Below are 144179 nucleotides of genomic sequence, written 5' to 3'. Positions count from 1 at the left end.
TCCAATGTTGAATACTGATGTGTTGCTGTGAGGTACTTCATGTGGTCCATGAGATATGTATACTATTGTGGTGTGTATCCATGTCATCCTTTGCAGCTACCTGGGTGTGTCATGATCAACTATTTGTGGACATCTCTGTGAACATTTCGTTTGCATGATCACATCTCTGGCTTGCACCCATGAACTTATGATGTGCTTCCCATTGTCCAATTTGTCAATTTCACAGACTTTGTGCGCATCACCACTGGACCTACAGGTGTGGGCATCATTGGCATAGGAGCAACTGGGTCCTCTGTGCAACTTGCTAGACATATGTTTGGAGTATGTGCAGATGACTTCGGGGAGACTCACGCACCCAGGCTGTTGTTACCAGAGCCTTCATTGTGTGGTAACTGATGGCTGACTGACCAAGCGTTCTGCTGACATGAGTGAGATGTGCTGTGAATATGTTTGGCACAGCTGGGATTCCACAGGAGTTGGGTCCCCTCAAGTAAGTGTGTTGTCCCGTGACATAGCCTAGGCCCGTGGTGTGTGTTGTATGAGCATGTGTGTGTGTCCACATCCCTGTTCATACACAGGCAGTGTTCCCTTTATATGTTCCTGTTGTTGATACTTGCTGAGTGGTACTGTGTTCATCCCACTACTTTGCCATGGACTACCAGATGTGTGGGTGCATGACACACTACTGTTAATTGGTGTATCATCATTGGGATTTGTCAGTTATGAATGGTGAGGATGTTGTCAGACGCAGATGGGACCAGTCAGAGTTCCCCAAGGCACTTGTTTAATTGCAAAATCATGTAGTTGTCCCTGGGTGGTACCTTTCAGTGATTGAGACATGTGTATGTGTGTGTGACTTCTCCCACTTGTCGGGTTCATGGCTGCAAGGTTGGCAGGTGTCAGCATGTGTGCCTTGCGGTTCTCCTTGGCTTCTGCATTGTCCAGAGACTGTGGAAGGTATTCTGAAGGTTACGTGAGCTTTGACGTCATGGCCATGTACCGCATACTGTGCAGTATGTCTGTTATTCCCCAGGGTTGTAAACTGTCCTTGTGTGATGATTCTGTGCACCTTAGTTCCTCCCAACATTCCTGTGTTTGTCATGGCTGCATGTGCAATGTCACCTGTCCATGTGGACTTCACAGATGCACATTGTTGCAGTTCAGGGTGTGTGGTGTTGAGGATGGACTGATGTAAATGTTTGCATGGATGGTCCCCTAGCTCCCGTTTGTCCATGGATGAGGGGCCATCCTGAGTGATTTGTGTTTGTGTATGTGTGATGTACGTGGGTGGAACAGAACACATGTCTGGGTTTCCCAGTTTGTACGACATCTGTCTTTGTCATCACAGTGGAGGTGTCATGCATGCTTGTGTCACCCCAATGTCCGGTCCCTGGGGGTAGTGCTGTTGTGTGTCAGTCTCTTGCTGTGTTAGTTTGTGTTCATTCCAGCTTGTGTCACATGTGTCTGTTGTGCTCCCTCTCATCTCACAATGCCTGATTGCCCACTAAGGGTGTCCCAGTGATGGTTTACTTTTGTATGGCACTGTGTCCACATCTGTGTTACTGAGGTTCAACCCCCCTCATGTGTTGTGTAGTTGCCTGGGGATACTGAGACACACACACACATGTTGTGTCAGATGTGCAGTGTGCGGTTGCCTGTTTGTGATTGTGCATCTGCATCAGTGCATTGGTATTGCTGTCGTGGGCCATTGTCTGGATGCTGTTTCTGTGATTTTCCCTGCTGTCCCTGTGAGTCATATCACATCATTGTGCACATTCATCCTGGTTGTTAGGTGCCATTGCTGGCATGGAATGGGAGTTTGTGAGATGACACCTACAGTCTACAGAGGTTGTTTTGATTAGTGTGTCTATTTTCGAGATGTGTGTATGCTTTGTGATGGTCACTTCTGCTCTTGTGTCATTGTACACTGTATGCATTGTCAGCCCCCATGTGTTGTGCCTGTCTGCACATGACCGAGAGTGTGTTATGTTTTCACAGCACTGTTAGCCTCACCACATCTCTGTGGGAATGGGACACAGCCACTACTTCGCCCCAGAAGTGTTTAATGTGTTGGGAGCAGGGATCGTACATGCTGTTTGTTATTTGCAGCTTTGACCATGATGACACTTACCTTTTGGTCACTGTGATGAATGAGGGGGGGTTTAGACCCCATCACCACAATGCTCAACATCTGCTGCAGTTTGGAACCCCACACATAACTTTTGTTCTACACAGTGAGGGGGTGTTCTTTTTACATTGACACAGTGCTATGGTGATGCTTGCCTTGTGTAGGGCACACTCATTTGTTGGTCACACATGTGCTGTTAGTTACATCCTATGTTCGAAGTCATAATCACTGTTGTGGGCATTTGTCACAGACTACACACTGTTGTCATGATGTTAGGGGGGATGTATTTTGCTGACATACCTAATATTGGAGTATGATGGATGTGTGGCACATCACCCATCCTAGGAGTGGGGGTGGCAGGGGTGATGGGCCCCAGGTCCCCTATGGCTGGGGGTGGCAGTAGTGATGGGCAACAGGTCCCCTATGAGTGGGGGTGGCAGTAGTGATGGGCACCAGGTCCCCTATGGGTGGGGGTGGTAGTGGTGATGGGCAACATATGCCCTATGGCTGGGGGTGGCAGGGGTGATGGGCAACAAAAGCCCCATGAGTGGGGGTGGCAGTAGTGATGAGCAACAGGTCCCCTATGAGTGGGGGTGGCAGTAGTGATGGGCACCAGGTCCCCTATGGGTGGGGGTGGCAGTAGTGATGGGCACATATGCCCTATGGCTGGGGGTGGCAGGGGTGATGGGCAACATAAGCCCTATGAGTGGGGGTGGCAGTAGTGATGGGCACCAGGTTCCCTATGGCTGGGGGTAGCAGTAGTGATGGGCACCAGGTCCCCTATGATTGGGGGTGACAGTAGTGATGGGCAACAGGTCCCCTATGACTGGGGGTGGCAGTAGTGATGGGCACCAGGTCCCCTATGGGTGGGGGTGGCAGTAGTGATGGGCAACATATGCCCTATGGCTGGGGGTGGCAGGGGTGATGGGCAACATAAGCCCTATGAGTGGGAGTGGCAGTAGTGATGGGCACCAGGTCCCCTATGGCTGGGGGTGGCAGTAGTGATGGGCAACAAGTCCCCTACGGTTGGGGGTGGCAGCAGTGATGGGCAACATATGCCCTAGGGCTGGGGGTGGCAGGGGTGATGGGCAACATAAGCCCTATGAGTGGGGGTGGCAGTAGTGATGGGCAACAGGTCCCCCATGGCTGGGGGTGGCAGTAGTGATGGGCACCAGGTCCCCTATGAGTGGGGGTGGCAGTAGTGATGGGCAACAGGTCCCCTATGGGTGGGGGTGGCAGTAGTGATGGGCAACATATGCCCTATGGCTGGGGGGGGCAGGGGTGATGGGCAAGATAAGCCCTATGAGTGGGGGTGGTAGTATTGATGGGCAACAGGTCCCCTATGGCTGCGGGTGGCAGTAGTGATTGGCACCAGGTACCTTATGAGTGGGGGTGGCAGTAGTGATGGGCAACAGGTCCCCTATGGGTGGGGGTGACAGGGGTGATGGGCAACATACGCCCTATGAGTGGGGGTGGCAGTAGTGATGGGCAACAGATTCCCTATGGGTGGGGGTGGCAGTAGTGCTGGGGAACATAAGCCCCATGGGTGGGGATGGTAGTGGTGCTGGCCATACAACCCCTATGGTGGGCTGTTGTTAGTGGCCAGAATATGGATCACCTGTGTGTGTGTGCGTTTTACGGGTACGTGTCGATTGTTTGTGTGGTAGGCGTCTAACTTACCGCCTGCGCCGTCGGCGGCGGTTCCTGATCCGGTCATAGATGTAGAGTACTGGTATGACCTGCGCGATGGGATTCATGATGTGTTCGTGTCGTACACGCTGCTTGTTGCTCCGTCTCATACCCGCTGCAAGCTGGTCCGTCTTGTAGCCGTGTATTGAGTTGTGGCGCGAATCGTAGCTGATATTTTTGTTTTCCGAATGCTGTGACGTCCCGTACATGGCAACCCTTCTGGCGCGTAGTAGGTACGCATTGTACTTGTCAAGCCGGAAACTGATGTGGATACTGCTTCCGGGTGACTTGGTTCAGCGTTAGGAGTTACAGCTCAGATGGAGAATGGAGCTTGACTCACAGCTTACCTGTCGGTCGGGTTTTTAGCAGGTATGCGCATCATACTTCCTCTGCAGGATGGACCGGCTACGGGTACGTGTCGGTCACACGGTAAGGCCGCGGACAGCTCTCGGAGAGGTGTCCGACCCGGGATCGAAATCGACCCCTTAGTGTTGAAATGTAAGCACAGTGACAGTCTATTTAAAACTGAGGCATTTCAATGCAGTCAAATCTATCGTTCTATAATGTATGTTTAGTTCAGCAACAACCAAAGTCACTCACATTATGTGAATGCCTTTTAAGATCAAAGTCAATGCATCTTAAGGAAAATGATGGAACATTTTGTATTTTAGTTTATTTTTTGCAAAACACACAATTTTGTTTTTGAGGCCTATTTTATTCCTATTCAATGTGAATTCTAATTTTATCTTTAGCATCGTGGCAATTTGCACACATGTATAGTGTCTTACTCTGTAAATTTTAATGATAGCGTGCAGCTATTTAGCATATATTATATAATTCATTGCTGGATTATTTTAAAATATATTTTATTTTAATGATATTTTGCATAACAGAATGATGACAAAAAAACCACATTGAGCTCATTCCAGACATTTTCAGAAGGGGGTCATACACTCAGAACACACAATAGAGCGCGCTTAAGGCTAGCCTTTCTTACACAAAGAGCGCTATCGCTATTTACTCTCACAAGTACCATCAATGTCAAATCACAAACCACATATACATTTAAACACACATTTAACCCACAGATCAACACTTAGGACAGAAACAAAGGACAGCTCACAGACTGTACTTAAAACAAACCATTTGTAAATATTAATTGTAAGCCATATTTACAAGAAGATCTCAAAAGTAGTTCAAAAACTGCCAAAAAGACTGCTCCATTTTCAAGAAGACAAAATACACCAAATTCACCAATTTGGCTGGCAGAACACCAAAAATCGCTCTTCATATCACCACTTATGAATGTTACTAAGTGCAGAGACCAGGATCCTTTTTATGTACATATTTAGTTCCTTGGGGTACTAGTCACCGAGGAAGAAATATGTTTTTATACCTAATCCTAGTTAGGTATCCCCTCTAGGGGTACCGACTAATTCTATTCACATCACATTATGGTACCTTCAAAAAGCAACACATTCTTCGATGTGTGCTTGAAACAGGCATGCCAAAAATATTGCAGCATATACAATATTATACGCAAAGTAGCACTTAAGTAATGTGCCGTTCAAATTTTATACAAAGTAAAGAAAAGTCTCCTCATTACCTGCCTACACAAATTGCAATTCATATATTTCTCACATTCCCATCACATATTGACCAATTTCCATTTCCATATCACTGTATATCACTTTATCACTTTGTATCACTTTATCACTTTATACCACTGTATCACGTTAGATTGCTCTATATCACTTTTTATGTCTCACTTTATATCTCACGTTATATCACTTTATATCTCACTGTTATATCACGTTATATCTCACGTTTATATCACTTCACTTTTTTATATATTTCACATTATCTCACTTTATCTGTGCAGCCGGCGCACTTCTCTCACTATCTCACAAATGACCTTACCTAGCATAGGTCTCCAGATTCTAACTGCCAAGTTCTGAATGACCTAACGATCGTTTTTAGAATACTCACGCCAAAAATGTTCTCAGTCAGGAGTGGTAAACAGTTGGAGGAGTCAAATAAAGAAGACCAGAAATATACTGGGCTGCAGGGACAGAGAATCTCAGTGTAGGGTACCTTCTTACTAGAGTCCTGTTCTGTCCTCCTCAGTAGATTCCTGTCTCCTATCAAGACCACTCCCTTGAATAGCCACTTCTCTGATGAGGTCCACGTTGAGCGCCATTTGAAGAAATCAAAACCTTCTCAGGGGTTTCACAGATACACCTGGTCCTTTTAAACCAACAAAGAAGAGATTGTCACAGAAGCTGTAATATAAAAACAATGCATTCATTAAACCTCAGATGAGGGAGATTGCGTCACACAGTACCCTCAAGTCACTTTAGGAAGCATTCTAAGGAGTACAGAGAACAGGGGCCTTATATACCCACTCAGGGGCTCAAAAGAAGGCGGTACAAGTACACATGAGAAGCGTTACACACATAGATGGTCATACAGAAAATGCAGTCAACAAGTAGGAGGACTAATGAGTTGCTGACATCAGTTAGAACAGCCTGACAGTTCTATACTAGGAGCAGGTGCATTCTACTAGCTAGGCCCTTCTGAGCATGTGCGAGGTTCTGGAAGATGGAGAAAGCAAATGGCTAGCACATAGCTAACTAAAATCGCTGCCAAGTACAAAATGGCTTTCAGCTCATGCTAACAGATCCCTGCAATCTTTAACAACAGGGCAACATAATTCAGTGGTGTAAAAGTCGAAACTTGCCACTCTAAAAAAGAGAAGGCAGAAATATACATAATTATTCTCTAGACAACTGTCACTTTTTCCATGTCTGTTATGGTACACCAGTTCCCAGCATCTTTCTTTTTACTCTTTGGAGGGAAATTGGCAGCTCGTTGGGTTTTCCCACAAATTTGACATGCCAATACTCAGTAGGGAAGCTCTAACCTCTCTTAACCAACTGATCTTGTGGGAGCGATCTGCCATGATTATGTCCCTAAGACCTGCAGCGTATGTTGACAATTCCGGTGTGCACCAGTTTCTACGCCAGTACAAAATAGAGTGTAGTCCGGCAAGATTGGTCAATGCTTTCCTACCTAGATCTTGTAGCATTGGTAGGACCGGGATGCTTTGGGGGAGGGTAGTGATATTTCGCAGGAACCTTTTTTCAGCGATGGTTAACTGGGACAGATTCTCAAACTCCCAGAGTTCCGCCCGTATAACACTGAGCTCACTACTTACATGTTATAGATTTGTAGGACCGGGCAGACTGGCTTGGTCAGGGAGGCATTAAACTCAGAGTATAAAACTCGTGATAACTGCTGATGTTTCAGAGTTGTAGTATCAATTTTACACCCACATCTCATGTCTTTTTGCAGGATAACCCAAAGGTAAGTAAAAGCGCTGACTTGTTCCATTGGCCGCCTGTCCAAGAGCTTGCCTCCTTTGAATGTTCTGTGTTGGTTGAAGGTCATAAACTTGGTTTTCGCTACGTTCATTTCGAAGCCCCGAAAGGTGCAAAACATTTTTAAAAGAATTAAAGCTCGCTGTAGTCCGCTAGGGGTTTTAGAAATAATTAGCGTATCATGAGCGAACATTAAAATAGGGATTGCAGAGCCTGCAAGAACAGGGGCATCTGTAAGGATGGATGTTAAAAATTGGCGATCCCATTAATAAAGAGGGAGAATAACGTAGGGGCCCAGACTCAGCCTTGGTGCACACCCTTCTCTGAAGGAAAGGGGCTTCTGATATTTCCCTGCATACTTCAGCGTATTTGGGCAAAATTGGCCACATGGAGGCGAGCTATGAGGAAAAGCAAACAGGGGTCCACCCCAGCTCCTGCAACACGACCCATGTTTGCTACGCGAGACCAGGTCAAATGCTGACTTAAGGTCGACAAAGGCAGCTGACATGCTGCCCTTGCCTAGTGTATTAACCTAAACCAAAACACCTGGTCGATCGTGCTAATGTGATCCAGAAAGCCCGTCTGTAACGGGGTGAGAATTTCCTGTTCCACTATCCAGTCTTGGACCTTGTCTAGCACCAATCGAGCTACCGCCTTTTGGATGGAGTCGATAAGGCTATTGGGCCTATAGCAGGGGTCTCCAACCGGTCGATCGCGAGCTACCGGTAGCTCGCCGACCCTCCAGGAGTAGCTCGCGCCGGCATTTCATTATTATGGCCTCACTCTGAGCTCTGGCATCTATTTATTATCCTTTCCTTCTCTTTTGGCGTTTTGTGAGTGCTTGCCCGCCCTCAACCAAACCAGCCGCTCAGATTGGCTGAAACGGAGCTTAGCTGGAGCGGGGCGGGCAGAAGAACATGATGTTCTTCCTGAACTCCGGAACTAGCAGGAACTGCGCCACCTGCCATTTCCAGGCTGGCTCTGCACTTTATAGCCTGCAAGACATGTGCGCAGATAATCAGGACGGAACGCCCGATAGCTATGATGCAGGTGGCGCAAGCATTATTCATGTACTTCCCCTTTCGAGAACCCAGCAGCTGCCTTTTGATCCTGCGTGGAGCGAAGCATAGTAAGAGATTGGTAAGCGAGCCCCAGTATGTTGACAGTAAATACTGAGCATTATCAATTAGGTCTCAACATTAATGCTGAACCTTAAGCATAGAATTTACACTCCAGTGTTGTGCTTCGCTTGTATGAATCTGTGTGCTCTATATATTACGTCCTGCGATATGTTGACAATAGTTTCTGGGTAATTACTTCATTTGTTGGAGTGGTCGGATGTTCAGTGACGTAACTACTATAACTATACCTATAGTTCATTATTGCTTACTGGCAGTGTTTCTGTTTTTGGATTTAGGGTTCAATCTCTGAGATTGATGTGACCTTGTGCTCTTTTTAGCTTAATATGGTATTTTAGCACAGTTTGGCCTCTGGGGAAAGTTGTATTTCCCATTTCTATGGTTTTCTTCAGTGTTGGTCACCCAGGAAGAAAGTAAAGCCTTGCTTCTTTAAGTGTTGGGTGAAGTGTAAGTCATTTTGTTTACTTCATTTCTGTTTTCCCTTAAATCCGTAGAAATGTGGACAAAGTCAGCTTTTCATTTCAATGAGCATTTTCCTTGAGACCACACATAATTTCATGTATATGCTGAAATCTTGATACATACATTATACTGGTCTGTGTGGCTGGACTTCCGGCTGTGGCCTCTCTTGTGGCTGAGAGGGGAGGGGGTAGGCTAATTCTGCTTTTACATTTATTTGTTAAGAACCAGCGTGAAGTTATTTTGCTTCCTTATGCAATCGTGAAGATAAGTTACTTCTTTACCTTTTTTCCTTTCTGTTGATCAGTTTGTTTTCAATCTTTTGACTTTTGTTCTTGGCAGCAGGTGTGTGTGTTTTCTTTGTTTCTATTTAAATTCTGTATTCGCCATCTACCTTTCAGTGTCTCGCAAGTGTTGAGTTTCACAAATAGCTGCACATCTGTTTATTCCAAGAGTCCCCTGGGTGTACACAGCTTTTGGTCTTATGTGACCCAGAGGTTGAAAAGGGGTAATTTCGGGACCTTCGTAATACACACGGACACCACTCAGTTACGCCATTTGACCTGATGTCGGGGGGAAAAAGATCAGTTATAGTACCTAAAAGCCTATTACAAATTCTGTATGTGACTTATGGAACTTGCATTGGTGTCTGTCTCCCAATGTACTGAACGCTAAAATGGTGTGAGTATTATAGCTTAATTAACATTATTTTGCGATACATAAACAAGATTGAAATTTCACAGGAGGACTCATTCACCCTTTTTCCAAATAAATACTTTATACATTTACCTATTCAGTCATCTCACACACTCATAAGGTCTTTGTCTTATTAGTTCTGGACTCCTTACCTAGTCTAATAGTTTGGTGCCCTGTTGTGTGGCCATCAAACATGTGGTGGACCTTTGACTGCAATCTCTCACCGGGCTCCTGAAAGAGAACCCAGGACATGCCATTGTTGGTGCGAGTCTAACTTTTGATACGGTCTGGTTGGACATAGATGGAGTCATGGGGCTGTGTTCACAACACCCAGTGCAGGTGGTGAATGATGCCTTTATGCAAGAGCAGCCCCCAACAGCTTTCTCAGCTGATGGTATCCACAATTCCTAATCAAGATACCGATAATATCCAAACATGTGCCGCGGAAAGCACTGTCCTCCTCTTCATTTTAAAATTGCGTGCAGCTGAAAAACATGCACCAATATCTTTAATCACATTATATTTCAGCAAATGTTCTGTATTATGTTTACTAACTCTGCTGCCTATTTCAGCAAAGGCCTACTTCCAAGTGCTGTGGATTATCAGATTCAAAGATGTATTCTTTGAATTCAAGAAACAAGCCCGTGGGAAAAAGTACTATAACGCAAGTCACAACGCTCTTAGAGATAGCTATAACCCTCGCTGTCCTCCAGCTGAACTACCATTGCTTAGCAGTGGTCTTGAGACGCTTTATGGGAATTTATTAGGCATAACCCAGATAATAAATAAAATAATTGGATTTAATTTTCTCTTTTCTGGTTACCGAGTGCTGTGTGAGACAACAGACAGCCCCAGCCGCCAACAGGCCAGCCCCAGCAACGTGCAGTCTGAGTGCATGCAGGCAGAAGTAGAGAGATGCATTCTCAGTTTTGTCAGTTAACCTGCTTTGTCTGTCAGCAAATAGAAGATTCATGAAAAGATGATTAGCCCGTACACGTACACAAAGCGATAGGCATAGAGGAGGCAGGAAGTGGGTGCAGTCACTAAAACAGACAGAAAATTAATTAGCAGTGCTTTCAGAAACGGACATTCAAAGCATGGATCTGGGCTACAGACACTGTTTGTAACTTTGAAATGCGTCATCCGATCAGGCAGATTAGAACAACTGGAAAAACCTAAGGCACTGTTCCTGACTGCTACAGCAGGTGCTCTGCCCCATGAGTAACCTTAGTGTGACCCGCAGGGTACCCCACAGAGATTCCAGGTCCTTTAATCACCTGAATGCTCTTCTCAGGACTGAACCCCACGTTCAGCAGGATGCCTCACAGAGCTCTACTGTGAGTTAATTAATCCCATATCTCATGCAGACTGTGGCCTGCAGCACTTCGTAACAGGTGCCTGATCTATCTTACTTTCATTGGAACTAATGAACCACAGGTTAATACAGATTAGTGAAGGAGGTGCATTGATCTCTGATGTATATTCAGGAAACTGTGATCTGCAGGTAGGGAGATGCCCTGCGTTAACCTATTCAACTATCATACTGCGGCAATAACTGGTAACCTGTGGGTTACATCTGGAGCTCTGCAGCAAGTGCACTAAATCCCTGAGCTTTCATACTGGGTTTGAACCTGCGACCTTATGGTTGCATGGCTATCTCTGCAGCAGGCGCATTAACACATATACACATTTCTGCAGCAGGTACATTAATCCACTTAGTTCGCTGCTATGGAACCATAACATGATCAGCATGCATGCATTGCCATTTGAAAAGAAATAAAGCACATAATGAAAATAGGGTTGCCACCTTTCCAAATACCGGATATTTATTGTTTTAATAGTCTGCAAAGGCCCGGACATGAAGGAAAATCATATGTATTAATTTGTAGCATAACTTTTCTCCCTTTTTTTATTTGATAACGAAAAAAAGAGAGGAATTTTGTTGCAGCATTTTCATAGTGCTTACTAACCCAATGTATGTCACTGACGTACTTACCTACGTGGAGAACAAGCTATGGCATGTGTGGGGTGGAAGTGTTTTCTTAGGTTTTTGTTCCTGTGTGGGAAGTGGTACCATGTCTTGACTGAATGAGCACCAAGGTGCGGTTATCATGTAATGGGATGTAGCACGGTGGATGATGAGGTGTGAGACAGCCTTAAAGTCAATGACGCTGGGCTTGGGGGGGGTCTCTCGAAAAACTTGCAAGTTGCTTAGCCTTTAGTAGCTCCCTATGATTTTCACTGATCAGAAGTAGCTCCCACTACAGAAAAGGTTGGAGACCCCTGCCCTAAAGTTATCTGGGAGGGACTTGTCACCCTTTTTTACACTGGAATAATCTCGGTCCCTCTCCAGGAGTAGGGGACAGGGGCCCCAAGAGCGATCGCATTTGCCAGTATCAGGATGTAGCTATTCACCTTAGACTTGTCATGGAGAAAGATATTGGCCTGGATGCCATCGATCCCCGGCGATCTACCCCCGCGATTGCACTTAAAGCTGCGTTAACATCAGCTGTGACAAAGACTTTATCAGAATAGTATAAGCGAGGGAGCGCTACAACTTTAACCTCTTCAGCACCATTTGCATATTGAGATTAAAAATGGTTAACCCATTGATCCTGGGCTAACTGATTCTGTGGCTGTGGTCTGTGGCCGCCCCTACCCCATTTAACAAGGTTCCAGAACCGTGGAAATTATTATTGGCATAGGCCAATCTGAGGTCCTGCCATCTATTTTCATCCCATTCCTTTTTTGGCTTCACCTGGGCCCTGCTGTACTTTGTCCTTGCGGTCTGTACACTATTTGGCTATTCGATCTGATCACTTCTCCAAGATGTCTGCGGGACGTTTTACATGTATCATTGAACCATTGGCATGGGTTCTTTTGTGGGATACTCTTGGTCCTACATTCTTTGATAAAATAGGAGCGCAATTTAACAAAACAAAATTTAAAAGAGCAGTAATAACTGTAGGACTATTTCCCGTTTGAGACACCTCATGTCGGTGGTAGGTTCGCGGGTGATTAGCTGATTATCGGGATGTATGGGTCCATATTTTGCCAGTATTTTAAAAAGTGGAACATAGTGGGTTGGGATCACTCTCCAAGCGATCCCTCACCTCCATGTCCACGAGGGTGTGCCATAACTTTAGATTAATTAACAAATAGTCAATGCAACTGGCATTACCGCCATTGTTCAAGGTGTTCGCCCTGTGTCTATCAGAGGGAGTTCTTCCATTAGCCGCCCGCAAGCCCTTTTCTAGGCAGATGGCTTTAATTTGAATTGCAACATCTTTTCCACCGTTTAGCGGGTGCTAATCCGAGGCTCGGAATTCCCCACTGAGCGTCTTCCTTCCTAGCAAGATCCTGGTCCTCACTACCAAGGGGCTCGATGGTCGAATTAAAGTCCCCTGGAAGTATCACCAGAGAGTCCCGAGACAAATAATCTGAAAGGTCATCAAGGACCATTAAAACTTCTGATATCTTCCCCCAACTAAGCCCCCTAGCATAGACTTTGTAGATGTCAATGTTCCAAAAGGGGCCTGCCTGAAGTCGGACGGCGAGAATGTCATTACAATGGGTCGGGAGCTTCTGAATCTTATAGATGATAGTGGGCCTAACCCAGATTGTAATCCCCCCTGATGGGCGACCTTTGAACCCATTTATGGCCGGAATATGATAGTTTAAATACCCTAGATGATGGAGAGGGTCTACTAACCATGTTTCTTGAAAAAGGCAGATATCGTGCTGTTCTATAAAAATGTACCACTCTGGGGATATGCCCCTGGACCTTAAGCAATCTATGTTCCAGGACATTAAATCTAGTCTGGGTGATGTGTAGTGGGACTCAGTTTGCTTGTTACAACTTGGGGCTGAGTTTTCTGTAATATCCAACATTCCCTCATCCAGAGGGACAGTTGTAGTTATTTTAATCGGGACTGGGGTTGGTGGGACTAGTTCAGCAGAAGTAACAAACTCACTGGTGGATGGTAACCTGGCATGTCCGCCAGGGATGCCAGCAAGTGGAGGAGACCTTCAATCTATCTCCTTGAGTGTGGAAGTGTCAGGGCAATATAATCCAGGGGGGCTTCGGAGGATGTATGTCGCTTGGCCCTAAGAATGTCATCCCTAATTAGGGACCGACAGCCCCTTACATGACTAATCCATTGGGGCACTTATTTTGAAGGGAGCTCTCATCTTCAGTGTATAAGTCACCCAAGCGTTTTGGGACATTTATCTTGTACACTACTCCTCGCATACCTGTTGTACTAGGGGCCCCAAGTGACACCCGCGGTTCAGTAGGTCTAATGTGACCAGGGTTAGTAGAAGGTGGAGGTACCAAAGAGGGATGTGTTGATTTCCAATTTGTGGACACATTTTTAGGCTCCCTATCAGATTGGATATAACCCATGCTAGTGCTACTTATTGGTGGATTTGAAACTGAGATGCTTGTACCATATGGAACCTGAGCATTGCTTTTAAGAAGAGACTGTCTAACTTGACCCATGTCCTGTGATGTATTGGAGCTGCTTATGGGATGATCTCTCAGCGAGGATTTAACCTGCTGAACAACTGAGTGTACCTTGCTTAGGGAATCAGTTAGATTACGAACAGAAGCTTTAAGGGCGTGAATTTCACTCGTCGGGTCGATTAGTTGCATGGACATAGATCCTTGCAAGGAATCTGCAGGGGACCTGGTGGCCTGCTCAATTCTAGTGCATTTATTTTTGTCAATATGATTCGACTCTCCTGTTCCAACTTGTTCCTGTGCGGTGCAGTCCGAGTTGCTCACTGCACTCTCCCTATGTTCCTGGGTCTGTACTTGGAGGGCTGACCACTGGGTGCTCTGACAGGGTAGCAAATCGATTGCTGCAAGAAAAGACAGCTAGGGCATTTTGGGAGGTAGGTGATGGGACTCCATCAGCGACAGGGTCACAGGAAAGGCACCTAAGGATTCGGGGAATGGAGCCCTACTGGTTGACTTTTTTAACATTTCTGGAATGCGCCTTTTAGAGGTCTTACTTCCCACAGCTTGCATAGGGCTGCTACTTAATGCAGTGGCAGTGAGGGTAGGGTCGAGAAGTCCCTCGCATTCAATTTAGAGATTATCTATTCTATCCAGTACACCACCCCTACTTCTTGAGTCGTACATGGGCCTTTCCTTCTACTCTTCTTTGCCTTCTTTTTATGCCCATCACCCATGCCTCTCTCACAAGCTTTCCTCTTGCCCATTTGGTCCCAGGCGAAAAATAAGAAAAGAAGTAAGTTAACAAATATTCTTCAGGGCTTAGGCAAGTGACAGATAGCCCCAAGTTGCTTAAACTATGAATTCAAGCCCTCAGGTTCAAAACTTCGCTGTACACATAGGAATGTAAAACAGTACCAGATAAAGTTCACCTGATAAAGCGTGTGGATGTCCAGATGATCAAAATATCAGAGGAGTTGCTCAACCCAGCCTCCTCCGGGCTCTGTCGGGTGCAGATGGGCCCGCCTTTGGCCCGGGCTTTGCCTGGGCGCGTCCTGTGCTGCCAGAGCCCCTTGCTGTAGATAAGCGCCTCTGGCGCGGCCTGCTGCATCGACATCAATGGCCGCAAGGTATGACGGGGGATGGGGTCCCCTGGAGGTAGTGGCGGTTCTGGCAGTTCTGGGGGGTTCCCGCACTGCGTTGCCCCTGGCTGAAGATAAGTGCCTCAGGCGCGGTCTGCTGCTTCGGCGGCAATGGGTCCAAGATATGACGGGGGATGTCCCCTGGAGGTAGTGGCGGTTCTGGAGGTTCTGGCGTGTTCAATATGTTTTTTGCTTGAGGTACTTACTAAGCAAATTAATAAATCAGGACTTTGAGGTATACATAATTTGTCTTCCCAATGTTATTTTGTGTTTTAGTGGCACTTTATTTTCCCCTTCCAAAAAACACTTAATTGTTTGTGCAATAAAAAGTAGAAATGTGTAATGTTCTCATCATGCCAGTACCCTATTTAAAATGTAAGTGGTACATAAAAAGTAAATTTTTCTATGGTAGTAACTTGTTTTATTTTTATAAATCTGCACATGAGAGTCTTAATCTTAGCAGTATCAGGTACTCTGATATCTTCAAGATTACGGTCATGGGACATCATTTCCTTGGAGGATTCAGTGTCAGATCATATGATGACACTTCCTGTGAGGTCATTGGAAAGTCTTGTGATGTCATTTCTGCTACCTCTGGCATTTTGGTAAATTGACACACATGCTTTTTCTCCTTTCTGCTGTCTCGTCATCTCTCTCAAGTTTTTTTCTCTCTGGTGTCTTGTTATTTAATCCTCAATTCAAAGTTTTTAACCACCTCCTTTCTTTATTTTTCCATTGTTAGACCTTGCTTCATCTTCCTTTAGTGTTTTTCTTCCCCATTTAGCTTCAGTCTCTCGATCATTCACCTTGTCAGTGTGCAAACCAGTAGCCGCTGCCACTAGAGGGTGCCACCCACGTGGTTTTTCAAGTTATGTGGATGGTAATTGTAAAGAGTACTTACCATCCACATATTTTGTTTTAATTTCCGGGTCCATCTGTCAAACACTTTCACAGGCTGCAAACAACACCCTTTCCCAGCTCGTCACCTGTGACGTTTTGGGAAAGGGTGTTGCTTGCGGCCTGTAAAGGATTGCAGGAATGTGACTTGAGGTCACACAGTCATGAGCTTCTGTGACCTTGAGCCACATGCATACTGTAAACAGATACACTGTGTATGCTGTAGCATGTGCAGAGTATCTGTTTATAGCAAGTATTTACATTGGAGGCCGAGAGGGCACGCTCGGTACTCTCAGGCCTCCTACACTGGACTGGGACGGCAGCAGTGCACCCTCTTGCGGTCCGCCGCGTGTGTTGCAGAGCAGGATTTGAAGGTAAGAGGCAGCCCTGCCGCGTACCACGCATCAGGCGTTAGGATAACACATTTGAGTGTGATGGTCCGCATTACCGCACTGAAATGTAATATCACACATTATAGTGTCCCAACTGTGAAGCCGGAGCACTGCTATAATGCACCATACGGAGAAAGCTGTGATGGCAACGTGTAGAGCGCACTGCTCCCGGCAGCTTGGGGCATGGGCGTAGGAACTGTGGGGGACGCGGGGGACATATCCCCCCCCAGATTTTGGAGTGGGGGGACGCAGGGGACAAGGGTGGGGGGGACGAGGGGACAAACAAATTTCCCTTATCCCTCCTGAGAGGGAGATTAGCAGGCCATTATTAGCGCACGAAAAAAAGTGCGGGCGGACCTGCGTGACCTAATGGCCCTGCACTTGACCTGGCGCCTCTCGTTACCTGTCTGTGAGCCGCCAATGATCCGATAGTCACAGCATAATGTTACGTCAGAGGCCACTCGCCCCCCTGCCTATGCCCTTTTGAACTCTTTGTGTGGCGCAGCACCCCTGAGGCTCCGGGAATTATTTATTTCTCAACTCTGCTGCCTGTAGCCAGTGCACGGATTGATTTGCTGACTGACCTGACCTGTCCTCGGACTCCTCGCCCCCGTGTCTGTTGACGGCTTGAAGACGGAAGGGCTGCAGCAGCACGCTCCCACGAAGTGTGAGGTCCCTCCTGCGTGAGTACCTATCCCATCAAAGTGACTGACTTTCAGTTCGGTTAACTTGTAAGTATAGCCAAGGGCTGTTACACTGCATTCATCTGTCGGGCTGTTGTACTCGTTTTTCCCCCTCCCTCATTCTTGCTTTCTCGTTGCGCCTCTCCCTCTCTTCTGTTCTGTGACTCCACGTTAAGTTTGCTGTTTGCTGAACTTTTATTTTACGTGACATTGACATGTGATCAGCTAGGTGTGATATGACAGTGAAAATGTTGTGCGGCCCCTCTGGTGTAACGGGGTCCTGCCTTTCCGCATAATTCTGGTAACAACAAATTGTAAGACATTTCATTGGTTCTAGGGTAACATCCCCTCACGATACAGCTGGCAGCGCTGACTCAGCCTTTCAACTTTGAGAGGATGAAAAAATGAGTATCTTTGAGTTATATATTAATAACAACAAGTATTCCATAACCTAGAGACACTTTTGGTGCAAGTTTGTGTTATGTGATAGCCGCCTTCCCCACATTCATTTCACAGAGCACACAGCGCCCTGACTCTGCACGAGGCACTATTAGGGGAGCAGGGTCGGTAAGTCGCTTGGTCAGGCCCCGACAGATGGATTTGGGTAAAGGTCGGTGAGGGCCCCAGAGTCCGATGCTTTTCTGAAATCCATGCTGCCAGGGTCCAGTCGCAGGTGAGATGAGGCGCTGGGCATTCTGGGAACATTACAAGGATATGGGGGGCTTCAACCCGCTTTCTCCCATCTAAATGGAGTCTGCGACCACTCTCTTGCAGAGCTTCATCAGAGACATGTCAGCCTGTCTGTCTCTGCAGAAAGGATTCGTTAAAGATCTCTCAGGCCCCATGGGCGAGGCTGTCTATAAATAGCGACCACTACTACAGGCAGAGAGAGCCTCAGTGCACCTGACAGCTGTCGCAAAACGTCATGATTGTCTGGAAGGGCCCACTGGGGTTGAGGAGCTGAAAAGCAAGTTATGAATGAGTGACGTACACTGGCACGTGTACGTGCATACGATGCAACGCTGCCAATAACTGACAGAGACAGGAACTATGAGGATGTGCCCAGGATCACAGTAGTGAGTCACGAAGGGAAGCTGGGATGTGATGTCAGGCCTCAGGGTTCTATGATCGCCAAACCAGACACCAGACCAAGCCATCTTCCTTATCATTAATTCTGTTATATGCTGCAAAACACCTTACATGTTTGTTTAGCACATATATATTGTTAACCAATTACAGTTTGTAAATAGGAGAAACAACCGTGCCTGGGACAAAGATCTGTGATTCTCAAGGTGTCACATAGGTACTCTAAGTCTGAAGCTTTAGACATCTGCTCTATCCCAGGAGCTACAAAAAGTGGCCTCAAACTCTCAGGTACATGTATTTATGAGCTATTTATCTATATATATAGCGCTCAAATCCTAGGCTGTGCAGTAAGGCGCAGGGGTCTTCCCATGACGCCCCAGTTGTTTTCAGACAATGGTGGACACACTTTGTAGGTCTGGCTTGAGAGCGCAGCCGCCACCGGACTTGATGGGATGAAAAAGCAAGCTTTTGGAACCATACAGAGAGGGGCTGTGGCTCTGCTCAGTGTTTTGATTTGGCCAACGGTGTGTGCTTCCACTGAAAGAGTCCCTACCCTCTGGTCATCTGCATGCACCAGGGCTCTTTATCAAGTCAAGCCAGTGTTTACAAAGAAGCTTGCCCTTTGGGGCCGACCAAACCGTCAGCGCACTCATCGTGGTCAAGCCACTCCTCGCCTTTACTCCTGCAGGACCGCCCGCCCCCAACCAGGCATACCCTTCTGCTTACTCGCAGTGCGAGAAAGAGAAACATAAAATGGTATTTAAACTACCATTTTGTGTTTCTGCTTCTCGCACTGCGCAAAAGCAGTGGGGCGACGCTCCGACGCCCATGTGGAGCAGCCGCCCCTGGTTATTTCTATCACCATCTCTCCCCCTACATTTATAAATGCTCCGGTGTTGGTAACTCTAGGTAGCAGCGACCAGGTACCATAAGGTATACCCTAATAAGGACCTTAGTGGCATAGAGCAACATGGAAGACATTACCTCTTTAAACAGTTAGAGGAACATTTTAGAGTATTCGCTCAAGAACTCTCAAGACTACACTCTCCTGTTCGTGCACAGTGGAGCTGGGCTGTATCGCTGTTTGGAAGAAACAAGCTCTGCCCCCATAGTGCAGTCATTTACAGAATCTTGGATGTTTGGCTGTTACAATACAATTTGGCAATAGTTACCACAACCAGCTATCATGCTATAGTATCTTTTGCTATTCATATTTGAACTGCGGAAAAGAGAAAAGTACTGATGACTTAACTGCTTGGCTCAGACACAAAGGGCATGTGATTCCACTTTTAAGCGTATTTGGGACATTCTGTGATTGGAAACATATCCCACTTTGTGAATGTATTTTAATGTCAATAACTCTTATTAAACCTTAAATAATCATGTGCGGCTATTGGTTGAATTCGATAGCGTTGTAGTTTGTAACTGGTGAGTGAAATGCCAAACAAATACTTAAAATAGGGAAGCTTTGCTCTTTCTGGCCACACCTCTGACTCCACCCATAAATCTAATCCTCAGGTTATTCTGGGCCTCTGATTCTCTGCCCACAGTTCTCCTACTTTTTCCCCCACGCTGGCCATGACTTTCAGCTTATTATGTTTTCAATGTTGAGGCTCCAGAAACTGGAGTATTATCAGAGTTGGGGTTAAGCGCGACAGTCGCAGATCACAGTTGGCTCAGGTGGGAACTGGGGCTTGAATCACGGGCTGCATAGGGGCAAGGGCACTTTCCCTGTGCCTTGCCATTTTGCTAATGTAACCCAATAAGGGTACCAGATGACACTATCAGGAAAAACGCTATTTTGTAGTCCCTGACTTTCCTTAAGCACACTAATGCATCCTGGGATGTGTAGTCTTCCATTACATCAGCTTAACCAAGTGGACTAATGTACCTGAGAGCAATATCAGGAAAAGGGAAGACCCATGGCTTGACCACTGTGTATCTAATGATATTATAGAGTACGCTGATAACATTAATAGTAAGCTACATTTATTCAGGCAGAACCACTCTGAACCCAGAGAGAAATATGAGGGCCGTTTTGCAGGCGTGGCAAGTGTAAACTGAGTTGCCACATTATCAAGTATTTTACCATTAATGGCCTGACAATGTTCCCAAATTAAAAATTGATTTTCCCACTTAAGCCTCTTGTGCTTGTGTTTATGATTCACAAAAAGTGTAAGACATTTACTCACAGTCTTGAACCAGCATTTGCAATGTGAGTAGCCTTTATGACCCTACTGCACCAGTCAACGCCTGTCCACCTTTAGAAGTGTCAGGCCTGCTAGGGCATCTTCTTGATAAAAAGTGTGCCAAGTGCCACATGCCCTCCGAGCTTTCTGTTTGTGTTTGTATGTGACAGCTGTGGGTCATCTTGAATTAGGGACACTCAAGTGGGATTTCAGGAAAAATTATGCTTTTGAAGACTGTGCAAATTAGATTTTCAGCATAGTGACTTTACATTTTAAAGCTCCAAGTGGACAAAAATTATAGATGAGGTCACCAGCCACTTGTGGCTCTTTAGCCAGCAGCCCTTTGCATTCTGGTACTTGTAGTTTTATGTTTTCTACTATAGGCATGGACTTTGAAACCTAGCCTTACATAGTGCAGCTGAAAGGCAACCAGTGGTGTTAGAGTTAGCTGGTTTATGGGCTATTAATGCTTTGTGAAGTAGTGTTCTTTAAAGCGGTGTTTCTTCAATGTGTTAAATTTCCACCTGCAGGGGGTCACACCTATCGTACAAACAATGAACATAGTATTTGCACTATTTTTTATTTGATTTTTAAGTCTGGGAACTGGCAATTTGGTACTCACTCGTTTACATATTTTTATAGCAAGGGCAGGCAATGGCAGAGTACTGGTGGAATAGAGGCTAGAGGTTACCTGCATCATGTTTGAGCCTTCGTGCATCTCACACACACTCACACTCTCTCCTAGTTCTGTGTTTCACAATTCTCTATTGCTCTTAAGACTATGTGGAGTTTTACAACTGCTGGTATCTTGGCTCAGGATACTGCTAGTGAAGATTTTGTCTCAAGTCCCTCGGTTTGATTTCTTTGTACTTGAAACTATTTAGCAACTGAGTGGGGTCATCTTAGTACCGCATTTGAGTAGCCAGAACCTCCTCCAAGTCCACAGACTGAGCTCTGGCTCACCTGAACCATTGCCTGTTGGTAAGTCTCCAGAGTCCCAGGGCAGAAGGAAACGCAGCATTATCAGCCGACGGAATCCAGTAGTCAGTCCGACCAGCAACTCACAGCCAGTGAGTGGATCAAGAAAATCGCAACAGAGGGCTACGGCTGCCACTACTACTGCTAATAAGTAAGTGCACTATAGTATTGTCTAGCGTAAAAAAATAATGGTTTCATGGCCAATCTGTTTGGATACTTTTTGTCAGATTGTGGTAATGTACTCCCTTTCTCAGCATCACATTATTTGTGCATTTTCTCTTTCTATGCTATGTTCTGAACAATTCTGTAGTACAGTACTTGTATTACTCAGACCAAAAGCCTTACAATGTATTATAATTTTCCCCAACAGATTCTTTTTGCTACAAGTACAACAATACTTCGCTTTTGAAAACCTGCTTGCCCACATTGCCTGTCATCTTCAGCTAAAATAAAATTTTCAGGTAGGTTCCTTTGCCACCATAAAACATATACTGCAGTGTCTTATGTATTGCTGTATCACTTTAGTCAGGTAAGATGCTGTCTAGAATGCTCTTCTTGCTGTGGAAACCTAAAGGTGTTATAAAACAACTGGGAAGCCTGTGCACATGCATAATTTCCCCTCACTGTCGCACTACATTGAAAGAGGATCTTATACTGGAGGTAGGTTTTGCACCCAACACTCCCTGTGTTGATTACATGGGGGGAGTGCACACAAAAGACTGTTTGCAACGTTTGAACTGCAGTTAAATATTCTGTATGTCCCCACATTGCAACTGCTACAAACTTATTTGTTCCTTTTTTCTTAGAATGGACATCCGGAAATTCTTTGCCAAGAAACAGCCAAGTGAAGTGAACCTATATTCAGACAACTCAGAAATTAACACGATTCATAGTGATGATATGTCAGAACTGCAGTCTGCCATTCAATATGGAGTTGGGGCCACAGCTTTAGAAATATCAAGTGATTGCACACCGTTCCCAGGAACATTTTGTGCAGTTGTCACTGCCTCAGACGAATCAAGCAGCAGTTCTTATGCATCAACAACTAGTCTTCAGGATACAGAGGAAACATTTGTAAGCACAGTGGCACCAAACCAACCGCACGAGAGCACATTGCCAGTTCAAATCATTGTAACACAGTCCCATATGAAGAAAAAGCGCATTCTACATTTTCAAGGAAGATGGTTCCAGGATTTCCCCTGGCTTCATTACAGCAGTAGAGTGGCAGGAGTACTATGCTTTCACTGTGCAAAGGCTAAGTCACTGAAATTAACTGAGCTTTCCAAGAACACAGAGGAGGCATTTTGCAGCACAGGTTACACCAACTGGAAGAAGGCAATTGAAAGGTTCAAAAAGCACCAGAACAGTTCTGCTCATTCATATGCTGTGAGTCAACTTGTACAGTATAGAGGAGGCCAGTCAATCAATCAACAGTTATCACAGCAAGTCCAACAACAACATAAAGAAGCCTGGCTTTTTCTTAACAAAATCATTCATACCATAGCTCTTCTGGCAAAACAAGGCCTTGCACTCCGAGGTCATGATGACAGCAGTGGGAATTTCCGTCAATTTCTTAGTGCACGAGCAGAAGATGTACCATCTTTAAAACTGTGGATTACAGCAAATCGAGCAGAATATCTCAGCCCAGACATCCAAAATGAAGTTCTTCAATTATTGTCCTGTGCAATTTTGCATCAAATCCGTAAAAATATTGGTGACAATCCATATGCAGTAATTGTTGATGGCACACAGGATATATCTGGTCAGGAACAAGAAAGCTTTTGTATTCGTTACATTGACCAAGATCTGTATCCTCATGAGGATTTCATTGGACTGTATCAGGCTGATAATACCACCGGTACTGCAATTGCTACAATTGTCAAAGATGTTTTATGCCGTCATGGTCTTTCTCTGTCAAAGTTGAGAGCACAAACATATGATGGTGCAGCAAATATGGCAGGGAAATACCATGGTGCGCAAGCATTAATACGCCAAGAACAGCCACTTGCTCTTTATGTCCATTGTGGAGCACATTGTACAAATCTGGTGATGCAGGCTGCAGCACATAAATGTTCCATAATGGAAGATGCACTACTTTATGTCCACGAACTTGGTAATGTGTTTGGGAAATCTATGACATGCCGTACAATATTCTCAGACCTCATCCAACACAGTGTAGAAGGCCCTGCAAATGTGTTAAAAATAAAGCCTCTGTGTCCAACACGTTGGACGGTACGTGTAAAAGCTGTAAAAAAAGTAATGGATAGTTATGAACCTATTCTGGAAACCCTAGAACACTTATCAACATCCAAGTCCAGTGGTGATGTGTCTGCTCGTGCTCGTGGTATGCTGGCACAGTTTCAGAGAGGAACAACTGTCCTAGGTCTTCAGATTGCTCTCCAAGTACTGCAGCTTCTGGAATGTTTGAATATTGCCTTACAAGGACGCCAGCAAACTATATCAGGGCTACTAGCTGCTGTTAATGTAGCAAAAAGTGCAATACTAAAGCTCCGTAGTGAAGAGTCGTTTGACAGTCTGCTTGATGCCAACAACCACATGATTGCTAAGTACCATCTTAATGCCATTGAAGTACCACGACTGCGCCGAATCCCTAAACGGATAGATGATGGAGCAGCAGAAACTTTTCATCCTGCAACCCTTAGGGACTACTATCGCCCTCAGTATTTCGAACTTTTAGATACTGTTTCTCTTCATCTCACTCTGCGTTTTGACCAGGAAGGCATCCAAACATATGAAAAACTTGAACAAGTGCTTTTAACAGGCAATGGCATTGACTCTCTTGATCAGTACAAAGAAACGGACCCTTTGCTGCTCTCTGCTCAATTGACTATGTTATCAAGCATGTTCAAGTACTCTGCAGTCCCAGAACTGGCAGACATTCTCCGAAAAATGCTTCCAAGAGAGAGAGCTTTCTTTTCACAGGTTGAGAAGCTATTACAGATTCTTTTAGTTATACCAGTATCGTCTTGTGAGGCTGAGAGAAGTTTCAGTGGCCTCCGCCGAGTGAAAACTTGGTTAAGATCAACTATGTCACAAAAAAGACTGAATCATGTTGCCATATGCAACATACATAAAGAGATGATGGACTCAGTTGACCTACATACAATAGCGAAAGAATTTGTCCTCTGCACTGAACGGCGCAAGAAATTGTTTGGCTTTTCAAAATTAAGTTCATAATTTTATTACAGATTCCTGCAGCAAGAAAAACAATTTCTAATTAGTCCAATTGCATTTTGAGATGTAGGAATGTCGCTAAGTGCATTTCGTTTATTATTCCTTTTTTCGTCCCACCTTTGTTTTCTTGGTGCATGAAGATGCAAGATTCATATACATATTTATTTCCCATTTGGTCTTTATTGTGAATGTAAATAAAAATAAAGCATACTTGCAGACTGTGACTACTTGCCTGCCTCTCTTAATATTTCACTTCATAACTATGCCATTGTATACATTTAACGCGCGTACGGTCTCACACAATGGGCGATTTGTATAGGGTCACTGGAAAGTCCACAAGGTTGTCCCTGTCCCCCCCAGAAATTTAGTGTCTCCTACGCCCCTGGCTTGGGGACTGGCTCATCCCGCTGCAGCCCTACTAGCTGCTAGTACTCTGCTACAATGTTACCAGTACACCTGATACCACGTGGCGCATTACATTTACTGAGACTGACATCAATAGGCAGTGCTGGGCTGCCCATTGCCAAGGCAGTGTACGTTTGTCAGAATGAGTCGCCCGCGGCGCATGTGGGCACCATTTTATGAAGTTTGTAGTGGGCAATGGCACCGCGGTAGTATGTGATCCCGCAACTGGACTGGACGGACCCGATCACACCAGTGGCTGACTCATGAGTCGGCGTTGGTTGTTGCCGAGGTCCATGAGTGCGGGTTGGCCACGGGGCCCGCCTGTTGCTGCGGTGCCGGCCAGGGCCGGACTGGGAAACGAAACCGGCCCTGGCAAACAGCTCGGCCGGCCCCCCTGGGAGTGAGAAGAGGAGTGCGGTCGAGCTGTTTGATACGGCCGATTTCGTCCGTTTTTGTTACAGGGGGCTGATATTGCCGGCCGTCGGTAACAAAAACGGCCCCCCAGGGCCTAAAACCGGCCCCCTCCCTGGCAGCCTACCGGGGAAACGCCCGGTGCCCGCAACGGCCAGTACGGCCCTGGTGCCGGCTTGCAAAGAAGTAAATTACTGCGCCTGAGTGACAGAGCCGCTATACTCCTAGTTGCACTGTCTTGCTATGCTAATAAAAACATGCTGCGGTCATCATGAGCTGCCTGCGGCCCTGTTACAGAGAACTGTGCAGTGACGCAGTCTGTCAGTAACTTTCTGTGTTAGTGCGCAAACTCGTTTTGGGTTGGGGTTACTTAGAGCTATGGATTGCTGTGCCACTCAATTTGCAGGTAGCAGGCGGCGCGACGGATTCCTGCTGGGAAGTCGGCTGTAGAGCTATTAATGATTTTGATTAGTGTGAGCTAAAAGTCTTTGAAATAATACAGACTCTGATATCTATATGTTTCCCATTGTTTTATTTTGCTCGCGAGAAAATGTCACTTACAGTCGTTGAAATGTCACTCATAATTCCACTGAAATTATAAAAGTGTCACATTTAGCAATCTGAAACCTTGGCAGCTATGGAGAGGAGCGGGGGGAGGGGGGGGGGAGGGGGAGGGGAGGGGATGAGGGCCTCCCATCATGCCTAGCTGCTTGTGGTTCTTTGTACTGTTTTTGAAACAAAACAAACAAACCGCAGGCTGCACAGCAGAGCACACAACCGGAGCTCAAAAATTTTAAAGTGCTCCCTTTGTGTGCTTTTATCATGGGGGGGGGGGCTTTTTATTTTAGTACATCAGTTTATATCATTATATATTGAGAGGCATTTATTAAAACTCTTAATAAATGCCACTCAATATAGTGATATAAACTGATGTAGTAAAGTGAAATTCTTCCGCATGTTAAAAGCACACAACGGAGCACTTTTAAATATGTGAGTCAGCAGGTGTGCATCCTGAACTCACATATTTAAAGTCCTCTAGTCTCTTGAATGCTTTTAAAACGCAGGAACATTTCACTTTGGTACATCAGTTTATATCATTATATTGAGAGGTATTCACTAACAGTTTTAATAAATGCCTCTCAATATAGTGATATAAACTGATTTGTTAAAGTGAAATGCTCCCACATGTTAAAAGCACACAAGAGGTGCCCACCCCTTTCAAATTCCAGCAGCCGCCACTGGCGCATGCCCATACATTAGTTGCACTCCTGAGTGCGCTGGCACTGAATTGGAAGCTGGGTAGTCCCTGACGGTCTTTGGTGCTCCCCGCTGGACCCATTTTTCGTAGCAATTTAGGGTCAGATGTATCAAAGGGTTTTACCTTTTCTCTGTCTATGAACAAAAAGGGGTTCATACATCTGGCCCCTAGATCTGGAAGGCGCAGAAACCAAGAATAAGCATTTCTGTTAAAAGACAGCAGACATTTATCTTTGTTTTAAAAATTAACTCAGTTAATTTAGGTACATAAATTGAAAGCTGGGCCATCAATGCTAAATCAATAAATATTATAATCAATAACAGTACAATCAAGAACTCAGTAAAGTTCTGGTTAAAATCTGGGATAGATTCACCTTCATCAGATGGGGAAAAAGTCTCCTCCTCACATGGAGAAATTGCACTCCCATGTGGTATTTTAGACAAAAGCTTCATACATCTACTACATTTGTTCATGGTTGACCTACTCACAACCAATAAAAATCAAACAGAGAGCAACAGCTGCAAAAAGAATACATTTGAAGATTTTCTCACTATTCAAACACATGGAGTTTGGAAGTTTGCTGCATCTGATCTCAGAGCATGACAAGTTACATAATATATTGTACAGTCTGGGACAGTTTTCTTTGTCCTTGGGAAAGTACATTCTGCTTACGCCACTACTGGAATCTTACTTTCTCACTAACAAAGCCGACGAGTCTTTATTATGACACAGCATAGACAGTAGCTCAGATCACGTGTTAGACTGAAACATCATGGCAAAGACGGATAACTAGGCCCAAGCTGTCCTAAGTTTGTGAAAATACGATTTTTATACTCCTAAACATGAAATTTAAATAAATTAAGAAATCCGCGCTCACAGGCCACCAACCTTACTCCACTCCACTCTCTCCTTGCGTTAGCGATAGTTCACTATTGGTAACGTCTAGGGTATGTCTTACTAGCAGCTTGAGTCTCAGGAGACCAATTGACACTCAGTTAACGTCAACAGTGTTCTAGTGCTGCAGCTCTACTAGCAGTACGTTCCCCTGGGGCCGACAGACCAAAAAACATTCTTACCACCACTGGCAGATGTGAAGCAGTCAGAGTTCCTCAGTGCGCCCTGTCTGCGGGGGCTCGTAGCTGCTCCAGCCAAGTTCAGGAAAGCCAGCTGCACACAACTCTTGTGGTTTAGCAGGTGCGCAGTCTCTCACTCAATGTCACGTTCCTGAAGTGACCAGAGGCTTTGTGCACCTCCCCATACATTAAGTGTATGTTCAACTCCCAATGAGGAGTAGTTACAATGATCCTGCCCTCGATCCCTTGCTGGGTAATGGTTCTCCCACGGCTGGGTGCGGCAGGTCACAGTCCTTGGTGTTCGCAGTGACCAATTCTGACATATGGGGTCATCAGAACTCACCGTCACAGGCTTCGGCACGATCAGCATCATGGTACTCTCCAAGGCGGCCCCTCCTGACATAAAGGTTTGTGCTTCACTACAGCACAGGACTACAGCTCCTTTCCTCATGGCTCCTTTCCTTTCTGCGGTGGCCCCTCCTGGCATACAGGGTCACCGCATCACTTCCACGCACGGGCTCCAGCCTGATTGGTGCAGCACACACCACAGGTAACTTCATGGCAGCCCTCTCCTGGCATACGGGGCACACACAGCCCATTTGGCTGCTTGGCAGAATACCATTTTTGGGGTCTCAAACTTCTCTTATTATAAGCCATTTCCAGACACCAAATGTGATTTAGGGTTTGAATCTTTGAAGTTTTATGTCAGGGTTGCGCTTCTTTTGAAGTGTCCACCCCTCTTTTCCTTCTTCATCTTAAAAAGCAGTCTGTCACAACAGGAGTGTCCTCAAAGCTGATATCCCACAACACAGTCCATAAGAGTGATAAGAGTTCACACCTGGATGTCAGCCACAGTGATAGTGATATTTGTATCTTAAGGTTAGACCAGGCCCCACAGCCCTACTATTTATGATTCTCTTATCAGCCCCATCTCCTACCTGAAATGTATCCAGGCCCCTTCCGTGTGACATCTCACTGAAACAAACATCACCCTTTGAAGTGTAGAGGGGGGCTTGATCCTCCCCTCCCCAGTGTGTGTACCATCCAGCTTACAGGAATGCCTTATTACACAAATCTGTCTTGGGGGAATCTCTCTACTTCCTCTCCATGTTTCGCCGTGCAGCCCTGGGTCTCCCAAAATGGAATCCAGGGCTCTCCATGTATTATATCATTCACAGGCACACATACATTTAGTGCATATATACAGCATACACACATTGCACAGTACTGAATCCTCCATGTACTGTACCATTCAGAGGCACACATACATCCAGCACTTGCATTTAACATGCATGCAGTGCCCAGCACTGTTTTCTTTATGTATTGTACCATTTATATGTACACATTCTTCCAGAATATGAATTTAACGTGCACCCACTGCATCCTTCATGTAGTATATCACTCACTGGCACGCATACACCCAGCACATGCATTTAGCTTGCATGCACTGCACAATACAACATTCTTCAGGTACTGTACCACTAATAGGCCCATGAACATCCAGCACATGCATACACCATGCATGCACTGCTCTGTACTCCGCTATCCCTGTCTTGCACCCTTCCAAGGCACATATACATCTAGCACATATAGACCACATCTGCGCAGAACTTCACACCAATCCAATGTAGGCCAAGGACAAGTTAAGCACACAGCATCAGACCTTTTAAAAGTGTAGGCCTCACTCCAGTGACACAGGTGAAAAAGGACCTGTTTACTCCCATGGGTTAGTACACAGTTAAGTCTGGGCAGTGAACTCCGCTCCGCTTGCAGAGTTTGCGGAGATTTCTGCACTCCGCGTTACGCAGAGCTCGCAGAGTTTTTTCCGTCCCTCGCGTTCCTCAACATCAATTTGACAAGCGCGAGCGAAGAAAATCAACCTCCCGGTGCGATTTTTCCTCGTTCGCGATCAACATCAAGTTGGTGAGCGTGGAAAATCAACCTCCCGGCAAAATTTTTCAATGAGAGTGGTCAGATTTCACATTGCGAGTGGTGGTGTATGATCGCGGCTGCTCGCATTGAGAAACCATCTGTTCGCATTGAGAAAGCTGCTGCTCAAGTGAAAATCTACTCGAGCGGCAGAAAGGAAGCAGTGCCCTCTTCCCCGTGCATGATGCCGTTCGTGCATAGTGCTGAAAAGGGCCTGGCACTGAAAATCACTGCGAACAGCATTTATCAAAAGGAACTCTGCTGCCGCCCAGGCTTATACACAGTATGCTGCCACTGCTGCCCTCATGCTACTTAACTCCTGGTGAAGGCAGTAGATTTCCACCCATATAAGGTTAGTGTTTTGGGCACCCCTCCTAGTCAAACAAGACCGCAATTCGTGAGACAGGCCTATTTCATGGCAAGGATGCATGATCCGTGTTTGCCTATGACAACAAAAATCAGCATTGGGGATCCAGACATCATAACATTTGGGCACTCAGGTCAGGGATGCACATCTATTACTCTGTAGAAGACTTTTCAGCCTCAACACATTACTATTAAACACACTAATTTACCTAGAACACTTTCAGACCCTGTCATGGCCCATCCACCAATCAGGCAGCCGTTAGTTCCACTATCAAGAGAAACAGCATGAGCCCTCCTTTTTCTTTCTTCTTCCTCACAAAATATGTGTCCAGAAGTCCATTGTGACCTCTTTCAATGAAGAATAAATGTTTCAACTTCAACTGCCATTCAAGTTCACTGTGTCCGAAATTCAAACAATTAACTCTGTCAACTGTGGCAACTGCATCTCTGACCATGGTCTGCATCGATGCGATCGATACTCATTCTCTCTTCTGTTCATTCCCTAAAATAAAGAAAACACTTGCGTGTAACTCTGGCTACTAGAAAAAACATGCTATTTCAGTGTCAACTGGGAGGGTCAATCATAAGACGTACATCATATGTAGGCTTTCCTGTTTTCAGTTTCTATTTTTGGAAAATGATAGTGGTTTTTTACCAGTGTTTTCAATACTTTAAAAAAATAGTGGTTATCAGTGGGTGCACAATTTCGCGCCATTAAATACAACAGAATATTTGTTTTACCTGTGTTTATGGAATGTTTTGCTTTTATTATTGCTTGTCTTCTGCCCTGATAGTGCATGACATATAGTCAGTGTATGTACAGTATATATGAGGTCCAAATACATTTTTACGAATCATACTTATTGAAGTACACCATACAATACTTCTTCAGTGAGTCTTTGGTCATGCGCACTTGCTCTTTCCTTCACATATAAACTTTTATCAGTGAAAAGGCCTTCTCAACATTGGCAATTGAGATGGGCAACGCCGAAACAGCAAGTACACAATGTGCTAACTCTGGCCACTGAACTAGCTTTCCATGCCAATACTGGTGCACCTGAAAACTGTGATTCTCTGGGACAGGTTCTGCAACATATGCTCTTAGAATTACTGAAGCTGTCAAAAATGAAGCAGTACTTTCAAAGTCCAGAGAAAATTCCCCTTTATGGAAGGGATCTAGACCTTGTGCAGAGTACCTCAGTGAGGCATTATTAACTTCAAATGCCATGGATGGTGAAGGGACATTTCTATGCATCATTGAAAGCAATTTCTCATGCACTGTAAATTAACATTTCCTGAATTGCTCCTCAACATTTTTTTGCTTATCAAGTGGCAAGAATTCTAACATGGAACATGTTGCAGTGCCAAAGTCACTAAAATTGTCACCCAGCCTACTCTCAAGGAGATGTTTCACACTTACACAAATTACGCTAAACACTTGGTAGACAAGGGTATTTTCAGACTCAAGTTTCTTTATTATGTCCACCACAGCAGTCATGTTTTCCTGTAAATATCTAAGAATGCAGTAGAGTGTACTTTTTTCACGTCACTATAAATTTGCGACCAAAGATCCTCACATTTCTTGCCTTTGGCATCATCACTAAGCAAAAATTCTGTAAGCAGTCTCCACATTGATAATATAGCATTCATAGCTTCCAGGACTGAGAACCACCGGCTAAATGACACAGTTGAGATTACTCTTTTTTTGATGCCACACAAAGCAGAAAATGAGAAATATTTGTGTTTTAGTTCCTGTGCATAACGAAACAGTGCACCAGAATCGACTACAAAGTCAATAGCAGTCTTCATTAACTCTGAAGATTGAAAAGTAAATCCAATGCTCACCACTGAAACGCGAAACTGTGAGTTCTTGGGAGATATTTTATCAATCAAGCCTGCACCTGCTCGAGAACCCTTTATGGATGTAATAAAACCACAGCAATGCTCTCTGCTTATGAAATTTAGGATTGGTACACTGCTGATCAGCAAATTTACTTGTAATTGGAAATCCTATTGTTCAAACTCCTCACAGTGTCTAATATGTAACTTTGAGGTTGAGGATTTTGAACATATATTATTCTTTGACCCACATATGACAGACCTAGGCGGATATGGATTAAGTCACTCTGTACCTCCTTTGGTGTGAGGCACTACAAGGTGGCCTACAGAATACTGCAGCCCGATACCAGTCCCCTCATAGTTTTTGCTCCCACCCTGCCCCCAAGCCCTCTCCTACCCCCCCCAAAAAAAAGTCTGGTGAGGCAGGTGCTGATGTCCTGGGGTATTTACACACTGCTTAATGAACGTTGGTAGTTCAAACCCTCGGAAAATGACCCGGAAATCAACTATTTACAGCAGTTTTCAGCTTGTTTTCCCTGCCACCATGTGATATTGGTTCCTCACCAGGTGACAGTGTAATGGGAGCATTGATATTGTGTGTCATATGTTGGCAGGTCTGTATATTGCTTCTTGGTCCCCAAATTTCTACTGCAGGAGGCCGCTGCATAGCATGAAGCGTTAAAAAAAAAGAAAAAAGCAGGCAGGAGCACGCATGCCTGCTATGGCTGGGTAACAAAACAAGAGGGCTGCAGTTGCAGAGTCAACTGACCAGATGCATCGATCACTCCCCGACTCCCGCTTCACTAGCCAAAGCAGTGTCTGGCAGTGACCCGCTATCACAGAACCCTGGGCACGTTGAATAAAAAACATCACAAAGAAGAAGCCTCTGCCCAGAAGGTATGCAGGAGCTCAAGCGAAACACTCACTAAACTCACACCATTAACTGAAAATCAATCACTGTAAAAATAAAGCACAGTAAATATTTTTTGAAACATGAACATACAATTGTACTTATCTCTACTGCAGAGCAGCAAAGAAAGAGAATGGATGCCTCCTACTTATGGGAATAAAGGCAGCATGATTGGTGGATGGCCTTTGACAGGGCTGAAAGTGTTCCTGTGAAATGTCGTTTTTTTAATTGTGATGTTTTCATTGGCTGCTGTGTTTATGTTTTAGGCGGGGTCACTGGAATTATGCGGCAGAGGAATACCAAATCATGCGACAGGATTCGCTAAATTATGCAGCAATAAAAGGCAAATTATGTGGCATAATGCGGCACAATTTGTGATAGTATCCCTTCATCATTTTATCATTTTACACCTGGTAACATTTCCTGAGAAAAATATTCAATGTATTTAGTATCAATATAACACCCTAATACAGCAATAAGCAAATGAAAATGACCGGTCAACCTTTGCAAAAAGCCTTCCTGTTCTCAGAACCATGAGTCGCAATATATTTTATAACTTTTGATACGTTTCAGCTAGGAACAAATTTTACAATCGGCAGATTATGCGGCAGATGATGGACTATGTGGCAAATGTGGCCAATCCATATTTATCGCTGTGGCCCTAGAATCGTATAATTCCTGTGGCCCTGATTTTAGGCAGTACAGACTGAGAAGTATCATTGAAGCCACTGGTCCCTACATTGAATTTTGAACGACTGACTTGATTCTTTAGCAATAAAAACAGTAACAAGAAATATGATTTGAAAGTGTTAGTATGCTCTGCTTTGCCATCTTCTCTCAAAACGTAGGTCGTTTTTTAAACTCCATTAAGATAGCCGGTGAGGTTAGCTGTGCTGCACATATCAGTTTCCCTTCTATATGGCCCACCGTTTTCATGCCAGTCTAGAGGTAGTTTGCATTTTTTTACAGGGGCACGTAGTGATGAAGTCATTGCCTCACACAGGGAAGCTTAGGTGCAGCCTTTACTTCTATTCCATAAAAAAAAAAAACTCCTAAAAAATATGAAAAAAAAACTATATATCACCCCTGGTGTCATGCATGTGCCCAAATTCTTTGCAGCAGCTCCATAGCTCCCAGGGCTGTACAGTGACAAGCGTGGCCAGCAACGTATCGCCTCTTATCTAGGCTGCTCCAGTGTGGTACAGTACTGCCCCTCCCTCTGCTACCTACACGTGTATTGTGTTGCAGCATCTTTATAAGGCTCACAACCCCTATGTTGGATATTGATGCCCTTGTTCACATGGGCAGCAAGCACTGTCATCTGGGGTTGTCGTGTTTGCTTTATGATCCTATGTAGGAAGTAGTTCCATATTGTGTGTGATGATCATGAGATGCAGTTATCGTGTTGTAATTGTAATTGCATTTATATAGCTCTTACTACCCCTGACGAGGCATCAAATCGCTTTTCGGCGACTAGCACACTACTCCGGAACCCAAAAAGGAGTAGTGGTGAATTAGTATAGTAAAATATGAAATTATTTTGAATGGTGGATATGTGAGTCTGTTATTTGGAATGAAAAAGGAAACCGGATGAATAGAAGAGGGAAGGGTCTCGAAAGTGTTTATTTGGAGATCATAGCAGTAGGAGGAGGTTTGGGATGAGTAAAAGGGAGAGGGGGCAAAGTCAGAGGGAAGGTTTTAGAAAGACTTGTTTGGGAGAACTGAATAGTAAAAGAGGTTTCAGATGATACCTGGAGGGGTAGAGGAGGGAAGAGTCTAGAAAGGGTTATTTTGGGGGTCAAAGTAATAGAATGGGATTTGGGATGAGTAAGAGAGTGGAGGTAGAGGATATATTGAGCAAGGTATAGGGTGAGAAATAGGTGAGAGTCTAGAAAGGGTTCTTTTGGGGATCACAGTAGAAAAATGTTGTTTGGGATGAGTGAGAGAGTGAAGGTAGAGGATATATTGAGAGAGGTATAGGGTGAAATATAGGGTGGTGCATTGGAGATGGTGAGTTAGGAGTGAAGTAATTAATATAAAGATACATAAGCACATGGAAGGTATATATGTATAAGGAAGGTAATATATGTAGATTTAAGTTGTATTTAATAAACTCAGACTTTCAAGTGTTGCTGTACTTTCTGCTAATTCATTTGCTTTTATAATTATTAATATATATATATATATACATGTATATATATATACATGTATATATATATATATATATATATATATATATATATATATATATATATATATATATATATATATATATATATATATATATGATAAAAATGTACTTAATTAAGCAGTGGCTATATACATGTGAAACATAGAAAAATATAACCATAAGTAATATGTACTTTTGTTAAGCAGAACTAACTGACATCTATATATGTATTAAAATAATTATTATACACATTAATACAACGGAATGCACATATCTAGGTACACATATATAATCCAAATAAATGTTTATGTGCACAGGGATATACTGTGTATTTATGTTTGAGTATGGTGGTTATGTGGGGAAGAGTCAACTCTTGTGTAGTCTTCTGAAGATAAGGAAGTTATCCGTGGATCTTATGTTTGGGGGGAAAAGAGTTCCATAGTTTGGCTGCTTCAACAGAGAAGGATGTGCCCCCTATGTTTTTTTCTTTTATGGTGGGATTTTGAGGCAAGGTGCCAATCTAGAGTGGAGGTTCCTTTGTTGAATGCATTTGGTGATTTTATTTCTGATGAAGAGTAACCCTGTTCCATGTATCGCTTTTTGGGTGATACAAAGCAGCTTGAACGTGGATCTTCTGGCAACCGGTAACCAATGTAGGACCTTCAAGGCAGGGGAGATATGGGCTTGTGGCTTTATATGCAAGAGTAGTCTGGCAGCAGAGTTCTTTATCTCGTGTAGTCTTTTCATAGTTGCTAAAGATGATCCATGGTAGAGGCTATAGGCATAATCGAGTTTAGACAGAACAAGAGAAATAGTAGCATGAACCTTGTGTGGAAATCCCAGGTGAGAAAGATGCGTCGCAGAGTTTTTATGTTAATTACGCTTAATCTTGCCAGTGTGTCCACTTCTGCATCCATTGATAGATTGGATTCCATGGTAATTCAGAGATTTCTTACTTCCTTGGATACTTTAAGTGGTGTTTTGAGATCGTCAGGCCAGGCGGCAAGTGGGTTATAATTTCTCCAGTTGCCACATGTGAGTATTTCCATTTTGGAAGTATTCAATTTGGTATGGCTGAAGGTCATCCACTGATCAACAGCTCTGAGAAAACTGAAAATCTGTGAGTTTCCAATGTCTTTGGGGCTTTCCGGTTTATGGAGTATATGTGTGTCATCTGCACAGTTATAGCATGTGAGGTGACATTCATTTAGGAGTGGTGGTAATAACTCCATGTAGATGTTGGAAAGCATGGGTGAGACCCCTGCTTTTGTGAAGTACGGTTTGGATGGGAAAGGTTGGGTATGGATGACATTACATCCTTTTTTTAGGTAGTACATGGAAGGTGTGTTTGGGTTATTGTGACTGACCTGATTATAAGGCGTTTAAGAAGCCGACCTCTCTCGAGTTGACTCTATCGCCTTCTCTTTCATTATCTGCTTCCCTTTCCCCTTCACATTCTCCCACTATTTCCATTAGCCTCCTGCTTCCCCATATAGCTCATTCACTTCCTATCACTCTCACCTCTATGTGCCTTTGCCAGACATCCATTTTTGTCCCCTTTATTTTTCGCTTCCTGCCTGCTTTCCCCTGCATGACCCTGACTTATTCCCTTTCTCTCTGTCTCCTCTTTACTCAAACATTTAAATTTGGCTCATGTCAGTTGTATGCAACGTGTGCAGAGCAGTCTTTGCATTGAATTGCAAAACTATGAAAAGCCAGAATTCCAAGAAAAATAATTCACTATATAAACATCTTAGCTAACCGTGGGACAACTTCCTATCCCTGCTTCTCATTTTCTTCTTTTTCTCTTTCAGCAATTTTCTCACCCCCCCCCCCCCAAGTCTTCTTCCATCTCCTCTCACTTTTTGCTTTTCTGTGTCTTTCGTTCGATATCTCATCTCACTTTTGTTCTCAATCGATCTCTCCATTTGTTCCTCTTTGCCTAAATCAACCATGGAGTCCCCCTCTTGTCCAGCTCTACATCCCACACTCCTGATGCGCACTCTTCTCTCAGAGTTTCAAGTTGCCCCATGTCAGGTGTAAGTAGCTCATTCATACCTCTCCTTTCATCTGAACCTTGTGCTTTGTATGCAAACAAAACCCAAAACTATCTGAACTACTCACACCTGACTTGCTGCAACTTCAGATCTCTGTCCTTCAGCTCTCCAAACCCCTGCTCTGGGCTTTGCCTCCATCTCATCTCTCTCTACTCCTTCAGTGTTTTTCCTTTCCTTTTAGTATTTCATTTACCTCTCCAGATATTTCATTCGACCCCTCCATCCAGCCCCTATTTTAATTCTATCCTGAATGGAATTGGCTCAGGATTGTGCCTATTATCTTTCTCTGAATGTTCCTTTTTGTTACAGATGCAGGCTTGTGGGACAGAAATTGATGGTTGCTCAGTGATGCTGGAACAATTTTCAGAGTTCCATCATTTTGTGACTGTGATAAATCTATGAGTCACAGAAAGATAAATTCTAGCAAATGAGTTACGTCCATTCAGAAGGTGAGTGTTAAAGGCGTGGTATGTAGGTGCACCTTGGAGCACTTTGATGCATATGCACTTCTAAAGCAGGGTGTAGTAGCGCACTTTCATTTCAAACAGCATATTTTCCATTGGAATGGCCACTAAATTTGAAAAGACATTTAGTTTTACTTATAAAACTATTTAAGCAGGAATCAGTTTTCAGCAAAGATTTATCATTTGCCTATCACCAAGTTAAGTGTCTTCATCAAAATGCACTTCATTATTGATTTCGTAACTGCTGATATATTTTGAAATATTTGTGCAGATTATTTACAGGTATTTACATTTTGTTGTTTGTTAGAATTCGTTTTGCATCCTACAGCCTTTCCTTTCATGCACCCTGTACCCCAGCAATAGGTCCACATGGTCCTCTTCATAAATCCTCTCACTTTTCAGTCAGAGTAAGAAAAGTAAACATAAGTCTCCTTGTTGTGAAAAAAATACACTACAATTTGCTAGAAGAGCTGGCCTGACCTTTGACCCCTGTCTTTGAATGCACAGCAAATGTGACAAGTCTCAAACAAAATGTAAAGGCTCGTTTATTGCTCGTTCACTTTCTGAACTCCAGCATGGTTATTTTGGCGGTGCTGCTGCCCTACTGCATAGGCTATGGGGTTTCTGGAAACGATCCAGGGAACCAAAAATGTATGTATTTTTGTGAGGACAACCATGTGCCAGAAACTGCAAAATGCAGCCTGGCTTTTTACAGACACTTTCAAGCTGGTGTGATTTTAGAGAGGAAGTGTAAAAGGCCAAATTAAATCATCCTGGACGGCATTGGTACTCAGCTTCGTTAAGTGGCAGAGTGGCAAGATGTGTGTGTTACTACACGGTTTAATGCCAACCTGCTCCATTTGGTTCTATAGGAGACAGTAGACTTGCCTACAGGGCTAGTGCCAGCTCCGCAGGTTCATCCCACAATGGGGCACGTGGTGTGGGGGGGGCGAGTCATGACAATATCTGCCCCCAACGTTAGTGGGCAGTTGATGTGGCCTGCACAGCAGGTCGGAGGGCAGGGCTAGGCCAGCTCATAGGGTCAGGCAACGATTGTATGATTGCCTTCTCTGTAGCCTGCGTCCTGTGGGAGATCACAGATAATTTAGTCAGGTCGCAGTTAACGCGTTTAGTAGCTTTAGTCGGTGAGTTTTGGTGTCAGTGAGATCATGACGACGAATGCAGCAGTGAGAGAGGCCTTGAGGATGTTGAAAGACGTGTTGGGGAGACTTGGTTAAACTGAGTGTTTTTGAAGAGGCTTGGGTGGGCCTTGCTAAGTACAGCAAGAAAGCAATGGGTCAGATGTCAGTTGCCAAGGTACCCCGGCAAAAGTAGAGGTCAGAGTATCTTTGGGTTCTCTGGAGTGTAAGGGGCTGCCACGGCCTTACCAAGGGGTCTATAAGAATGTCGGGCGGATCGCCACCGCCCGCATGGCGGTGGCTATCTGCCTGACATTCTCCTCCGCCCGCATGCCATTTCCCCCTCTGCCATATTAGTATGGCGGGGGGACCCCGGCGGAACGGTCACACAGGTGACCGGGTGGAAAAGGTTTGAATATTGTGGCGGTGTCTGTTAGACACCGCCATCCATGTTACAATGCATGTGGGGAAATGTCTTTCGGTGGCGGCGTTGCCACCACGGAAAGGCATGTGGATTTCGCAAAAGGGGGCCTGTTGCGGGCCCCCAGGATGTTGGGGGGTGGGGGGGCACATGGGGGGTACCTATGGTACCCCCCTGTATTGGCACAGACAAAGTGGCAGGCACCGCACGGTGTCTGTCACCTTGTGCATGCCAATGCACGACGTGCATTCCCAGCATTGTGGCGGGCGGTACTGTGAGCACCGCCTGCCACAATGCTGGGAATAGAGGATGCCACCGCCACGGTGGCATCCGAATTGCCGGTGCAGGACCGCCGCACCACTGGTGGCCGGTCCCAGCACCGCTAGGGTGTCGTCCGCCTGCCATCCTAATAGGCCCCCTAGAGTGGTGTTGGGAGGGGCTTGTACAGCTGAGGCTGGACACAGATGCTGGTGGTGTCATGGGGCCCATTTCTAGGTCCACTCCCAAGCCTGCAGGGAGAGGCGAATACAAACTAGTGCTCTGCAGTGCAGCGGGTCAACGTTTGTGTGCCTAAGAGGCTGAGGGTTAGCGTGACATCCTAAAAGAGTGGAGAGGAAGATGTTGAAACATCTTTATTGACTTTTCTCACCGGATAAGTCAAACAAGTAAGCTCTTGCCACAACTCTTTATCCTCCCATGAATGCCTCATTCCACAGATATTTTGACAAATATAATTTCTAACTATTTATAAGGGTACAAGTGTTAGTTTCAAAGCATATGATAACAAGTTTGTTAAAGATGCCACAATGTCAGCTCTTGTATTAGAGGATAAATGATCCCTTTTATATTAAGATATGTTGAAATACATTATTGAACATAGAATTTAAAGCTTCTCTCTCTTTTTTTCACATTCCTTTTCAGAAAACCAGGCTGAGCCAAGCTTTATCGTAGCAGGAAGGGAGGGTAAGAATGAAGATCCTCGACTATGAGGAGGGCATGAAGACTTTGCTCCACCACTGAGGAGGAGAGACCAATCCAGAGCAGGAGTAGGGTGGCCACCCAAAGACAGACCCAATCTGGACCCTAGAGACTCCGATCAGATGCTGAAGAAGCAACTCAGGGGATGTGGGGATGTGGACAGCGCAAGCCAAGAGGAAGGTTCCTCCTGGCCTTGATGAACAACAACCTGTGGTTTCCGAAGAGCAGGCCTCACCACCATCCAGGTATGCACTCGGCCACTCTCCAGATGCCCCCTATACATCGGGCCTCCAGCTCCACTCCTGCAAAGGCATCATCAACTCCTCCCAGTGCCTGCACAGCACAACAAGAACCGTTGAGGGACAGTTCTGCTCCTAAGACTCCGCAAGGTGTGCAGACAGAAAATCGAGTTGGAAATGTCGATATACAGTAATATTGAGTCCCAAATATCGTGAGTCAGAAATATCGACAGTAAGAATATCGTGATCTAGAATATTGATTTTAAGATAAGAAATATCGGTTTTTAAAATATAGAAGTCCATAATCTCTTTTGAAAAAATAAAGGGGTCGATTAGGATGCCCTGCAACACACCCAGCCCGCCATATTACTATGGTGGGGGGACCCCGGCGGACGGAAAGACCGTCGGCCGGTTTTCCGCCGGTCACACAGGTGACCGGGCGGAAAAGGGGCTGATATGAAGGCGGTGTGTGCTAGACAACGCCATCCATATTAGGAAGGCAGCGGAAGCAACCTTTCACCGCCACGGAAAGGCATGCGGATTGTGCTTATAGGGGCCTGTTGCAGGCCCGCGGGGTATTGGGGGTGTGGGGGGTGCACATGTGGGGTACCTATGGTACCTTGAAAGGTGGTGAGATGCACACCAAATGTAATCCAATTTGACCATGTTTAAACCAATTCAGAACTTTTTTGGCATGCAAACTTGTCCGCGCTCTGCCTCATTGCGCTGCAATATCAACAAAACACCAGGGGAATCTGTCTTATTCCACCAAGTTGCACAGCCTCATTACTTAATGAATTAAATGAATTAAATTCAAATAGTTTGATCCTTTATTTATCCATGTTTTTTTCTTCTTTTTACTTTTAATCCTTTTTCCATGTCTGTTCAATTAGTTTCACTCATTCCAAGGTTTAACGATGGTATTCACACAAACACAGGAGCACCACGGAGTTCCACATGTCACATTTTTATTAAAATTAACCCAATGCATTTCGGGATTAGACATCCCTTCATCAGGGGCATCTACAATAAAAAAGATCAACAATAATATTAATTTTACAGTCTGCATTATCATTATAATCCCAATGCTACTTGCAGCCAAATTACTTCAATTTTTAGGTCTCTCCTAGGCAGCGCTTGCGCTGTCTCGTTGAGACATGCAGTATACACTATAGTGTGGAAGCTTCGTGGAAGCTCCACCCACTCTTCGCTCATCATTTTCATTGGGTTGTGTCTTAAATGCTGCCTTGAGATTGATTGTAGGCGTGTTAGTCCCTCCTTATGATGGACATGTCTTCATTTGTGTCCTTCCACAGCTATTGGCCCCTTTACTCCACAGACTACTTGCTTCTGTGCCTCCCCCCTCCCTCCCGCACTCTGATGCCTTCTCGCGCCCCCCCTTTCCCGAGTCCTATTGCAGTGCCAATGCTTGTTTTAACAGATAGCAAAGAAACTGCTGTACCGACTAAAGCTGTTGTTTGTTTTAAAAGTTGACTCCCTGGAGTATCGCAGTGGAACAAGGAGTGATGCGCATGCAATCCCTGCCTTTCGATTTTCAGGGCAGTGCGTCTCTTCGGCATTGCTGTATTGTAGCATGCAGTTTACAGTGCCCCGGGGGCACAAGCAGGGACCGACTACGGTGCTCCTGTATTAGCACTTAGACTGCGGTGTACCAGGGGCACAAGCAGGCATCCACTTCGGTGTGCTTTTCTTCTGGTAAACGGGAACACGAAAAGAGCGAGTATGGCAGACATGGCAGTGGCGGTTTTACCATTAGGGCGGTGGGGCGTTGCCCCACCTATTATTATTGTTACCATTTCGACTTTCAAACTTTTTTTTAAAAGAATTTTTTTTTTAAGTTTGAAAGTTGAAAATATTGCCAAATTCATCGATTATTTTATTTATTTTGCTCGCGACTCGCGAGAGTCGCACGGCGGCGTCACGTCATGTGACACGAGCCGAGCGGCGCGCACTCAGAGTGATTGCGGCTGTGGGACGACAGCAGTGCGCTGTGCGCATGTACGGTTTGACCGGCTGCCAGGAATGATGAGGAATTCAATATGCGCAGCAATGCTTTCTATTTACAAACATATTGGTGACAGAGGGCTGGGCCGAAATTGCCGTCCTCAGTAGTCGCAAAATGAGCGGCGAGTTTCCCTGCTCACACACGCCAATCCTGGCGCTCTCTAGCAGTGTATTGGCTACCGCTGCTCGTGTAGAGCACGGTTTACTTACACAGCCAGTTGGTACCGCGGAGGTGGGAGGGCCGCCCTACATAGCAACGAACGGCCAATAACTGCAATGGCTTATGTTAAGCCATGCAGTGATTGGCCGGTCTGCAATATTTCTAGCATTATGCTGGGCAAATCAGAAGTCATCCTCCTTGACCCTAGTCTAGTCTGCGCCGGGCACGAGTAGACGGGAGAGGACTAACTGTGAGACACGGGTCCGTGACACGACACGAGTCATCATAATCACTGGCAACTTCGATCGGATACTAGTGTACTACTCACTCAGTGCTCCAGTCCCCATTTCTGTTACCTAAGTAAGTTAGCAGCACTGTTTGTGGCAGTTCATAATCTATTATAGCAGGACAGTGCTGTGGCTGGTATTATTTGCATGGGAGGGCCTCCGATTCACCGATTGCTTATTTAGTATGCGGCGGGTAGAATAAAGCTACGAGGAGGCACTCTGCTCCAGAATGGAGAGCATCTGGCGTTTAGTGCATCCACGTTGCGATTTGGACAGGGTTCTCCATTTTTTGCACGTGGTGTGAAGTGCTTTAAGCCCTTGGCTGTTAGAATATTATAAGCATGCCACTTACACTTTATTGAGACATGAGGAATAAAAGCATCACTGCACAAGTACAATTTACTGTCTCCAATAAAAGACATCGTGATCCTCCGTAATGCCCCATCGCGCAATAATCAGTCCACGCAAGGTACTTTGCGTAAAAGGCCATTTTATTAGGACAGGGTTGGACAACCATAACCAGAAACATAACACAAATCCCCAACAATCCCCAACAACAACATTCCTCACTACCCATACTCTCCAAGACTCCAACTACTCCATACCCACTTCACACCGCAACCTTCTCACTTCCTTTCGCTTCCTCACTTCTCTTCCAAAACTCCACCACCATCTCCATTCGTCGTCCACTGCTCTGACGCACCCCCACGTTCTCCCCAGTATCCCCCTCCCCGGAAGGGTGAGTATGCCCGTCATGGACTCCTCCCCCCTCCCCAATCCGCCCCACACACACACACACAACCCGTCCTAAACTGGCACGCTGAAAAAACATGACCTCCTCAACTAGTCATGTAATTGCCGGGTGGGCGGGTGGCCAACGGTCCACTAACTATCCCTCCCTGAGGCGCTGGGGAATGGAAGAGGAAGGACTTCCTCTTCCTGCCCCTTTTAACCCTACCTGCGACCCCACCCCTTATCCCACCCCTTCCTCCCCTGTCCTTCCTTTTGCGCGAACTCCCCGGGGGAAGACTAGACCGCTGGTCTTACTTCCCCCGGGGGCCTCCTCGCGCAATAATCAGTCCACGCAAGGTACTTTGCGTAAAAGGCCATTTTATTAGGACAGGGTTGGACAACCATAACCAGAAACATAACACAAATCCCCAACAATCCCCAACAACAACATTCCTCACTACCCATACTCTCCAAGACTCCAACTACTCCATACCCACTTCCCACCGCAACCTTCTCACTTCCTTTCGCTTCCTCACTTCTCTTCCAAAACTCCACCACCATCTCCATTCGTCGTCCACTGCTCTGACACACCCCCACGTTCTCCCCAGTATCCCCCTCCCCGGAAGGGTGAGTATGCCCGTCATGGACTCCTCCCCCCTCCCCAATCCGCCAACCAGGGAACCCCCGGAGGGCGGTTACCTGCCCCACCCCACACAAGTGCACCTTTCGCCCTCACCTCCTCCTACACCAGATCGACTCATTCCACAGCCCACTGATAAAATCCCTCATCTCCATCATATAGTAGGCGTTTCCCATGTGCGAAAGGTGCACGCCATCAGCCCTAAAAAGCAAGGGCTCTTCAAGCCGCAGACCAGGATGCGCCAGCACCTTGATCCCACAGTCCTCACAAAAAACTCTCATTGCCCTATTTAATTTTCTGCGGGCGCGTTCCACCGCAGCGGGCTTCAGCGCCCCCCTCCAAAACTTTCTGGGAATGAACTCTGTCCACACAATACAAGCGCCAGCCAGATTGCGTTTGATCGCTGCCAAGTCCCGCTGCATTAAGTAGATCAAGGACACCGCCGACTGCCGCACCAGATCGTTCTCTCCCAGGTGAATGACAAGCAGATCCGGACAGCCCTGCTGCGAGACCTTCTTCGTGAGCCAAGGCAAAAGTTCTCCCCATCGCATCCCACTCCTACCCCACCAGAAAACCTCATGACTGCAGCTTCTCAGGCCCAGGCTACGCCCGTACACCTGCCTGTCAGCAAACTTGGCAGCCCAATGCACAAATGAATGTCCCACTATCCAGGTAACCGTCTTGGCTCCAGGACCCCCAACACAACCTACGAAGAAAAAAGGAGCATTAGAAACGAGAAAGGGCACACAACACGCTCACACAGCCGCCGCGTACCCCTCCGCCCTACTTCCTCACGTACCGCTCGCAGCAGCGCGACCGCCATCTACCAATCCTCCTGATCTTATCCCAGGACCAACCCAGCCGTGCCGCCGCCGTCGCCGCGCCGATCCGGAAGGAGTGAGTCCCAAACCCCGCCGGGTCTCTCCCTAAGCGCCGCAACGCCATGCGCAGTACCGCCAAGAGCTGGTAAGCCGTGACCCGTTTCCCAAAAGCATGACAGAAAATTTCCCCCGCCAAACGGCCACACTGCCCGCAAAAACTGCTCCACTCCCGCACCGGGCACGCTGCCAACTCCCCCGACTCATTCAGCCACACCCACGTGCCTCTGCCAACCTGATCCGTCTTGGAACGCCCCAGCCATATCCCCAGGCGCCCCCCATCCACACGTACATCCTCGAACCTCAACCCCATCCCCCCCCTACCCCCAAGCAACTCCGAAACCCGAAAGGCCCCAAAGAACATCCACGTCATACACAGGCGGAACAACGCCAACTCATACCGATCGTAACACAAAACCCCCAACTCCCCCAAAACATCCACCAACAGGCCAAAAGTGATCGCCTGGCGCAACGGCGCTCCCTCCCGCCCCCCCCGCTCCCTTGTCCAGCCCTTCAGCATCCTGCTCAGCAACTCACCCTTGGCCGGATCAAAACCCAGATAGATCTTCCCATAGAAAGAAATCCCTGCCAATTTCCCTGCAATTGTCACTGACGACAAACCCCTGTCCATGCAGTGCAAAACACAGCGCACGACACCCGCTTCACACTCACCCTGAGACATCCGCCAGTCCTCCCGCGACCAACCCAAGAACGCCCCCAACTCCACCCATGCCATACGATAAGTCCGCCGCGTGGACTCGGCAACAGACTGCTCCACCAGATTCACCACTCTCACTCCCCCCAGCTCCAGATACCCTCCGGCACCTTGGTCTTGGCAAAGTCCGCTCCGGGCGCCAACCTTCGGAAACGCTGCCACTGCGAACGAGACAATGCATCCGCGATGTCATTGCTAACGCCCGGCACATGTTTCGCGCGAAACAGCACATTCAAGCGCAAGCACAGCAGCATAAAACTTCGCAGCAAGCGCAGCACCCGCAGGTCCCTCGCCCTCTGATGGTTCACCAGATCCCACCACCGTCATGTTGTCCACATGAAAAAGCACCGATCGGTTCCGGAATTCCTGCCCCCACACCTGCAGCGCCACCAACAGCGGAAAGAACTCCAGAAACGCAATGCTCCTGCCCTGTGCCAACCAGTGCGCCGGCCACTGCTCCGCACACCACCGACCATCCCAGAACACACCAAAGCCGCGCGCCCCAGCCGCATCCGAAAAAATCTGCACCTGCCACACCATGTTGTCATCTGCAAAGTCCAAGGAGACCCCATTGAAGTCACTCAGGAACCCCTGCCACACTCGCAGATCCGCCCGGACACCCACCGAAATCCGCACCCTGTGATGGGGCAACACTGCCCCTGACATGGCCAACCCGAGCCGCCTGCAAAACGTCCTGCCCGCCCGCACCACTCGGCACGCAAAGTTCAGCAAGCCCAACAAACGCTGGACGGACCTCAGATCAATCTTCCGTTGCACCATCACTTGGCTCAGACAGTCCTGTATCTCCAAAACCTTCTGCTGGGGGAGGCGCGCCATCCACTCCACAGAATCCAATTCAATCCCCAGAAACGCCAGACAACAACTGGGCCCGGCCGTTTTTTCCGGCGCCAACGGCACACCAAACTCCCCCGCCATCCTCTGAAACTGGCCCAAAGCCGCCCCGCATTCCCCCGTCTGACCACGGCCCACAAACAAGAAATCATCCAAATAGTGGGACACCAGCCGGTGCCCCGCCCTGTCAGTGAAGGCCCATTGCAAAAAGGAACTGAAAGTCTCGAACAGAGCACAGGAGATCGCGCACCCCATGGGCAACACCTTGTCCACAAAAATGGCCCCACCGAACTGCATGCCCAGCAACGAGAAATCCTCCGGGTGAATCGGCAGAAGGCGAAACGCCGACTTGATGTCACACTTGGCCAATTCCGCCCCCCGCCCACACAGCCGCACCAATCCAATCGCATCATCCACCGACGCATACAACACCCGGGAATCCTCCTCCGCGATGAAATCATTCACTGACCGCCCCTCAGGCCAAGACAAATGGTGGATCAAGCGAAACTCGCCAGGTTCCTTTTTTGGAACCACCCCCAAAGGGGATATGATGAGTTCGGGCAGCGGCCACATGTCAAACGGGCCGGCCACGCGACCTTCCAACACCTCTTTGCGCAATTTAGCCTCCACGACTTCCGGCAACTCCTTTGCTGACCTCAAATTCTCTGCCCACCTGCACTCCCGTGGCCCCTGGTACCCTACTCGAAAACCTTCCGTGAATCCCCAAAACAGCCGCAGCGCCGCCACCTGATCAGGGTAGCGGGAGAGCCACGGACCCATGGCCTCCACACTAACCGGTGTAGGAGCCCTTTGGCCCAGCCTGCCCCCTTCCTTTCGTGACCCGCCATTGCTCGGACGGGGTGGCCAAGGTGAAACACTGCGTGACCGGGTGCTTGCCACCACACTTAGAACACTCATGTTTAAATTTGCAGGGGTGGCGGGTGCAGAATCCCTTGTTGAAATTCCAACAAGCCCCAGTGGTGGCTCCCCCACTCTTCGCAGGCTGTCCGGCTGCGCCGGCAGCGGCAGCCTGCCCACCCGCACCCCCAGCTCCACTGGCGCCCCCTCCCGCCCCCCCCCGAGGCGGGACGGGACTGAAAAGACCGATAAGCCACCGGAAGGCCACTCGCAGTGTGTGTAGCCGCAGAGGACTGCGTGGAGGCCATCCACTGCACCCACAGCTCCTGATCTACCTCTCCCCAGGGCTTGTCCGGGTTGACGCTGACCCTCGCCCGAAATTCCTCATCATAACTTAGCCAGGCAAAACCCCCAAAGTGCATCTGCGCTTTTCTGATGATATCCATGTATTTGAACAACGCAATCGCCCTATCCGGATGCTTCTCGCAATAAATACTGGCATAAATCAGGAAGGCCGACGTCCAATTCTCCATAGTTATCGGCACCCGAGGCCGCCGTGTCAATTCCCACTCCTCCTCTTTAGACCCCTCTTTCGCCTGAATCTCCCGATGCAACAATTTAAAGACATCCACATATTCGTGTTTCCAAATCCTGCCCCTTGTCTTTTCAGACAGATGGGACCCCAGAGGCATCGCCAACCCCATATAAGGCAGCTTCTTCTTATGTTTCTCACCCCCTTCCTCCTTCCCATCTGTCACCTTCTCCGTCTGAACACCAGCTCCCACCATTCGCTTCACATCCCCCTCTGGGGCCGCCGCCTTAGCCGGCACCTGCGGCTGCGCCGCCTCTCCCACCTCCCTCACCGACCCATCCCCCACCCCCACAGACCTACAAGACTTCTTACGCCCCCGCCCAAGCCCCTCATCCCACGCCCCCCACCATGTGCTCTCACCTGTCAAAGTGCGTGGCACCTCCTGCGCCCGTCCGCCGGGACCCGGGGCCGACACCCTCGCCGCTGGCGCCTTGCTGCAGCTGGCTTTGCTGTCCTGGAAAACACCAAACTTCCTCGTTGCCACCGGACCCGTCACCTCACGCACCTCACCCTCTTCCAACTCCTCACTTTCCGACTCGTAATCCAGCTCTTCGACCACCACAGGCTCGCTAGGCTCCATGCGCACCTCACGCACTACACGCTTCATTCCTTTTCCTTTCTCTCCAAGGACAAACTCATACTCCGGCGCCGATGATGCGCGCTCCCTCGATGGAGGGCAGGCCGCCGCGGACCCCCCTACTGCTTCGTCCCGGCGTCTGGAGGCCGTAGTGCGCCCCGCCGGCCCACCCCGGCCTCTACCAGCAATCAGCGCTGGCGTGGATCCCATCCCCCCCTCGTGACCGGCATAGTCCGAGGGGGCCCCAGCGCCACCAGGTCTCTGAGACGTCAAGTCCGTCCCTGCCTCATCCAGCCACACCCAGCGCCCGCGCCCCCGAGCCGGCCCAGCCCCTCCCCCGCGCGCCACCACCCCTCCCCCGCGCGCCACCACCCGGTCCGCCGCGCGCTCCCCCTCCCTCTCCCTAGCCGCGCACATCTCCTCCCAGCGCCGCTCCGTATCTTCAATCAGCCGCCGCTGCTCCCGGATACGCTCCTCTAAAGACATCTCGGCCCAACGGTCGTCCCACCGGCCCTCCCCCGCGGCCCGCGCCCCACGACCGCGGCCTGCACCCCCAGAGGGGCCAGGCGTCACAAGCCCCGTCCCCCGGCCCCCCACAGCCTTCACCGGGCCCTTGCCTTTACCCCCCCGCCCCCCACCCTTCCCCTTGCCCCCACCCCCCACGGCCGGCCCCTGGTCCCCCCACCCACCGCCCTCGCCCCCCGCGGACTCACTCCCCGAAAGATACAGGGAGAAATCATCCCCAACCCGCTCCTCTGCGTCCTCCTCCAAGTCGCTGTCCTCACTATAGTCAACCAGGAACGAGGCCCCCCCGCTGCCCCCAGCCCCCCCCGGACCAACCGCGCCTCCGCAGCCCCACCCTTGCCCTCAACAGCCCCCCCGCCCCCCCCCACAGGCACCTCAGCGGACGAACCCAGCGCCGGGAGGCTCAGACGCCTATCCCCTGGCTTCCCCCCAGGCCCTGCCTTCTTGCCCCCCCCTCGCGCGCCCACCGCGTGTTTCTTGGGAGGCGGTTCCTCCATGCAGGCAACAACGGCCGCCGCAACCCCCGCGGACGCCGAACGCGGAGTCCTGGACATTCCCACCCACGCCTGCTCCAACACACCCGGCCGCAGAAGGTCCGCCCTCCCCGCACGCCCCAACAGCTGTAGCGCCGCCCGCACCGCCGCCTCATCCGGCGTCTGACCCCCTCCCAAGTCCATCGCGCTCGTTCCCCGCGCTAACCGCCGCTCCGCCCCCGCCGACTCCACCCGACACCCACAGGCCGCCAAACGTCGCCAAACGAGGCCGCCCGGAGACCCGCTCGTCAACTCACCACACGCGCCGCTCCCGACGCGAGAACCCGCCCCCGCCGATCCTCCAATGCTCCACAGCCCCGCTCCGCGCACCAACGGTCCACTAACTATCCCTCCCTGAGGCGCTGGGGAATGGAAGAGGAAGGACTTCCTCTTCCTGCCCCTTTTAACCCTACCTGCGACCCCACCCCTTATCCCACCCCTTCCTCCCCTGTCCTTCCTTTTGCGCGAACTCCCCGGGGGAAGACTAGACCGCTGGTCTTACTTCCCCCGGGGGCCTCCTTGCCCCTCCCTCGCACAGCGGGGCCTTTGTGTGCGCACGTGGTGGTGTTTGGGCCGTGACTTTTCACCTCCAGGTTATCCAAGACAATGACATAGACTCCGACAGCGGCGGGTAATGTGCAGAGAAAATGCGGGCTAATTACCGTCCGTCTTTAGACCACGGCTATTATGATTAACCCCGCCCGGAGTCATTCCCCTACAAACGAGTATAGAACTGTGTACTGGGCAGTGTGTGGGCATTAATCATCACTGATTATGATTAATAATCAGCACAGCACTTAGTAAAGGGGGTTCAGTATATTGAAAGTTTCAATTTGAAACGGAAGCATTAACTGTGAAATGAGGCCTCAGCTTCGGGTGTCCTTATCAGCAAAGAACAGAAGCAGACTGCGAGGTTAAGCACGAAGGATACCCGAAGCTGAGGCCTCATGTCATTTCACTCGAGGCATCTGCTTTGAAGAGGCCCCTTTACGAGCCTGTGTGCTGTCTGACTTTGTGGGAGGCTCCAAGCCTCGCATGACAAACATGCATTATCACCTGTTTTAGTCTCTCCCTCCACAGCTGCGATGCAGTTTACAGGCTAGTTGTACAGCTCTCCTCTAATCTCGCTGCCAGCACTCTTAAGCCTGATAGGATGTCCTTTAGTTCTAGGTCTGCTTTTAAACTTGAAGATTCACAGCTTTTTCACTCACTTTTGAAGATCGTTGGCCCTGACGTTGTCAGACTCCATTTTATTTGTAGATGAGCCAGACAATTTATGGGGAGAGCTCAGCCAGAGAAGAGAAGGCTTCTGGGGGATCACGAGGCAGAGGGGGCCAGGATCACACCGGGCTTGTGCCTGTGAACTGAGCACAGATCTCAGCTGCCGGCACACTACCTGTCTCTGCACTATTGAATGAAGTGCAGAGGAACAAGCAGGGTACAAGTCCTAAAAAAAGAAGTAGGGGGACTAACCTAGTTAGGCAGTATGCAAGTGACATCACTGTGCGCGACATCACTGCGCACGATATCACACATGGCATCACAGGAATTGATATCCTTGAAAGTGGCATCACAAGCCACGACTTTACAGGAAGTGGCATCACAAGAAGTGACATCAGATCTAAAGCCCTCACATATATATTTAGCAGGTCTATTGTGTATGTTTGAGCGCATTGCGAGGATAATTGCACAGTGAGCTATGGAAGATGATATGTGACTTCTACACCTTGCAATCCCCCAGTTTTATGTAACACATCCTGTACATTCAATTACAAACTTATATAATGTATTGTACATGTAATATGCAAGTGTTGATGTAAAGCGCTCTGACACCCTGCATTTGAATGAGTATGACTACACAAGAAAAAATAATGGGGTACTTAAATTATTTCAATGTCTCCTCAGGGGAAGTAAGCTCAACATAAATGCAATTTGCTTTGTGTAAATACTGGGAAAGACCAACACTAAATATTGTTATATTTTGCTTTTCAGCATCTGGTAAAGCCTCAGGCTGCTTAACTATACCTAATTTTTGGGCAAACAGGAAGAGGCACCAAATCTCCTTTGCTGCTTTTGCGCCTCTACAACAGTCAACAACCCTAGCGTTTAAGGTAAGGAAACTGATGCTATATTTTTTACATTGTAGTTAAGGGCTATGTATGTTGTCTGCATGGTGGGTGGTGTCTACAGTCACATCAGCATCAATTTTATTTGAGGCATATAACTGTGTAATCAGTATTAAAAATCGATTTGAATATTGAGCGCTCGACTGAAGACAATGAATTGGCTCAGGGATAATAACGGCTGTAAACCTTGTGTTCCCAATGTTTGACTTTCTGTTTCCCTTTTTTTAATTTGAAACATTCTACTGTCATTGATTGGATGGAATGTAATAATAGCCTTTTACCGCCCACCTGCCTCTGGCGATACCGGTTATTAAAGGCCCTCACTCTTGCCTTGTAATAGGCCCTTACCTGTGGCTTGCTTAGGATATATGTCTGCTTGAGTGCCTTCGCAACCTGTGTGGCACACCAAGGGAGCAGGCTATAAGGCTATATTTTTATCAGTCATATTATGCAAAGGGGAACATTTGGAGATATACAAGCACAAGATATGCATTTATACAGAAATATTATGTATTTACACCAAACCTCAAACACCTGGTACACAAAAGTTGATTGGCTGACAGGGTGTACTTCTACAAATTCTCTGTTCTGCTTCCCCTGCTTGCTGTTTGGTGGTGAAATTCCTTGGACAAAAAAAGGAGTAAAAGACTTGAAGCATTTATCAGATAAAGTAAAGAAGCATGCACACACAAAAATACATATGGAAAACCTGACGAGACTGGGAATGTTGGGAGACACACCGATTGAAGCCCACATAAGCGACGTGTACCGCAAAACAATAAAGAAACACAATGAAGCAGTTGATAGGAATAGACACATACTATCAAAAATCATTGATTGCATTCGTTTCTGTGGTGCTTTTGAACTGGCATTACGAGGGCATGATGAATCTCAAAGTTCCGCAAATCCTGGTATATTCAGAGGCCTTGTGGATTTAATAGCTAGCATAGACCGTGAAATGGAAGCACATCTAGCAAGTGCTACAGTCTTTCTTCAAGGGCACCTCTAAAATAATACAAAATGAACTGCTTGAGTGCATGCTAGAGATTGTAAAAAGCAATATTGGGCAAGAGTTGAAAAACACCGACTTTGTGGCTATTCAGGCTGATGACACCACTGATGTGGCCACTAAAACACAGTCTGTACTGATCTTTCGGTACCTTGATAATGACAGCAGAGTTGTGGAGAGGTTCTATGGTTTTACACATTTAAAAGACTCTACTGCAGAAAGCATTTCTTCGGCTATTCTACAACAGCTAAATTTGATTTTTCCAGAGCAGCCTCAAAAACAAAAACTGATTGCACAAAGCTATGATGGTGCTGCAGTAATGAGTGGAACCAACGGTGGAGTACAAAAAAAAATTAGAGATGTGTACCCTAATGCCCATTATGTGCACTGTTATGCCCACCAACTTAATCTGATTATGCAACAAGCAGTAGGAAAGATCTCTGAGGCAAACATATTCTTTATGGATATAGTAGGAATGGCAGCATTCTTCACACGTTCCCCCAAAAGAACGGAGGTACTTAATACAATTGTCAACAGAAGGATTCCAAAGGGAGGCACAACTCGCTGGAATTTCCACATACGTACAGTCAGCCTAATATACCAATATAGGGTTGACCTTGAGAAATGTTTCGACACCATAGAAGCTGATGAAGACTTTGAATTCAAAAGTCGGAATGAGGCCCGTGGCTTTGCTAGAACACTGCAAGACAGGGAGTTCCAGTTTTTCCTGTTTTTGTTTTTTGACATAATGCCTCATGTTGACGCACTATATGAGAGGTTACAAAAACGTGAAACAGATACTGTCTCTGTGGAAAGTGCTACCACCGACTTTGTCACCAGCATTAACAAAGTCAGAGAAAGGGTTGACAATTTAGATAGCAGACTGCCAAATGATTCTACTTTCTCCAACCGCAGAAAAAACATCAGCAGTCTGGTCCGAATTGCAAAAGAGATATGTGACACTATCATTCTGCAGGCAAAGGAACGTTTTTCTTTCACAAACCATTTGGTGACTGCCAAATTACTGCAAAGTGATATGTTTGCAAAATATGATAATTCCTTCCCTGAGCAAGCTCTGAATAAGGCTGTGGAAGCTTACCCTATGCTAATCAAAGAGGATCTGAGAACTGAATTAACTGTACTGTACAGCATGCATGTATATCGGCAGGCCACTGGTGCAATTTCTTTGCTTGCTTTAATTCAGAACCTTAACATGGAAAAGTCACTTACGGAGACAGTGGCTTTACTAAAAATAGTAATTACCACTCCAATGACAACAGCAGAGGCGGAACAATATTTTTCCACTTTGAACAGAATTAAGACATTCCTGAGGAACACCATGATTCAGGAAAGACTAAATGCATTAGCAATGCTCTCAATAGAGAGAGATCTAGTTAACATAATACCAGACTTTAACCTTCAAGTTATTGAAAAGTTTGCTGCTCTTAAAGAGAGACGTGCTGATTTTATCTATAAAAAGTGAACAATAATTTGAATGCTGCTACTTTGCGACCTGTTTACTTGTTTGTTAAATAAAAAACATCTGTGAGGTACTCAGAAATGTATCTTGAAGTCTGTTAAGAAGCTCTGTGGTTATACTGAATAAGCAGCTACCTATGTTAAATTACATCTCTTTATTAAGGTAATAACTGCACTTTCACAATTGCTTTATTAACCTTCCTCCTTTCTCAAATTTGCTTGCAAATGCACCATTTGTCCATTCTATTTTCAAAATTTTCTCGGGGGGAGAACCCCCCCGAACCCTCCTTAGGTTGTTTGGGCTCGCTCGCTGCGCTCGCTCGCTACCGTGCAGTATGACTCATTTTACGCCTCACCACTTTCAAAAGTCACCAGCCACCACTGAGACATGGACACTAGTAAGGCTTTTATTTAAGCTATGTGGTCAGTCGAATTGTGTCTCCCTAGCCTGCAGCTCGATATGCATGTATTAAATAACATATCTGGGTTAAATAAATGTTTTTTTTCATAGTGTTCAGCCCTTGCGTTTACTTTTAGAATGAATTGGTCCTCTAGAAGGGCCAAACTTCTTTGGGGGGGTACATCAGACGGGGACTGGCGGCGACAAAGCATCAAACGCTCTGGTAAATATGAAATGTGAAGAACAGAGCGATGCTTCCAAGTTCACCCCTGGACACGAAGAGCAGCGCGGTCCAGGGTAGGAGCAGCTCTGAGATGGCTCTGGCACTGCTCAGCATCAGAGGGACAGCAGGCTCCCCGCTAAAGCGAGCTGTGGCTCTCTGGGAGCAAGATGTGCCCTGTGCGCTTCCCAGTCACTCAATGCACACTGTGCATCTGAAGAGCTGCCACCAATTAGCTTAACCCTAAAAAATAAAGCAGCTTCCCGTGTTTTTTGTGCAGTCTGTGATAACACCAAAAACACAATGAATGCCTTTTTTCCAGTGCTGGCTTCCGAAAGAGCCTCTGTGTAAGGAGATCACACAATTTTAAACGTATTTGTCACACTCTATCAGAATAAGCAGTAGGGTGATTTGCATATGATAAACAACCTGCTCCCTGGCAGAGAGTATGGCAGTTTGCTTGTGTTGTATTCCGTGTGTTGTCCACTGTATTGCTCTCCTGCCTTGCAATCAGCTGGGCTTTCTAGAATGCCCAGCTGACAGTTAATTGTTTCAGTTGCCAGCGGAGCCCGACCTCTGCGGTCGCCGCCCCTGTGTTCTCTCCATTCTTTCAACCTGTGTTGGTCTGCAATAAATATAAATTTGATGGCACCTTTCCTGCATCCGGTCTCGTCTTTACCGTTTATGTTTTCAGTGAGCCTGGCAGTATTGCAAAACAGTAGTTCGTGCCGACCTTTAGGACTCAAGCTACTAGCTACACCTTCCTGATGAGGCCCAGCATGCCAAAACCAGTTTGTTCAGTTTGGGTCACGACTCGCACTATTCCTTTTGTGTCAGAAGAGGTGCCACAAGGCTGAAGCCAATTTAGGATTGATTTTGTTATTATTCGGAGACGACATCGCCAGCAGGTCGAGCTGAACTGCTTCTAATTTAGGCAGGGCCAAGGCGGAGGTGCATAAAGTTGGCCCTTGTCTGTTGTGGTACATTGAGCTAAAAATATGGACTGGAATGTGGCTGACTGTCTAAGAATAATTTAAGGTTTCCACTCATAACCTTTTTTTTCCGTTTCTCATAATATATATATTATGTACACGTATGTCACACTTCTTACCTGCAACATTTGACTTTTGAAAATCATATGTGACGTACGCTTTCACTCGCTCAAAGCTTAAGTTTGGTTTATACCAAGAAAAACCTTTGCCATTGGTGTTCTTTAAAAGATAGCACTAGCATATCTGTGTTTTAAACTGATGCCTTTTATTCACTCTGAGAGGAAACTGACAGCTGTTTATGACATGCACTTAACAATTTTTGTATTAAATCAGCATCACAGAACATATTTACGGTTAGAATAATAAATACAAAGATGTCGAAATCATAGGCTTACAGGGGGCGCAGGACTAACTGGATTTCGGAATATAAAATAGGGATTTGCATTGATTACATTTACATAGTGAGAATAATTTGCATCGTATGTTATCTTAACATTGTGAGTGATAGACGATTAAAGAGCATCTTAGATATGTAAGTCAACCTCAGCCCATACTTCAGTATTACAAGAGGTTTCAGTCGCACAATAAAGAGAGTTTTCAGAGCTTTTATTTAGAAAGAAATATATGGCAATGCATGGTAGACTTGCAGTCAGTATGCCAGAAAAGCTTTAAATTGTAATGTTTAAAAACCACGTAAGTCTCCCATTCATAATATGCATTTGCCAGAAATAGTCAAGAGCCATTATAGTGTTGACTCTACATAGTAAGGAAGAGGGTCTGTGCAAAGAGGGATGGGAATTTTTCGTATAAACATGACTTAATGTTCCCTGTTTTGCTGAGTATATCTTACAACAAACCATGATTCATGAATATAAATGCATTACCAAATGTTTAATTAAAATACCCTTATCTTCATAATACTTACCTCCGTTCATCCATATTCCGGTGTTTACATTTCCCCACCCTGCCCCTCCCTCGCCCCGCCTCACTGCCCCACCGAACTCCCTCCACGGACCGCTACTGACTTTAAGCTGTTTAACTAATAATTTTGCTTACCGTGACATATGATAAACTGCGTTCCTTGTTATAAAACCAACTCTTGCAAAATCTCCATTACATTTTAAATAGTCTGCCGAATTCCAACAAAACGCATTCATATTCCTGTGCATGCCGAGGCACGCTTATCTCTTTAGATTGACAAACTGCATCCATTACTCAAAGCCCGTACGCAATTTATCTCCCCTCCTAACTGTCCCCAGGTGATTAATCACGTGTGCCTATACTAAACACAAGGAACAACTCAAAACTCTGGAATGATTGCGTGACGCTCTCATTATTCTTCCTCCTTGACTTGCTCAAACGAACCACGCATCCCAGAATGCTTTGTAACCTATCCCTTATGAACCAGTAGTAATGCCATACCTGGACTGGTCATATAGTAAACTAATATGTACAGTGTTTCAAATGCAAAAAATAAACAACATAACGAAATACTCAGCATCTTATATGTTATCCTCATAATTTCTACAAACTCTAGTGTTCAAAATGGTAGTAACTATACCACGTTCCAAAAATTGTCAATTCGATTACCACGCTGCTAGCTTGTCTTTTTTATGACCGGAAACTCTGACTCCTGTGTTGATAGTCATAATTTACTTGTGATTTTTTCACACTTGTAATGTTGCATTGAACGTTTATTTGAGCAACAAGTGTTGAGAAAAATTGAAGTAATTTGGCTGCTAGTAGCATTGGGATTATAATGATAACGCAGACTGTAAAATTATTATTATTGTTGATCTTTTTTTATTGTAGATTCCCCTGATGAAGGGATGTCTAATCCCGTAATGCATTGGGTTATTTTTAATAAAAATGTGACATGTGGAACTCCGTGGTGCTCCTGTGTTTGTGTGAATACCATCTTAAAACCTTTGAATGAGTGAAACGAATTGAACAGACATGGAAAAAGGATTAAAAGTAAAAAGAAGAAAAAAACATGGATAAATAAAGGATCAAATGATTTGAATTTAATTAACTTAATTCATTCAGTAATGAGGCTGTGCAACTTGGTGGAAACAGACAGGTTCCCCTCGTGTTTTGTACCTATGGTACCCCCTACATTGTCATGGACAAGGTGGCAGGCACCACGCAATGCCTGTCACCTTGTGCATGACAATGCGCACAGTGCATTCCCAGTATTGTGGCGGGCAGTGCTGTGAGCACCGCCTGCCACAATGCTGTATTTGTATTTCAAATTTTAGATATGTTTTTATTTATTTTGTTTTAAAATATTTTTGCTGTTAATATTTTGTTTGTTTTTAATTTTGAACTGACTGGAGTGAGAATATGAATTGTTACCCCTGGCAATCCCACGCTTTTCCTACTGTTGCACTGATTGTGGTGGCAATAGTACATTTTACCCCGCCACTATCCAACACTTTCCCTACTATTGCACATACTGGAGTGGGAATAGTAATTTTCCCCCCTCCGCTATCCAACATTTTCCCTACTATTGTACATACTGGAGTGGGAACAGTAATTTTTCCCCCTCCGCTATCCAACATGTTCCCTACTGTTGCACTCATTGGAGTGGGAATAGTAATTTTTAACCCTCCGCTATCTAACACTTTCCCTACTGTTGCATATACTGGAGTGGGAATAGTAATTTTTACCCCTCCGCTATCCAACATTTTCCCTATTGTTGTACTCACTGGAGTGGGAATAGTAATTTTTAACCCTCCGCTATCTAACACTTTCCCTACTGTTGCACATACTGGAGTGGGAATAGTAATTTTTACCCCTCCGCTATCTAACATTTTCCCTACTGTTGTACTCACTGGAGTGGGAATAGTAATTTTTCCCCCTCCGCTATCCAACATTTTCCCTACTGTTGCACTCATTGGAGTGGGAATAGTAATTTCTTACCCCTCCCCTATCTAACACATTCCCTACTGTTGCACAAACTGGAGTGGGAATAGTAAATTGTATCCATCCGCTAATCAAAACTTTCCCTACTATTGCACTCACTGAGGTGGGAGCAGTAATTTTTACCTCTCCGCTATACAACACTTTCCCTATTGTTGCACTCATTGGAGTGGGAATTTAAATTTTTACCCCTCTGCTATCTAACACTTTCCCTACTGTTACACTCTGTGGAGTGTGAATAGTCCATTTTATTCCTCCACTATCCAGCACTTTCCCTGCTGTTGCACTCACTGGAGTGGGAATAGTCATTTTTACCCCACCGCTATCCAACACTTTCCCTACTGTTGCACTGGGTGTAGTTGTAAGTTTAAGTTTAAAGATTATAGATAGCTTAATGTTTTCAGTTATAAATAGGATGTTACGGGTCACTGCTGCTGGGGGCCAACTTGCTGGGTCTGGAGTCTGCTGGTTCGGGTGCCGGGAGGAAGACTACACCTCCCAGCATTACCTGCAGCACCGCAACTCTGCCACCAACGCTGTCACGCCCCTAAGCGCCAGGAGGTGCCAACAAAAGGCATCAGGACCTCCCGCAGCGTGGGAAGCTCGAAACGTCCTGCTGCTGGTCACTGCTGCTGGGGGCAAATTTGCTGGGTCTCGAGTCTGCTGGTTCGGGTGCCGGGAGAAAGACTACACCTCCCAGCATACCCTGCGGCACCGCGACTATGCCGCCAACGCTGTCATGCCCCTGAGCGCCAGGAGGTGCCATCAAAAGGCATCAGGAGCTTCCGCAGCGTGGGACGCTCGCAGGCGAGCCCGGGCTGTGCCCAGACAAAGCCCGGGCCAAGGGCAGGCCCATCTGCACCCGTCAGTGTCTGACAGAGGCCGGGCTGGGCCATCCCCCTTTCTTGTTTGCCAACCGGCACGTTCACCGAGGGGAGTGCTATCAGTTGAAAAGTCTTTCTTACAACAAGCCTCCAATATGGGGAAATGAATAGGGACACTACCCCCTCGACCAGTCATCACAAGTATAGATAGTATGATAGAAAGGGCAGTCAACATAGTTGCTAATGAAATTAAATTAACTGAGAGGCGACTGACCATTGGAATCGAAGCATCACAGGATGGCCTCATGTCAGGGGCGGCCCCGGTTGAAACACTTGTTCCCTTCTCGCCCTGCAATGTGCAGTCCACCAATCCAAGTAACACACCATGCCCGTGCCTCAGTAATGAGGGCCTCCCTATCGAAACTTCTAATGTTGACACTATAGCCCCATCCTTATTAAATGAGGATTCCTCTTCGCAAAAGGAAGTCAACCAAATCTATCTCCACAAAGAGGAAAAAAAAAAAAACACCCCGTAATAGCTCATTTCGCACTGTTATTAGCTCCTGGTTACAGGCACCTTCAAACACTCAGATCCCCGAGACTGCAGAACTTATTTCCTATGGGGAATCAAGGAGTTCTATTGGCACCCAGACTGGTGCTACACTTTCCTCTTTTCCCTGCAGTAGCCTTGGAGATACCTTCATTGATACCCTCGTGGACACTGTCTTCGGTCGTATTGAAGATCCAATTGATACGAACTTTACAGTTTTGTGGAAACGTCTAGACAGATTGGACACTCTGTCAAACAGATTAAGTTCACAACTCAAAAGTGTCAAGCCTGTTACTTCAGAGGGGTCTGATCTAAACTTGATAACTGATGGCGCTTTCTGCCTCCCACATGTTCCTACTTCAACATTCCTCCCGACGCACGGGTCCTGTAGTACCTGTGTTAAAGTTAAAGAATGTTTTTCATCAAAGGATACTGCTGTTCAGGGAAATCCTCTAATGTTGGTGGTATTAGTGGTGTGCCTGTTACAGCCCCATGTGTGCCTTCAAACACTAGCAGAATGATGCATGATAACTCAGATAGACTAAATTCGGTGGGTGGTAAAATATGTGTGGGGGCCTTAGATCATGAGAAAATTGGAACCCTTCAAGCTAGTAAAGATATACTGAGCCTACCACCGGCTTCCTGTCTCTTTGTCTTAGTCATTGCAGGGTTACCGCCCCTCAGGAAAAATCAAACAGAGACATGGCACCAATTGCGCAATAAAAGCATTGATTGGCTGTCAAAACACAAGAGGTTTAGGGTGGCACACACAAACAACATTATCATGGTTAGCAGGGTAAGCTGGGTAGGGCCTTCCCCCAAAAATATTGAGGGGGATTGTATTGTTGTTAACTTCCGAAACCCCGCAATGGTTAGATCCTTATTGACGGTGCAGGAAGAAATATCCACTGGCTCAAGCCATATTTGGTCATTGCCATTAGGTTATTTCTATAAACCAGCTTTGGGTTTAAAAATAAATGATGTTCCGTCTCTAACACTGCATAATAGGTTTCTACCATTGTCCTCCCTAGACACTCTCTCAGATTCCTAACAAGAGCATTCCTGCATATAATGAGTGTCCGTCTTGCGGGTCTTACATCGCGACTAGGACAGACACTGACCAGAATTTAAACATATCAAGTTGGAATGTCGCCGGTCTGGCATCTAAAATTAATTTACCTGACTGGATTGAAATAGTCCAAAACCAGGACATCCTGATGATGCAGGAAACTTGGCCCAAGCGGGACTTTTATTTGGAAGGGTTCCAATGCTTTAATATTGTTGTTTCCGTCCCTGAGGCAGGTCGCCCATCTGGTTGGCTTTCAATCTGGGTTAACATCTCGACAGGAGGTACTGTAAAGGTTCTTGATACAAAAAATTATAAGTTACAGGCCCTGATTTTCACAAGGGGTGTTTCTATCTGTCTAATTAATTTTTATAATAATGATTTCCATACTGTACCTAACATTAATTTTATGAATGTGTTTAATTTTATCTTAACTCCTCAAAATCGCAAGGCTTTTGCTAATGTAGTTAGTATTTGCTTGGGGGGATTTTAATGCTAGGATTTCTAGGGGGAATAAATTAATGACGTATTCGCTTACCAATGCGCCCGATGTGATAGGGGGATAGAATTGTTGGACCATTTATGGAACCACAACTTAGTTAACGCTATGGAAATTGCTACATTACCCGACGAGGATAACCGTATTGAACCGACATATAGAGGCGGGGGCTGTGCCTCCACCATTGACTATGTTTTCATCTCTTCTACTTTAGAAGATTGTTTGTTAAAAGCTGAGGTTATGCTATCTGTTCACGGTGACCACAATCCTATCAAAATATCACTAAGAATTGCCCCCAAGCCCACATTCATCAAGGAGTGTGGTGCAAGGAATTTATCACCCTCCACTGACAATTTAAGATTAGTTTGGAGGGGTGTTGATAACAACAATTTGTTTCTTAAAATGGTAAGCGAATATTCGTCACTTATTGATACCTGTCTGACACTAAAAGACCATAATCCTGATGTAATTGGTGCTTTTGTTCAACTGTTTGAGGGTATCAAACATTTGCTATCTAGGCCCACATTGGAAGTTCAATCTGGACCTATATGGTTTAATAGAGATTGTTCCTTAGCCAATAGAGAGCTTCGTAAGGCACTTTCAATGACCCCCAGAGATTTGGTACTCGACAAATCTTTGAGGCACCCTTATAAGACAGTTATCAGGCTAAGAAAGCACAAAATTTTAAAAGAACGGTGGGATAACCTCGCATGTGCAGCTGCTTTAAAAAACGGGAATGGCTTCTGAGTTGCAGTTAAAAACATCAGGTCAATGACCCTCATAAGTTGCAATATAACCAGCGACTCTTGGGAGGCAAATTCTTTCAAAATCTATTCAGCCCCAACTGAAAATGTGGATTTTTATGAATACCGTGCTCCAACCAGGATTGAAATAACCCTGTCAGAAGTGGAGGGCGCAGTTCAACAGAGCTTGGGCAACAAAGCTCTCGGTCCCGACGGGCTGCCCATTGACCTTATTAAAAATAAACCTGATTTTTGGGCTCCTCTTTTATTAAATATTTTTAATAATTTAACCATCACCATGATTCCGAGTTCAAGGTCTACTAGTGTCATTGTACCTATTTTTAAAAAGGCGACCAATCTAACTCTAATTGCTATAGACCAATCTCCCTGATTGACAACACACAGAACATTTTAGGGAGGATTCTTTATAATAAGATAAGCTCATGGGCCGAGGAAGACCATATTTTACAGCCTTGTCAATTTTTAGGGTTCAGAGGCAAAGTAGGCATAGTTGAACAGTGCCTGAACCTTAATTTGATCATTGGCAAGTACACTGTAGCTCAAAAATGTCCTATCTATCTTGCCTTTATGAACCTTACCTCTGAAATTCTTATTATGTTTTCCTTTAGGATATAATGCTAATCTCGATGAATTGCCCTGCCCGTGCGATGAACGAAGCACTCAAACATCGCTACACTTTTTATTCTTTTGTAGTTTTTATTCTAAATTTAAAAAAGGATTCTTGATGCCATTTTTAAAAAAACGTTCCATTATTGATCACAAAGTAGCCTACATGGAAATTCTTAAACTGGAAGAAGAGTAATTAATTTTCAGTGTCGGCTCATTTTTGAAATGTGTACTCCATGAAGGCCGACTGAATTGTATATTAACTGTATTGATGTTAACTGCTTTTAATATACGTACTTTTGTTTTTCGTTATAACTTATTGCTTCTTTTATGATAGATACCCCTCACAACTCTTGGTCTATATCAGAAATTGTTTTTAAGATACTGCACTACTTCTTATTGATCATGTATGTTGCTACTGTTTGATTTTATTTGCGCTTTTATGGATATATCATAATCGAATAAAGATTTTTGATTGATTGACTTATTGGATGCCCGTTTAGTTCTTCCTGCTGTCAGAAGGGACCCGGACCAGTGGTCCCAGCCCGCAACGCGGCCGACGACGCCCACGCCATTCTCCCGCGCCCGGAGGCGCTACAAAAGCTCCCGCTGCGCGGGACGCCCGTTTAGTTCTTCCTGCTGTCAGAAGGCGACCCGGTCCAGCGGTCCCAACCCGCATCGCGGCCGACCCTGCATACATCCTTCTCCCGCGCCCGGAGGCACTACAAAAGCCTTTGTGGGCTCCTGCTGCGTGGGACGCCCGTTTAGTTCTTCCTGCTGTCCGAAGGGGACCCGGACCAGTGGTCCCAGCCCGCATCGAGACAACGCCGTCCACGTCATTCTCCCGCGGCCAGAGGCGCTACAAAAGCTTTCGCGGGCTCCCACTGCATGGGACGCACGCAGGTCACCCCCGGGCGACACCCGGGCCAAGGGCGGGCCCGTCCTTGCCCGTCTGTGACCGGAAGAGGCCGGGCTGGGTCACCCCTCTGTCATCTGCCCCAAAGACACAGACTTGGACTCGCACTATCTTGCCAAATCCCCTGCTGTAGAGGTACTGTGCATCTTATTCTATTGTCTCCTATCCTGGGTACCTGTTTGAAGGACTAAACCGGATCCTGATCCCCATAGACAATTGCTATACCCATGGTCTGCCAAATATGGAATTCTGAGCGCAAGGCCGACTTTACCAAATACTGGTTAGCCTGCAAAATAGACTTTGCTCTAGTGTTACTACTAGTTCTTCCATACATTTGATCTATGGGAAAAAGAAAGACTATGGAGGGGAGTTGGGGCGGGGGCGAAGTGAGCAATAGTGATAGAGTTCATGAGTGGAAAAAAGCTAGCAAGGTTTCCAAACATGCAGGTAGTAACTGTGTAATGGATAGGATAGGCACGCTCATTGAGGAGTGTGAGGATATATTAGCAGTTGCGACAAACACGCGGCAAGCCAAAAAGAGGTCCCCACCCAGATCTATACATATCAATAGTGGAGGCCCAAATTGACTTGTTGCTATCCCGGACATGTTCCTCAAGGCAAACAAAAAAGGGCTCGTCCCCAAAAGTGGTGAGCTAAAGCTGAAACAAGGGAAGACGGGCGATCCGTCTACCTGTATCTCCCACCCAGTCCTCCCATCACAGCAGAAGACAATAACCTCCAATATATTGAACCATCAATCATATGTGCAAATAGGTACACGGTATTATCTAACACCACAGAGGAAGTGACACCTCAGGTATCTGAGGCACCCCTAGCAAGTACCATAGGGTCGGCAGCAAACTACATCACTGACCCACAGGAGGTAACTGAACAGGTGCAAATGCTAAGGGCTGAAATAGGAGCCATGAAAGTGCAGATCGAGGATTTATTCTCAATGGTTAAACTTTTATCGAAAAATAACTCTTCCTGCACTGTCTGCACTTGCACCATTACCCGTCCTACTGTTTCATTGCCACCTAGCCAAACATCTGATACAAAGAGAGGAAACGCTATCCCCCAAAATGGTGACAAACACAAAGGTAGTCTACTGTTTCCTGAGATGGCGAAGTCCATAAAGTCGGTACCCCCACCACCAACCCCCAAGCGGGTTCAGAATACCATTACAAACACCACTGTACATCAAGCTATAAAATCGAATCCCGCAGGAAACTAAAAAAATCATCTCCCGGGTGATAGGGGATCGCACCCCAGCCAGTCCCAGAACTTACAGAATAGAACTCATATGGGCTGGGAGGAACAGAATGTAGACAAAGCACACACCACGCACAGAATCTACATGGTAAACATCCCCAAGCTTGATACAAGTAAAGGTAGAGAACACGCTGATTCACTAACAAATAAAGCCACCCATTGGATTAGGCACGCTAGGGGTTGCCGCTCAGTGATCAGGGAGGACATTATCAAGGTGCGCAGACTTTCTTCTCGCACCCAAAAGTTAGACTGCATTGAACTCATCCTCAATAAGAAGAAACTAGTCGCGAATCTTTTTTCCTTAGAATTTCGTACTTGCTCCCCCAATTCATCATCCATTCAGTTTAGGCAAGCTCTGTTGAGTAGTTACTCTAGGCATTCTATTGGACACGCGCCCACAATGCGGATGGGTTGTTCCACATTAGAGAGCGTTGATAGACTAGATGGCATGCACACAACAGGTGTAGATGAAATGGGAGATATATCAAACACAAGGGATAGTCCACCCACCACCCACCTCGTTGGCACTGACGATGATAAACCCGCAGGGCCTATAGGAAGGAGCATCACATCATCACCCCCTATGGAGAGCTGTGGGGATATTAGTTGTACATATCCTGCGAACATACCAGGCCCATTGCCATTGTCACCTCGCAACAATTCTAAGCGGGGTACACTTTTGTCATGGAACATAGCAGGGCTGGGTTAAAAATTATCTGCCCCGGAGTGGCATGCCTTTATAGAAGGGTATGGCATTTGTTTATTTCAAGAAACTTGGCTTGTGATTCCACAGTTTGCGCAGGTTATCTGAACTATCACATCCCAGCGGTGAGACGGAATAAAAGGTCGCCCTCTAGGGGAACTAACAATATGGGTGCGACAAGAACTGGGCATTACTATTGAGGAGCTTACGACTGAGAATAATGAATTTCAGGCCAACCTCCTGAACCTTGACCGACTGGAGAATTATAGACATCTCTAATGTATATGCGAGAGGATCTAGAGGGAGAAAGTCGGAAGTTATAGTGGCTCTCGACGATCTCCTCCATATCCACTCAGCAGATACCAATGTTATCATTGCGGGTGATTTTAATATCACTTTTGAGCCCCTAGATGACGAGGAAGGTAACCTCCTAGAGGAAGAAGATGCACAATGGGGTATACCGGAATTGGAGCTTGCACCCATAAAAAAATGGTCCGACGTGGCCATACAGATTAATTCTATCTGTTTAGGAAAGGGCTTTCGGGCGGCAAATGGCAGGACCCCACTAGACAAACTAGGGGCTAATACGTTTAGCAACGGATCCGTGGCTAGTCGCATAGACTACATATTAATCTGTCTGAAATTATGGCATACTCTTGGTGACATGGTAGTCATGGACAGATTGGAGAGCGACCACAACCCCTTATGTGCACCCCTGGGTTTGTGGCGACAGCAGACACCCTCACAGATGGGGTGTGACTTGTACTTTTGTGATGTATTCTCCACCAATGACATGAGGCTCTTAAAATGGTCAAGTATAGCAGAAAAGTCAGAATCCATAGCCACCCTTACTAAGGAAATAGACAATTCTTTGATAGAGCTAGAGTCTATTATGGCCAAGAACGAATCACTAGAGCATACCACCCAGTTCCACAATGAATTCTTCACCCAATTGCGCACACATTTCTACAAGCGATGCAAGCCTAATAAAATAGCAAAAAAGAAAGCCAGTCTCTGGTTCAACAAGAACTGTAGGCAGGCAAGAGAATTGCTTGGGGACGCATTAAAAAAGGGGGAGCCCTCCAAAGTGCGAGCAGCCAGGCAGGCCAATAAGATCGCTCAGAAAAAGGCCAAGCAATCATGGGATGAGGAAAGGTGGCAGGACCTAAAGGAGGCGTGTTCCCGAAGCGATAGTAAAACTTTCTGGAATGTAGTGAAGTGGGACAGGGGTGGTCAGCCGCAACATCCTCACAACCATATAGCACAGGAAGATTGGGTAAAATTTTTCAAACCACAGTATGCCCATAGCCACAGCGTGCCAAACATGGAGAATCCAATCCATGTGCTATACAAAGAAGAGGCATTTAATAGCACCAATGTCAATGCAGCACTGGGATCCGTAGTAGGAGGGAGGGTGCCCAGTCCTGACGGCTTCCCTGCAGACATGATTTTACAAGATAAAAAAAGGTGGAGCAGATACATTCTGTTGCTGGCCAACTCAGTTGCAAAAGGAGCCCCCATACCAGATTCGTGGAAAGGGGCAGAAATAATCCCCATTTACAAAAAGGGAGATAAAATACAGCCTGGTAACTATAGGCCCAATAGCCTGATTGACTCCCTACAAAAGATAATGGGCAGGCTAATCCTTAATCAGATCCAGGAGTGGATTGATGAGAATAGCATTCTATCCCCTCTATGCTTTCGGGCACATACCAGCACCATTGACCAGGTGTTTCGCTTCACTCTGTTTCACTGGAAGACGGTTGCCCTGGGAAAAGGCAGGTTGTATGCTGCCTTTGTTGATTTAAAGTCAGCATTCGATCTTGTTCCCAGATCTAAATTATGGGCTATCTTGCAAGAAATGGGGCTCCCACCGAAACTTCTCACACTAGTTGTGAGATTGCATGAAGATAACTACACCAAAATATGGTGGGGCACCCAGAGCATGGTTACCAGTTCCTTCCCAGTAGAGAGAGGTGTACGACAGGGTTGAGTGCTGGCACCCACCCTGTTCTCCCTATTTATTAATGGTATAGTAAACCATATGGAAGCAGAGACCACTGATGCCCCGTCACTAGCTGGCACCAAAATACCGATTTTAATGTTCGCAGACGACACATTGATTATTTCAAAGACCCCAAGTGGTCTCCAACGGGCACTGAAAATCTTTGAAGAATTTTGTACCACTCGTGGTCTGGAAGTCAATGTGTCGAAAACGAAATGTATGTCCTTTAACCCCCACAGAGCTTTTAAAAGTAAAATACTAATGAACAATCGCACATTGGAGCAGGTAAAAGCATTTAACTACCTGGGGGTCAATATCCTAAATGACCTAAAATGGCAACAACTAATTGACCTGGCCACACTCAAGCTTCGACAACTGTCAGGAGTGCTAAACCGGGAGTACAACACCTCACTGACTAAACCAATCAGTCCAGTGCTCCAGGTTTACAACATGAAGGTGGCAACTCTGCACTTTATGGAGTTGAGCTTTGGGGGTATGAAAACCTGTCCAGCCTTACCATTGTAGAAAATAGGTTTCTGCGCAACATTACAAATCTCCCCCAAAGCACGCCAGTGTGTCCCCTACTTTATGATTTAGGAAGAAAGCCCCTGGCTGAGGTTGCCAAACTACACCATTAACTATACTGGCGCAGAGTTTGGACTACTCCCGAATTGAACCATTATGCTGCAGGCTTCATGGACATAATCAAAGCTGATACATTCCTCAAAATAAGATGGTAAAGAGAAATTAGAAATGCCCTAATAAGCATAGGCATGAAGACACTTTGGGAAGAACCTGACACAGCTTTCTTCCCATCGAAAAAGATCCTGATAGAGAAGTATTGGGAGATGGTCATGCACAAAACACTAAGAAATAGTGATTCGTCATCTCGCACGGGAATTTTTTTGGAAGCTAAGCTGATCCCGAGCTTAGAATGTTACTGGGACACAATAACCAAACCACACGACAGAAAACTATATTTCCAGTTCAGGGTGGGTTCACAGCCCACCAGGGCTTTTACAGCCAGATGGTCTAAAACAAGCGACAATAAATGTCCTCTATGTCAAATTCATGAGGAGTCGGTGGCACATATGCTGTTTGTCTGCCCAGCTTATGCCGCTCCTCGCCGGGCATGGCTGGTGCCAATTTGCAAATCACTCAGCACCAGAAGCAGTGAGGAAGCGGGAAGAATTTTATGCACAAATAACTCCATCCCAATCTTTACAGTTGTAGCAAATTTTCTAGGTTGGTCATGGGCCATAAGGTCGCACTCCATATCGATCTGAAATATGCTACTCTGCACCTGTACTGGGTGATCTACTGCCAAATTTAGCTAAAAATGTACTCAATTAGTAATGCTGGCCCAACTTACTATGACCAAAGATTAGCAACCATCAGGAGAGTTTTTTAATGGTGGTTGTTTTTAGCGGTTGTTCTTAGCGATAGATACCAATCTTTTTATCATTATTTTATGGATCCTTTTTAAATGTCATGATGATTTGATCATATTTTATAAACACGCTTTATAATCATGTTTTGTACAATGACAATGATATGAAATATTTTTATAATAACATGTTTTTTATTGCTTTTATGACTAATTGTCGAATAAAGCTTGTTTGACTGACTGAGTAATTGATTAATACATTTGAAATGCAAAACAATAAAAATCCTAAACTGACTTAGAAAAACAGTGTACATTTTAATACACAAAATCATATTAACATTTCAATAATCCAATCAAGGGAACCAGAGATATGCATTTTTAAAGTTTTAAGTAGGAATATGCTATGAAAGCACAAAGCTACAATGATAGTCAATGGTCACAGTAGACCGGGAACTAAGCACAATTTGAGGCTGACCATGATGGAGCATGGGTTAGATACACCAACCAGGTTTGTCCTGGTAACAGATGTTACCTTCTGAATAAGTACCTTCAAGTCCAGTCCACCACAGGAGTACAATTCTAAAGCTCCCCACGATCTCGGGGGAGGCACCATCACGGACTGCCCCACCCCACTGCTGCACCGTCAAACTCATGAAAGAAATGCCCACCCAATAATTACTTTTTTAGTAATTGCTGGGCATTTCCTTTGCTAGTCCCACGGGGTACCTATAAAATAGGCACCGCAATGGGGCTTGTGGCACAAGGGGGGCGTGTGGCACAAGGGGGCCCTACAGGTCCCCCTTTCTAGCCTCACCCCACTGTTTTCATGGAGGAAAGACCTCCATGAAATCAGTGGCAGTGATGAAAGTTGCTATATGCTTGGCAGGAAGGAAGGGGTCCCTCCAAGCATATAGATACCTCTAGACCGCTGCGCTACTGCCAGGGAATGGCGGTTCCCTGAAAGAGTTGGCAGTCCCATGGCATCATAACCACTAGGGTCGTAATGTGGCGGTCGCAAGACTGCCACTGGTGTCTCGCCACAAGACTGGCAGTTCTTGCCAGACTCGTAATCAGGCCCTGAGTGCCAAGCAGTGGCCAACAGCAAGGTTCAGCCCCGGCCCAGTTGCCAGTGGTCAGCTAGGCAGTTGTAGGAAAAGGCTCTTGTAGGTTGATGTTTCCCTGCACTGTGAACAGGACGACAGCCTTATGACCCTTGGAGTCCACTTCTTTGTTCTGGGGACCAGAGGGAGCAGGTCCAGTTCTTCAGGGCTCCTCTCAGGTCACAGACAGCATGTCAGTCCACTTCCTCAGGTCCAGTAGTGGTATCTAGTGGGTGCCTGAATTTGCCACATTTATGCCTGAGGTATTAAAAAAAGTGAAGGCTGGAAGGCTAGAATTAATCTCAGCCACTTGTAGTTATGCATGGGCCGCATCCCAGTCCATTGTTATTTTGCACACCAATGCACCTCAGTTTAGACCGAGTTGTATAGAAATCAGTCTTGACCCTGCTCCAAAATGAAAGCTACAGCCAAAAACACCACTCCGTGTCCTCCGTGAACCACATCACAAGCAACCCAAAACCGTTTTTACCCTTATTAGGGCTCTTCAGATGGGTATAACTTGGTTCCAGTGGCACACATCTGGCATACCCATCCCACTTAGAGCAGCACACTGAAGTATACAAAAAAGTTATGGATAGTATTCCTCCTGATCCATTGTTATTTTGCCACAATGTGGACTCGGCCGTATTCAAATCAAGCTTGACCTTGATGCTGCAGGAACAGGAAAGTCCGAACTGCCAGGCCAGGTCATCCCTGAACCGGAACACAAGCAGCCGGAGACCAGTTTCACTTTTATTCATGGTCTAAAAACTGGTATAGCTTGGTTCCAGTGACACAGTATGTATGGGACCACATCTGGGCATCCCCATTACGCTTAGGACATCTCACTGAAATACACAAATAAAATGATGGATGCAATGATTGACTTAATCCCAGACACTGGTAATTCCCTGGGGCCACATCCCAGTCTATCATTATTTTGCACACCATGTCACCTCAATTTGGACCCAGCCATGTGCAAATCGGTCTTGACCCATCTCCAATAGAAACAGTCCAGCATGAAATGCCAGTCCTGCTCCTCCTTGAACTGGAACACAAGGAACCGAAGACCGGTTCAACAGTTATTAGGGTGCTTCAGTCGATTATAGCTTGGTTTCGGTGGCATAGTGTGACCTAAACCCACGTCTAGGCTTACTCATCTCACTTGGGGGGGCACACTGAAGTTTAAAAAAAAAGTGCTGGATGGAATGCATGAATTCATCTCACAACTGGCAGCCACTAAGCACAGTATCAATGTCCATCATTAATTTGTATACATGCCACCTCTGTTTAGACCAGCCGAATGCAATTCAGTCTTGCCTTGCTTGTGAGTGGAAATGACTCCTGGGCACACCTAATGAATGGGGTATAAGTTCCCGGGATCAACCCTACCCTCTGGGCAAAAGTGTTCTGCCACACTAAACTTGGGCTTTGAGGGTTGGGAGAATATGTGGGGAGTGTACTATGGTAATCCTAGGGTCCACCAACCTCAACATCTAAATTCCTGTTGGAACAGGTACTTCAGAAACGAGACAGCAGATACACAGGAATTGTCTTGGAATCCTGCTCTCACCCTTTGAAGTGTGCCTCGAGGTTATATGTAAAACACAGATACTGAAGTCTGGTAGGACAAAACTGAGCTCTTTAGAAACCAGACAGTAGACACACAAGTATTGTCTTGGCTTCCTGTTCCTTATCTTTCAAGTGGGCCCCATGTATCATGTGGCTCAGCAGGACTGTCAAACAAGTTTTGACAATGAAGCAGGATTTGACACTAAAATGTCAAAAAGAATACCCACAGACCCTGTCCTGCATATTCTGTGAGGAGTCATCTATGCCCATTTAGGTCAGCCTGTTGTTTGCTCCTGGGACACTGTTCGTGCCTATCACACCTATTCAAGGGCCAGCGACGGCCCGTGTAGGGCGTTTTACCGGGGCACTGACGTGGCGCAGAGGAGGGGCAGGGTGGGGGGTTGCAAAATGCGGCATACGACCGTTTTCAGGTAAGTTACGAAAAAAATTAATAAAATGAATTTCGTTGCGCGCGCTGCATAGCATTTGGCGATGCAGCGCACGCAACGAAATTCATTTTATTAATTTTTTTCGTAACTTACCTGAAAACGGTCGTATGCCGCAATTTTTAACTTACCTGAAAACGGCCGTATGCCGCATTTTGCAACCCCCCACCCTGCCCCTCCTCTGCACCACGTCACCGCCCCGGTAAAACGCCCTACACGGGCCGTCGCTGTCAAGGGCTATTCACTGGCTGGGAACTGGGAGCCCGATTCACAGAACTAACTTAAGATGAAATCCTAAGCTTACTACCATTTTGGTATTCACAGAAGGCACTTACTCATTTTGGTATTCACAGAAGGCACTTACTCATCAATGTTCTGTGAATCGGGCCCTGGAAGAGGATCATGCCAATTCGCCTCCTCACAGTTCAGACAGGTACTTCCTAAAAGTTACTTTTGATTAACATGTAATGAAAATCCAACTTTATCATTGAATTGGATTTTAATACCTATTAAAAATTGTTGCTTAATTATTTTTTTCTAGCCAGCCCCATTCCCACGATACAGTATTAGTATGTAATAATGCATCCCACTGTTTTCCTATGAAACAACTATCCTTGCTACAGTGAAAATAGTTTTGAGGAGGAAGCCATTGTAAGGACGTTTAACTTTACATTACTACATGTCCTACTTTTAAACACCATGCACCCTGACTTAGTGCCCATAAAGTCTACTTTGATCTGACTTATAAATATTTATAGGAAGATTTTGAACTGTCGAAAGCTATGTTCATGTAGGCTGCGCACGCATGCACACTTCATTTTCACAGCTCCTAGTGTCTCTCACTGAGTATGCTCGCAGGTACATATCAAAAGACTTTCCCAGCTGCCTCTGTTAGAAGACAAGCTGATGGCTTTTCTGGAGAATGTATCATTTGTCCTTTTAGTTCATTCTCTGTGAATAATTAAGCAGTAACTTTCAGAAAAAGTATTAACTTTTGCTGAAAACGGTGTCTTAGATGAATGACACAATGACCATTTAGTGATCACCTCCAGATCATCAGGAGGGGTGGGGAAGTGGGGTTCTCTTGAAACTGCCAGCAGTGACATCCAAGAAATATTATGGAGTGGGATGCTTGACTTGTTTCACTGAAGATGACAGTCAAGTGTGTGTATTTAAACATTTTTTCTTTCTTTGTCTTCTGTTCGTCTGTGCTTCAGAGTTTTATTTTAAGCATTTTGCCTGGACCTCTATTATTAGTAGCTAGATGATGAATGTGATTCCTAGGTTAATTTAATCAATGTTGGCTGTAGGGCATAATATTGAATATTTTCTAATCAGATTGTGCCTCTAATTAGGGAGGATCTTTATTTGATATGCCTTGGTACTGTATTGTACTGGAGAATACTTATTTTGCATTTCGTGTGTATGTAAACACTAGGGGAAGACATCTCCCTCTTACACTCTCCTCCTTTCCTGTTTGGTCCCCATGTAGCTCTTTGATGCTGCCTTGGGGTTCATATTGTTCTACAAGCACCCAATGACAGAACAATGTTCCCTTTCCTATACTCAATCACACTTCTGTTCCCCTTCAGCACTTAAAAGTAAACTTAGGGTGACATACTCACTATAGGAACATCAAAAACATCTCATCCTTCCCCATTTCTCTCTCCCTCTCCTTCCCTCCTACTGTTCTCTTGCTGGGTTGTAATGCAGCCTGAGGATTTACCCTCAGCCCTATGCAAACAACATACATGATATGTTTACGAGCTCCTTTCTTTACTGAATGCCTTTTCCCTCTTTCCTTTTCATTTTCCAGTTCCAATTTCTGTTCTCTGATAGTGCTAAGAAGCTGCCTGAGGTTGGCGTAAGAGCTACACAAGCAACTACCATGTTATACCATCTAATAATGAGGACAATGGCAGTACAAATTACATAACTGGTTTCACCTGTTTAGTCAGTGTCCAATTATCATATTAGAGCTGTGCTTCTAGTCACCTCCAGGCACAGGAACAAGTTTCTAAGTGCGGTCATTTCCATTACAATGGGACGTCGAGGCCACAGGAGCAAATTATGCATATCCATCGGGTTTCTGCTGTGACCATTTTTTATTCGTGGTACAGTCACATTAGAAGACACCTCAAAAGTGACTTTTACATACACCTACATTTGTATTAAACTGCACAATTTTACATTAATTTTCAAACGAATCTTTAGAGAATAAAATGTACTGACATTTGTAGGTGATGCGCTGCACTCTTTTGAACCGTGAGTTATCACATGTCTTCATAGCATGTAGCCTTGGCCACAGTGCACACAGGCCCTTTACTTCCGCACACAGAAGAAAATAAATAGAGGGAACTTTGATAAAAAGGGGTTATTTTGACAGTTTTCTAAACTTGCGCAGTCAGGATATAATGGTAGGACTGAAGCCATGTTATCGCTTTCTCTGTGGTGGATTGCACAACAGGTGCTACAGTCCACATGTGACATTTAAATTACCGACCCTGGGTCAATATTATACCAGACCAGATACTATTGCCTTACAAGTCAGCTATCTATGCCAATTAGGAATATCCCAATTTCACCAAGTTGAAAGGAGGAGCACAAGCAATTTATCACTGGTTACCAGGGGTAAAGTGCACAGAGCAGAGTTCTACAGCCAGAAAAAACCCGGGCTCCAGAAAAAGGCTACAAAACAAGGGTGACCACACAGAAAATGTGTATTTCCTACACCCCTGTATGTTGTGTGACCTCTACAGCAACTCCTGCAACCAGTGCTCATGAAGAGTGACATTGGCTTTTTTTTCGCTTATTGCCTACATTATCTTAATGGGCGAGGCATGGTTCCTTGCACTCTCTTCTCACAAAGCTTTAAGATCTACTTGGTGCATCTTTGAAAAATGTTTGTAACATTTCGCAACATTATCCAAGACATGGGTCTACCTGTCAGTCATCTGAGGGAGCCAACTATCTCACGGAGAATAGCACCAATTGCATGAAAATGTTCCTGCACATTTGACCGTTGATTGAAGAACCACCCGCCCAGACATCAGTAATAGCCTATACCAACCTTTGCTCCTGTCATGCATGGCCATCTGACATGTCTAGAAGATTGTACAGCACATACAAGAGTGTCATCTGAGCAGTTGTGTCAGGGAAGAATGATTTGCGTATACCTACTCCTCACCAGGGGTGTCTATCCCTCAGATGATGGAGAAAAGATTGGAGATGGGTCTTTGTGGGAGGAGTGTGCTGGAGATTTACAGAGATACTTGTTAGTTGAGAGCTGCGTAAAGCTGCTTATTGCATAAGTAGAACAAGCATCCTAGGCTTCTCGGGTAATGGCTGGGAAATAGAAATCTTCAGAAGTGATTTAGGAGCTTCTACCTGACTGTGAAGTGGCCTTCTTGATGATGTTCTATGTGGGGACAAAAATGTTCTTCTCCTGCTCCTCCTCCTTCTGCTCCTCTTCTTAACGAGTAGTGATGGCTGCTGACATTGTTGCTTGAAGGAGGATTGGATATTTTCCAATTGGATTGGATGATGTCCTCCACTTGTAGGTGTTTCTTCATCATCTTCTGGCACATTGTCCCCAGTACCTAGGAGAAGATTGTGTCTACATTTCAACACACTACTTTAAAATCCATTATTCTGCAAATACACTATAATTTTAAACTATGTATGCAAAAAGATATTTCAAATTATGGGTTGTTCCAGGTATGGAATTATTATGTCCAGTGCCATTGGAATTATGCCGCATTGGTGGCACAGATTATGTGGCAGGAGTGACTGAATTATGGAGCAAGAAAAAGCATATTATGCAACCTTATGATGCTCTTTTAATTCTATCATTTTCTTCACACCTTAACACTGTCTGGGCAAAGGTTTCACTTCATCAGTACCAGTTTAACATTCAAATACACAAAAAGGTGACAACACAGGTTGCCTTGATTTTAGTAACTTTTGATCCACTTGAGCTTGAAACACATTGTTTTGGTCAAAATATGCAAATTATGCACCATATGATGGCTTAAGAGACATATTTATGTAGAAACAGCATTGGCCGCAGTGTTGTATAACTCCAGTGGTCTTGATTATAGCTCAACACTGTGAACTCACCAGCAACAACCACAGATGTCTGAGTTTTCAAGATTCCCCAGGGGTTCAGCTGCTGGACCTGTGTCCTTGTAGTTGGTGTTGCCAAAGTATCTCCAGATTCAGCAGCTACAATATATAGATTATGTACAGTGAATATTATTCCTTTATAACATGCATTAGCAGCAGAAGTACTGGCACATTAGAGATATACACAAGAAAGAAAATCAAATACCAATAAACATACTTTTGACCTTTAATATACTTTCAAAATAGAACTTAGTGACTTATTCAAAGCACTAATGATGAGAAACCAAAGTAAAGAACATAGGTTCCCAGACGTACCTGACCAATGAATGATAGGGGACCTTATAGGATGTCCCTAGATTTCATCAATGTTGATGTTGTTAAGGTGGACTCCAAGGGCAGCTGTATGACGGAAGCTTCCAACCCAGAGAGACATACATATAGGCCTTCCAAGCCATCCAAAATCATAAATGAAGGTGCTAAATAAAGGGAATACAAATTATGTTTGAGACACACAAAGATTCCTCTTCTGCAAGTTAAGATAGGGTCTATCTTTACATTTGCGAGTGTAAGTGTCATTTGATAAGACCATAAATAATATCAAACACAAAATTACAACATATTGATCATGGGGCCAATAGGGATGAGTGACAAAAGGGATGTGTGACAAAACACAGGCAGGTACCCTGTCAATCATACAAATACGAGTTGAACCACAAGGCAATAGATATATATATGTGTATACAGGATAGTTATAGTTAGGACCATGTTTTCATAGGAATAGTTTTCTTTGTTTTGCTAATAACTTTCGTGCCATTTGATGAACCTTCCAAAACTTTATCCCCAAAAAATCTTCCACCTCAGACCCTTTGTGGCAAGTTTTGGGGTGATCCATCAAGCACTGCCCAAAACATTTTCTTTTGAGTTTTGTAGGGAAATATGGTTGTGTTTGTTCTATCATGAATCAAGCGTGCAAAACATTTGGCAGGTTTTGCAGGTGTTCCAGTTGAGGCAAAGACAGTTATGTCAAATTTACCTAGTGTAATAGGCCACTGATCACAACTTCATCTGCTTCCTGGTGCTGTTCGATGTGGATCAATATTTGCTTCCCAGTCAAAGCAGGAAAAAACGCTTTGACCACCAAACGAATTTGGGCCATAAAACTATATCTCATTACCCAGATTCCTCCTACTCTTGGGTTTGCCTGGTCTTTACTGATAAAAGTTTCATTCTGGGCATCGGTAAATATGCTTCTGCCAAGGCCCTCCTCAGGCACCTTGACTTTTGGTGGTGAAGTGAGTGACTACATTTTATGTGTCTATCTTCCAAAGTGGAGGCATAACCTAGTGTTATCTATTTGAGTGGAAACGTGTCCCATACCTCAGAGCACACCTCAAAATCAAGCAGTCACTCCATTCTAGTGATCCAGACTGTGGAACCAACTCCTGAATCATATAAGACTTCTCCTGCATCTTCTGGCTTTCTTAAACCCTATGAAAGAATTTACTTTTCTTTATTGCGCCACACCCTAACTCTAGTTCTGCATTCCATCCATCAATTGTGTGTCTTTTGCTTTGTCGCCCTAGGTGCACCAGGTATGCCCAGACATGGGTCCTGGGCTCACTGTGCCACTGGAATCAAGCTATCCTGGCTGAAGAGGGGTGAAACCCCGAAACCGGTCCTAGGATGCTTGTTTCTGGTCCAGGGAGGACCTGGCTTGGCAGTTCGGGCTGGACTGTTCCCATGAGGCACAGGGTCAAGGCTGATTTGCATATGGCCAGGTCTAAACTGGGGTGGCATGGTGAGCAAAAGAAAGATGGATTTAACCCAGATCTCTTGACTGGGTGTGAATGTTTTGATTTGTTCTGCATTCTGTCCATCAATTGTGTGTCTTTTGCTTTCTCGCCCTAACTGCACCAGGTATGCCCAGACATGGGTCCTGGGCTCACTGTGACACTGGAATCAAGCTATCCTGGCTGAAGAGGGGTGAAACCCCGAAACCGGTCCTAGGATGCTTGTTTCCGGTCCAGGGAGGACCTGGCTTGGCAGTCCGTCCATCAATTGTGTGTCTTTTGCTTTCACACCCTAACTTTGGCTTTAGCTCATGGAATGTTTTGCATGTTTTTAGGTGCCTGTATGAATGAGACGTAAAATAGAAAACATGCAAATCAGAAGCAGTAAATTAGTCATTGGTGTATCATTGGGATTTCTCTTAGAGCAGGGCCCAAATTTCCACAAACAGGTAGAATTGGTACAATGTACTCAACAGGACATCCAAAAGCTTTCAACCAACATTGTGTAATTGTAGGTAATATGAAAAATTGCATTTCTTCTTCTGGTGAGGACATAAAAGCACAGTTTTAGGATGATAAAATGGATCTACGGCCTGAAATGTCTGACTGTTAGCTTGTGACTGGTTTGGTGACTCAATGGTTGTGCCACAGAGATACTGACATCTTGGTGTATTTTCCCTCTCCCACATCTAACCTTCCTGACAAAAGGGATGCTGAGGTGACTCAGGAAGACCTTGGTTGGTCCCTGCAGATACTGACTTGGTACCCCTGCAGCTGAGAATCTCTGGGGCTCAGTTTCCATTGACGGAGATCACCGTCAGGATGTGGGGGCAGACTATCTTCCCTTCTTCCTTGTACGGAAGAAAAGGCCTAACCTATTGGATTTTCATGAGTGAGAACCTACTCGCAGGAAAATGCCCTGGGAATGGTGCAGAGTGGTGGTCTACATTTGTTTTGTCAAAATTCTTTTTATTCAGCATCATAAGAAAGTGTTACAACATGCATACAGTAGAGTGCGTAGGACCTTGGGTCCAGACATTCAGCTAATTATAGCCCAGATTCACGTGTCACGAGGTCTATTACAGCCCCCCTGCAGCCAAAGGAAAATATGCCTGTTTTTGAACATTCAACTTTAAGGGTAACCCCTTAAACAGAAAAGAAAAAAGACACACAATCAATACCCCCCAGCCCCCCCAACCCTCGGTCTACATGTTTTTATACCATCATGTAGTTAACTTGTGTTGTCGAAAAGACTGATCTGAAGACTGTCTGGCATAAATAACCACACCTTGTTGTAGACTGAAAATTGAGCTATTGTAAGTTACTCTTGATGAGTATGGCTTTTCCTACTCCCTCTATCCTAGGTATACTCTGAACTGTTAGTTTATCTGTTGAGAGTGAAGTGTCCAGTCTCGATCTAAGACAGTGTTTCTGAGTACGTAGTTTATAGCATCAGTATCCAGTAGGCATACGCTAGAGTAAGGAAAATAATATTGTCCACATACTCTCCTGGAGGCTTCAGATGTGTTTGTGGTACATTGTATGTTGATAGTGTGTCAACATGGTTATTTCAGCCAGTTAATCTCCATTCTCTAATGTCTAAACCTTTGTGGTCATCTTTTGATAAACGAACCATGATGTTCATTACACCCCTTCACAGCACAGGAGCCGCCAGTCTGAGGGCTGCTGGTTTCCAGTTTCCTGTGTTAGTCACCGTGACCTAGATAGTCTGCGAGCAGAGCCACAGTACCACTTGTACCCAGACCTTCAATTCAGCAGACGCCTACATCAGCAATGGAGGATGAGGAGGGATACACAACTCTGCAGTTCAAGGGGAGGAAGAAACCAGAGGACAGAGATCAAGATGTGTTGAAAGGTACACAGTTCTGTACTCTTTGTATCTTTCGTTCTTTTCTTTTTACAATGCACTGTGTACGGAGAGAGCGAATGTTTGTTTGCGATGTTGCTGGTCGTTACACCGGGGGTCATTACATCACAGTCATTACTCCGAAAGGGCCTTTGAATTGCATGATTAACAATCAAATGTACGTTTACATGGCTTTACATCTACCCTTTTATCACTAATTTTACATGCATTTATAGATTTATATATATATATATATGTATGCATGTGTATACTTAAAAATATAAATTTTAGTATTAACATGAATTTAAATTATAAAATGAATAAATAAATAATTGTACTTTATATTTTTAAAATTATGTTAATATTAAAAATTCCCATAAAACCCATCCATGAATCCCCCAAAATCTCTGATACAAATAGATATACATACTACACTCCCCATCCCTGAATGCAAAAATCTCCTTACTATCCCTATACCCTACCCATCCCTGACCACTAAAATATCCTCACTATTCCCATACACTCCCCAGCCCGCAACACTAAAAACTCCTCATTACTCTTATACACTACCCATCCTTGAACTCTAAAAAACCGTACAATCCCTATACACTACCTGTGAATCAACATTTGAAACTCTTTAAAATCCCTATACACCACCCGTCCTGGAAAACGAAACAATCCTTCCCACCCCTGTACACCACCCATCACTGAAACCATAAAACACCTTACTTCCCTGAGACTCTACCCATCCCTGAACTATGAAAACAGCTTACTAACCCTAAACACTACTCAACCCTGAATCCTAAAAAACAAACCACTCGTTGAAATTACCTATCACTGAACCCCAAAATCCCCCAACTCTCCTACAACCCAGACCTTGAAAATAAACATTTTTAAAATCCTATATCAACATAATAAATGTTTTTAAAGTAATAATATTAATTCTTACTTAAGGGTAATTAAAAAACATCACTATATATATTATGTATTGTTACTTAAATTAAATTAATTTTAATTATTTATTATTTTTAACTAGAATGCATATTAAATTATTGTTCATAAATATTTATTCATAAATCAATTAATTCTAAGTTACAACTTTTTAAATGAGTATAAAGTCACCTTTCCTTTCCTTATCCTTTTTTATGTAATGCAGTCAAGTGGCTCTTATGACCTAATAAAATACAAGATGGAAGGCTGAGCAGTTCATACATATCACTAGAGCCCAGAGATGGATTTTGTTGGGCAGTAATGTACAATTCCCATCACACATTTTTTATTTTACATTTTTCATATGGTGGAGTTAGCATGAAAAAGATGCTTTTTGCTTCCACAATTAGATGAAAGACAAGATTAGTTGAAATGCTGTAGTTTCCATGCATTATGGAACTGAATTAAGAGGTAAGGCAGGTATCATCCGGGGGGAAATATAGATACATTATTTAAATTTTTCAATAGCGCCACTGTCCCAAGGTTGTGAGTGTGCTCTAGAACTTCACATAAACAGGGATACATTGGTCTTGAATTACAGTGAAACAATAATAGAGATCTTTATGGTATCTCTTCTGGAAGACAGTCCCGGGGTGATGATTCAGCACTGCAGAAGGGGTGTGCACAGGCTGCATGAGTCTTCTGGTTTTTGGAATCCAGTCTCAGGATTTCTTTGCTTATGAGATGTTTGTTTTCACCTGCAATGATTTTAGAGAATAGATATTAGGTACCAGTGTAATACAGGCCAATATATTGCCTTCAAATGTTTCTGCAACAGTCATCAGTACCCCACCGCCTCCATGCAAAGTGGAGGGGTGTAAATTGATCACCCAAAGTGTAACATGTCAGTGTTAGCTCAACCTGATCAAGGAGTGCTTGATGGATACAAACCCAAAGGTCTTTTTTGTAAAAAAAGCAGGATAAAATGGTGTATATTCCAACAAATACTCAACTAGTACTGAAGGGTTAATTTTCTTGGACCTTCATAACTACAGTAGAGGTGTTTAGTTTGTACTCTAAATCTCTTCTGATGTATGCATGATGTTTCAAGAAGCACATGCATGCAGAAATACATTTATGTGTATAATTATGTGTACACCTAGAGGTATTAAGCGTTATGTACATGTTTGCATTACAAAATGCAGATGTGTTTACATGCATGTATACATATATACAGAAATACATATATACAGAAAGGCATGCATTTACACATACTTTCATGCATAAATACATGAATACTTTCAAATATCCATAAATATACACATGCATACCACAGCCACATTCGGTATACACATGCCTTCGCAAAGAATCATTTGTTTATGAATTTTGCTCAGTGCAATATCTCCAAACTGTCAAGCTGTTTGGCTAGTGTACCCCATCTTTATTATCAGGTGTTGGGGGCTGGAGCACACAGTGTGTGTAGTGGTTGGTGTTCTTGTAGACATTTGAAAGTTACCCATTAGAGTAATGGGTCGCTTATCTCGTCCTATTTTTCCTTGCATCATGCTCCCTGTAACTCTTACTCTACATTTGTGGTAGAAAATAATGGCAGTAATAAAAACAACTGGATAAACTGCTCTCCCCTGGTGAGCGGAAGGGGTAATCCTCTGAATAATTGGGTGCTAGGAAACAAAAATAAAAAGGTAAAAGAAATTATGGCCGTTGGATCCCAGTGGCAAAAGTTGGCCTAATTGGTGCCTAAATTGTTTTTAAACTAATCCCATCTCCTCCTCTAGATTGTTAATAAATTGCCTCAAGACCTGTAGGATTGCTCAGTGAGTTATGCACCAACTACTGTGATTTGTTTCTGAACACCAGTTGCTAGGTCAGAATCTCGGAGGCTTAAACAGACCTTACGTGAGCAATAATTCTGATACAGGAATAAAGAATGGATATATATATATATAAGTTTTAGTGCAATAAAAGGATCTGCCAAAACGCCCTATAATTATTATTCAAAATGTGCACCTTTTAAACAGTAGTATGTACATGTGTTTACCTTTAAACAGTGGACAAATCACTCTATAAATGTGCATACCAGCAGTGTTTGCTCATGGCTTGATACTGCAGGATGATTACAGAAAATATTATTTTCATTGTGTACTCAAGCGGCAGAAACTCTTGTCTTAAATAAAGTGATTGTTGCATAGGTACAGAACGGGGTATATTTCTTGGCAAGACCATGGTGCTGTGCGTGGCAGTGGTGAAGCTGCTCTGTGGTACATTTAGTTTTCAACAGTTTCCAGCAGTATGTGGGGGACTTTGAATATGTTTTGAGCAGCAGCGTCAAAAAGAACCCAGTCACACAGGCATACTCAACATACAATCATATGTACACTCACATATACAGTTTAACCCATTTCATAGTAAGGGGTGTTGTACTCTAAGTTAAAGCTAATGACCTCAAACCAACACTGCATGGTAAACGATCAAAGAAAAGGCACTACACGGTAAGGTGCATTTGCGTCATTGGAACTTCACTTTTTTGACGTTCCAGTGGTGCCATGTGTCCCGGTATATTTACAAGACCATGTAAAGCCACTTTACGTGGCTTTTCATGACCTTGTAACTATATGTCCCTTTCACGCAGAGCACTGCGTTAAAGGGGTGTTCCATGGGTGTTGCTGTGGGTCTACTCCAACTTCTACCTCTTTACATACTCTTTCTAAAAGAAAACACTATGACTTGGAAAAGTGATAAACTACCAGAACAAAAACAACTATCAAAAACCAGCAAAAAGATATAAGAAAGTAAGTGTACATAAATTAATAAAAAACTGAAAACTCACCCAAATAGCAAGTGCAAATTAACACAATTTCCTCAACCTATACAAAATACCAACAAATTAACATTTAAAATGAACCTAACATTTTTTTTTACATCCAGCAGAAAAGAAAGTATCTGCTCCACATTAGAACACCCCCAACAGAAAAGGTACAAACCAGTGTGAAGTATCTGAGCAGAACATATATGAAGGCATGCAAAATAGAAGCAGTTGCATATATTTACATGTAAATAACAAATGTACATAGTTTAAAATCTTGCATATATATATATATATATATATATATATATATATATATATATGCAAGATTATATACACGCCCCACCTGGACTGCCACCAATGGGAGAACGATAAGGGTTACTTTATGCAGCTTTGAAGAGAGAGACCGTGTTCACAAGGGCATTTGATAAAGGCATACTCACCGAAACGCGTCATGCCATTGCTGAAATAAACGTCGTTTCCTGACCTCCTTGGTGTGTCCCTCCGATATTTTCTTCGTGAAGAGATCGTTTCCTGTATATTTTAGCGCGCTGGCCCTCGGCGCGCTTTGTGGGGACCCGCTCAAACAAGTGTCCGGAGTCAACAAGGGCAACCGGTGGAATGATTCAAGGTATTGAATGCACTCCGTGACCGCCGCATCCCCCGAAGGCTCAGCATAACTGCAACCGCAGACCGTGACTGCACGGAGGAACACGATTATTGTATCTACGTTCCAGAGCTTGGCTGGAAGAGGACCTTTGTGGCTTGAGCGTTGGGGGTCGGGGAAGGAAAAGTTGTTCCGGCAGACACACGGTGCTGTCATCAAAACTGCAGTCATCACGTTCCTAAACCATTTTCCAGTGCCCATGAAGGGATATATGGGGATGTTTTCAATCACTCACTTATTTGGCTACTGATGCCTGCTGGGAGCTGTAGTTCACCGATGTGGGCTGCAGTACTAATTGGACTTCCAACACGCCCCACCTGGACTGCCACCGATGGGAGAACGATAAGGGTTACTTTATGCAGCTTTGAAGAGAGAGACCGTGTTCACAAGGGCATTTGATAAAGGCATACTCGCCGAAACGCGTCATGCCATTGCTGGAATAAACGTCGTTTCCTGACCTCCTTGGTGTGTCCCTCCGATATTTTCTTCGTGAAGAGATCGTTTCCTGTATATTTTAGCATTCTGGCCCTCGGCGCGCTTTGTGGGGACCCGCTCAAACAAGTGTCCGGAGTCAACAAGGCCAGCCGGTGGAATGATTCAAGGTATTGAATGCACTCCGTGACCGCCGCATCCCCCGAAGGCTCAGCATAACTGCAACCGCAGACCGTGACTGCACGGAGGAACACGATTATTGTATCTACGTTCCAGAGCTTGGCTGGAAGAGGACCTTTGTGGCTTGAGCGTTGGGGGTCGGGGAAGGAAAAGTCGTTCCGGCAGACACAGTGCTGTCATCAAAACTGCAGTCATCACGTTCCTAAACCATTTTCCAGTGCCCATGAAGGGATATATGGGGATGTTTTCAATCACTCACTTATTTGGCTACTGATGCCTGCTGGGAGCTGTAGTTCACCGATGTGGGCTGCAGTACTAATTGGACTTCCAACACGCCCCACCTGGACTGCCACCAATGGGAGAACGATAAGGGTTACTTTATGCAGCTTTGAAGAGAGACCGTGTTCACAAGGGCATTTGATAAAGGCATACTCGCCGAAACGCGTCATGCCATTGCTGAAATAAACGTAGTTTCTTGACCTCCTTGGTGTGTCCCTCCGATATTTTCTTCGTGAAGAGATCGTTTCCTGTATATTTTAGCGCGCTGGCCCTCGGCGCGCTTTGTGGGGACCCGCTCAAACAAGTGTCCGGAGTCAACAAGGGCAACCGGTGGAATGATTCAAGGTATTGAATGCACTCCGTGACCGCCGCATCCCCCGAAGGCTCAGCATAACTGCAACCGCAGACCGTGACTGCACGGAGGAACACGATTATTGTATCTACGTTCCAGAGCTTGGCTGGAAGAGGACCTTTGTGGCTTGAGCGTTGGGGGTCGGGGAAGGAAAAGTTGTTCCGGCAGACACACGGTGCTGTCATCAAAACTGCAGTCATCACGTTCCTAAACCATTTTCCAGTGCCCATGAAGGGATATATGGGGATGTTTTCAATCACTCACTTATTTGGCTACTGATGCCTGCTGGGAGCTGTAGTTCACCGATGTGGGCTGCAGTACTAATTGGACTTCCAACACGCCCCACCTGGACTGCCACCAATGGGAGAACGATAAGGGTTACTTTATGCAGCTTTGAAGAGAGAGACCGTGTTCACAAGGGCATTTGATAAAGGCATACTCGCCGAAACGCGTCATGCCATTGCTGGAATAAACGTCGTTTCCTGACCTCCTTGGTGTGTCCCTCCGATATTTTCTTCGTGAAGAGATCGTTTCCTGTATATTTTAGCATTCTGGCCCTCGGCGCGCTTTGTGGGGACCCGCTCAAACAAGTGTCCGGAGTCAACAAGGGCAGCCGGTGGAATGATTCAAGGTATTGAATGCACTCCGTGACCGCCGCATCCCCCGAAGGCTCAGCATAACTGCAACCGCAGACCGTGACTGCACGGAGGAACACGATTATTGTATCTACGTTCCAGAGCTTGGCTGGAAGAGGACCTTTGTGGCTTGAGCGTTGGGGGTCGGGGAAGGAAAAGTCGTTCCGGCAGACACACAGTGCTGTCATCAAAACTGCAGTCATCACGTTCCTAAACCATTTTCCAGTGCCCATGAAGGGATATATGGGGATGTTTTCAATCACTCACTTATTTGGCTACTGATGCCTGCTGGGAGCTGTAGTTCACCGATGTGGGCTGCAGTACTAATTGGACTTCCAACACGCCCCACCTGGACTGCCACCAATGGGAGAACGATAAGGGTTACTTTATGCAGCTTTGAAGAGAGACCGTGTTCACAAGGGCATTTGATAAAGGCATACTCGCCGAAACGCGTCATGCCATTGCTGAAATAAACGTAGTTTCTTGACCTCCTTGGTGTGTCCCTCCGATATTTTCTTCGTGAAGAGATCGTTTCCTGTATATTTTAGCGCGCTGGCCCTCGGCGCGCTTTGTGGGGACCCGCTCAAACAAGTGTCCGGAGTCAACAAGGGCAACCGGTGGAATGATTCAAGGTATTGAATGCACTCCGTGACCGCCGCATCCCCCGAAGGCTCAGCATAACTGCAACCGCAGACCGTGACTGCATGGAGGAACACGATTATTGTATCTACGTTCCAGAGCTTGGCTGGAAGAGGACCTTTGTGGCTTGAGCGTTGGGGGTCGGGGAAGGAAAAGTTGTTCCGGCAGACACACGGTGCTGTCATCAAAACTGCAGTCATCACGTTCCTAAACCATTTTCCAGTGCCCATGAAGGGATATATGGGGATGTTTTCAATCACTCACTTATTTGGCTACTGATGCCTGCTGGGAGCTGTAGTTCACCGATGTGGGCTGCAGTACTAATTGGACTTCCAACACGCCCCACCTGGACTGCCACCGATGGGAGAACGATAAGGGTTACTTTATGCAGCTTTGAAGAGAGAGACCGTGTTCACAAGGGCATTTGATAAAGGCATACTCGCCGAAATGCGTCATGCCATTGCTGAAATAAACGTCGTTTCCTGACCTCCTTGGTGTGTCCCTCCGATATTTTCTTCGTGAAGAGATCGTTTCCTGTATATATATATATATATACTATTACACGACTTTCAGATACAAAGACAGATGCAGCAAAATACATAAACTCAGAGAAAGGAAAGCAGTTACTAAATAACATTGGCAACACCTACAGTCTAGAATGTGCATCAACAGAATATATAAATTGGAAATGTACCAAATATTATTGTAATGCATGCTTTAGGAGGGCCACTGCAAAAGATTGCCATTGTAGTTCATGTAAGAGAGCATACTGCTCCATACTCAACTACAAACCTATATATTCATATTTAAACATCAACATATAAAACATACTATTATTACTATACATAACTTATATTTTGTTTTAATATTTACTACCATTCCTGAAGATTAAGTCACAAAATAAAACATAAACTACTAATCCAAAATTAACCATCATAAAATAAAAAAATATAAAAACAATCTTCACTTTCTAAAAAAAGCAAAAATATATTTTTTATAAAAATATAAATAGTATAATTATAAAACAAAACAAATGTAAAATATTTGTATTATATAAAAAAATCTAAAATATTGAAAAATGTAACACTTTGATATAAGAATTTCTATTTCTTTTATATAACTGAGTATTTTTCTATTTTTAAGATTATTACAATATATTTTTTAATATTTATTTTTTATAATATGAATAATATATATGTTAACTAATTATAAATTAAAGTGTATTAAAGATATGAATGTAACAAAATTAAAATTAAAAAAAGGTAAAATATGTGTTTGCATATCATTAAATAATTAATATAAAATGTACTTTAAGGTATACACTTTTGAAAAATCTCCCCATCATTAACCCAAGATCCTGCTACTAAAAACAATTATAAAACCAATATTTATAAACATTAATAAAACTAAAAATAAAAAGTTTAACAATTTCATAACTAATAAAATATCTTACTAAAAACATAAATGAAATGTTTTCTAGACATAGAGAATCAGACACACTACAGTAAATTACATACTAATTAACACTTACAAACTATATTAAACATCAAATATTTTCCATCAATATTAAAATAACACTTAAAATAAGATTTGTACATTTGATATGCCTGTTGACAATATTTTTGACATCCCAATATTCTTGACAATATGTTTGTATCACAATATTTGGTTTTTCTGATATTTTAGATAAACACCTCTTCGAACAGATTGGAGTCAATAGAAAAGATTACATTCAAATTTTGGAGGGTGTCCATGATTTCTGGCCTGTAGATGGTAGTCAAGAGCTCTCTTTTTTAACATTACGTGTTAGAAAGTTGTGGTAATCCACTTCCATGCAAAAATGAGAGTAGCAGGAAAATAAATCTCTAATAACATTGTAGTTCATATAAGAGAGCATACTGCTCCATACTCAACTACAAACCTATATATTCATATTTAAACATCAACATATAAAACATACTATTATTACTATACATAACTTATATTTTGTTTTAATATTTACTACCATTCCTGAAGATTAAGTCACAAAATAAAACATAAACTACTAATCTAAAATTAACCATCATAAAATAAAAAAACATAAAAACAATCTTCACTTTCTAAAAAAAAGCAAAAATATGTTTTTTATAAAAATATAAATAGTATAATTATAAAACAAAACAAATGTAAAATATTTGTATTATATAAAAAAAATCTAAAATATTGAAAAATGTAACACTTTGATATAAGAATTTCTATTTCTTTTATATAACTGAGTATTTTTCTATTTTTAGGATTATTACAATATATTTTTTAATATTTATTTTTTATAATATGAATAATATATATGTTAACTAATTATAAATTAAAGTGTATTAAAGATATGAATGTAACAAAATTAAAATTAAAAAAAGGTAAAATATGTGTTTGCATATCATTAAATAATTAATATAAAATGTACTTTAAGGTATACACTTTTGAAAAATCTCCCCATCATTAACCCAAGATCCTGCTACTAAAAACAATTATAAAACCAATATTTATAAACATTAATAAAACTAAAAATAAAAAGTTTAACAATTTCATAACTAATAAAATATCTTACTAAAAACATAAATGAAATGTTTTCTAGACATAGAGAATCAGACACACTACAGTAAATTACATACTAATTAACACTTACAAACTATATTAAACATCAAATATTTTCCAACAATATTAAAATAACACTTAAAATAAGATTTGTACCTTTGATATGCCTGTTGACAATATTTTTGACATCCCAATATTCTTGACAATATGTTTGTATCACAATATTTGGTTTTTCTGATATTTTAGATAAACACCTCTTCGAACAGATTGGAGTCAATAGAAAAGATTACGTGCAAATTTTGGAGGGTGTCCATGATTTCTGGCCTGTAGATGGTAGTCAAGAGCTCTCTTTTTTAACATTACGTGTTAGAAAGTTGTGGTAATCCACTTCCATGCAAAAATGAGAGTAGCAGGAAAATAAATCTCTAATAACTGTGGAAGTGTACAAAGGTCCTTGAGCATCTGACAATTTAAAGATCATGAGTATATTGTCAGTGTATGTATAGAATTTAGCACACAAAAAATGAATGATGTGGGTTAGTGGAAGCACTGCATTAAAGAGACAGGGTAAAAGCACTGATCCTTGTGATACCCATATTTATTAAGTTTTTCTTCTGCTTAAAAAGAGGGAGAAGAATTGTCTGGGATCACCCGGAAAAGAAGGATTTAGCTTATTTCATTGCTAGATCATTGAGAACAATATCCTGTAGTCTCCTATAAGGTAGAGGATGGGCGATGGTGTCAAAGGCTACTGTGAAATTTAACAGGATCAGCACCCAAAAACAACCGCAATTTATCAGTCTATCTTGATCATCTCGAACTGAAGTCGCTGTTAGCTCTGTACTGGGCCACGGTCTGAAGCTTGTCTGGAGGGGGTGCTACTGTTAGATTTCACTAAGGAATACAGTGGTGTGAGGACCAAATTTGGCATCACTTGCCCCAAACAAAGAAATGGAGATTTGAAGAAAGTGATTAGAGTCATTAAGCAAAAGAGTGGGTTTCTTCTTTAATGCTTATAACATTGCTGTTTTCCATTACCTTGCTACTATGCTGTGCTCAAGGGAAAGATAGAACATTGAAGTCTGACGGAAATCCCATGACTTCTGGTAATGGCTCTGAGATTGGGAACCTCATTAATGTTTACTGAATGGTTTCAATTTTTGTGATAAAAACGTGTTGAGAACTGATCACATAAATCTTGGGAAGTCAAGATGGACTTATTTAGAGAGTTGTGTTAGTCTGTTAGCTGCTTATTATATATGGGCTACTTAGTAATTTTGTTTCACTGTACACAGCTGTTGTTTACAGTTAAAGAGATATTGTGTAAAGCTATTTGGTTTCCTAGTTGTATTTTATCTTCATTGCCTTTAGTATTTCCATCAGAGAATGAAGTAGTAACTGGAACCAAAAACGATGCTTCTAATAATTCTCAATTCTTTCCTTCTGCACCCCAAAACTCTAATTGACACTCTAAGGTCCTGATTACAAGTATAGGTGATATTTATCGCACCTGATAAATGGCAATAGCACAGGGTTAATTATTTACCAGGTGCAATAAATAGCGCCTATTAGGAGCTACTGGGAAATAACATGAGTATTTAAATATTTATCACTTTATGTAATCTCATGTAAAAACTTTTTAACTTATGTACATGTTAAAGTGATGGTTTGAGGATGTTCCAAGAAATACTTTTTTAATAAGACTTTGCAGGACCTATGTACATTGAATGGTTAGTTATGAATAAGATAGAGTATTATTGGATCAAATCATTGTCTTTATGCTTCTATGATTTCAGATATTTTAGCTCCTTTTCAATATATATGAAACCATAACAATAATTATATACGAAAAACATAAATGAATTACAAATGATTAACAATTTTATTCATAAACACGTATGTAAAATACTTCCAAAATCTTAATTAGTCACATTCTTACAATTAGTTTTCATTATTGCATTAGACACAACTATCAGATTCCCTCACCAGTCAGCATAAGCAGTACATATGTTATATCTGTCTCTATAGTATGGGCAGAATATGATATGTGGCTGGATTTCTGTCTCCTCACAGTTACAAAACCTACACATTCTGTTCGCCGGTGGAATGAGTGTTTATGTTCCCAAACTGTCATTAGTTTTAACAAGGTCCAAGTAATTTTCATAAATCAGAGCCTTGTTTCAGAACTTACACTAATTATTGTTAAGCAGGTAGCATTTTGATACTAGCTAACTATGTCTATCATGTGTAATCTCTTTTTAACCTTACCAAAGACAATTCATTTCCGTTTTATCACTCTTAATAAACGTTATAATAGTCATTCTTTGATTCGAAAAAAATAATTAAATTATTGACAGCTAGCCACCTTGTACAAATGGGCACAAATATAGTTATGTACATCACCTCTGTGGACATCGAAATAGGGGGATGGAAAAATCTTCTATTGGCTGATGCTACCAAAATATCAACTAAGGGGCCGATTCCGATTCCGGCCGCAAAACGTACCGACTGACACGGACCCGGACCGGAGACCGACCGACACTGACCGGCGCCGTACGACCCTTGCAGTATGATGCAATGTGTGTGAATTACAACCGACAAGTACGGAATACAAGCCATACGACCGAGCCGTAGGGAAAATAGTGATCCGGCCGGAAAACCGACGCGAGTTTCACCGACCGACACGAACCCGGAATGAACCCGACCGACATGTACCCGCGTTGTCCGACCCGCCCAGTACGATGCAATGCATGTAAAACCAGACCGACTCGCACGGAGCCCAAGCCGCATGACGGACACGCACAAAAAACTGGGCCCACAAGTAATAGTGATCTCCGCGACCGACGCGTATGAAACACAGAAGATAGTCAGCGTGAACGAGGCGGAGAAGCCCGCATGAGCCAACATCAGCGTCCGTCTCGGTCAGAAGAACGTCTCCTTCATGCCTAGAAAACCCAAAGGAAAAAAGACAAAAAAAGGACCAAACAAGCAATGACAAAGCCAATAAATATCCCCCAATAAAAACTGGGACAAAGACACACCCACAACTGCACCTATATAAAGGACATCAATCACTACCATGATCCTTTGCAAATAGGAGACACAGCCAGCAGCAAACACCATCACACAGCAACCACAGACACACTCACAACTCACCCATCACACAACTCACACACCATCAGCACCTCACCAAAAGCACTCACACATACAGCTAGCTAAACCAACACTAACCCACCCTCACTTGCACCCTTACACACACATCACTCACCACCCATCATCATGCCCCCAAAGAAGAATCCAAAGTTCACAGATAGTGAGTTAGAAGTGCTGATAGACGAGATCGTCAGAGAAGAGCCACATTTGTTTGGTACATTGGTCCAAAGGACCCCCATGTCACAGAAAACCAAGATGTGGGCAAGGATTGTGGACAAGGTGACACACAAGCACCAACGTTGCGCACAAAGGACGATATCCAGAACAGGTGGTATGACGTGCGCAGGAGGGTCAAGAAACTCATCGAGAAAGATCATGCCTTGAGTCAGCGCACCGGCGTTGGCCCTCCTGCCAAACCAGTCTACTTCAGGACCTGGTAGGAGAAGGTGCGGGACATCCTACCACCAGAGAGCGTCCATGGTCTAACAGACATACCAGAGCCTGGTGAGTACACAAACAACATACTCAATATTGTGTGGCAAGGGGACAGTGAAACCATGCACCACAAGCAAAGCCAATGTAACCAATAGATAATCATGCCAACATATGTATGCTAGTCAGATAAACACAATACCTGCTATCTCATAGTGACTTGGGACTGTTTCATGACATGTACAAACCTAACAACAAATAGAGCAAGCCAGTGGCACAAAGCCAAATAAACACTGTTAGACAGTTTGCCACCACAAACACACTACCTCACAGTGCAGCTGACTGGCAGGAAGGAATAGTGGGTATGCAGGTGAAGTGAGTGTATCCAAAAGCATGATGGGGTTTGTAGTCACAGATAATGCTCCCCCTCAAAATTGGCCCACCAAGACCTCTCTGAAACATGCCCACATCACAGGGAGTGGAAAATGACTGACAAGATAGCTGACTCTGACAGGGTCCTGCTGTGGGGAGTAGCAGGCCCTGGTAGGGGTTGTGTGCAAATCGGAAGCAGGCCACCACTGACTGACATCCTGAAAGACAACTTGCACGCCCTCCAATGGAAGTACGTTTCATGGTGGGATGTTTGGCCCGGTGGGAAGGAGGACTGACAGCTCTGACCATACTTACCATCATGTGGAGACCCCCCCCCCTCAACACAAACTCCACACAACTCACCGGGTAGAATGCATTGACCCACACCTTAGTGAAATATCAGCAAAAGAAACCCCATACTGGGTGCTGCTGTATGAAGCACAGGGGCTCTCTTTGGACTTATAGCCAGACAAACACCAGGATTTCACTGTCAGCCATCTTGCCATTGCTGTCACACTCCCTCACAGGGAAGCAGAGTCAAGAGGAAGGAAGTATGGGCATGCTGGGAAGGGTGGTGTAGCCAAGAGCATGATGGGAGTTGCAGTCACAGACAATCCCCAGCCAGCCACATGGCCCAGCAAGCTCACACTAAACCATGCTCACCTCACAGGGAGTGGGAAGGGACTGTCAAGATGTCTGATACTGGGCTCTGTTGTGGGGAGCACAAGGCCATGCTGGGAACTGGGCAACAACAAACACCAGGACTTCACAGTCAGCCATCTTGCCATTGCTGTCACACTTCCTCACAGGGAAGCAGAGTCAAGAGGAAGGACGTATGGGCATGCTGGGAAGGGTGGTGTAGCCAAGAGCATGATGGGAGTTGCAGTCACAGACAATCCTCAGCCAGCCACATGGCCCAGCAAGCTCACACTGACCCATGCTCGCCTCACAGGGAGTGGGAAGGGACTGACAAGATGTATGACACTGTGCCTGAGAAATAACGTGGCTGACAATCACACATATGCACTGGCCAAACAAAACCCGGTCGCACACACAGCCATTGCAGCCATATGTTCAAAGTCATTGTCTGGGGATGCAGTGTCCAGGGGTGCCCCCTGGCTAGGCAGGGGAGGTGTGTCTTGCAGATGACAAATGTGGAGAGCCATATATATGGTACATTGCACAAAACACACAGGAACTCACATATACATCATTGACAGGGGACATCTGAGAGTGAATGGAATGGACAAACCAATATAGCCGACACCATAGCATGGTCTCATTCACACTCGGTGCTGTTGTGAGCTGCATTCCACTCCTACATCGTGCTGAGACATAGGCATCCTTCACATAACACACCACTCACTGACATAGACACTGTAGACACAAGGTCAAACCTGGACAGCATTGGAGGAGACATGCTACTCACAGCAGCCAAACTGCAACACACACACCAACGGCCCTCACTGTCATGAACATTGAAAAGCCAGAGTGCTACCTTGCCAATCCATGTCACCATGGAGAACATTGACAAGTCAAATCACATATGCACGTACAAACTCAGCACCAGACTCATTAACGATGGTGACATCATCACTTGTATGAAATGAGATGGGAACTAGGAACACTGGAAAAAAACACTCCCTCCAAAGAGATCACTGGCATACTAGACTGTGACCATGTCGTACCAATACACCAATGTGGCACACAAAGACTCGCAAACTCTGCTACCACACATGCCCCAATAGTACAACATATCCCCAGTGGAATAGCACGTATGTCCTTGTTAAATCTCACATGTGTACAGGGATGACACACCTGTGTCAGCAACGTGATGGCCCTTGAGTAGTAATGGTCATGTACAGACAAATCTATCCATGAGCTGGGCATGCACACACTTCGACATGCACATTGAAATGTTTCTTTTTGGCTGGGCAATGTGCAACAACAATATCAATATCTGTCCGTGACAAGCCGGAACAAAGCAGTGTACAGGCAGGCATCCGTTCGTACAGTAGAAAATGTCATGTTTGTGAACCATTGATGCCTGTAGAAACATAACTTACATTGTGTGTCTCTTCCAAACACAGGTGGTGCTGAGGACACAGCACCAAATGAAGAGAATTCCCAGTCCCAGACTCTGGTGGACACTGAGCTCTCTGGTTTGACTCTGTCTCTGTACTCTTCGGATGACGACGAACAACGAGGCACCTCCGGTGTGAGTCATCATGCAGCACCAGCAGCATCAACATCTGCACCCCCTGTACCCACGCCTCCAGCATCTGGAAACCGACTAGGGCACCCCCGCCAACACGGAGAAACCAAGGCCACAGAACACCCATAGCACAGGGACACAGGTCCCCCGGAAGCTACAGCCAACACCACCAGAAGCACCACCCAAGGGGTCTCAGTGTCACCTGTGCATGCCGCCACTGGTCCTGCCCGTGTGGATAGGGGTGCTGGGAGGGGTGGGAGGCAGAGGGCGCGCCTTGCAGAGGGGTCTGGACTGCATGATGACCCCCAACTGGCACGTATCATAGATGCGTACCAGGATAGCACCGGAGGATTCGGTCAGGTAGTGGCTACCCTCAAGGACATACAACAGGAGAAGGCTGCCCACCATGCCCGCATGGAGGCAAAGTGGGATGCCCTTACTACGGTGCATCGGGACATACTCCAATGCCTCCGCCAGATCAGCACAAACATGTCCACACCTCCCTGTGTGGCCACAACATCTGTTGCCACACCATCTGCCAGTGCCACAGGGAGGGAGGAGGACTCTGGCGGAGAGTCCCCTGCACCACAGAGGCCTGCACCTCAGGATCCCCCCCCCCCAAGAAGAAGAGGGGTCATCCGAAGAAGGGCATGTGAGAGGCACATCCACCAGGGCCTCTAAACCTGTTCTGGACAATGTTCTTTGTGCTCAACCCGTTCACCTTGTGCAATCGCACACAACTCACCCACATGACATGGAGGGTTCATGTTGGTCCAATGTAGCTGAAGACTGTGGACTTTACTCTGGACATTTCATCTACCAACACTTCCAACACTAATGTGAACTTTGGATTCAAAACCCAATGTACAGTACCCACCATCCTGTGCACTTTCCTCACACATGTTCGAAAATAAACTCACTAGTACACCATACTTGCCTCTGTTGTGATTCCAACTTGTCATGTGTCATGGAGATGTCGATCTGCTAAATAACACAGTGCATGCCAAATACTACAACAATGTGACCGTCGTTAGGTGAGTCATGGTGATGTGACACATGTGAGGGAGACACACCACTATGGCAACACAACACATACTCACCATGGCCATGTTACTCATCCCACACAATGATGTTGACCTGAAACACATTGGTATGCACACACAACACCTATCCACAGTCAGTGGTAACAAGTCCACAGGTGAGGTAAGCAAATGTCACTCAGGTGTGGGAAGACAGACAACACACCTAACAAAGCATAGCACAGGTTCAATACACATCAGCAACATATTTATTCTAAAATAGTTGCAAGGCAAGTGTACGTTACGGTGGACACACGGTCACAGAGTGTCTGAGAAATGAAGTCCAGGGGTGTGTGGCACATCACTTGATGGCATTTGACTACTCCCACATTGGGGTTGGATTCTGGGTGTTGGGGGTCAGTGTTGACCAAACAACAGGCAAAGTACCCTGGGAAGGACAGACACAAGACACAGTCAAAAGCACAGCAGAACAGGAGAGAAAAGCAATATACGTGCACAAAACATGTCACAAGAAACCTACACAGAAACAAGTTAGCAGTACTACCCTATTGAGTAAAGACCACCTGAATGGACACATCACTGCGCGCATCCAGTCAAGTGGCACACAGACACACTCAGAAAGCAACCGAGCAGCCATAACACATTTCAGGCTAACTCCATACATTGACATAACAACCCTGTAAACTCACATTCAGGTGAAGAAGTTGTTGATGAGCTGTGTGCGGACGTCACCCTCATCTTCATCTTCACTGGCATCGTGGCCCAGACCGGGATCCTCCACAGGTGGCAGAGGTTGGTCATCGTCATCCTGGATGAGAGGCACCTTCTTCCGCACTGCCATGTTGTGTAGCATGCAGCATACAAGGATAATTTTGCACACCTTTGCAGGGTCATATGGGAGGGCCCCTCCGGTCTTGTCCAGGCAGCGAGAGCGGCTTTTCAGGATGCTAAATGTCTGCTCAATCACCCTCCTGCTCCGACCATGTGCCTCATTGTAGCTCATCTCGGCTGGTCTCACAGGGTTCCTGAGGGGGTGTCAGCAACCACGGCATGTTGGGGTATCCGGAGTCACCTACACACACAAAATTGAACAATTAGCTGAGTTTTGTAGGAGTGCGGAATACATTGCCAAACACACACAATGGTAAACAGTCAGTACACACCGACAAGCCAGGCACGCTGGTCTGGCATATGTGACATCAGCGTTGCAATGCGACTACTCTTCATTATGTAGGCATCATGCGCAGATCCGGGGAATCGTGCACACACACGTGTGATACACATGTCTGCAAGACATACCACCAGAGCATTGATCGATTGGAAATGTTTCCTGTTCCGGTATGCCTGCTCATGTGCCTGTGGTGGTATCAGGACCACTTGTGTACCATCAATAGATCCGATGACGTTCGGCATCCTCCCCTGTGTATAAAAGGCATCCTTTATTTCAGGAAATTGAGCTGGGCTAGGGAACTTGATGTACAGGTCAAGGAAATGCAACATCCCCTCCAAGACATCGCGTAGAACACGACTAAATATAGTTTGCGACATACCACCTTCAGAAGCTACAGTGTACTGGAAGGTACCAGTAGCAAAGAAGTGCAGGGCTGCCATCACCTTCACCTCTGGGGTCAGTGCTGTAGGGTATGTCCGGCCAGGTAGCAGATGTGGCACCACTGCTCCGCCAACACCTCATTTAGTGGCCTGGTGAAACGGTACCATTGGATGCAGTCGCGTTCCTGCATGGTTTCAAGGTCTGGGAACGGTCAATGGACAGCTGGTGCACTGCAGAACGGAGATGCACAAAGGAAGATTTTCGGTTCATCCACCCATGTGGCCATGACCAGGCTAAATATCACATGATACATCATGACATTACACAATGTACTGAGCTGTGTGCTGTTGGGCATGGACACATATGTCACCCACATGACCATCACCTCACATCTCAATTCCACATGTCCACATAAGTCACATATAGTGCAATGGCCAATCATTGGGTTGTGTCACCCTACCTATGTACTGCTGTGACGTTACAAATACACACCACAGTGACAAGTGAGGCCTGATGTCTCCCAGGCATCACAGATCTTTGCCATGCAGATACCCACGGTCCCTGTATTGCCACATCGACACTGGCATGACATGGCATATCACGTACACGCCACAAGGCAAGCGTGAGTCCCACAGGTAGTGGCCACTGTTGTCTCTGCAGGCCCTACATGTACGTCTCTTAGACACACACACACCATCAAGGTTGCTGCACATACCACACAGATGTGGAGACTGTCTCCCATTGGGCACATTTGATCATCCACATCTGAGACACAACATGCACACAGACTGTGGGTGCACATCAGAATTGTAGCTACAGGTCTCACTGTGACGTACATGCCATCACCCCCAGGGCTCAGGGTGTATGTGACATGTCCTAAACATATCCAACCTGCAACTGTGTCCATGACTCATGCCCATAACTGTACAGTTGCACATCACAGTGGTAATGTGCACAACACACAAAGGATTCTGCCCCCATGAACATGTGCACAGCCTGGGAGTGGCTGAACAAAAGTGCCACACAACAAACCAAATGTTGACCCCCCAACACACAGGCAATGCAGCATTACATGCCATGGGACACTGTGTGGCCAATGCTTTTGTGTGGTAGGTGTGCACATGTGTCCCTGGCAAGTAATTGTGTGCTGAAGCCGTCAAATAGTCACACCAATGAGATCTGTGACCAAGCCGTGCATACGCTTTGCCATTGACTGCAATGAGGTCCGATGCGGGTGACAATGCATACACATTGCACTGTTCATGACTGAGCCGTGCGTACACTTTGCCATTGACTGCAATGAGGTCCGACGCGGGTGACTATCATGCATGCGCGTCGGGCAGGCATGTTCCGAGACAGGCGTACGCCTTGGCCATTGGATCGTATGGAGACGGGTGCATGTGTATTTTCAAACTACGCAGTTGCCCGAGCCGTGCACACCCATTGGCTCTGGACTGTCATGGAGACGGATGCAGATTCAAAACTTGTACGAGTTGTGCCCTGGAAATTCAGTTGGATGCCTACAACAGTGTTGCAATTCCTAGGGTTTTATGAAGGTGAAGATTTGAACGATGTGGAAGACATGTATGAGTCGTACATTTCCATGGATTGGCCAGATTCATAGAATGCAACCGTGTTGGACCCATCACTGGGGACACATGGCACAGAGTCTGCCTCTGCAGCACAGATATAAGGCTGGCTGGACCCCAGGGAGCTCACTTGCCTGCACTACATGCTACTGGACCACATCCCTGCTACCACTGCTGCTGTCCCTGCATCCTCTGGCTACTGCTGTGGCACGTACTCTGGAGAGGGCCCCAGCCTTCACTGAGGAAGAGAACCAGGCCCTGCTGGACGGGCTCCTTCCACAGTACAGCAAGCTGTATGGGAAACCAGGGGAGCAGGTGAGTGTGCAGTCCACTGCCTTCCTAATTGTGCATGTTGTCTGACTAGCAGTACTAGCAGTGTGTACACCAGTGGCAAGCATACTCACTGAGTACTTTCATCCCCCAAAGTGTGTAGGTACATGTAATGAACAGGTGTTCTGCAGCTAAAGTGCATTTGTGCAAGCTTAAACTTCCCAGGCATTCTTAACATGTCAGACATGCAGGTCATTTGTCCTTTTCCATGGGTCCCTTTGTGAGGATGACATGTATCTCCAAATGTGTGCAGCACAAATATGGGGCATGTGTGTTAATGTACTTTTAACTTTGTCATCCTCCTAGGTTGATGCCCATCAGAATCAGGAGATGTGGATGACCATCGCCCAGGCAGTTCGTTCGGTGGGAGTCTACAAGCGCCGAATCTGCAACTGCCAGAAGAGGTGGCTGGACCTTCGGGCTGGACCCGGAGGATCCCAAGGGTCCAGCTGAAGCTGTCGCATCCTCGCAGGAGGGGCGGACACCGGACCCTGACCCCCCACATGCTCCGGATACTGGTGGTGGTCTTCCCGGACCTGGAAAGGCAGCTGAAGGCCAGACAGTAGCAAGGAGGGGGTAAGTCCATGCCTAATCTGTGTAGTATGTCTGACATGCTAATTGCAGTATTTTGGCCTGGTCACACTTCCACATTATGTAGGTCTTGTAGTCCAATACTCAGGTTCCTCAATTGTGTGATGCACCCTCCTCTTCTGATCCACAGGTGTGGCCCCTACAGTCTGTTGGTTGTGTCACTTGGGCACTGTGTCCCTGCAGTCAGCTATGCTTCAGCTTTCGGACAGCATCTGTTCCTGTGACTCTGTTGTGTGTTTCATGGGTGAGTCAATTGTTTACCCAATGCCTGAGATCTGACATGTGATCTGTGTGTGCCCTTGATATGTGTTCCAATTGCTGGTCTGAGTCGCCACATGTGGCTGGGGTATTTCAAACAAACCCATGCAGCAGGGGACTCCAATTTGTGGGCCTCAGGAGTACGTATATAAAGTGTGTCACACTTAATTAGCCACCTGACAACTGTCCCGGGCCACCCACTGTTTCAGGTAGACATGGGCAGTCATGCCTACTCAAGGGCATTTAGAAACACTCTGTAATCCCACTCCTGTGTATCAACTTACAGGTTGTGCTTCGTGACATGTGCCTTCAGGTGTCTGCCTCTGTGTCATTGTGGTGTGGCTTCCGTTTCTGGACAACTGGGGTGTTCATGAGTTTGAGGGTCAGCAAGACATCTGAGATGTGACTATGAGAGACAAGACCTGTGGGACATGTAGGAGTCTGATCATTTGACAGCGCACAATGGTGTATGCAACTGTGCACTTCAGGCAGCTGGGTTACATGCACAGCAGACTGTGATGTGCTGGTGTACAGGGAGTTGAGTTCGCAGAGACTCATATGTCTGATTTGTATGATGAGGGATCTTCTGGATACGGGATATGTTGTTTGCAGGGGATGGCAAGTGCACTTGTCATCTGCAGAGTTTGCTTTACCCCTGAGCTATGATTGTGCCACAGTGCATACTGTTGTTGTCTGGATGCCCTGCCCCTGTGACAGAAGACAGTGGTGACTGACTTTCCAGCAAAGCCAGTGCCATGGCATTTAACTTGCTATGAGTGATCCTGCATTGTGTTCAAGTGTGCTCCATGCACCCCATTGTGGCATTGACTACCAGGACATGAGAACATCATAGTGTGTATTGCTGGCATGCATCACAAGCATGTGAAATGACTCTCTGGCCATCCCTTCATCCGTACACCTGTACTGAGTCAGTGGCAAGAGATGTGCTGTGTGTATAGTGACATACTCCTACATGTTCACTTGCATGCCCAACAAATGTGTGGGTGGTGCTTGTCGGCACATTGGGGTATTAGCATCCAACATGCAACAGACATATGGGTGCAAGTCCAGGAGGGATATGTGTGCCATGGTTGATGGTGAGACTGACAATTGGCTTATTCTAAACAGTGTGGGCACTTTGAGCAGTGTTCAGCTGATGATGCCAGGCCTACCCTGTGATGTGATCTACTCACTGTGGTGTGTGCAGTCAGTGCAGGTGACTGATGTTGTTCTCTTACTTCCTATTTCTATCCAGATACATCCACGGCTACAGGAGGGGACATCTCCATGGACCAGGAGGAGCCACAGAGCCTGACTGGGACAGAAGGAGAGGAGTCAGGGGGACCCAGTGGCACGGAGGGCGAGTGGAGCCACACCGAGGAGTCCTCAGCACCATCCACCCCAGCTGAGGGCCACAGCAGCTTGGAGGATGACTCCCTTGTGGAGGCAGGTGTCAGCAGCCACCAAACACAAGCTAGTGAGGCTGTCCCAGCCACAGCCCCCACCACCACCATCACCACCCTCCCATCGGCTCCCATCCCAGAGGTCCGTGGAGGCTCCCGTGTTCAGGAGCATGTCTCCTTTGTGCCAGGCACCGCACCCCCTGCCCCTGTGTCCCCTGCTGCCCTGAGTGAGGAGTCTGTGAACTTACTTAGACAGATCATGTAGGGCAGACATCAATGCTGAGTGTCCTCCATGCACACACCAGTCTGTTGACACAACTGGTGTCGTTCATGGAGGGCATTTCATCGGGCATGTCTGCCCTACAGAGGACCAATCACTCCGTGGCCTCCTCCCTAACGGCAGCAGTGTCCCTCCTCCAACAGTCCCGCACCCCCCCTGCACCACCCACGATTCCTAGCACCCTACCTGTCCCAAGCACACACACACCTGCACATTCTCACATGGCCACAGACACGGGCAGCACACAAACACCCAAAACAAAGTCTAGACGTGCACACAAGCAAGCGCAGGGGACTGATACCACACTCACAGGGGATGGTTTGCAGACACACACACAGTCATCCACAACCACTCCACAGTCCTCCGATACCTCTCCCTCCCAGCACCCTTCCCTTGCCTCACCTGCAACCCCATCTCAAGCTCTTCCTCTGTGACCTTGGCCTCTTCTCCACCGACCCAGCAGATCCAGATTACAAGGGGAAGAGGAAGTCCCCACACACAGAGGAAGTGCCCCTCACACCTGGCCACCCTCCCCCAGGCACAGTCAGACTGAGGTACCCACCCGCAAATCCCCCTGGAGCTGGAAGAGCAAGACCCCACACCGCCCCGCAGCTCCACGGCGAAGTCTCCGTCCTCCATCCCACAGGCCACCACTCCAGAGGTTCCCCCGCCACACCCTGCCCCGGGTTCCCCCACCCACAGATGCACCATCCCCAAAATGCTGAGGCTCTCCCCCCTACCACTTGCTCTTCCACCCCTGGTCAGACGGTTAGTGCCACTGATTTGGGGACCGTATCCCCCCCTCTGTCCTGCCGACCTCACCTTAACCCCATTCCGCTCCCATGGAGTTAGGCACTGCAGTGGAGTCCAGGACCACCCCGTCTGACTTGGGCACTGCAGTGGGGACCCAATCCATTCCATCTGACCTGCCCACTGAAGTTGTGCCAGCACCCACCCCATCTAACTTGTGCCCCACAGTTGTGACTGCACCCAACTCCTCAGTCAGCTCCACTGCACTTGCCAGTGACTCTCCTGCATCCACCACCCCTTCACTGTACTGTGCCCTGATCCTGCCCCTGCGGTGCCTGGTCTGCCCCCATGTATGCCCCTCCGAGGGGATGTCCGCTGTCCCTAGCAGTGCAGGCAAGCAACGTGTGACAGTTTTCACTCAAGTTCACTCCTTGTCATTTGATAATGGACTGGCCATCGGCCTTTGTTTTGAACGGACGTTTAATTTTTCTTCTGATGTTTACCATGACCTTGCAGTTGTAATGCTGGATTTCAATGTTGAATACTGAGGTGTTGATGTGAGGTACTCAATGTGGTCCATGAGATATGTATCCTATTCTGGTCGGTATCCATGGCATCCTTTGCAGCTAACTGGGTGTGTCATGATCAACAATTTGTGAACATCTCTGTGAACATTTTATTTGCATGGTCACATCTGTGCCTTGCACACATGCACATATGATGTGCTTCCCATTGTCCAATTTGTCTATTTCCCTGATTTTGGGCGCATCTCCACTAGACCTACAGGTGTGGGCATCATTGGTGTAGGAGCAACTGGGTCCTCTGTGTAACTTGCTGGACATATGTATTGAGTATGTGCATATGACTTAAGGGACACTCCCGTACACAGGCTGTTGTGACCTGAGGCTTCATTGTGTGGTAACTGATGGCTGACTGACCAAGTGTTCTGCTGACATGACTGAGACATGCTGGGACTATGTTTGGCACAGCTGAGCTTCCACAGCAGTTGAGTCCCCTCAGGTAAGTGTGTTGTTCCATCACACTGCCTGTGCCGATGTTGTGTGTTGTGTGAGCATGTGTGTGTGTGTCCACATCCCTTTTCATACACAGACAGTGTTCCCTTGATATGTTCCTGTTGTTTATGCTTGCTGAGTGGTACTGTGTTCATCCCACAACTTTGCCATGGGCTACCAGATGTGTGGGTGCATGACACACTACTGTTAATTGGTGTTTCATCATTGGGATTTGTCACTTCTGAGTGGTGATGATGTTGTCAGACGCAGATGGGACACAGTCAGGGGTCCCCACGGCACTTGTTTGTTCGCAAAATCATGTAGTTGTACCTAGGTGGTACCTTTCAGTGTTTGAGACATGTGTATGTGTGTGTGACTGCTCCCACTTGTCCGGTTCAGGGCTGCAATGTTTGCAGGTGTCAGCATGTGTGCCTTGTGGTTCTCCTTGGCTTCTGCATTGTTCTGGGACTGTGGCAGGTATTCCGCAGGTTACGTGAGCTTTGATGTCATGGCCATGTACCGCATACTTTGCAGTATGTCTGTCATTCACCAGGGTTGTACACTGTCCTTGTGTGATGATTCTGTGCACCTTAGTTCCTCCCAACATTACTGTCCATGTGGGTTTCACAGATGCACATTGGTGCAGTTCAGGGTGTGTGGTGTTGAGGGTGGACTGATGTAAATGTTTGCATGGATGTGCCCCTAGCTCCCGTTTGTCCATGGATGACGGGCCATGCTGAGTGATATGTGTTTGTGTAGGTGTGATGTACGTTTGTGGCACAGGACACATGTCTGGGTTTCAAAGTTTGTACGACATCTATCTTTGTCACCACAGTGGAGGTGTCATGCATGCTTGTGTCACCCCAATGTCTGGTCCCTGGGGGTAGTGCTGTTGTGTGTCAGTCTCTTGCTGTGTTAGTTTGTGTTCATTCCAGCTTGTGTCACATGTGTCTGTCGTGCTCCCTCTAATCTCACAATGACTGATTGCCCACTAAGGGGGGCCCATTGATGGGTTACTTTTGTATGGCACTGTGTCCACATCTTTCTCACTGTGGTTCAGCCCCCCTCATGTGTTGTGCACTTGCCTGGGGATACTGAGACACACACACACATGTTGTGTCAGATGTGCAGTGTGAGATTGCCTGTTTGTGTTTGTGCATCTGCACCAGTGCATTGGTATTGCTGTTGTGGGCCATTGTCTGGATGTTGTTATTGTGATTTACCCTGCTGTCCCTGTGAGTCACATCACATCATTCTGCACATTCATCCTGGTTGTTAGGTGCCATTGCTGGCATGGAATGTGAGTTTGTGACCTGACACCTACAGTCTACACAGGTTGTTTTGATTAGTGTGTCTATTTTCAAGATGTGTGTATGCTTTGTGATGGTCACTTCTGCTTTTGTGTCATTGTACACTGTATGCATTGTCAGCCCCCATGAGTGGTGCTTGTCTGCACATGGCCGGGAGTATGTTAGGTTATCACAGCACTGTTAGCCTCACCACATCTCTGTGGGTATGGGACACAACCACTACTTTGGCCCAAAGGTGTTTCATGTTTTGGGAGCAGGAATCATACATGCTGTTTGGTATTTGCAGCTTTGTCCATGATGACACTTACCTTTTGGTCACTGTGATGAGGGGGGTTTTAGACCCCATCACCACAATGCTCAACATCTGCTGCAGTTTGGAACCCCACACTTAACTTTTGTTCTACACAGTGAGGGGGTGTTATTTTTACATTGCCACAGTGCTAGTGATGCTTGCCTTGTGTAGGCCACACTAATTGTTTGGTCACACATGTGATGGCAGTTACATTGTATGTTCGAAGTCATGATCACTGTTGTGGGCATTTGTCACAGACTACACACTGTTGTCATGTTGTTAGGGAGATGTATTTTGCTGAGTTACATGATGTCGGTGTATGATGGATGTGTGGCGCATCACACATCCTATTAGTGGGGGTGGCAGTAGTGATGGTCAACATAAGCCCTATGGGTGGGGGTGGCAGTAGTGATGGGCAACAGGTCCCCTATGGGTGGGGGTGGCAGGAGTGCTGGGCAACAGGTCCCCTATGAGTGGGGGTGGCAGGGGTGATGGGCAACATAAGCCCTATGAGTGGGGGTGGCAGTAGTGATGGGCAACATAAGCCCTATGAGTGGGGGTGGCAGTAGTGATGGGCAACAGGTCCCCTATGGGTGGGGTGGCAGGAGTGCTGGGCAACAGATCCCCTATGAGTGGGGGTGGCAGGGGTGATGGGCAACATAAGCCCTATGAGTGGGGGATGGCAGTAGTGATGGGAAACAGGTCCCCTATGAGTGGGGGTGGCAGGAGTGATGTGCAACAGTAGTGATGGGCAACAGGTCCCCTATGGGTGGGGGTGATAGGAGTGCTGGCCAACATAGTCCCTAGGGATGGGGGTGGCAGTAGTGCTGGGCAACAGGTCCTCTATGAGTAGGGGTGGCAGGAGTGATGGGCAACAGAAGTGATGGGCAACAGGTCCCCTATGGGTGGGGGTGGCAGGAGTGCTGGCCAACATAGTCCCTAGGGGTGGGGGTGGCAGTAGTGCTGGGCAACAGATCCCCTATGAGTGGGGGTGGCAGGAGTGATGGGCAACAGTAGTGATGGGCAACAGGTCCCCTATGGGTGCGGGTGGCAGGAGTGCTGGACAACATAGTCCCTAAGGGTGGGGGTGGCAGTAGTGCTGGGCAACAGGCCCCTATGAGTGAGGGTTGCAGGGGTGATGGGCAACATAAGCCCTATGAGTGGGGGTGGCAGTAGTGATGGGCAACAGGTCCCCTATGGGTGGGGGTGGCAGTAGTGATGGGCAACAGGTCCCCTATGGGTGGGGGTGGCAGGAGTGCTGGGCAACAGGTCCCCTATGAGTGGGGGTGGCAGGGGTGATGGGCAACATAAGCCCTATGAGTGGGGGTGGCAGTAGTGATGGGCAACAGGTCCCTTATGAGTGGGGGTGGCTGTAGTGATGGGCAACAGGTCCCCTATGAGTGGGGGTGGTAGGGGTGATGGGCAACATAAGCCCTATGAGTGGGGGTGGCAGTAGTGATGGGCAACATAAGCCCTATGGGTGGGGGTGGCAGTAGTGATGGTCAATATTAGCCCTATGGGTGGGGGTGGTAGTGGTGCTGGCCATACAACCCCTATGTTGGCCTGTTGTTAGTGGCCAGGATGTGGATCCCCTGTGTGTGTGTGCCATTTTGCGGGTACGTGTTGCTTGTTTGTGTGGTAGGTGTCTGACTTACCGTCTGCGCCATCCCTGTCTGTTCCTGATCCGGTCATAGATGTAGAGTACTCGTATGACCTGCGCAATGGGATTCATGATGTGTTCGTCTTGTACACGCTACTTGTTGCTCCGTCTCGTACCCATTTCAATCTGGTCCGTCTCTTAGCCGTGGATTGAGTTGTGGCACGAATCGTAGCTGATATGCTTCTTTTCCAGATACTGTGACGTGTCGTATGTGGCGACCCGTCCAGCGCCTAGGAAGTACGCATCGTACTTTTCAGGGCGGAAACTGCTATGGATACTGCTTCCGGGCCACTCGGTTCGGCGTTAGGAGTTACGGCTCGGACGGAGAATGGAGCTTGAATCACAGCCTACATGTCGGTCGGGTTTTTGGCAGTTATGCGCATTGTACTTCATCAACAGGACGGACCGGCTACGGGTACGTGTCGGTCGTAAGGTAAGGCTACGAACAGCTCTCTGAGAGCTGTCCTACCCGGATCGGAATCGACCCCTAAGTGTTTGCAATAGGGTAACTGTGTAGGTGAGTCGTAGGTGGTAAAAAACTATGATCATCTACTTGCAATAAGACTTTAGCAGGAGGACATAGAAGGAAAACAATAAAGTACTTTATCTTGAAACATAGTATTGTTTTTGAAGCTCTCTTACAAACTTATGGAAGGGTTGGCATATGTGAAACTAAAAGAGGAAGGAGAACAATTGTTTGTTTCTCAAACTCAACATTGTGTTATAGGATAAAAAGAATCATTGTGAAGCACAGAATGCAGTAATAACTGATCCTAAACTTCAAAAGGCCTCGGTTTATAAAGCAGAATCATAAATCAGTGTTGATCACAACAAAATGCCCTTTTGCCATCACTAAAATTTGGAACCCAGGAAAACTTGCAAATTTCCCTGTTGAAGATGTAATCAGTGCATCAAACTCACAAACAGAAATTATATTTATCACCGTCACTTTCTAACTGCATTGTCCTAAATACTCACCACTTGTATTTCTTCTTTCCCCTCTCTACTAAATGGTGAAAAACATGTATTCATATTCATACACAGGATGTATGAGTCAAATAATAAACAGTTGTGGGTTTCACACCTTTCTGTGATCATATCACCCTGGTGTGACCTCAGTGCCTCAGTGTCTGTTGTTTCCGTGCAATGGTTAAGATTGAAAGCCTTCTCACCACCACCGGACATTGCATTTTGTTCTTCGTGCAAAGTGAGACACATTCACCTGCATTTCACTTCTCAGCCTAGGCCTTGCTCAATGCTCACAACAAGCACAGGTCCACCTCTTATGGGAACATTACAACAAGTCATGTGTCCAAGGAAAAGAAACCAGTCTTTAAAGCTACATCTTTAGAATGTGGTTCAACTACTAGACATGTAACGATTTCCCCAGGTGCTCCAGTAACTCCAGAAACCTCTACATTTATTATCTGCAACACACGTGCCTCAGTGACAAGGATAAATTAAAAGTTAGATATAAACAGCCATAGGGGCAGATTTATGTTCCTTGGTGCATCCCTGCAAATCAGCATGGATGCGCCAGGGAAGATGCGTCACGCAAGTTTGCCCTTGCGCCACCGCAGATGCGCCGCATTTACAATGCGGCGCATCGTGGCGCAAGGACAAGCAGATACGTGACGCATCTGCCGGCGTAAGGTTGGCGCAGTGCTGAAGTTGCGACCCAACTCCAGCACTGTTCCAACCTACCCTATCCCTAACATGGTGCGTCAAGCCTTACGCCTGCTTCAAGCAGGCGCAGGGTTTTGACGCATCAGCGATGGGAAAGTGACTCAGTGAAATCTTATAGATTTCACTGAGTCACTTTTCAGGGGCGTTCCTGCGACGGAACGCCCCCCCTGAGTAGAAACGCCCACATGAAACCTGACGCAGGTTTCATGTGGCGCAGGGCTTTACACCGTGACGCATCTCCATAGATGCGTCACGATGTAAATGGGGCGCAACATGGCGCAGGGTTTACACCGCCGCTGCATCACAAAAGTGACGCAACGGCGGCGTAAAAGTGGCGCAACTCGGATATAAATCTGCCCCATAGATTCTTAAAAAACATAGATACCGGATGCTGAATAATCAGCTTTGTAAGATGAAGCTGCGCTGCTCCCTGCTAAGGAGGTTTCAGGGGAAGGTGCACTCTATGCGGATCTGTAATGGGCATGGATAAGACTTGGAGGGTGACAGAAAAGTGTCTAACTTGTGGATGAATTGCTGATTCTGGAGCAGAATCCTACATACAGGCATCCTCTGGTGGATGGAAAGTGCCATTCCATGGATCACTTCTATGCTGGGATTGGGAAAGTAGGACCAACTTCAAAGGAGCCTGCATCAAGACTTCTGACTAGGTGATTTAATGTCAAACCTGCAGGAACACATGGATGTCTCTGTGGCACCTAGTACAGTCACCCTGACACCCACAGCGTACCGCAAAGGAACCATCTCCTGCAAGAAGGACATCACCTGACTGGTGCTCAGGATGCAGCTGATCTCCAAACAGCTATTTTCCAAAAGTATAATACTGTTGATCTAACTATCAGCACCTATTGTGCCCTTTTAGTAGCTAAAGGGGATGGGGTGGGGCAAAACACCAGCTCTGAGCCATATGTGATGGAAAATCCATTAGCATTAGTCGGTGCAATCTGTCCAGTGTCACCTTAGTGACTCAAAACAAGTCAGACACTGATATTCTGCACACAGTGATGTGAACAAAATATTGTGGCACTTGCACCAGAGAGTCCCAGTTCACTAGTGGGTTTTGGGGAGGATGGAACAGCCCTGCTGTCTGCTCCTGTGAGGACCACTTTTACAAAATGATTTGCAATTCAGAGATCCTCTCCGTGCCACGAGCAGCAGCAGTGAGCAATGAATGCGAAACATTGTCAGATGTAAATTAATGCCATATCCGATGACACGGAGGAGGCAGTTACTGTCTTACAAGTCACTGGCAGTGAGCACTGAGGAGAGATTCTCTCCTGAAGCATTTTCCAACTGAGATTATCAGTTTTCATATAAAAATTCGTCACTGAGTATGGTGTTCATGTAGAGTAAATTATACACCTAAGAGAAGATGCCCACGCACTACAAGTGAATGGATAGATACTGCAGTTCTTTTAAGAATAGACACAAAAGGATAAAAGCAGAACAAAAGAAAAGAAAAGAAAGGAAAGGATGGCACCAGGACAGGGGTTTTAAGGTGAGAAGTGATGGCCACAATGAGAGAGACAATGCAACCAGTACAACACATTAGTGATAAAAGGTCCCAAATGAATTGATATCCTTCACATATTCATGATCATCAGAAAGCTGCCAAAACCCCATCCTGTGTTTAGTAGACAGCGAAGGGGACCCTCCTGCCCGGCTTGGAGTTGTTCTCACTCACTTGACAGCGGCTCCTGTGCCTTTGACCCTGTATCGCTCTTCAAAACGACTGATCCTATCCGTTTCAATGCAGACACATGACAGAGGTGCATATGATTGAGTTTCCACTCTCGCCAACATGCCAGTCTCGTGTAGAAATAAGTAATCAGATGAATATCAGAGTCTCAACACCCTGTTGCATGAGGTTGCAACAAAACTCTGCATGTCTCCACATGTGGAGAGTCCTAAATTGGGTCTTGTCTGCCATGGTAGCACTGAACTACCCACTAAAGTGCCAAAGCTGTTTTCTGTAATGTGAAATGGGAAGAATCAGGCAGTTTTAGTGATCGTCTGGTCTGTACGTCCATTCTATGCCATTGAATACATGCATCTACTCCGCACGTGCCTGGGGCACTCAGGAGCCCCTACACTTCCTACATATACTTGGGCTGCAGTATCAGTTCAGGACACTGTACACTGGATCTCTCTTGCCCCCCCTTGGGTTATGGCGACATTTTTTCGAAGTGATAGTAATATATAGTTACCAACAAGGTTAGATATAAAGCTTGTTTGTAAAAGTACTGAGTGTCGGCCAGCATTCCTCAGAAGTTAGTTTTCAGTGACCAGTGCATATTCTGAGTTGCTAGTTGCAGGTGGGTCCAATTTGCACTTATTTTTTGGAACCTGCACTTATTTTTCCTCAACAGACTTTGATCCAGAACAAGAGAAAAAAAGACAAAAGTGGGAAAGAAGGAGGAAGGGAATAACAATAGCAAAAGGAGAAAGCAGAGATGAAAAAGAACCTGCAGGAGTGAGATAAAGAGCCGTGGGAGTGCCTCATGTGGAATGAAAGAGGCATGAGGTGGAATCGAGGCTGCCCAACCTTGTTTTTTGGCGCCCTGAACTTTGATACTGCTGGCTGTGAGATAAAACCTTGTGCCCCAGCACTCCTTCCTGTACAAACCAATCGCTGTCAGTGACTCACAAAGAGGATAATGTCCTACAACTACAGTCAAGGGACCACAGCGGCTCAAGGATAGGTGTTCAAAGAATAACTGTAGTAGCCAATACAGGAATAAGACCCTGAGAGTTCATTAGTTTAAATAAAGTCCATAGAAATGCCTTTTAAAGCATTTTACAAAAACATGGACGCTTAGTTGCCAACCTGGGTGATGAGGAAACCTCTCAAGGTCCAAGCATTTGGGGACAAGTAGAACATGCCCCTGCAGACTCACCACAGCAGCACAAAGTTGTGGCCATGTCTGGAAATATAGGATTGTGGCATTCCTATGACCTTTCACAGGCTGTGAAGTGAAAGAGCAGCCCTCTACTGGAAATGCAAGGCACAGTGTATCCGAATGTGCACATGGTTCAAAATCGTTTATAGAATTAATTAATGCAGATAGTTTAATGTCAGGATGAGTGCTATATTGAAATAAAAGTGAGCTTGATTTATGTATGTGTGCACACTTCTTAAAGTTTCCTTGCTCGTTCATCTGGTCGCAATTTAAACGTGTGGTGTATATTTATATGTATGTACGTATGTATGTATGTATGTATGTATGTATGTATATGTATGTATGTATGTCAATGCTATTTCATTAGCCTAGCCCAAAGGCACAGGTGCACTGTACATTACCAATGGCCAGCTTACAGTCAATGAGTAAGAGGTGAGGAAGGTGGGTTCTGGATGGTAAATGTTGTATAAGGCAGTGTTCTTTAAAGGGTGAGTCTTTAACTTTTTCCTAAAGTGGTGATGGGTTCATTCAGAACACACTGCAGCTTCACTTAACTATGGAGAGATTTAACGCACATGATGTCAGCCAGAGGCAATGTTTCACATCAAAGTACATGTTCCGGATCTATATTGCAGACACTTGGTTGTGCGCATGAATTAAGAAATGTGCACACAAAGTATGAAAATTAGTGAAGAATTCATGAGGTGTGGACAATTTTAATCAATAAAAATACAAGAAGCATAAAAGTGAACCTATGGTCGACTGGTCCTGAGTGATTAAATATTGTTAAATGCATCTTCTCTTTGAGGACACTGAAAGAGTCAATGTAAGAGCATGTCTTGAATTGTACATAGTTATTGATTTCTAATTCACAATTATTTTCTTTGTTTTTAAATTTTGCAGCTCGCCCAGAGTGTCACCGTTCATACAGGTGTGCAATATGGATAAGTGCAGCTCTGAACATCGTTCTAATCCTGGCTATAACAGGCTTTGGCATTTGGAGTAAGTGTGAACCACGTACATGTAACCAAGTTAGCTACTTCTCTGGAGACACACTTAGGGACTGATACACAAAGGTACTTATGTGTAGTAAACTTACAAGTGTGGAGTCACCACTCTCGTGACAGTGTCTCCACACTCATGGCAGAGTCACCGCTCTCGTGGCAGTGTCTCCACACTCATGGCGGAGTCACCGCTCTCGTACAGTGTCTCTACACTCATGGCGGAGTCACCGCTCTCGTGGCAGTGTCTCCACACTCATGGCGGAGTCACCGCTCTTGTGGCAGTGTCTCCACACTCATGACGGAGTCACCGCTCTTGTGGCAGTGTCTCTACACTCGTGGCGGAGTCACCGCTCTCGTGGCAGTGTCTCCACACTCATGGCGGAGTCACCGCTCTCGTGGCAGTGTCTCCACACTCATGACGGAGTCACCGCTCTCGTGGCAGTGTCTCTACACTCATGGCGGAGTCACCGCTCTTGTGGCAGTGTCTCCACACTCATGGCGGAGTCACCGCTCTCGTGGCAGTATCTCCACACTCATGGCGGAGTCACTGCACTCGTGGCAGTGTCTCTACACTCATGGCGGAGTCACCGCACTTGTGGCAGTGTCTCCACACTCATGGCGGAGTCACCGCACTCGTGGCAGTGTATCTACACTCATGGCGGAGACACCGCACTCGTAGCAGTGTCTCTACACTCATGGCGGAGTCACCGCTCGCGTGGCAGTGTCTCTACACTCATGGCGGAGTCACCACTCTCGTGGCAGTGTCTCGACACTCATGGCGGAGTCACCGCTCTCGTGGCCGTGTCTCTACACTCATGGCGTAGTCACCGCACTCGTGGCAGTGTCTCCACACTCATGGCGGAGTCACCGCACTCGTGGCAGTGTCTTCACACTCATGGCGGAGTCACCGCTCTCGTGGCAGTGTCTCTACACTCATGGCGTAGTCACCGCACTCGTGGCAGTGTCTCCACACTCATGGAGGAGTCACCGCTCTCGTGGCAGTGGTACTACACTCATGGCGGAGTCACCTCTCTCGTGGCAGTGTCTCTACGCTCATGGCGGAGTCACCACACTCGTGCCAGTGTCTCTACACTCATGGCAGAGTCACCGCTCTCGTGGCAGTGTCTCCACACTCGCGGTGCAATCGCCGCACTCGAATCAGAATCTCTGCACAGCGCAGTGTAAAGTGCACTTTACTACACGTAAGTACCTTCGTGAATTGGGCCCTTGTACTTTGTACGCTGACGTGATATTTGCGTCCTGAGAAGGGAGGTATCCGGGAGAGTGGGTAGGGGCAGCCGAATGGTATCAGTTATATACCTTGTGCTTTGTTTATGAACTGTGCAAGCTGTCTAGATTGAATGCTGATATTAGGCACACATGATAATTATAAATGCACAGGTGAGGGACCGTCGTGAGACCTTTGGGCTGGAAAAGAAGACTACAATTGTCCTCCCTAAGCCAAAGCAAAGGGGTTCTTCGCATATGATGTAATGACAAACCATTCTTGCGTTAAAGAACGTGCACATTCTCTGGCCATATTCATTACACTTCCTAAATATGACATCAAGTCGAAAAATATTTTTTATTACATACAAAACAGATACCGTCTTTTAACTAATACAAACAATCTCCTACCAACATATGCTCGCATTCCATGATTGATGACCACCCTCAGTTCCTAGTGGCATCGCATACATTTAATTGACTCAGGACAGATTGTTATTTACAAGGCAAACTCTCCGCTCACTCAAGATAGAGGGAGCTAGGGCCAGCAAAGCAGCTACCCCACCAAAAGAACCATGGCAGAGCAACCCAATAAAAGAAAACCCCCTGGCACCCAATGGGGGTGGGGGTGAGCCTGGGCAATTAGACCCTACCTTAGTCCCCTGGTTATTCAAAAAAACTATATCATTCTGAATCAGCCTGCTCCTAAATCTGTGTGCCCTATAATGGCAGCCTGTTTCGTGGTCAAAACAGGACTCCTTAACCCCCCCCACCCACACAAAGATTGTCAAAGCTAAAGGGATAGGTGGGTGGGCATAAAGAAACTCCAGGCATAGTTTGGGGAAGCGTGTACCGGCAGTCCATGGGGGCAGGCAGGCAGCAAGGTGTCTATTAGGGTATGTTTGACCCTTTTAAGCTGTACTGCCACCCCTGTTGACTGCCCAGGCAACTCTGCTGCCCCCCATGCAACCAATTGTTGCCACTCGCGGGAAACAAAACCTGAGAAAATGTCAATGATGCAGCCACCGTTGGGCTGCTGACCTGGACTGGTCCATTCCGGCACGCATCTGTCTTCGGGCCCTTTGATGAGAGATTTGGATCCTTGTTCAGGAACAGTTGAGAAACTGCATTATTTTGCCTTAATGTTTACTGATAGCCAACACCATCTTACAGGACCATGTTAACCATGGCAGACATTACAGTCTCAGCTCTACTGCATTCTGATGACAACGCTTACTATTTTCAGTTATCTTCTGCATTCTCATTGTCAAACTAATGAACAGCCTGGAACTAAATTCTCTGGTTGTCCACTTACTAGTCGGGTACTGGCTGTACCGCCTACATCATCTCAGGAATCCATCACACTCAGACTTGCTTATCATAAAAGGCTGGCCAGAAGCATTTCTGAATCTGCTCTATTCTTTGCCATTCTGTTTCTCATTGTACGGAATAGGACTAGCTCTGCATGAAGCTTAAGCTTTTGCTACGGGTTCAGAAGAGGTCACAAATGCCTCCATCCTTGCCTCGAGTCTTATTTCAGATCAAGTAGAAAACAGCCAGTTTGCAGAAACGAATGGCTATGGATTTTCTCTTGGCTGCTAAGGGTGAGGTCTATGCCATAGTTGGGTTCATACAAACCCAAAGTTTTAATAAATATTCAAGAACACATTAATAACACCCAAAAAGCATAAAAAATTAAAGAAAATTGATGGATTCAACCTAAATGGGTGGAGTAGTTGGTCTTGGCTGAAAAATACATTTGGACTTTTTGGATGAAGATTATTGAGATAATAATTGCTGACTTCATCACTATTCTTCTTCTTTGCATATTCTTATGGGTCTGAACGTACTCTACTCATCGCCTCAGGAATAATAAAGCTTCAACCCCCTCCTTTCCCCTTACAATTCCAAGAGACAGTGGTGGCACGGATAGTAATTCAGAATCGGTGTTCAGGATTACAGTAATAAGGATAAGCATTACCATGAATGCAATATATTAATGGCCACAGAACTACACTGATAATGGCTCCATTGAGGTGTTAAAGGTTGAGATTGAGAGTGTGCATTAGTTTGCTTTACCATTTACTGCAACAATTGGCGCCTTTTTGCTATTTTTCTGCCCACTTTATACATGGTTGTGCTGCTTTTGACATCTTTAGCCTCCTTTCCATGCCTGGCAGCTCTAACAGAGGATTTCAGTTAGTACACTCATGTCAAGTGGTTTAAACTCTAGGTCACTTGCACCTTTGTCATTAGACCTCACTAGCACCTCCAATGAGCTCATTGTTTCAGTTTCTGTCACATTACCCATTGGTGATTGTCTGCAAAAAAGATTTCTTGCTTTCAAAATACTTTTAGTATTAAATGGCCAACTGTGGTCTTTTTAGCTCTGATCTGTGAATTCAGAGATTCCTTTATTGTCGCTTAAATTAGCATGTTCAGACTTGCCTAGCGTGTAAGATATTCTGCAACTTTTGTACCCTGAAGGGTCTGCAATACCCGGATACAATTATATCCTTGTACCCCAATACATCAAAATGTAGTTTCCAAAATACTCTTATTCTCAACATTGCCCTAACGTGGGCCTGTGTGGGTCACCTGGATAGAACATTCCAGATAATTTGATTAAGTAGCTGGCTTCCTATGTTACCTGTGGGTCCTATGACATCCCTGTTACTGGGCTGGAAACCACTGATGACGTAGGATACATCAACTCAACCTTTTGTCACTTGCAGACATCTTCAGAGACCTTAGGGAAAGCCTGCAAATACAGCTGTGATGCAGAAAACACAGAGCAGGTCACAAAACACAGAACTAGTCACAAAACACAGAACAAGTCACAAAAAATGTATGGCCTCATTTCAAACAGCAATGCTTGTGAATGCGAAATGATGCACATGTGCAGAGTACGAACAATGTACAGGTTCAGTTTGTATCTACAGGACATTCATTTTGTGCAAATAGCTTGTTTTCCCCTGAGGCATGGTATATAACATTCTTTTCTGAGGTTATACAAACTAACTGCCCCTCTGAAGGGGGCATATGTCACGCAATCTAGTTCAGGGTATTAGAGGCTGGGTAGGAGGGAAAGAGACAAAGAGATGGGGCAGGCTCAGGGTATACATGTGTGATGAGTGGCTCCTCTCCTGCTTCTCACTTTCACTTTACTCATTAGTATGTCCCTCATATTATCAATGGATCTAACCCTTGACTCCTCTTTTGCAGTCGCCTTCAGGACCCCACCCCTTGGAGAAAAGTGCCAGTCGAATATCCTATCAGGTACAGTTTCCAATATTGTTTAACACATCTGCATGGCATTTTTAGCTGTAACTCAATAGCACTTCTGTTATTCATATGGCATGAAATGCACAACAAGGGACATGGGGAGGGGGTGGGTCAGGGTCGGTGTATAGAACTGCCATCATTACTGGTTATTTTCAATTGTGACCCACAGGTGTAGGTAGAAACAAAGGTGGTTTCTACAGAGATTACTTTGAGGGATACCTTTCTTGTGGTAGCTGTGTGACATCAAAACTTCTTCAGTGATGTAACAAAACTTGAAGTGGAGAGCCTTTAACAACCGGTATAGCCTGAGGCAGAATGTTTAAAAGGCTATGAGAACATTTCACTCCCTGAGGGTAGAATGTTCCAAATTAAAAAGGGAGAAACAGCAAGACAAGCATTGCGATGTTGGAGCAGAAGGCTTCTACCAGCCACTATAAGCCTGGAGCCATTTCATTGTCTTCAAAGGAGCTCTCAACATTCCATTGTTCTAATTCCTCAGTAAAGCATCTAAATATTAAGGGGGCCTGAAGCTGCAATCACACACCATCTTCCCTCCTTGACTTGCTTTGTGCACCATTCCCAACTCTCCATCAGAGCATTGACTCCTCTGTCCCAATTTCCACTCTCTTGATGCCACTTTCCAGTCTCTCTTCACTTTAGCTCGTTGTGAAACCATTAGTACAGCATATGTTGATATCCATTGACCAACAAAACATACCATGCCTCTCGGTCAGTATGTAAGGAAGACTCTCTGTCCTGTGGTCTATCCCTATGGGTACCTGTACGCCTGTGTGCCTCGTTGTCTGCTGGCCTATATATATGAGTGGCTTTAGATGGGTTGTCTGTATATGCATATATTCCTGTGCGTTTTATTGCTCTGTCTCCTTCCTTGGATGTATGTGGTATCTATGTTAATGTGTGTGTAGGTGAGCGGTGTAGGTCCGCATGGGTGCACAATTGTCTTGAAATTGTCAACCTTAGGGATGCCTTTTCTTTTTTGTATGACTTGATAAATATTGATGCCCGTCTCAAGGGCTGCAGAATCCGCTAGCCGGGACTGAACCATCCCTCATATTGGCTTGCAGGAATACAGTCATTATTGCAATGGTAGGTTGCTTTATTGCCAGATGGAGCACAATGGTGGGGAACAACCTTTACAACGCAACTTTTACAACGCACTACACTTACAACGCAATTTTTACAACGCAACATCCACTACAACGCATTCCATTACATAGCATGACACTACAACGCATTTTTAAAAACTACCTTTACAACGCATTCCATTACATCGCATACTACCTTTACAACGCATACCATTACAACGCATAATATTACACTACACTATCCAACACTTACCCTACTGTTGCACCCCCTGGAGTTAGAATAGTAATTTTTACCCCAATACTATCCAACACTTACCCTACTGTTGCACCCCCTGGAGTTAGAATAGTAATTTTTACCCCTATACTATCCAACACTTACCCTACTGTTGCACCCCCTGGAGTTAGAATAGTAATTTTTACCCCTATACTATCCAACACTTACTCTACTGTTGCACCCCCTGGAGTTAGAACAGTAATTTTTACCCCTATACTATCCAACACTTTCCCTACTGTTGCACCCCCTGGAGTTAGAATAGTAATTTTTACCCCTATACTATCCAACACTTACCCTACTGTTGCACCCCCTGGAGTTAGAATAGTAATTTTTACTCCTATACTATCCAACACTTACCCTACTGTTGCACCCCCTGGAGTTAGAATAGTAATTTTTACCCCTATACTATCCAACACTTACCCTACTGTTGCACCCCCTGGAGTTAGAATACTAATTTTTACCCCTATACTATCCAATACTTACCTTAAATGCAATTTAATATTATGCGTTGTAATGGTATGCATTGTAAAGGTAGTATGCGATGTAATGGAATGCGTTGTAAAGGTAGTTTTTAAAAATGCGTTGTAGTGTCATGCTATGTAATGGAATGCGTTGTAGTGGATGTTGCGTTGTAAAAAATGCGTTGTAAGTGCATGCGTTGTAAAAGTGTGCGTTGTAACGACATACATCCACAATGGTTGGTCCAAAAACACAATGCTGCTTTCATCTTTCAGAGCTCAATTGTTAGTTCAGTAGACGATTTAGCTCATAGTCAGCTCAAGCTCTGGCAGGACCAGCCTACTTTTGAAGTCTTTCACATCTAGAGACACTCCACTGTTGTTGTCAGTTTTTGTACCAAGACTAAGGCTTTCAACACGCGGTTGCAAGTGAGAGTTATTTTGGGGTTTGACTAGACTTCATTTTTAACTTAAAAACACAAGAGGCCCAAAGTTACAGTGAATGTTTTATTATTAAAGTGTTGAATTTCACTGTACCAACATTGAGTTGGAATTAACCCACCACATTGCACAATAGGCTAGAGCAATTGTCTTTAAACATTTTAATGCCCCAATGTGTGTAAAATAGAAAAAATCACTGGGTTCCCCACAATGATAAACATATTTTCGCGCAACTCTAAGTGGCAGATCTGAACATATTTAGCAATATGAACATTGCAATTGTGTTGAGTTACTGATGGCTGTATATACAGTGGCTCACTGCTTTCACCAAAAGCACAACACTGTGTCAATGATCTTTGTCTCAATTCTATAGGAACATACTAAATGCTCATCTTAGCCAGAGCTTGGCTCCCACGTATGATCAATTCTGGCTCCTCCCTCGAGGGCCCCCCTCAGCATGAAGACTTCTTCTTTGGAGACACTAACCCATAACACAACCCTCTGTTCTAGTCAGATTAACCTATCTACTAGGGCCACTACCCCACAAAACTAAACTGGCTTTAACCACTTCTTTGCAGTGCTGTGAGGTGGCTCACTAACTCACCACACTGCACTGCTTAATATACACGCTAACCCACCACAATGCGCCCTTGATATCATTCTAATATGTCACCACCCCACTTTGCTACACTTTAGATGCACTGTCCTGCCACTCTGCACTGCATCCTATGAGAATTATCAAACTATAATGCATTGCAGATTATGGTCACTAACTCACTTCACAAACCACATTGCACTCTAGAGACTTTTGCCCTCCACTGCATTCTGCAGAGAAAAATCACTAAGGGACAGAGGTACTAACATTAGGAATACCGATTTCCTAATTGAGATCCTCTCCAAAATCGGTATTCGTAATGTGTGAAAACTCTTTTGAGTTTTATTAGTCGTTCCTAGAGTATCACATATAGACCTACCTCATGCACAAAAGTCAGGTAGGTAACAATATGTGACCCATTAGGAATCGCAGCCATCACAGGAATGGTGGCCTGCTGGGGTCAGCAGACCACCATATCTTCTGTGTTTGATTTTTAGCAAAGCAATCTTTCATTTTTTTTTTTAATGAAGCACATTTTCCTTAAAGGAAAATGGGGTGCGTTTAAAAAGAAAATTAAACTTTGCAGTTTTATTTTTTAAGAGTAGGCAGTGGTCTGTGTAGCCACTGCCTGCTCCTAAAATGTTTTTGTTTTCCATTCTCAAAGGGCAAGGGGTCTCCTGGGGACCTTGCCCTCTTTACGAACGGGTTACTACTTCCTTCAAGAAGTCAGTAAAACATGGATGTTTTGCGACCGTAACTCGGTCGCAAAACATTCATTTAGCCCATTCAGATTTGCTATTTCGAAGGGTCGCCCTGAACACACCCCTTCCAAATGGGGACTCGCAAACGCAAATTGCGATTCAGTAAAGTGGTATCAAATCACAATTTGTGTTTTATACGTATGTAAAAGCATTTTTGCATTTGGAAACGGCCTGATCAGTAGTATCTGACCGCAAAAATGCTTTGAACATGTGGCCCTTAGACTGGTTCACATTTTGAAGATGATGTCCAAACTACACTGTATTCAAGGGACACTAACCCACCACACACCAGAACAATTTAGAGATACTAATCCTCCACTGCATTCTGTTGATAGCAATGATAATAACTCACCATGCAACCATGTATGATTTCAGCACTGTCTCCAATACTTTACAGTGTATTGTTCTACGACACAACACTACACTAGATCCTCACTATCCGTCTACTGAGCACCTTCAGGGAAAAAATAAAACACTACACTCTAGAAAGAGTAAACCTACACACTGCACTCAACCACACATGAAGCAAAATCACCACCCTGCATTCATTCTATGTACACCAACCAACCTCATTTCATTGCATCCCAGTGGTATTTCCCACAACACACTGCATGCTTGAGACACTAGTCACCTGTACTGCAGAATATCCAACCATCATGATTCAAACTAGCAACAGTTGCCCAGCACAGCACACTAAGAGTGTCAATTTTTAGACTGTAATTGTCAAAGGTCATGGGGTGTTTGTACTTGCACCTTAATTTTTTTGTAAAGTCGTCAAAGATGTTTCCCCATTGGTCATATGGGCCTTTGGTGGTTAAATTGGAGCACTGTAAAGCAGTGGTGGGTGATGACCATCAAAAATGGAGGGCGTTTGGGGGACCGAGGGCCAAAAAGTTAATTAAAAATGTTTTAAATGTGCTTACCCACGCTCTCCTCTGTGTTTCGATCTCCTCCGTGTTTTCTTCTTTCTTCTTAGATGCCTCCAGTGTGACAGCACCTCATGGAGCCTCATGTAACCCCTTCTGCAAATCTCGATTCTGCTCTCATGTTGCAGATTAGCAGCATGAGAGCAGCACCCTGATTGGCTGGAGCGGGCTGTCTCGACGCTCCAGAAGGCACAGAAGTCCTGTGCCTGCTCTCCATCCAGCTGTCCGAGACAGCTAGGTGGAGAGGTTTACTCTGCACGTCAGGCTGGCCATCACAAGACAGTCGGCCAAAGTGACATGCGCAGCGTACACTGGAGTGGGCACCACTCCCCAGCTGCCAGTGAGCAGCAATGCCCCACCCCAAACACTACTCGGCCTGGGAGAAGTGAAAAGTAAAACGGTAATTCATTTTATTACCGTTTTATCTTTTGCTGCACGGACAGCAAGGGGGCGATGCTTCTCCTCCCCAATTCCCTAATAGTGGGGGGGGTGCTGCTGTAAACGAGAAGGCATTAGAAACACCTTTCCAGCACGGGAAGCGAGTGCGGCCCCACAATAAGAGCCAGGAATTGCTAATTATGAGTTAAGGAATTTAATTTTCAAGATAGTGATCAATCCAGTATATAAACGCAATAAGAGTACCAGCGACGGCCCGTATAGCACGTGTTACCGGGGCGGTGACGTGGGGCAGAGGAGGGGCAGGGTGGGGGGTTGCAAAATGCGGCATACGGCCGATTGCAGATAAGTTACGAAAAAAATAAAGAAAACGAATATCGTTGCGCGCGCAGCATCGCCAAATGCGATGCAGCGCGCGCAACACAATTCGGATTCTGTATTTTTTTTGTAACTTACCTGCAATCGCCCGTATGCCGCATTTTGCAACCCTGCCCCTCCTCTGCCCACGTCACCGCCCCGGTAACACGCCCTATACGGGCCGTCGCTGAAGAGTACGTTCACAAGATGCAGCAGTAGGACTTGCAGACTGTAATGTCTTAACAGATTAATCCATAATAATATGAGATACAAAATAGTGACATCCACAACAATGATAAAGCACATTGTAGCAAAAATCTGTTCCATTAAGAAACCTCGTTTCTCTCATCTAAACATTGCTTGACTACAGGACCACTTAACCAGCATTTCTATTTAGGGAGCATGGAAGGTGTCAGCATAGCATAGACTACTGTAGATGTCTTAAGTAAAGGGAATTAAATGTTCAGCATAATGCTTCACACTGCTGTAAAACTCAGCAGAGAGGATTGTTCCCTCCCTGAGTCCAGAAATAATATGCCCAACTTTGGAAACACCAATTAAAATAACAGGAACTTCAAAGACATCCTAATCTCTTCTTACACCACCAGGTTGTACTGAGAGGCGCATCTGAACCCTCCCAGGACTGCAGAATGCAATCTTGAGCATCCAACCGTGCTGATATTTGATAAACAGATGGCCTTGAATATAGATGTCATATATGAATATATCATTGCAGAATGGGGACGAGTCTAATGATGCTGCTCCAGAGGCTAAGCACAGTTCATTGTGTATAAAATACATTAATTCTGGTTGTTACCACCTGAGGATATCACATCAAAATAAATGTTCCCATCTTTGTTTAGAAGGTAAGCAATTTAGCTGTCGTGCTTCACAATTTCAATGATTTTCTTTCGTACAAGGTTGACTGCCTCCCACAATGAGGGACAAATCGAATAATCCCTTCAGTCAATTTAGCCACTTTTTAGCGCTGTTTCCCCATCTGTGTTGTTAGCCTTTTCTTGCAAAAGTACCTTTCTCGTGGGGTGCCTTGCTCATCTTGGAAGTGGAAGAGGAGACATTGAAGGAGTCAAGCCGAGAAGAGGCCATCTTGAGGATTTCTTATAAGTCATGATGGTAGGAAAATAAATTTATTGGAGCAGATACCAAAACTTCTGTTCCAAAGGGGGGGGGTTGAACATTAGATACAGCTCCTGACCTACACCTGGATGGTTTATGTGTTTACATTTGCTAACTTCGAGTTGGCTAAAGTTCTTAATTATTTTTGTTTAGTGCATATGTAGTCAGATGTGTGTGGCTGAGCGCCCTTGTAGGGAAAAGGGGAAGTGTAGAAGAGGGAGTGGGTGCAGATAGGCTTAGAGCAGATCAGTCTAAATGATTGGTGGAAGTTGTGTCCTCTGATATTTATGGATTTTTTCAAGTCCCCTCCAGGCGGAGGGATAGGTAAAGAATTGCAAAAGGGTAAACCTTGTGCATATGTGGATTTCCAGCCAAACTCGTGGGGAGCAGTTGTGCTCTCTTTGATGCTTGTTTTTTGTTTTCACTGGGAGGCGGCCATGAATCCCACTGCTGTAAGTGATGCGTGATAGAGCATCTGCGTTAAGTTGAAAGTCGTTGAAGGATCCAAAGATGGTTACATTGTTGGTTTGTGGAATGAATGATATCTCAAAGTCAAAGATGATCCCAAGTATGGAACAAACATTAAAGGTGTGTGAGGGCCCATAGTCAATTTCTAGTCAGACATAAGCATCCTTGGGTCTCCCAGGCCCTGTCGCAAGTCCTCATTTTATGATTCATTAGCACCATGGCAGCATTTTGACTCATATATTCTTGCACTTTTGAGTGGTAGTCCATGAGTGAACGCCTATTTCCCTAATCCTTTGGTATCTTGAGAAGTATTTAGATATTGCCAGGACAGTGACAGAGGTGCCATGTAGGTGGTGCATAGAATTTTGCATCCATGGTGGCACATCACAAGGCACACTTGTTGTTAATGAGACGGAATGCAGTTACACCAGATAGACGTGAGTGAAGGTAACGGCCAAAACCACTGGGCTGCTGAACCTTTAGTTTCATAGGTGGTCTCCAACGAGGAGAGAATGGTTGCACTGGTGGACCACTGGCTGAAAGGGAGCAGAAATGTCACAGACGGTCATTTCACAATCCTGGCCATGAGCTCTGGCCATAAGCAGGTGCTTCTTAATGTTCATTAGCGTGGCTTCAGTCAGTCCACCAGCGAGCTCTGAAACCCCTTGAAAACTGCAGAGGATAGGGTTATAGGGCATGTTGTGGTTTCTAGGGCAGTTTGTACACCTTTGAAGGACACAAAGAGGCACTGTCTAATATTGTAATAACGGGGGTGATAGTCTGACGACAGTTTGATGATTTGGTGGTCGACTGGATCTGAGGATGAAGGAAAGGGTTTTAGGCTGTAGCAGCACATCCGACTTTCAATCCAAGGGATTGCAATCCTTTGGGCACCTCAGTTAAAGCAACAAAAAAGTGGAACTGGTCATTTGTAAAGTGCTGAGAGGCGCAGTGCACTGCAGCTAATTTACATTTGCTCAATTGTTCCGACATATATGTCAGCCAGGTTCTTCCATTTTACCTCACCCAAGAAGAACTAGAGGAGTAAACGGTTTGTTTGAAAAGCATGAGTATGTTTTACATATGTCAGTGTGTTGTTGAAATCCTCTGGTAATGTGTCTTTAATACTCTGTTTCAGCAGGACTTGAGACCCCACCGTGTCCTACTGAGTGGCTTCAACATGGAGGAAAGTGTTATTTTTTCTCCAATCAGCTGAAGACCTGGAGCGCGAGCCATGAAGACTGCTCCACCAGGGGCTCCCGCCTGGTGGTGATAGAGAACAAGACCGAGCTGGTAAGGCATCAGTGACACAGGAGCAGGTAGAGCTGGCAAGGCATCAGTGATAGAGAAGCAGGCAGAGCTGGTAAGGCATCAGTGATATATGAGCAAGGAATCTGCGATACAGGAGCTGGCAGAGCTGGTAAGGCATCAGTGATAGAGGATCAGGCAGAGCTGGTAAGGCATCAGTGACGCAGGAGCAGGTAGAGCTGGCAAGGCATCAGTGATAGAGAAGCAGGCAGAGCTGGTAAGGCATCAGTGATATATGAGCAAGGAATCTGCGATACAGGAGCTGGCAGAGCTGGTAAGGCATCAGTGATAGAGGAGCAGGCAGAGCTGGTAAGGCATCAGTGATGCAGGAGTATGCAGAGCTGGTAAGGCATCAGTGATAGAGAAGCAGGCAGAGCTGGTAAGGCATCAGTGATATATGAGCAAGGCATCAGCGATACAGGAGCAGGCAGAGCTGGTAAGGCATCAGTGATAGAGGAGCAGGCAGAGCTGGTAAGGCATCAGTGATGCAGGAGTAGGCAGAGCTGGTAAGGCACCAGAGAAACAAAATCAGCCAATCTGGTGAGGTACCAGTAACTCAGAACTAGTCCAAGCTGGTAAGGTATCTGTGATTTCACAGTTAGTTACCAGTGATATAAGATGAGGCGGCTGATCTACCAAAGCATCTGGGATGCTGGAGGCAGAGCTGGTTAGGCATCAATGAGAGATAGTCAGTCAGAAGAAGGAAGGTATATTTGAGACAAAACTAGGCCAAGCTTGTATGGAATCAGTGAAAGCAAACTAGGCAAAGCTTGCAAGGCATCGGTGATACAGAATGAGGAAGATGTGTAACACATTGGTGATGCTGGATGGCAATGTGTCACTATAACAGAACATTTACTAATATATACGATTGTATAGAAACCACTAGGAAGATATCACATTATAGAAGATTGTATTTTCTAGGTTTTATCGTCAAAAAGGCTAAAACTAAAGGGACGAGCTTGTTAATGATGGTAGGAGGTGCTAACACAGCTTTGGTTAGTGCAGGACCTGGATTAGTTAACATTTATTAGTATAAGGCTAAGCGTTGCATGCAGGGTGTTAGATTGGGGGTCTCTAGTTGGCAGAGGTAGATACTTTTGACCAAATAGGAACCCTTGCATCTAGTCAGGGTAAGGGGCTACACTTCTAAAATAACCCCTGCTCACCCCCTTGGTAGCTTGGCACGAGCAGGCAGGCTTATCTCAGAGGCAGTGTGTAAAGCATTTGTGAACACATACAGTAATATAGTGACAACACTACAGATGGACACCACACAGGTTGTATTATAAAAATAAATATTCTTTATATAGACTTAACACAAAACCCAAACGACAAAAATCCACAATACTGTAATAAAAATATGACTGTCAAGGTAGAATATACCTCAGTTCAAAGAAGATGATAAATGTGATACTTTACTCTCAATGTACCTTTGGATGCGTAACGCAAAACACGCATTAGGGTTGCAGGGAAGGTGATCCTTCGATTCCTTACATGCAAGAATGCGGATGTGTCGGTTCTGTACTCCCGTGGAGGTGATGCGTCGGTTCTCTGCTTACTGCGGCGCGGTTGCGGTGCACCAAGATGGTGCCTCGATGCGATGATGATCCGGTGCAATGCGAGAAAACGGTGTCTTGCTCATGGTGCGACAACGTCGATGCGATGTGTGCACGCCCGACAGCCGTGCGGCGACTCGATGATCTTCTGAGCCGCGATAGGCCTTTTGAATTCTATGTACACCTAATTAACCACTTATAGAACTTGTAGACTCCCACTGACCGCTTCTCCGGTGATGCGACCTCGGCAGCGGCGGCACGCTTATCCGGTGATGCGAGGCGCTTTGGCGATGACGACAGTGGCAGCGCCAGCACGCTTCCTTGGCGATGCGACGGCAACTGTTGCGGCGGCGGCATGTTTCTCGTCGTTGAGTCACGCTTCCAGCGACAATAATTCTTTCAGAAGACCCAGCACAACAGTAGACACTTCAATTCCCAGCAAGGGAATTCAGGGGGAAGCTGGTTGGTGAAGTCTTGTATCCATGAGACTTCAGGAAGGAGGCAAGCTGTAGTTCAAGCCCTTGGAGATTCTTCTTCAAGTTGATGAAAAGCACACTCAGTCCTCTTCTCCTTTCTTTGGCAATGAAGCATCCACTGCAGGTCAACCCCCAACCACACAGCACAGGGGTCGACTCCTCCTTCAGCTTCCTGGTTCTTCTTCTCAGCAAATGTTTGTCTTGATTCCCAGAAGTGATCTAAAATCTTGGGGTCTGGGTACCCATATTTATACTACTAAATCCTTTGTCTCTGAAGGCAGAGAGTGTCGGTGCCTAGTCCAAACCAGTTCTGTTCAGTCCTGGAGCACTTTGTTTACAGGACTCCTTTCCTTTGGCAGAGTAGGCCAGGGACATCAGAACCACCACAGGAGGTGGAGCCAGCATTGTGGAAGGCAGGCACAGCCCTGTTCAGACCCAGGTGCCACTCCTCCCACCACTCTCCATGCAGATAGCTCAATTCAGCCTTGTGCTGACTCACCCTGTCTCCTGCAGCCCCCCAGCCCCTGTCACTCACAAACCAGACATGGAATACACAACCTAGCAGAGGCAGGCTTGGATAGTTAGGCAAGAAAATACCTACTTTCTAAAAGTGGTATTTTCAAACACAGAATGTTAAAACCAACTCCACTAAAAGATGTATTTTATCATTCTGAGCTCAGGCATACTAAATTCTTTTTTCTACCATGTTCCCTGGGTCAGTTATGATTATAAGGTGTTACAATCAAACTGCCCATTCTGGCCTATGGGAGCAGGTAGCCTTGCAATAGTGAAAAACGAAAATGGCTGTAATTCACTATCAGGACATACCACACACACCAGGGCATTTCCTACCTCTTACAGACAATGCACCCTGCCCTTGGGTCTACCTTAGGGGTGACTAACCTGCCAAAAAGGGAAGGTTAAGGAACTGGCAAGTGGGTGCACTTGCCAAGTCAACCTGGCAGTACCAGACTGCACACAGGCTCTGCAATGGCATGCCTGAGACACACTTTACAAGCTGCTCTGGTGGGTGGCACAATCAGTGCTGCAATCCCACCAGCAGCATTTGATTTACAAGCCCTGGGCACACGCAGTGCACTGTACTAGGGTCTGATAAGTAAATCAAACAAGCTAATCATGGAGTCACTAATCCATACATCAATATACCATAGGGAGCACTTGCACTGTGGCACTGATTAGCAGTGGCACAGTGCCCAAAGCATCTAAAACCAGCAAAACAATAAGAGGAAACAGCAAAAAAATGGAAGGGAAACCCACACCAATGGCATGGTGCCAGGTCTAACACAGGGTAAGGGCTAAGATTTGGATTTGGATTGGGATTAGTATAAGTATAAAGTTAAGTCAGTCCTTACTCATATTCAGCTCAAGAAAAAAAACATACAACACTTGCATACATTATATTTGATCGATTTGGAATGTTTGTGCATCCTTCTAAATTACATTCACATAGATTATTCTAGGCATACATCACACAGGCTCATGTTCAAAGCTTGTGAATCGAGCTCACAAAATTTTACACCTAAGAACTGATTAATTGGGAAAATGTCTGGTTTAACCCTATTCAAAGAGTTGTCTTAAGACAGAGAAATTGGGTCTGATTTGGGATTTTTGTCATGATATAAAAGTAGGTTAAGAAAACATCAATCCAGGAAATGCTATTTAAGACTATCTTAAGCAAGTCTAAAGACTTTGTAAAGCAGACCTACTAATTGTAAGACTGTTGTAAGCCAGACTCTCTTAAAATAGGACAAAACCTCTGTAAATCAGGAGAAATAGTCTAAAGAGTATCTTGAACCTGAAAACACAATCTTCAATAGTGATTCAGATTAAGCCCTATGTAAAACATGAGTATCTTTCCTGGCTTAATACAGTCTCAAAAGTTGCTTAAACCTAGAATATCCTCTGGTTAGTTTGGACTTCCGGGGAAGCCCACACGCTTGCCAAATCAACAAAGACTTTGGCATCCACTGTAGAGGTCAAGGTCAAGGATCACTTTCTATATTTAGAGATCTCTGCCTGCCTAGCGGGGATCTCAATAATGAAAGTGCATCCTCCAGCATGGTCGCCGGGTTAAGATAGTCCACTACATTTATTGTTACTTTCCAGCAATAATCCCAAGTTGTTGAAAAGGACCCAAGTGGTCCTGGGAAGGGAAAAAACTGTGACTGTCGCCCTAGCGGTAAGTAGTATCAGGTGAGCACCTCTGTAACTAGGCCTGGGCAGAGTGACTCAAAAACTCCAACGTCCTACATGGCGTTACGCAAGCGGCAGAGTGCATTAGGTTGCGCTGTTCACGCTGATTTTTAGCGCCAGGTGTTTGTCCGCGACTGGCATCCAGCGCAGCGCAAGAGAGCGCTGCTTCTTTCTCCTGCTCAAGTTGACTTTTAACTCGGGCGGCAGCTTCCTCAATGCGAACAGATGATTTCTCAATGCGAATGGTCGCAACCATCTGCAACCACCCGTGTTGAGAAATCTCGCTGGGAGGTGATCTAGCTCTGGATTTTCCTCCTCGCCAACTTAACCCTGGCGAGCGCGAGTGAGGAAAAAACTACACAAACAGAGTGGAATTCACCGCCCAGGGCCTATCTGTAACATGATGGCCCAGAGATGATTAGCCGGTTAGTTCAAGGGCTTCCAGTGGTCCAGCAGAGCACCTCTAAATGGGTAGGGGCCAACAGTGAATTTGGCAGGTGAGTGAACCACCAATTTTCTTGGTGCAAAAATGTGACAATAAACTTGAGAGTGTTCATACCCAAGAAAATAAGTGAAAAATCTTAATAATTTATTTGCAATTTTCTCTATTTTTTATTACTCATAGTTTATTTTGATAAGGAGTCCTAATTTACTAGAATATGAGTCAGCTACGAAAAAAATACCTCATATATGTGGGTAAGTGACTCGTGCCATAAATTGCCCATTAAAGCCCAAGGAGTTCACTTAAGTGTATTTGCCTATTCATGTGTATAAGTGAATGGTAATCAAAAGGTTTTGAAATACTTGGCAATATTTTTGCGAATTGCCACTTAGTTCAAGCTGTATGAATATTCACCTTATTTGCACTGCATTCCGATGCCCCACTCGTGAGTCTACCCTGGGAACGCCCATTGGTCTGAACATGGTGCTTGAAATCTTGTCTGGTCTAAGACACTTTTAACGTTGTCCTCAGCTGGAAGTGCTGTCCTAAGTTATTTAAATATAAATGTGTATAAATATGGAATAATTAGAAAAAAGGAAAAGTGTGTTTTTAACTTATTGTATTTACAATCGCAGTTTGTGTATTATTCTGATTAATACAAAGAAATGTATTTCAAAGAAGATGAAAAAGCCAATCACAATTTCCAGACAATAGCCTGCGACCTTCTGCAGGGGCGAGGAACATTGTGCAATATCCTCTTTAGCAGTTGTTCTTAACCTTTTGAATTCTATGTACACCTAATTAACCACTTATAGAACTTGTAGACTCCCACTGATTAGTATTTGAATCTGGGGACCCCAATGAGCCATGATAGGAAGGCAGGGACCTCAGCTAAGCATTTTCAATGCTGTGAACCACAAACAATACACACAAAATACAGAAACAAGCATTCATCAAACAAATACACAAATGATAACATATTTTATTTAATTTACAAACAAATAAAGTAAGCAAAATTTGAATTTTAAATGGGAAGTTTAGAGATTTTCTAAATCCAATTTAGGCCACTCATCATCTTTGTTGTATTATTTTTTAGTCTCCAATGTCAAATTCCTTCACATTTACAGAATGTTTTCGCATTTTTAATTTTAATCTTTAAATATTATTTAATTTTCTAAGCGTTCGCAGTACCCCTGAGAAGACTTTGCGGACCCACAGGGGTCCTCTGACCACAGTTTAAGAACCCTGCCCTACAGCATGGTGCAGAGTGCTGCAGGCAGCCCACTCTCCCTATTCCATTCTTAAATTCCTTTTTAATAAATGTTGATTCTTTTGCAACAATCGCAAAACTATACTGTAAGGGAGTGGAGTGTTCCAGTTTTTTAATACCCATTGATGTTCATGTATGGTGTCCTGTATGATTTTTTTTATCCAGTTTAAAGAAGTATTCAACCTATCCCTCCATCAGCCAGCCACAAACAAAATACAATGTGGCCGGGGAAGGGGTGTGGGAGAGGGGCTGAGGGGGTGTATTTTTAATAAATGTGATCATGTGAAGGGGTGGGAGTTGAATGGCCCCCCCGGGCACCAATGGTCACATGCTAAGCTCTGTGGTTCTATCAGAGACCTTCTGGGAGAAATACCACTAGCGCATAGAAGCAGTACTACCCAGGGCTGGAACTGACATTTTTTCAAAGTTTCCTGCTGGGAACAGTCAATAACATGACAAATGTGTCATATAAATAGATAACACTGCATAGTATTCCAATGTGTAGAGGGTTTTGCCTTTCAAACTCTTCCAGGTAATACTGCATGGCATTTGAATGGGGGAACAGCCTTTATCACAAAGATTTTACCACGAAATTCTTTTACCAATAAAGTCTTTACAACGCGTATAAGTTTGTATTGATATGTGGTAAGTAGTTTCTACATTTTTAAGGGTAATTAAAAAATGGGGTCTTGAGGCTCTCACCCAAAATGTAATTAGTAGTAAACCGGTAATCAACATAAATGTAATTGTTGTTTGAAAAATATATATGTTTCGTTTACAATAACATATTAATATTGAATTGCGTGGTAAAGGTATTTAACATGTGAAAGTAAATGAGCGGTAGTGGTACGCGTTGTAAAGTCTGCATTGAAAAAACGTGCGTGGTAAAGGAACGCGTCATAATGTTATGCAAACATTTGAATAGGCAAACGCCCAGTGCCGGACTACAATGTGTGCACTACTCCAGGTATTTAATCGGGTGCACACTCTGGGTGCCCAGTGTCAGATTCACTGTGGCCCTCAGAGAGAGGCAGAAGTGTTCAGAGATTGGTTTTAAGCTTGAAATATGTTCAGCAGACGGTTGCGGTTATGAATAAGAAAATGTATAGAGTTTTTAGGACGGAATCATTTTGAATTTAAAACATATTCAGTCGTTCGTTCCCTGTGTGTTGCCTGCTGTACAGGATTTCATGAGACGTCATCTGGAAGGCACTGCCTGGATAGGACTGTTCAACACCACACCCGGAAGGAGGTGGACCTGGGTGAACGGATCCGCCTACAATGGAAACACGTGAGTTCATCTGTCCCAGGTTTTATAATTCACGTGCTCGTGTAATTCTAACCACAGATCCTTTTATGTCATCGTTGTAGGCCTGAGAGGGGACTTTCCACGTACTACTAGATAGAGGTGGAAGATAATGCTGTTGTTTACACAGAGTGGATTCTTATAAATACATCCATTTATAGTAATTTCAAGAGAAGACCATGAAATAAGTTCTACACGCTGCAGTGTAGTTTAGAAATTATTGCACAAACTTCATAGCTCCTTTTTCAAACTCCGAACAGGACCTGGCTGTTCAGCACCTGAGAGCGGCCATCACTGGGCGCACTCTGCCCAGACCGGCATTTTTCTACCACATCCCTCCACAGTGACTCTGTGACGAATAGTCTGAAATGTTTCCTGAACTCAAGGAGAGATACCAACTACTCTGGCACTGACGAGCGAAAAGATCTGACCTATAAAACATATCATACACAGAGCGGTGCGTACATCACATAAAGCGATGCAGACAACTGTAAACATGGCGACAGCGCCACAGGCCCACAGACACGCATGCGCAAAGAAACCAGCAAACATGCACAAGAATTGAAACAGAGCGACCATAGACACTGGCTCATGTTCACAAAGACTAGTAACCACACACACACGTGCATTGTTTACTGTTGCTGTAAGAAGCCACCATTTTACATTGGGAGATTAAGGGGGGAGTGGGGGGCAAGCCGACACCAGACCATTTTATTGTGTGTGAAAAAGGCCGCTTTATTGAAACAGATGCATATCACAATAAACTCCTTGGCCACTGCCTTACAAAACTAATACCTCGCTATACAATAACCTCCTGACCCCTTGAGTCTTCCCCCCACCCCTACGATCCCACATCATTTCCCCCATCCCCCAAAATACAACATAACATTCCATAACCAACATATAACCCAAACCTACACCATGTAGCCTTTTCTAACTCCCAAACTCCCCTGACCGTAACCCCTACCTGCCCTCTGTGCAACTGTAACTATCCAACCTTTAATCTAAACTTATCCAACCTGGATACCCTTTACCTGTCCCTGGACCCACATTACCAAACCTATAACAACAAACTCTAGCCAATCCCGGCCAACTGTCAAACCACCCTGCTTGCACCTGTTCCAAGCGACAATACAACAACTGCCCCTATGTACCTGTTCCAACAAATGCTGCCGCCAACTCCTGGAAACATCCAGACCCCTGAACCAACATTGCCCCGAAACCTATAACCCGAGGGAGGGAGGGTGGGAACAATTTTAACTAGCGCACACCCAGCCACCAGGTCACCAAGTCTAAAATGGTGACTGGGCTGGCGCGCAATTTCCCTATATACCCCTTGGGCTATTTGGCTGTATTTGGGCTACATTTGGGCTATCCCCAAATGTAGCCCAATTTCCTCAAAATGGCCGTTCGGCCACTCCCCCCACCTCCCCCCTCCCAATCTGCCCGGGAGGCAGACCTCGCGGTGCTCGGCTGCCCCCCAGGCTCCCATTGGGAGATTAAGGGGGGAGTGGGGGGCAAGCCGACACCAGACCATTTTATTGTGTGTGAAAAAGGCCGCTTTATTGAAACAGGTGCATATCACAATAAACTCCTTGGCCACTGCCTTACAAAACTAATACCTCGCTATACAATAACCTCCTGACCCCTTGAGTCTTCCCCCCACCCCTACGATCCCACATCATTTCCCCCATCCCCCAAAATACAACTTAACATTCCATAACCAACATATAACCCAAACCTACACCATGTAGCCTTTTCTAACTCCCAAACTCCCCTGACCGTAACCCCTACCTGCCTTCTGTGCAACTGTAACTATCCAACCTTTAATCTAAACTTATCCAACCTGGATACCCTTTACCTGTCCCTGTACCCAAATTACCAAACCTATAACAACAAACTCTAGCCAATCCCGGCCAACTGTCAAACCACCCCGCCACCCAAGAAAAAGGGGGGAAGTGTCGGCGATTACGCCTCTTCCTCCCCTTTTTTCTGCCCCCCCCCCGAACGCCGCGATCCCGCGTGATTTAACGCCTAGCAACTCCCAACAATCGTGCCAAAACCTCCCTCAACTCCAAAAGGTAAAGGTCCATTCCCATCCGGGACAAATGAACCCCATCATCCCTGAACATTTCCCGTGCGTCATACCGAATGTCCCGATGCACCACGCGTCCAATCCCGACATGCCTGCAAAACCTCACCATCTCCGTGTTAAGCTTTCGCCTGGCCTTATCCACCGCCCCGGGGTTAACCGCCCCCCTCCAACTCCTCCGGGGGACAAACTCCGTCCACACAATGGAACAACCTGCCCAACGCTCCTTAATCAGCACCAAGTCCTTCTTCATTGCCCGCATCAGCGCCAAACCCGTCTCCCTGACCATGTCGTTCTCCCCCAAATGGAGCACCAACACATCTGGGCATCGACCTGCTCTCAGAATTCCGTTCAACACCGGCATCAATTCTTTCCATCGCATACCACCCCTGCCCCGCCATCCAACTGAAAACAATTCGTTATTGAAACCCAAACGCTCCCCAAAATAGCTCTCCTGCGCCTGAATTTGCGCCCTCCTCACGAACGAGTGCCCCACAATCCAAATGGACATTTCTCTGGCGAGGGGTCCCATCACTGAACCTGCAAAGAAAACAAGAATGAGAAACCAAGCCAAATCCCACTAAAAGCCAATTTTTTTTTTTTTTATAACAATCCGCCCCCTGTTTCGCTGCGCACATAGCGCCGGTAGCAATTTGACGACCACCTACCCAACTTCATGATGTCCCCGCTGTCCCAACCCCTCGCATGCGCTTCCGACGCTGCCCCAATGCGAAAGGAATGCGCACCAAATCCCTTGTCTTCAATCCCCAATCTCCTGAGCGCTTTCCGCAGCACCGCCAGCAGTTGTGAAGCTTTAACGCCCCGTCCCTGCTGATGGGAAAAAAACAGTTCCCCCAGCCCTTCAGAACACGCTTTCCACCTTCGCCCCCAACGAAACGGACAAACCGTCGGTGAGCGCCCTTCCTTCAGAGCCACCCACTTCCCCCTACTTTTTTGGTCAGTTTTTGCCTTCCGAAGCCAAACACTCACTACCTGCTCTCCAAAAGAGACCTCCTCCCAGGTCAAACCCTGCTCCCCTTTCGATCCCAACAATTCCGACACCCGAAAGGCCCCAAAAAACATCCACGACATGAGTGTTGCGAACAGCGCGGCCTCCCCATCATCCCAGCACACCTCGGGCAGGACCCCCAGCACCCTGTCTAACAACTCCCAAGACAGTGGCTTCCTCACCCGGGCCCGTCTCCCGCATTCCCTTGCCCATCCTTCCAAAATCCGGGCCCCCGCGGAAGGCGCATAACCCCACAACAACTTCCCGACGAACGCGACCCCCGCCAACTTGCCCACTATCGTCACTTTTGTCAGCCCTTTCTCCACCAGGTCCAGTATGAACTGCACGACATCCTCCCGCCTCTCCGCCCCGGCAGCTCGCCACTTCGCCCCAGAACGGATAAACTCGTCCCACGCCGCCCGGTATGCCAGCCTCGTAGATTGCACTAACGAGCCTAGAACCAATTGTAACATCCGGTATTGCCTACTTCCCATAGTTGGTTCAGCATTCTGTTCGGGTTCAAGTCCGCGTCCTTGGCGAGCCCACGGAATCTCCCCCACTGTGAACGAGACAAGGCATCCGCAATGTCATTGTTCACTCCAGGTACATGCACCGCGCGAAACGCAATATCATGTCGCAAGCACCCCAGCACAAAGACTCTCAACAGCTTGAGCACCTGCGCGTCCCGTGCCGACTGCCTGTTCACCACCTGCACCACTGCCATATTGTCGATCCTGAAAGTGACCTTCTTGTGTGCCAATAACATCCCCCACAGTGTGACCGCCACCACTAAGGGGAAGAATTCCAAGAACGCAATGCTCCTGCCTCCCTCCAACCAGTCCACGGGCCAGGGCTCTGCACACCACCTCCCCTGCCAGTACAGTCCAAACCCCTTGCTCCCCGCTGCGTCCGAGAAAATCTGCACGTCCCACACCATGTCCACCTCTCTCATCAGCGGTACCCCGTTAAACTGGTGCAAGAAAAACTGCCACATCCTTAAGTCCTCCCTCACTCCGGCCGACAGTCGCACATGGTGATGTGGTGGTCTCTGTCCCTCCAACGCTCTCTCCAGTCGCCTACAGAAAGTCCGCCCTACTCTGACCACTCTACAGGCAAAATTGAGATGCCCCAGCAACACCTGGATGTCTCTAACCGTCACCTTCTGGCGTGTCAACACCCCGGTCAGCATTTCCAACATGCTTTCCTTTTTCTCCGCCGGGAGGCGCGCCTCCATCAGGACGGAGTCCAGCTCAATACCTAGGAAAGCCAGTGCCGTACTGGGACCCTGCGTTTTCTCCGGGGCCAGTGGCACGCCTATGTCCCCCATGATCTCATGGAAACTGTCCAGAGCCTTCTGGCAGTCCGCGGAGTCTGAGGTGCCGACAAAAAAGAAGTCGTCCAAGTAATGCGTCACACCGTGGTGACCCGTCCGTTCCGTAAACAGCCATTGTAGGAACGTGCTGAAGGATTCAAAAAGTGCGCAAGACATGGAGCAGCCCATCGGCAATGCTTTGTCCACATACCAGTGACCGCCGAATTGTATGCCCAACAGATCCCAGTCATCTGGATGAACTGGCAGCAACCGGAAAGCTGACTTTATGTCGCACTTTGCCATCTGCGCTGTTGCACCCGAGGCCACCACCAGTGACATTGCCACGTCAACAGATGAGTATGACACAGTGGCCGCCCCTTCCGCAATGAAGTCATTGACCGACCCACCTTCTGGCCATGACAAATGTTGGATAAGGCGAAACTGGCCCACCTCCTTTTTTGGGCACCACTACAATGGGTGACACAATCAAATTGGGCAATGGCCACTCCTGAAAGGGGCCCGCCATGCGGCCCTCCTGTACCTACTTGTCTAGTTTCGCCTGTACCACCTGCGGGTGCTCCCGCGCCGATCTCAAATTGACCGCCCATCTCCGGACCCTTGGACCCTCGTACCCCAATCTGAACCCCTCCCGAAACCCCACTCGCAGCTGCTCCGCCGCCTCCTTGTCCGGATAACCCCCGAGAGCCTCTTCCAACATCTCCACCCTAACTGGCGTATGAGCCCTTTGGCCCAGGCCCCTTATCCCCCCTCCCCCACCCCGCTTGCTGTGACTGCTGCTGGGTCCCAGCCCTAGGGGCTCCGGACTGCCACTGCTGCCTGCCGTGCGCCTGACCCTACGCGCCCCAGCATTTAACCAACGCATGCCGCTTGCCGCATCCGGAGCATTCGTGCCTGAACTTACAATACTCCCGTGTGCAGAGTCCCTTGTTATAATCCCAGCAGGCACCCTTCTCCCCTGCCGACCCCTTGCTGGCTCCACCCACCCCCCCTCGGGTGGGACCCCCTCGAAAGGGCTGGTATACGAGCGGTAGCCCGCTGGCCGTAAAAATAGTCTTCCCTGACCCAGCCAGCCCCATGGTATGCTGCCACAAGTCCGTATCCAACTCACCCCACTTTGCCTCTGCATCCCATGCCATGCGCGCCCGGAATTCCTCATCATACTGAGCCCAGGCATACCCGCCCCCGGTAATTTGCGCCTTACGGATGACATCCATGTATTTAAACATGGCCACTGACCTCTCCGGGAACTTTTCACAGTATACGCTGGCATATATGAGAAACGCCGCTGTCCAGTTCTCTATCGTCAAGGGCACTTTAGGCCTCTTGGCCAGCTCGAACTCCTCCTCCTTAGAGCCCTACTTCGCCCTGACCTCTCTATGCAAGAGTTTGAGCATCTCCACGTATTCCCCTTTCCAAATTCTCTCCTTCGTTGCCAACATCAAGTGTGCCCCCAAGGGCTTGGTCACCCCCATATATGGTAACCGTTTAATCTTCAATTCCTTACTCTCCAACTTGTTGTCCTCTGCCTTCGTCCCACTTGTCCCTTTGTCGTCCGTCACCCCCTTCGTGGTCGCCCCTGCGTCCGGGCCTGTGCCCTCCGTGCCCACTGCCACATCCACCACATACGCCCCCTTGCGCAGCCTACCCCCGTCCCCCCCTCCTCCCCCACCCCCTCTCCTCCCCCACCCCCCCACACCTCTTGACACCATCCTTGCGCGCCCGAGCAAATGTTTATTACCTGGCGCCAAGTCCTCCGTCCGCCGCTCTTCCCGGCGTCCAGTCCTGGGGGCCGAGATGCTTTCCCACCGCGATGTCCGACCCGTGGGCCGCGCCTGGCGTCGTGACACCTGTAAGAAACTATCCACAACATTACTCGGCCCCCCGTCCCTACCGTCCCACACCTCACGCAGCTCCCCTTCCTCCATGCTCTCCTCATCATAATCTAATTCTTCCTGTCCTGCACCCCCAGCGCTCCCCGCTGGACATGCCGCCTGCTGCTGAGGAAAACAAACAACCTCCCTAGCGGTGCTCCTCCGTCGCTGTCCCCCGGGGCGCTGCAACCCCGTGGGTGTTGGGGCTGGCGAGCCCGTCTCGGGCCTACTTGTGCCAGCCGCGCCGGGATCCCTCGCCGGTACTGGGTACGCCGCCCCAGGCTCCACCCTCCCTTCTCCTTGGCGTCGCCGGGCCGCTCCCAGCCTTGCCAAGTCCGGCACCCCGCGATGGTCCCGCTGTCGCTCCGCTACCTGCAAAGAAAAGGCATGGTCTGGTGTGCTGGGCCTACCTCCTATCTTCCTGCCATCCCATCCCCGCTTACCTGCCCCCAACGTCCCCGCGCCCCACGCCCGCCCCACCGCGCTCAAATCCACCATGTCCTCTTCCCCCCTCTCCGTCATCACCGTCACTCCGCTCCCGTTCCCTGCTCCCCCCACCCCATGACCGCTCGCCCCCCCAGCCGTGCCCCCCTCCCAACCCCCCTCCCCCTTACTCTCTGACCTGACGCCCCCGTCTACAACCCCCGACGCCCCCCCCAACCCCTATGCCCAGGACTCAAATATGTCCAGGCCGTCCCAGTCCCTCTCACTACCCTCCGATTCAAACAGCACTGGGGATTCCCCCCCTGCTGCTCCCCCTCCCATAGCCTCCGTCTGGCCCCTCCCGCCACCGCCAGAGATCGCCACGCTCCTGTCCCTAGCACCCTGCTCCATTCCGCCCACGCTACGCCCCCCCACACCTCCCCCACTCTTCCCCGGGCGCTTCCTGCCCCTGCGCAGTCTCCCCCCCGCTGTGCACCGTGGCCCTCCCCCTCGCGCCGCCCCCCACTGCCTGCTGTACCGTCCTTGCATCTCCCTTCAGGCTTCGCTCCAGCCCTCCCGCCCCCGCTCCCCGCAGACCCTGTCCCCCAACCCCCTCCCCGCCGACCCCCAACAGCAGGGCTGTGCGGCGCCGCCCTGCGCCGCCCCCTGACACTCCCGCCGGCAATATTCCCCACTCGGGCACTTCATTGAGCCCTTCCTCCTCCTCCGGCCGATCCGCCCGCCCCGGCGCTCCCCGCGCACCGCTCTGCGAGACCTCCCCGCTTTCCCCCCCACCTCCCCCCCGGCGGAGCAGCGCCTCTGTCCTTATTCCTGCCCATGTATATCGCCCTCGCCACACGTCCCCGGCCTGCCTCTTCCCCATGCCCTTCGACTTCCCCCTGCCTCTCCCCCCACCCCCGCGCACCTCGCGCCATGTCTCGCATATCGGACCGGCCCTCCTCAGCGCGTCCCAGCGCCCCTTCCGTTGTCATGCCGACGGCCGCTCCCCTGCCTGAGGAGCGGCCCTCATAAGATCGACCCCTCGCTATTAGGCCTCCCCGCGCTCTCCCTTGTCTCGTCGCCCGCCCACGCCCCCTCGCCGCCTCTGACCCCGCCGCCCCCGCCGACACCTCCGAACCAGGGGCAGCGCTGCTGGCATACGCGCCGCCCCTTAAATTCACCGCTCCTCTTCCAGATCTCCCCGGGGGCGAACACGCCGCAACGGCGGCCGCCACCCCCGCGGACGCGCGCCTCGCGGGGCGCCTCGTCCAGTCCGCGTCCTGAATCAATAAATCCATACGTCCCGCCTCGCTTAACAGCCGAATCGCCTCCAGAACACGGAAATCGCCGCTCGCCATTGCCTACAACAACGCTGTCTCCTACACCCTAACAGGCCTAACCGTGAACAATTTTAACTAGCGCACACCCAGCCACCAGGTCACCAAGTCTAAAATGGTGACTGGGCTGGCGCGCAATTTCCCTATATACCCCTTGGGCTATTTGGCTGTATTTGGGCTACATTTGGGCTATCCCCAAATGTAGCCCACTCCCCCCCCTCCCCCTCCCAATCTGCCCGGGAGGCAGACCTCGCGGTGCTCGGCTGCCCCCCAGGCTCCCAGTCTAGCAGATACATGAATGAGGATCGCAAATGACCCTGTTCTGTTTCCAAGGTTTTTACAAAGGTATTTGGGGGACATCTTCTTGAATGGGGGGAAGAGAGTGCAGACTTAATGAAAGTTCGCAATTGTTTTGGGCAGGTAAGTCCAGGATCCACACTGCAGCGATCCTCACCAAGATGGCTGGCCACTCTATTTATGCAGTGCTCGCTCCTATATTGTGTGTTAGTATATTTTCCAGTGCATTATACTATGTGGCCATGAGTGAACTGTGCTGGCAGAGGCCGAGTAACTGCATTCGATCACTCTGACCCCGTATCTAGCCATGGTTGTCCAGGCAGCGCTGTGAGCTCACACCGTTTCCAAGAGCTAGCTACAGAGAAGACGGGTGTAAAGTTACCCCAAAAGCTGGGGGTGGTCATTTTTCTCCCCTCTTCTTCACCTTTGCTAGGGCGTGCGTTGATGGGACTCCACTGAGCCTGCAAAGTGGATTGACGTTTCTGGCTAGGTGCTCCAGGGAGAACCATCTAAAACATGGGAGGACAAAGGCCATGTACTGTGCCTCAAATATTAGTATTTAGAGCTTATATGTGGGTCGTGAAAAGGACAAGGAGTGGAACACATACACATATTTGAGCATTCATTCTGAGTCCCATTTATTCTGGGTGAAGCTCTCTCTCAGTGCCATGGTGGGGGCTCAGTAAGACTGAAGTGTTATTCCATGTTTGTTTCCAACTTTGACTTTTAAGAGGGCATGTGTGACCAAAGCAATGCAAAGAGTAATTTACAGAGCAGAGCTAGTTTCACTGCAAAGCACCAGGGGGCATATTATCAAGAAACGGCGTTAAAATTATCGCCACTTGAGCGGCAGAAAACTGCCGCTAAAACGGCGAAAATGGGCTTGATAATATGCCGCAGAGAATTCCAATAGAAGCCTAGGTTCTGGTGTGAACATGGGCTTCTATTGGATTTCTCAAGGGCATATTATCAAGCCCATTACCGCCTCTTTAGCGGATGTTTTCTGCCGCTAAAGCGGCGATAATTTTAACGCCGTCCTTGATAGTATGCCCTAGATGTCTGCTATTGAGAAGGAGGTCAGGCCCCTTCCATACTCTTCTGTCTTCTACAATGAATGCCCAGGGCATGGCCATCCTGGATACCTTTATTAGTATAAGAGGCACTAGCTAATGGGGAGTGCAGGGCAGATTGTGTCAAAGTGATGGGTTCCTCAGAAGGATCTCTTTCTCGGTAAAGCTGAATTATTGGAAATTGCCACAAACCGCATTAAAAGTCAATAAACATCAATCAAATTATATTGATTGTATTTACCAACCGGTTATTTCCCTACTTTCTAGTGGGTTTTGTGAAAAGACATTAAATCACTTCTTAAATTGTAATGTTCTGTTTATGGCAGGAATTGTTTTTGCATTCTATTTTGTATCAGCAGTTTTATGCACAAAAGTGTGAAAATGAAGTGGATTTTGCATTTTTTGGAACTTTGATTAGTTTTAGTTTTCCCAAATATGCCACCATCAAATATGCGATCACATCAAACAAAAACCCCAAAACAAGAGACTCGTGCTCAAAAGTGACCTATACCTACTATAATGTGATTTTTTGCAACATCAATAACATGCCGCGATGCCCCGTTCACAGGGACTTTGCTGTAAATCAAAGGAGGGGGGGGAAAGACCCTCCCTTTCTCTCTCACCACATATCTCGTTGTACCACACAGGCTCCAAGTATTGAAGAGGGAAGATGGAGACAGCTGTGGCACAGTGAGAGCGTCTGTGATTGGATCCAACAGCTGCAATGCTGAATGGAGGTGGATCTGCCAAAAGGACATTAAGAGCACACTGTGTCCTTGAGTCTGGACATCTCCCCTGCAGCAAGGATTATTGTACAAATCCAACGTAATGCCTCAACAGGCTGGGCTACAGACCTGTGCCTATTTTAGATTTATTAAATGTGTATTCAAAATTCAGTCATTTATCTTAGAAATGGCTTGCGGACTACTTCTTTGTCTTATTTTCATTATTCAATGGTGATTGAATCGAAACCCCCAGAATTGGTTCTGACACGTTGGCACAGGCCAAAACACAGAAAACGTGTTTTTCACAATGAAACGTTTGCAACAGTCCATTGTTTTACAAACAAAATCAACAAGTGGTATTTTCTGCAAATAGGCATTTCATTAATTTTCTAAAAGAGGGAGAGTTTAATTATCTTACAAGTATATCACTTTCTAACATGTATCCAGACCCCCAGCACAATTGACCTTCAACGG

General features: G+C 46.0%; 1 protein-coding gene across 2 annotated transcripts; it reads left to right on the top strand.

The window, feature by feature from the left end:
- Window positions 1–79974: 79974 nt before the first annotated feature.
- Window positions 79975–143872, top strand: LOC146812975 (killer cell lectin-like receptor subfamily F member 2). 2 transcript variants are annotated; one of them, XM_085614659.1, is made up of 6 exons: window positions 79975–80194; window positions 113442–113540; window positions 117995–118048; window positions 126115–126266; window positions 133427–133533; window positions 143628–143872. In XM_085614659.1, exons 1-6 carry the CDS (start codon window positions 80113–80115, stop codon window positions 143758–143760), a joined length of 627 nt encoding a protein of 208 aa, XP_085470785.1. In that variant the 5' UTR covers window positions 79975–80112; the 3' UTR covers window positions 143761–143872. The 2 variants fall into 2 exon arrangements, with proteins under 2 accessions (XP_085470785.1, XP_085470784.1); XM_085614658.1 differs by having other exon boundaries at window positions 80011–80194; window positions 126112–126266.
- The last annotated feature ends 307 nt before the right edge of the window (window positions 143873–144179 follow it).

This window comes from Triturus cristatus, chromosome 7 (assembly GCF_964204655.1).
Source record: "Triturus cristatus chromosome 7, aTriCri1.1, whole genome shotgun sequence".
Taxonomy (NCBI): domain Eukaryota; kingdom Metazoa; phylum Chordata; class Amphibia; order Caudata; family Salamandridae; genus Triturus; species Triturus cristatus.
This window is presented reverse-complemented; position numbering and strand designations above follow the sequence as displayed.

Coding starts and splice junctions, on each gene's coding strand:
- LOC146812975 (XM_085614658.1), top strand. CDS start 80,113: ATGGAGGATGAGGAGGGATACACAACTCTGCAGTTCAAGGGGAGGAAG. Junction 118,049..126,111: donor CCAGTCGAATATCCTATCAG/GTACAGTTTCCA, acceptor ACTCTGTTTCAG/CAGGACTTGAGACCCCACCG. Junction 126,267..133,426: donor TAGAGAACAAGACCGAGCTG/GTAAGGCATCAG, acceptor CCTGCTGTACAG/GATTTCATGAGACGTCATCT.